This window comes from Schistocerca nitens, chromosome 1, assembly GCF_023898315.1.
Source record: "Schistocerca nitens isolate TAMUIC-IGC-003100 chromosome 1, iqSchNite1.1, whole genome shotgun sequence".
Classification (NCBI taxonomy): domain Eukaryota; kingdom Metazoa; phylum Arthropoda; class Insecta; order Orthoptera; family Acrididae; genus Schistocerca; species Schistocerca nitens.
This window is the reverse complement of record NC_064614.1, coordinates 267,474,711-267,618,889: the sequence shown is the minus strand read 5'-3', so window position 1 is coordinate 267,618,889 and position 144,179 is coordinate 267,474,711. Positions and strand designations below refer to the sequence as shown.

Below are 144,179 nucleotides of genomic sequence, written 5' to 3'. Positions count from 1 at the left end.
CACAATGTTAGGGTCCATCAGTCGTGTTCCACGTTCCCTTCAGATGCGAATCTCTCGACAATCACTCTACGGAGCAAATCAGGACTTACCTGTGGAAAGAACGTTGGCCTACTGTTAGACCGTCCAGATGACCTTTTGACGACCCCAATCTAGGCATTCCCTTCTGTCAAGACGCATCAGAGATACACATACAGCAGGTCTCCAGCTGTAAAGGCCATTCTGCAGAAGCCTTTTGTCCACCATTTGCATCGATTCAACACATTCTGTGGGCGGTGCGAAGTCAGATGCCAGATGCTGTGCACTACTACTGCAGTACCGGCCGTCCCCTGACAGCCAAATAACGGCCGTATCTTACTGATGTCACACGAGGTCGGTACTGCTCTGGTCATTGAGAAACAGTTCCGTTCTCTATGAACCATCTCCACATTCTAAAAACAACAGAACGATTCATGTTAAAACATCGGGCCACTTCAGTTTGCATCTTTCTTGCTTCCATTCTTGCTATGTCCGTTCACCATAAGGAGTCTGGAAGGCGTCTTCACTGTGCCATACAGCACCATCTATGACTGTGTACACAGCGATTGTGGATTTGGACTAGTCGGCAAACACTAGCCCGTTTGATAGGTGTCCTGACGTCATGACTGGCATGGTTGTTCGTTGACCGTAAAGCTATCTTCCATGTAAATCACGATGGTACGGATATCTGGTGGCAATTTCTATAATTATATCATGAATTAGACACAGGACGGGGAAATAGTGGTTTGTTGCTTGAATTTTGGACTGTAGAAAAATTTATAAAAGATATCAGTTAGTACTCCTGCACAGAAACTCAGAAGAGGACAGAAACATGTGAATCCTGAAGATCTGCAATCAGCCAGGGTACTGCCAATAAGTCCTCGAACTGAGCAGCAAAAGGAAGGAAGAAAGCACGTCATGTTAATATCATTTCCATGTCATCAATATTGTTGACTTTCAATTTCATCCTTTACCTTCTTATACTATTTTTCCGTTAAAAACTGCAGCTTTCGCTGCAGGTTTTGTGGCCAACTCAGTCGTAATTATTTCCGTTTTAATTACATCCCAAACACCCTCCACTGCCCTTGTCTTTGATTTTACCTGCGCCAGTGTTACTGTGTCAGACAATTTGAATTTACGTTGACTTCCGTATACGACCTTTTCTCTTTAATTTCTTCCAGTCCTAAATCATTATCTAAGGAGGTGCAATGTAGCTGCTATTACCTTGTGGTTAGTATTTTTTCTTCTAGTGCATTTCTTTCCCTTTTGGATGACGATGTCTGCTACAACTAAAAACTTTTGTAGAAGTTAGGATGTCTCTCTTCTCTCTAGTTTTTGTATCTCAAACTTTGTTGGTAATTCTACCTTTAATTTCCTCCCTTACTACCGTATTCCAGTCGTCCAAGACCGATTTCTCACCGTTTTACACAATCTACATTTCTTATTTCCAATTAGACTACATTTAAAATCCTTAGAAGGATGAGTTTGTTATTGTTGTTAGTAGTAATTTACGTATTACATACCTGCGTGCTAATAAAAATGGTGAAACTGGAACCAACAATCGTGAATCACTAGCTAGATCCTTCCCTTTCGATGCTATTCCTCTTATCGACTGAGTTATGCAAGCATACCTCAGGATTCTATTCAAAGCTTCGGTCTTCCACTATCTCTTAATTTTTAAATTCAGCTTAGGCCCTTCTGCACTGATTGCTGGGCTACCGTCCCTGTGAAAAAGCAATATTGCGGTATATAACACAATATCAAAGCCAAATTTGTCTTCAGGTCGTAATGGTAAAGACTACTGTTACTTCTTTCATCTGACTATTAGAGTGCCTCTGAACATCTTTCTTCTGTACCTTACTCACCACAGCAATAAAATGGCATAAAGTCAATGATTCAAGTAAAATAAAAATAATTGTACTATATCTGTGTTCTTTCCTTGCTGCTTCCACTTTCCTGTGTCTTTAACCAGCTGAGTAGCCGGTGCCACTCGGACATGTATTTATTCCAGTCTTCCCCTTCTCACTGTTCATCTCATTCTTCAGCCCCTCTCTGTCCATATCCTTCTCTTCGTCCCTCTCACTGTCCACTGCCTTCTTCCTTGTCTCCATGTTCATCTCATCCTTTTCTCTTTCTCTGTCCATCTTCTCCTCTCCCCTCAACTCCTGCTCCCCACGCACTCTGTCCATCCCCTCCTTCCCCTATCCGTGTCCATCTCCTCTTTCCCCTCACTGTCTGCCCATGTCCGTCTCTCCCTTTCTCTCCCCACTTTATCACGCTAACCCCAACAGACGCTGGTGATTCTTATCCGCACAGTATTTCTTTGCAGATCCTAAGTAACTCGTGTTCCTAATTTGGCTGAAACCGTTCCATGTTTTTATGCTGAGCTTATCCGTCGCTTTTCCTGCCTGAGCACATGTCAAATATATTTCACAAGTATGTGCCCGCGAAACGCAAAGGTCCGCAGTTCGAGTCTCCGTCCGACACACAGTTTTAATGTGCCAGGAAGTTTCAAATCAGCCCACACTCCGCTACAGAGCAAAAACTATATTCTGGACCCCCCCTCCCCCTAGGCTGTCGCTAAGCCATGTCTCCGCAATATCCTTTCTTCCAGAAGTGCTAGTTCTGGAAGGTCTGCAGGAGAGATTCTGTGGAGTTTGGAAGGTAGGAGACGAGATACTGGCGGAATTGGTGCAGTGAGGGCGGGTGCTTGGGTAGCTCAGATGGAAGAGCACTTGCACGTGAGAGGCAGTAAGTATTGTGTTTAAAATATTTCACACGTATTTGTACACACACTTCACCCGTATGTCTAGCGTATTTCATTTTCACCCAACTCAATATTTATGACGTCGTGCCTTCCGAATTATGTGCTGCACAGTGAATAATTTTGGACGTACATCAAATGGTATAATTCTCTATTGTGTGCGAAATGTGTGGTGAATTGAATTCGTAGCAACGCAGGAATAAATTTAAACTTCTAGTATGATGCGAAAGATTTTCACACATCTCTGTATTTGTGACGTGATGTTTCCTGAACTATATGTCTTCCTGGTAAATTCCGTGGTATATGCCAATACTGTCTGCAAAATGTGTTGTGAATAGAGTTAGCAGTAAAGAAATCGTCATGCTTGATGCGTCAGTTTCATTGCACGGACAGCGAAAATGCAGTAAGTGATGTATTTTTTTCCTTTCATCATTTTGTGGCGGTTGACAGCGAGTAAAAGTTTCGTAAATGTTTGAAATTATGCGTGAAGTTTGTTCCAAGTCAGTAAGTGCTCTCATTCTCAAATACTGTATGACTTAAGTATGGCTGTTGGCGTGTCTTGGGTTACGTTGCTTTTTCACCCTCACTTCTACCCCTTTGGCGGGGAGGTGTTTCTTACCTCCACAGCAATTATTTACAGACAGTAAGTGATAGCGTACCGAGTTTAGTTGAAATCAGTCGAGTGAGTCAGGAAGAGATATGAAACGTACGTGCATACAAATATACATACATCCATTTTTATAATATGTATGGGTTTCCAATGCTGCCCTCAACTGCAATTTTATACTAACTTTTAGTTACTTTGAAATTAGTTTGAACTGCCCATGTTTATCTGAAGAACCGTTGAATCTGAACATTGTGGTTTCCAAAAGAGAGCATGTTTAATAATTTTCTCTTTATTCAATGAGACGCGAAACTTTCTTTAATTTTACAAGTTTCTTTTGTAAAATGTGTCATCCCTTATGAAATTAAATCGAAGAAAAGTAGCACGGGGGAGATACTTTACAGTAGTTAGTAGTACTCTTGTAAATAGAGGTGTTGTTTGTATATGGTATGACAAAATTTAACAATCGCCTAGGTGCAGCTATTCACAGGAAATAAAAAGAAATATAAAGTCTCTGTATTCACCTTCATAACCACTTTATTTTGAAGACTCAGGATAACCGAAAGAATGACAGAAAACGATCATAACTTTTCTGTGGGTAATTAGTTTGTTTGCGAATGTAGAGGTCAAGAAGAGACAGTTTTTAGTAGCGTACACGTTCTGCTGTTGCGTTTTGTGTGTCTACAGTGGAGTATTTTCCACTGTATTTTCCTTTTTTTCCACTGCGAAGTGAAGAGTGCCCCATAAGCTCTATTCTCTAGCCCCAACTTTCGAGAAGGCGTGTGACGGAATGAGCGTAACTCCTTTTAAAAAAATTCAGCAGTCGCCATAGCCCACGATTTTTGTACAGAGTCTTAGCGACCATTATAAACCCAGACTGCCTTCTACATCACGATGAATACCTAGGGTAGCAATGACTGATGCACATGAAATTTTATACATGTATCGTTAGCAGTCACGCTACTGCGGTGTATGTTTTTGTGTCTTACGAAGCACTGCCCCGTTTCATCAGTGCCGCTAGGTCATTCGTGATGTTGCTTTTACGCAAGCAGCTCGTGTTTTAGCCTGGTGATGTCACAGGAGGATGTCCTTCGAATGTGTTGCTTCCTGCTTCTATGCCGATCTGAACCGAGCTGAACTACAATACTGGTCGAAAACCTCCACGTTATGACTCGCCGAAACCTTTTCCCTGCGTTGCCTTTATCTTCTAATTTCTGTTGCCACTCAATACGTCCGTCTAACACCGTAGTACATCAGGTTAAAACTTGTGTTCCTTTTCTTTTCATGAACCGAAAATTTCAACTCGTTTGCTTTCCCAGTTGTAGCTACACTTCACAAGCATAAGAGGCAAACAGTATAACGCCTTCACGTTCGTCGAAATCGCTATTATGCAGGTATACTACATTGCTGGGATACATAGACACGGTCCTTAATGTAACCCAAAGGTAAAAGTTATTAAGACGTTAGGTCAGGCGACTTTGAAGGCTACGGGAACACGCCCACATCACCCTCATCACTACGCCCAATCCAGCGATGCGAAAGTTCGACGTAAAGACGAACATCAATGCTCTAATGTGCGGGTGCCTCGTCTTGTTGGGAGATGAAGTTCTCGGAACCAGCAGTTAGTTATGGAAACAACGTATCAGGGCAACACATATCCGTCAGTCTTCGCACAGACTTCGTCTGTGACATGTACAGAAAACATTAATCTTCGGCGAATCTCGTTTATGCACCACAATTTCATAAGGATTTTCGGTGACCCATACTCTCACATTGCGGTGATAACATTTATGGATAACTAGACAGTTGGTTCGCCGCTGACTATCAGCTTGGAGACGAAATGTTCATCTTCAAGTGCTTCCTGAATTGTGATGCAGGGCCGGTCATAATATTCAAGTTTTAACTGTTCTACGAGCTACAGACGGTGCCGTTTGAAATGTAAATACCATCGCAAAATCTTTGGTGCGATAATTCCAAGATCGTGGCTTGCTAGGACCGCTGATTTTTGGAATCCATAAGAAAATTCCCTTCTCTTCTCCCACGGAAGCATCTCGCACTCGTGGTCGATCGGTACTTCTCAGTTTACAGAGACAACTAGCATCTCTAAATTGTCGATACCAACCCACAGTGCTCTGTTTACATGGCGGTTCTTTTCTACAGGTCCGTTTGAATGCACGCGGCACTTTTATAACAGGCAAACATCTCGCAGCTTCCAACACACGAACTACTTTCTTGCTTTGCCACCATTTTGTCAAGGCACTGCACTCTTACCGGCAGCTGGTGGGCACAACGCAAATTTGGCGAGTTTACGGATGTATTCATGCGTCAGTCATATTTGTACATGTAATACTTTAGAAAATATAGAACTCTGAAAATGAATGACTCATTTATAATAGCCCTGTATATGGGACAAGGTACAATAAGACTAAGCAAATAGCTAACAGTACGCAGGATCATTTCGTACAGGTGGCGACGCTAACTATGGTGTTAGGTGTGATATGTTAGTGTGTCTACACCAGCAGTGGAAGGAAACGAAGTGTTACAAATCTGCTCAACTTCATTTGGAATTCACAATGTAAATTGTGTTATTCTATCATTTGTAGGTGAGTTTTGGTATTTAATACCTTAGGTTTTTTGAGTGAATTATATGAAAATAAGATGTTTTGACTCACATCACAGTAAAGTACAGTTAATAGGTAACAAAATAACACTAGCCAGAGCTCTTTGTTTTAATAATGTTGGCATCAAAAGGTGATTCTCTGAAGGGCTACCTGGGAAGCTAAAAGTATAGCTGCACAAATAACGAAGCTGATCCGAACGTGGTGACCAAAGTAGCCTACCTTAACGGAGAAATCCTTAGACCGAATACAGTCGAGTATTCCGGAAAACAAAGAATTCGAATATCACTACAGATACTGTAGGTATTCTAACAATTTCTCCACTTCTTCAAATCAAGATAACGGCAGAAATGTTTAAAAGGTAGGGAGATTCACCAAAAAATTAGATATAATTTCCTCTCCCCCACTCAAACTTACTTCGAAGAACACTAAAAGGTTTAAAGCGAAGGAATAGGATACAAAATTGAAAAGAAGGTGGAAAGAATCTAGAGGAAAAGGTAAAAAGATGATAACACTATTAGCTAGTGGAAAAGACGTTACAATTTGAACATTTTGACCCAAAACGTTGTTCAAGTTCTGCCTGAAACGTCCCAGATAATGATGATGGTAATGATGATGATGGGGAGAAGAAAGAGGATGAAACCGGCATTTACTCTGGATGTTTGAACACATATTCTGAGGACTGAGTGCAGTCTTGTGTTCTTTGTATCACTAGAATTCTCTCTTTATGAAAGCAGCTGTCCGTTTATTGAAGAGATGTTAGTGCATAATCTTCAGCTCTTAGTAGGCTAACTGCGCTTAACTGGCATTTTTTCTTTTTGTTTTATTTCTTTCAAAGTAATTTATTAGAAAATGAGAATATTTCCCGATGTTGTTTGCTAATAAATAAATGTATTTTTATAAAGACTCACCAAAAGTGCTGTACGTGCATATTCTTACTGTTAAGGGACAGTGTTGTACCTAGAGGTTTAGTGTACCTAGGAACACATGACGTTTCTTGGTCTGTCTTTGAATCTTGTGAATGGTTTTAGAATTACGTGAAGGAATGCGCACTGCATACCGTCATAAGCAATTTCCGCCATTTTCAACAGTTTTCGTTGTTGTTAGATATGAGATTGTGTTTTGTGCAGCATTTGTAAATATTTCTAGTTTTATACATTTAAGTGCTGTATAATGTATTCATGCTATTTGGAATGTATTGTTAAGTCTTCAGTTACAGATTTTTATAGCATGGAAAATTCTATAAATTTTTAAAACTATTTATACAGGAATAACGTGTAGATGGTTAAGCCACACTTCGTCGGTTATGCACTATTATGTACGTTGAAACATAAGATCTGTTACTAGGAACATGTGATATTTGTAAAGTGAGTTTTGTTATGTTTTAAGAATTTTACCTGTTTTGTAAATGGAAATTTGTATTAGTTTGCAAGAGCTTCAATTTCAAAACGTGTTTCACTTGTAACTGGTTTTTGATAATACTTATGCTTAATTTTATGCAACTTATTGTTAACTGGAGTGTAGCAGAGTGATAATGCAACATACAGATTACTAAATATAGTATAGACAAGTTTTGTCGTTCGCAACGCTTTTAAATTCAGTAGAATATTGGCTATGTTGTACCCTGCTACATGTTTTCATATTTGGACAAACTTTAACTTTCCCGAGTAATTTTTGTAATTTCATAAAAAGGTGCAGCAGAACAGCTTCTAGTTCCGCCAAAAAGCAGTGACTGGAGCTCTTGCACTCACTCGCTAGACCTCATGTTATGCACTACTAAACACGGTAAGTAAATCACCTTGTTCCGGCAGTCTGCTCTTTTGGTTTTTACACATATTTGTTCCCTCCTCTCCTTTGTATCTTACAGTTTCATACACCTGAAGATGGGATTTTAAAAACCCGTAAGCGTTCGTGGTTTGAATAAATATTAATACAGCTGTAGCAGAACTCTCTCAATTATGATGTACGAAAAATTCTTTTGTACGTCGTAAACAAAAAACAACAGTACAGACAGTTGACGGACTTTTATCCGTGAAAGTAGATTTTTCACGGTCTTCCGAGATGTAAGTGATACATTTGTCATAACATGATTCCTCGCAATATGCAATTAATGAATGTGAAATCAGAATTCTAACGTCTGTGAAGTACGGGACCATTCTTTTTTTTTTAATTTTTTTTTTAAAGATTAAGACCTTTCACTTTGTGGGAAAACAACAGTATTGACAGAATGCGTCATCTAAGATCGCAACATCAATTTAGTGATTGCGTAACAAATGTGGTTTCAGTTAAAAGAAACTAACGTCGTCATTAAAAGGATGGCGTCTGTGTTTCTGAGAGAGAATTACAGCTTGACATTGTCTGACAACTGAACGTTAGTAAAAAGTGTTACCTCATGTTTTATTCTTGTCACTTTTTATGTCTCTGTTAATGGATGAAATTCGCATGGCAAGCCTGTAGTTAACTGGATTAGGGACGGTTGTTTTGTTGATCTCTGTTCATTGGCAAAAAAGGTAATGAAATAACACGTTAAAGCTTGTGGAGAGCAAACTTAATTTGTAATTACAGGTAAGCAAATACAATAAGTATACTTATAAATTATGTACTAACCAGTTCACTGGTTAACATCAAGGAGAAGTTTTGTTTCACAGTAAATCTTTCACTCCATAGCAGAGCTTGAGCTAGAATGCCACACTGTGAGAGATAAAATAGTACATGACGGCATTTGATTTCGACTTTCAATTAGTTCGTTAAATGATTAATTAATTACTTATATGGTTCACCAACAATAATGTAATTATTTTCTTAGTTTTTATAATGTTCGTAAACAACTGAATTCTGTCTTCATTATTCATCCTGAACCACGTTTCGTACATTATTCTCAATATTAACGAGTCACTGTCCATAAACTAAGTAGTGGCTTAAACAGTATTGATACATTTTTGAAATGAGCTCTCAATGCACACAAATCAGTTTTCACAGCAAAATATCTGATCATTAAGAGGAAATCCATTAGTCAATAACCATACGATTTGTCCTGTTTAATAAACAAAGAACAGCACTTCAAAATCTTTTAGTTTTAATCTCTAAATATCACGGATCGTCTCTTTACCCAAATTTTATACGCCAATTAGAAGTGACCAGTGAAGTGAGGCTCTTCCTTCTCAAAAATTAGTGCTAATTTATTTACTCCTAAGTACTTGCACACAGTCTTCACGCTGGTTATTACGTTTCTTGATTCACGTAACGCAATTGCAAAACTTAGAAGTGCAGATAAAGCAGCTACTATGTCTCCTCCCCCCTTCCCCCCTCCACTCCCCTCCCCAACACACACTGTTTTCGCTATAGCTGCTTCTAGAGCAGAAGAAATATTGACATTTTAACATCTTCAAAATAATAAACAGATCATTTCTGCTAGAACTCATACAGATTTTTCACTGGAACAATATTTGACAAATCAGTTTTGTTTTGTTAATACGTCTGTAGAGTTACCGCTCGGGGAAGCAATTTACTTCAGAAGTAAACCATCGTCTATACAACAGTTTCCTCTCGCATCCGTGTGCAGTGCTGTAGCCGGCTTCAGTTTCGACTTTGGCCACTAGATGACTCAAGTGTGCACATCTGTATCTCACAGGTCCACATCTGCACCTTACAGCACTGTCAACTATGTTTCGCCCACAAATTTCTTGGCTCCATAGCCGAGCACATATCATAAAATTTATAAAACAATAACATTGAGACACAATCTTGCATATATTTTCCACAGACTATGTCATCACTGAATTTACTAGTGTAGTTATATTCTGAGCTTCCTGGAAGATTAAAAAAAAGCTGTCTTAGAAAGCAGCTGAAAAATTCTTAATTTTGTCACACTCTGGCTGTACCAAAAAGTTGAACAATGTTAATGTGTGTGAGAGAGAGAATCATGATAATTAACAGGCTGTCAATTTTTAATTGTGAATTCTTTCTAGACTGTTATTTGAAATTTTTAAATCACTGTCGTCTTAAATCTTTTGAGGGAGGAAGCTGATAACAGCACTGTTGGGCAAATAGGATGTATAATATTACTGATCGTCGTGGAGTGAGATATTGTTATTAAATTCACAAGTGATAGTGAAAGATCAGCGCGATACTCGCAAATTTTAAGGACACTAGTGTGTATAAACGTGATAATTAATTAAAGAGGGTCACCACAGTTGTAGCATCCTCGGTGGGTGTTTCCCTTTTATTGCTTTACATGTACGAACTAATTTTTATGTAGGTTAGGAATATGTTACAAGAGTTTGGCGCTGTTTAAATTACATATGTCCTTCATCGTTTTTTACGTTATGTGTGCCCTCTGACTGCCAAAAGAAATCAGACACAAGTCTACATTAACACACAATGCCATTTGCAAAAATTGGATGTTAACACCAACGTGTTTGGAATACAATATCTGAATCATATGTTCCGATCAGATTGTGGCGTATGTTCCTTTCCTTGCCTTTACCATTGCTGTATTTGACTGGTTCTGAGATGTGCTTGATTTTTATTTACCCAGTAAACGTATTTTTGTAGCTGTTTTTATTATTAGAATGATCTGTGGACAACGGTAAAAAAATTTGTGAGGATTTGATATCAAGAATTATTTGGTATGGTTTGTTATTTATAGACTGTGTTGCGTATTTTAACAGCGTTTACTTACGTTTTCTCCAGCTCATTGGTGTCCTGAATCTTACTATGTTATTGTGTGTTAGACATATATTTCATTACACAATTTACGTTTGAGGTGCGCTCTTGACTGTCGCTTGTTTCACAAGTGTGTGTTGTCGCTTTTCAGCGATAAATGTTGTGAGTGTCTTACTCTGAAATTTCTAACAGTCCCTACAGGTTTGCAGGTTAACTGGATTTATCTATGGTGGTGTCGCATTTTTTAATACTTTCTGTAGTGCATTGTTTGTTCTGTAGCCACATGTATTCTTTGTTTTCTTATAATGTTTCGTATTCTGTTTGTTATTTTGTGCCGGCCGGGGTGGCCAGCGGTTCTAGGCGCTGCAATCTGGAACCGCGCCACCGCTACGGTCGCAGGTTCGAATCCTGCCTCGGGCATGGATGTGTGTGATGTCCTTAGGTTAGTTAGGTTTAAGTAGTTCTAAGTTCTAGGGGACTGATGACCTCAGAAGTTAAGTCCCATAGTACTCAGAGCCATTTGAACCATTTTTTGTTATTTTGCTGTCAAATTTCAGAGTGGCCTCTTCTCCTCTTGTTTGTGGTTTCTTCCATCTAGTGTACTTCTGTAGTGTCTATTGTGTGATCATTACTGGTGTGCTACGTTGCAATATTGTGTGTGTTTTGTATCGGCTTTTTTTATTTTTTCCTCACTTTTCTGCTGTATTTTATGACCATACTTTGTGAAAAAGTGTCTGATTATGTCTAATTATTGTATTTAGTTATTTTTATCCACTGTAACTGTTTGTGCTGTTATCCATCTAGTGTGCTTTCTTTATTCTCTATCGTGTGATCCTTAGTGGTGCTTTGTGCTGTAATATTGTGGTGCGTGTTTTGTGTTAGTTTTTCTTTCTTTTTGGTTTAATTTTTCTAGTCCCATTTTTATGAAAATGTGTCTGATTATGTTTAATTATTGTGTTCAGTCATTTTTATCCATTTTAATTTCGTTCAGTCCGTGTAGGAGGTATATGAGGCTGGTTTCTTTCTTTGCTGTTGAATTATTAGATATGCTTATAATTTGTTCTGCAAGCATAGAAAGAGAGCTTAAAATTCCGTTGCGGGATTGGGGTCCGGGGGGGGGGGGGGGATGGAGGAGGGCGAGGATGAAAACATGGAAACACCAAAAACACAACACATTAATACGGTATAGAAAAGTCTTTGACATTCAGAACTGCTTCCGATTGTCTCGGAATGCATAAATACACGTCCTGTGTAGGTTCCCAAAGAATTTTATACTATTCTTCCTGCAAAATAGTGGCAAATTCAGGTAACGGCGGTGGAGGTGGATAGTGAATTCGCACCCTTGTCTCCAAAGTAGACAAGAAATGCTAAATAAAATTGAGATCTGGTGACAGTTGTGGCCATGGGAGATGCGACAGATCATCCTAGAGCTCAACAAACCAGTCCTGTATGTTGTAAGCTGTGTGAACGAGATCCCTGTCATTTTGGAACCCAGCACTGTCTTTGGGGAACAAAAGCTGTGCCATAAAATGAACCTGATGAGCCAAACTAGTCACGTAGCCATTATCAGTAATGCGGCCTTGGAGAGCACCCATGGGGCCCATGGAATACCAGGATGTGGCTGCCGAAATCATCACCAAACCCCGCGATGTGTCGCTCTTGGGACGTAAATTCTGCCAGAAGTTGCAAACAGCGTGAGACAAGACTCATGCGACTAAATGAGATTCTTCCACAGCTCCACAGTCCAGGTTTATTAGCTTCGGCACCACGTTTTCCTGTTGCCGGTTTTTGCATCACTAATGTATGGTTTCGGAATTCCACCCAGCTCCGCAATTGCTAGCTTATACAGCTTCCTTCGTGTTATTTTGTTGCCGACAGGGTTCGCGTGTACAAAATCCACTTCTGCAGTGCCTTCTGCTGCTGCCGTCGCGACAGTCCTCTTCAATGACCACCCGTCGCGACCACTCAGCACGCACTTTGGTCCGCGTTGTGACATAGCGGATGATGCTTTTCGACTTTCACAACAGATCTTCGATGCGGTGCCTCTTGAAACACCAAACACTTCGGCTGCCTTGGCTACGGAAGCACTGAATATGAATGTGGAAATGAATTAATAATTGCTTGAAAAATTGATTGGAAAGAAGAGTTGAGAAAATTTTGAAGGTAATTTATGAATCTGTGCACAATCTTGGGTGAACTTTAATTGATACAGGTATCAATAGACCTTGTATATCATTACACTCAAGGTCAATAAACATAATTTGCGTTACGTACTGCTGCTTCCAGTAGTGTGCGGCACCAAATAATCACCGCAATCATTTAAACTGTCAATCTGTCTATAAGTTCTTAAACATACGAAGCACAATATTTTTAGTATAAATACACCAAGTTCAACAGGTGCCTACCATATCTGAGTCATTACCTTCACATTAGTTATACTGTGTTTAGTCTTGAATGTGACAATGTCGGTGCAGGAACGCTCCTCCACATACGGCGTTAATTATTCTTGTCTGCACCGAACCTTTTGATGCAGGATCTTGGCGGCAAGTGAAATGACGAGCAGATAGGAGTTGAATTTATAACTGTGCGAATAAATATTCCTTTTATAATAACCTTTTATAATACTTTTAATGAACGGTTGAAATGTACATTTTTAACAATGCTGGTACGATGGATCCAAGCTTACGTCAGTACGCTACCACTTCCCGGAACGAAAGGGTGATGATACACGAATTAATAAAGTGAAGAGTGTATTTCTTACTTTGTTTCATACAGATATTTAACGATGTATCAAAACATTATCCTTGCCACAAAATAATTCGTAATTTACTTTTGGCGGTGTCTTTGGTTTATAGCTCATTCGGTTTACATATAGCTTATATACAGGGTGTTTCAAAAATGACCGGTATATTTGAAACGGCAATAAAAACTAAACGAGCAGCGATAGAAATACACCGTTTGTTGCAATATGCTTGGGACAACAGTACATTTTCAGGCGGACAAACCTTCGAAATTACAGTAGTTACAAATTTCAACAACAGATGGCGCTACAAGTGATGTGAAAGATATAGAAGACAACGCAGTCTGTGGGTGGGCCATTCTGTACGTCGTCTTTCTGCTGTAAGCGTGTGCTGTTCACAACGTGCACGTGTGCTGTAGACAACATGGTTTATTCCTTAGAACAGAGGATTTTTCTGGTGTTGGAATTCCACCGCCTAGAACACAGTGTTGTTGCAACAAGACGAAGTTTTCAACGGAGGTTTAATGTAACCAAAGGACCGAAAAGCGATACAATGAAGGATCTGTTTGAAAAATTTCAACGGACTGGGAACGTGACGGATGAACGTGCTGGAAAGGTAGGGCGACCGCGTACGGCAACCACAGAGGGCAACGCGCAGCTAGTGCAGCAGGTGATCCAACAGCGGCCTCGGGTTTCCGTTCACCGTGTTGCAGCTGCGGTCCAAATGACGCCAACGTCCACGTATCGTCTCATGCGCCAGAGTTTACACCTCTATCCATACAAAATTCAAACGCGGCAACCCCTCAGCGCCGCTACCATTGCTGCACGAGAGACATTCGCTAACGATATAGTGCACAGGATTGATGACGGCGATATGCATGTGGGCAGCATTTGGTTTACTGACGAAGCTTATTTTTACCTGGACGGCTTCGTCAATAAACAGAACTGGCGCATATGGGGAACCGAAAAGCCCCATGTTGCAGTCCCATCGTCCCTGCATCCTCAAAAAGTACTGGTCTGGGCCGCCATTTCTTCCAAAGGAATCATTGGCCCATTTTTCAGATCCGAAACGATTACTGCATCACGCTATCTGGACATTCTTCGTGAATTTGTGGCGGTACAAACTGCCTTAGACGACACTGCGAACACCTCGTGGTTTATGCAAGATGGTGCCCGGCCACATCGCACGGCCGACGTCTTTAATTTCCTGAATGAATATTTCGATGATCGTGTGATTGCTTTGGGCTATCCGAAACATACAGGAGGCGGCGTGGATTGGCCTCCCTATTCGCCAGACATGAACCCCTGTGACTTCTTTCTGTGGGGACACTTGAAAGACCAGGTGTACCGCCAGAATCAAGAAACAATTGAACAGCTGAAGCAGTACATCTCATCTGCATGTGAAGCCATTCCGCCAGACACGTTGTCAAAGGTTTCGGCTAATTTCATTCAGAGACTACGCCATATTATTGCTACGCATGGTGGATATGTGGAAAATATCGTACTATAGAGTTTCCCAGACGGCAGCGCCATCTGTTGTTGAAAATTGTAACTACTGTAATTTCGAAAGTTTGTCTGCCTGAAAATGTACTGTTGTCCCAAGCATATTGCAACAAACGGTGTATTTCTATCGCTGCTCGTTTAGTTTTTATTGCCGTTTCAAATATACCGGTCATTTTTGAAACACTCTGTATAAGAAAAGAAAGAAAAATAATATGATTCAATACAGCAGCCGCCATACTACAACCAACAATTTTCCCTCCTTCGATTTCACGTAGCTCCGACATACCTGTAATGCACTCACAGCTACATATAACACTGTCCTGATCACGACTGACCCTTGCAACGTGTTGAAGACGCTGCGCAGATAAATACTATAGCACAATCTGCAGACTCGGCTACCGTCTGCCTCTATGTTCAAGCATGCATTTCTGGCGGTGTTAACATATTTTTTCCAACTACTTTTTAACTACGAAACTACCAAAAACTTGCGAAGTGATGGGTAGTCATCGTCAGTCAGTTGATATCCACTGTTGGACAAACATCCCCTCCTTACTTGTTCATGCATTACAGTCTTCAGTTACACGCATCCTTGTTGCTGTTTTGAATGTTTCTAGTGCCATCTATCCACTCACTATTAGGTCATTGTTCCGGTCTTATTTCTTATAATCCAGAAAATTACTTCCCTGGACCTTCTCAGGAATTCGCCAAACTTGCTCATCAAGCTCTGTTTCATTTTCGTTACGTTCATAATTACGTCTTTCGCTACATTTTGTTCGTTGATCCATCTAGTTTTCATTTCTAATCTAGAGATTCCTAATATGCTTCTCACCATTTCTTCTTGAGCAACGTTCAGATTTTGACTAGTTAAAACTTTATGGCTTATTCCCATAAACCTAAAATCATAACACACTGAAACTTTTTCGTTCCAGACACTTTCCAAAACTTAGTTTCGCAATTTGTATCTAGTTCGCAAAAGGTGCTCCATTCCATTTCCCGTCTTCTTGATTTCAGTTTCTTGATTTATCTAACCTTAGTGTCCGTAGTTGGTGTACAATTCTTTAAGAGGTATCAAATTCTCTTCGCAACTAACGAAAACGCGTATTTCATTTACCATATACGTTTCGTTTTATTCATTTGAAACATCGTCAATGGTAGCATCCTGTCAGATTTCTGCTTATAACTGTAAGTGTCCTCTGCAACAACATTTTTCAGGTATTCTTACATTTGTTACTGATGTGTTTGTGGCGTAATTTCGCACTTTGTTGCAGCACTACGCATTTCTTGTCTTCAACCGTGACAAAACATTGCTCTCTAACGTTTATTGACGTTATTGCGGTTAAAGGTTTGTCGGTAAGAGTCAGGAGAACGAAGTAAGTGCTACAGGTGCAATATTTTGTCGTCTTTTACGTCAAGGCAATGCAAAATCAGGAACGGAACTGAAGTGTCAAACGCAGGAATATCAGAAAAATGTGCTTCCAGATTTAAGTGGAAATCAGACAAAATATGCCATCAGTGATGATTTCAATGAATGAAAACTAATGCGTACTGTAAAATAAATAAGCACATTTTCATAGTTGCAATGGCGGATTTGAAATATCTTAAGTAATCTGGAAAGAAGTCTTTCGCGGCCGACAGAGTCCTGGAAATATGTATTTTCTGACCTCCTAAGAAGATAAAAGAGGTGCTACACGGTGCAGTCTCGGCCTCAGGATCCCTGGGATTTACAACATCCCTTGTGAGTGCGGTAGCAATTGCATCGACGAGTCCTTCCGCAACGTTTCCGACTACTATGCATAACATCAACGACATATTAAAAATCGACAACTGGAGAGATGTGCAGTTGCTGAGCACAGCCCCGTAGACAAACACAAAATACCGTCTGACGAAAGAAAAGTTTTGACCCATGGTACTACATACTGGGATTCTGTAATTAAAGAGGCTGTAGAAGCAAGAATGTGTGAGAAAATCTTCCACTGTGACAGCGGATATAATCTTAGCGCTGCATGGAAGTGTGCTCTCGATGCAGAGAAGAGCCAGAGATATTCGTCGCAATGTTTACGGCGGGGTGGTGGCGCCACCAGCGCAGGCGTTGACAACATTTGCGACAGCTTGATGTAATTAGCGACCAATCAGAAGCCGTCTTTGAGCTATATAAGGCCACCACTGCAGTCGCAATGTAAATAATTTTCACCTGCGAATGTGTTCCGTTAAAGTCTTCCATTGGTTGCTGAATTAATCAGAAACAGAGGTAGGCAGTTCAATATCGCCAGCAAAACAAAAATTGTTTAGGTATATTCAAATAACACATGTCACTAACTATTTTATCATTTTAATAGATCGAAAAATTTTCCTAAACACTGCTGGACTCGTACTCGGGCGGACAACGGTTCAAATCTGCCTCCAGCTATCCATATTTAGGTTTTCCGTGATTTCAATAAATTGCTCAAGGCAAATTCCCGGATAGTTCCTTTGAAAGAGCACGGTTGATTCCCTTCCCCATCCTTGCAATATTCCGAGCTTGTGCTGTTTCTTATGACCTCACTGTCGACGAGATGTTAAACTCAAAAGCCCTTTGAAGGCAGCTGATAATATCTTAAATGATACGGAATATTCTTGCAGGATTCCCCTTTCAATCTTGAATATCCTACTCTCACGATGTAATCTAAGTTGTGTCGTTAATATATTTCTTCTTCACTGTACTAACATAGGTTAAATCTGTTAATAACGGATTGTTGGTGCGCATTTTGTTGGAACTTTTGATAAAGTGGTAATTCGCTTGTCTATTTATTAAAATTGCTAAATTAAGGAAAAATAAACTTCTACTTTTCAAGTCACCTGCTTAGCATATTGTTCCGTGTTCGAATTAATGTATTCTATGGTTTTCATAGGTACGGAAGCAGTGCAGAAACGCGAATATCTGAGCAACTTGTAACATATTCTCCAATATTCTTACTGCGGAGAAAATACCGTGAAGTTTATTCCTGTAATTGTTAGTCACACTGGTGAACGACTCTAGCAGTTATGACCCTAACCCAATCACATCAATTCTCTAATATGTTTCCAGGTCCTATAGATAATTGTGTCTCTCTTCGTTTGTCTGCAGCGTCTTAATTCAGTGTTTGTTTTCATATTGATACCCTACTTTCACGGACACAAAGTGCTATTATAAGTACTCTCGTATGGATGTAATGACTTTTCGCAGCTACATCCGTAAAACGCAACTGCTTAGGCAGTGCGTATCACCAACTGCAAACACAGTCACCTGCTTTTACGTTGTTTGGAATGTTTTGCGCACACACAATGGTTCACAAATAGTGCAACTTCGTAGCTCCATCTTATCTTGGCACGATCCATTACAATTTTTAGAAATAAATCTTCATTGTGACAGGTCATAGATAACGGTCAGAAATATAATGCAGAGCGATGTATGTAATTTTTATAAAGTGTTGCGGACATACACTGTGGGAACAAAATTCGTGAGATTGCGATTTTCCCCACGTACAGACGGCTGTAGCATCGCGTACACGAGATATAAAAGGGCAGTGCATTGCCGGAGGTGTTATTTGTTCTCAGGTGATTCACGTGAAAACGTTTCCGACGTTATTATGGCCGCAAGACGGGAATTAACAGACTTTGAACGCGGAATTGTAGTCGGAGCTAGCTAGACACAAGAAACATTCCATTTCTGAAATTGTTATGAAATTAAATATTCCGAGATCCACAGTGTCAAGAGTGCGCCGAGAATACCAGATTTTAGACATTAACTTTCACCACAACAACGCCGTGTCCGACGGCCGTCACCTAACGACCGAGAGCAGCGGGGTTTCCGTAGAGATGTCAGTGCTAACAGAAAAGCAACACTGCATGAAATAACCGCAGAAATCAATGTAGGACGTGCGACGAATATATCCGTTGGGACAGTGCGGCGAAATTAGACCTTAATGGGCTATGGCAGCAGATGACAGACACGAGTGCCTTTGCTAACAGCACATCGACTGCAGCGCCACTCCTGACCATATCGGTTGGACCCTAGACGACTGGAAAACCGTGGCCTGGTCAGATGAATCCCGATTTCGGTTGGTAAGAGCTGATGATACCGTTCAGGTGTGGCGCAGACCCCTCGAAGCCATAGACCGAAGTTCTCAACAAGCTACTGTGCAAGCAGGTGGCGGCTCTGTAATGGGTTGGGCTGTGTTTACATGGAACAGACTGGGTCCGCTGTTCCAGCTGAACGATTCATTGACTGCAGAAGGTTGTGTTCGGATACTTGGAGACCATTTGTAGCTATTCATGGACTTCATGTTCCCAAACAACGATGGAATTTTTATGAATGACAGTGCGCCAAGTCACCGGGCCATAATTGTTCGCAATCGGTTTGAACAACATTCTGGACAGTTAGAGCGAATGATTTGACCACCCACATCACCCGACATGAATCCTATCGAGAGATCAATTCGTGCATCGCAATTACGGACGGCTCCAGAGACAGTGTGGCTCAATATTTCTGCAGGGGCTTGCAATGACCTGAGTCCATACCAAGTCGAGTTGTTGCATTGCGCCAGGCAAATGGAGGTCTGACATGATACTAGGAGGTACCCCTTCACTTATGTCATCTCAGTGTAGTAAGAGTGAAACGAAGCAGACAACCGAGTGAGGTGGCGCAGTGGTTAGCACACTGGACTCGCATTCGGGAGGACGACGGTTCAATCCCGTCTCCGGCCATCCTGATTTAGGTTTTCCGTGATTTCCCTAAATCGTTTCAGGCAAATGCCGGGATGGTTCCTTTGAAAGGGCACGGCCGATTTCCTTCCCAATCCTTCCCTAACACGAGCTTGCGCTCCGTCTCTAATGACCTCGTTGTCGACGGGACGTTAAACAGTGACCACCGCCACGGAAGTAGACACATGATATCATTCGTTGATTATCGCACCTCTCTCCGCCTGTTCCTGCAGATATTTTAGTTTGTTTTTCATGTGCCTAAAGTTTTGAGAGAAGAGACGTAAGTTATCGGCAAAATCAATGTATTGTAGTTGGTCTGTGATGCTGCAGCTTATTCCCCTTCTTTACCTTCATTTGCCTTTCTCATCAGTCCGCCCGAAACGTTTCAGAAGATAGACGGAGGGAGAACACATCCCTGTTTTACCCCTTTCTTCATGCTAATATGTGATATCAGTTTCCCTGCTTGCATTACTCTGGAGGAGTATCCGTTACACATTTACTCAATATTTTTATCGTCTGACCAGGTACGCCGTAAACTGACATGGTTTTCCACATGCTTCTTCTTGTCACTGAATGAAACGCCTTTTCAGAGTCTATTAATACAATGTATTGACTAGCCATATATTTCATGTGCTATTCAAGGATGATCCACATAGTTTTAATCTGACCTACACAGTATCAGTTCGTACTAATGTCACCTTTTCCCGAGGTTCCTTCGTAGGATGGTATGTGGCAGCACTTTGCTAGGTATAGACAACAAAGTGAACCATCTCCAGTTACTGCAATTTGTCAAGTCTCCCTTCTTTGGAAGTTTTACTTTTCTAGTTCGTCTTTCCTGCTCCAGGTCTTCTCGAACAGAGGATATAAGTGTACTGTCGTTGACAGGTCTTCTTTCAGCAGCTCTGGTGGAATAATGTCTGGCCAAGGGTCATTACCACATCCCATTTGCCTTAGGACTACTCTCATCTTCTCTCTGCCAAATGGTTCAAATGGCTCTGAGCACTGTGGGACTTAACAGCTGAGGTCATCTGTCACCTAGAACTTAGAACTACTTAAACCTAACTAACCTAAGGAAATCACAGACATCCATGCTCGAAGCAGGATTCGAACCTGAAGCGCCTAGAACCGCTCGGCCACTCTGGTTGGCCTCTCTGCCAGGTACTGCACTCTTGAGTCTTGCAGTTATCTCATATTCATCCACATTCTCATCTTCGACTACATTTTCCAGCTCTTCTACTACCTGCTGGTCTTACTCTATCTCTACCTCTCTATTCAACGCCATTTTTCCAATTTTTCAATTTCAGTTGCAAGTTGGGTTCCCGCTTGTTGTCCTGTGGTCTGCTAAAACTCCTTCATGTCTTCTTTTCTTGTGGCCCTCTCAGCTTGTGTTGCAAAAGTCTGTACATTTTCTTCGGCTTCAACCTACGTCTACATCCGTATTTTTTTTCTCGTTCAGTCATTGTACGATGGGGGTGTTGGGCCAAGTGTAGATAATGAATGTGACGGAAAACTGTCGTTACCACTCAGAATGAAGCAGAATTTCTGTAATTTTGGCATCGTGGTCATTATCTGAGACAATGTTGGAGGAAGCAATTAAGTCCGTTAGCTTCATCCATTGCCAACCTTTTTATGGAGAAATTTTAAAACATCACTTTGGACACAGCCCTAGATAAATTATGTTGCTCTTATCAGTGCGTCGAAGACACTTTCATCATCTGGCCCCACAGACTTGAAAAACTGGCAGATTTCTTGGGACACCTGAACAGTATTGACGACGACGTTTGGTTTAAGATGGAAGTAGAGATATATGGTGCATTTACATTCCTTGACGTCCTCTTCACTGGAAAACCAATAGAGACTTCAACCACAATGTGTGCATGAAACCTACACACATGGATCGTTATTTGCAAGCACTTAGAAACCACTATCCAGCATAAAAACGTGGCGTTCTGAACACCCTCGTCCACGGTGCTAAAGTCGTCTCATACGCTAAAAATCTGCCACTAGAAATAAGCCACATCGACCAAACAGTACGTATTGTGGGGAAACGCTGGACGGAATACGAGAGGTGCTTATGTCTACGCTATCCTGAGAAATTAACCTTGGCAGAACAAGCATTAGAAAATCGACATCAAATTCTGTTCGACGTAACATCTGCCCTTAGGAGGACGAAGGGATTTTGGGATAGCATCATAAAAGAAGCGATGGAAATTAAATTTTGTATTTTGTTTACACGTCTAGTTCAGTAGGACCAAACTGAGGAGCAAATCTCCAAGTAAGGAAACGTGTCAGTAGATGAAATAACAACATAAAAGTAATAACAGATAAAATAAAATATTTATGAACCCAAAACACCATCAACAAGGACGGCATTCTGCAGCTCACAAAGCATGGGACCCGCCCATCGCGAGGCTGAAACGGGCGCGACGGACGTGGGATAAAAATACTACCGCAGTTGGCAAGGAAGAGCGCACCAGCGGCGTAGCACGGCCATATAGCGGCGAGGCCATGGCGACATGGCAGTCACTTGGCACTTGATAACGGCTGAGGAGAGCTCAGACGAAAGCTCGTGGGATTTCGACCACCTAATGTGGCTCGAAGCCCAAGAAGGTTTTCTTAACGCTCAGATGTTGGCGCTGTATGGTACAGATCCACTAGGTAGTGTTTCTGTGCCTACGTCTCAACGCCTGCGGTGTTATTTGCCCCCTCTTGTCTATCCCCCTGACTCGGGCATTCACAACAGGCAATAGTTTGTTTACTTCCACAAGAGCAACAGCTTAGCTACAGAGGATCGACGGATCGCACAGATACCACGCCAGCATCCCCGTAAGTATTCTTGATCCATTGAATTTTCCTCAAGCGTTCTGTATGTGAAGTGGAATTTATTATTGTGCACTTACATAATAGAAACTGGTACTGGATCTCTTCGATCCAGCACCAGCATTTACGCTCTAGTCTTCCTTGTTCCTTTACAGTGGTCTCAACTACTCTTTTTCTTTTTCTTTTGTTTTGTGTTAACATTGTTTACAGGTCTGTTGTTTGTCTGGACATGGGTTCAAATGAAATTTGGGATACACACAATCCAGAAGTTACAGATTTTCAACAAACTTTGTTTGATGACAGCGAAGACGAGGGCGAACATGCTGCACACAGGGCTCCTATTCTCGATCTGGGAGACGAAGAGATCGATACTGATGCCTCAGAAAGCATAGAAGTTCAGGCGAAGAAGATGGCGATGTGTATCGTTGTTACAGGAAGCGAGGAAAGAAAATAATCGAATCATTCGATTGGAAACAGACACCATACACAAATCGCAGGAAAACCCAAAAGCACAACATTCTCCGCATAAGGCTTCCTGGTGTCACTGAGAAAGCAAAAAATATTGAAGGAATTTCAAAAAAATGGGAATGCTTAATTGACCAGGAAATGATGGAAATGACTGTACAGTACACGAACCAATACATTGGAATTATTGGAAGCAATTGCCAGCGAGAACGAAACGCTCGCCCAACGGACATAGTCGAGATAAAAGCCTTCATAGGACTTCTATACATAGCTGGAATGCACAAGGCAGGAAAGAAAAATCTTCAAAATTTGTGGGATTACACAAGGGGTTCGGAATCGAGATATTTCAGTTGACCATGAGTGAGTACAGGTTTCGTTTTCTGTTACAAGCTCTGCGATTTGATGATAGGTAATCGCAAAGTGAACGTAGAGTAGTGGACCACGTGGCACCAATTCGAGAATTATTTCAAATGTTTGTGAAGAACTGCCAATCTTGTTACGTTGTACGCCAAAACGTCACTACTGACGAGGAACTCCAGGCCTTCAGAGGACGTTGCTCTTTCATCCAATACAAACCGTCGAAGCCGGCAAAATATGGTATAAAAATATTTGTTACAGTTGATTCCAAACTGTTTTACACATGCAACATGGAGATCTATGCTGGCAGACTGCCAGATGGCCTTTTTCAAATGGTTCAAATGGCTCTGAGCACTATGGGACTTAACATCGGAGGTCATGAGTCCCCTAGAACTTAGAACTACTTAAACCAAACTAACCTAAGGTCATCACACACATCCATGCCCGAGGCAGAATTCGAACCTGCGACCGTCGCGGTCGCGCGGTTCCAGACTGATGCGCCCAGAACCGCTCGGCCACACTGGCCGGCTGGCCCTTTTCAGTTTAGTAATAAAAGCAGTGACGTGGTTGAACGTTTGGTGGACCCTCTGACTAATTCAGGACGCAATGTCTGTGTTGACAACTGGTTCAGCGATTTAAATCTGCTCCGTGATTTGTCAGAGAAGCACTGGCTGTCATATGTTGGAACGATGAAAAATGAATAAATAAATGGCAAATAACGAAATAAATGAAGGACGTGAAAATCAGGACTGCAAATTCTAGCATATTTGCTTACATAAAAGAAGGTACGATCGTTTCTTACGTCCCACAAAATAAAAATAACAAAATTGTCTTTTATTTATCTCAAGTATGCATTATGACGCTGAAATTGACGAAAACACAGGAGATAAAAGAAAACCTGTTATGATAACTTATTATAAGAGACATAAAATTGTAGTTAACATGATTGACAAATTGTGCTCTGCCTACAACGTTCAGAGGAGTGCACGACGATGGCCCATGGTCGTGTTTTATTCGATACTGAATGTTGCTGGTATAAATTCCCAGATAATTTACGTGGGAAATGGCAATTAGTCTCCGCCGACGACTGTTTCTTCGTCAGCTAGAATGGGAACTCCTGGAAGGTCAGTTGGTAAAACGAAGCCTGATTTCGAATCTACCTCGGACTCTTACCATTTGCATTATTGAAATTCTGCTGCAAAATCGCCGACCTTTAGGACTTGTTGGTGAGAGAGCCGACAATGCCGACACCAATCAAGGAAGAAGGATGTGTTGCAAACCCTACCTCACAGCTAGTACAAGACAACTCACGAAATACTCGTGTAAATCGTGCGGACAATATCTGTGTCTTCAACACTGCGATTTTGTTCGCCGCGAAGGATGTGAACCGGGTGCTCCTCCAGAAGAAATATGAAAAGTCTCTTATTTCTTACATTTTTAGCTGTAAGTTGCTTTTCAGGACTTTGTAAGTCGTACATACCATGCAAAATATTTCATGAACATTATATTTTTCCAAGCGTAGGTCCTTATTTCTATGTCGCAGGTTTATGAAATAATTCTCTAACAAAATTATGAAAAATATAAATAGTACTTAACACGATCCTGGAGCTCATCTATACGTGATATTTTAAATGTATTGTAAATTTGAGTGAATGGATATCACAGCATCCGTGTGAGTTTATGGACACCAGCATAGGAGTGTTAAATCTTTTCACTCGTTTTGTAACATGGTCTCTTGAAAATTTCGGAGTAATGCTTTCTGAGCGGCAAGACAACTTTCTTGTAACGTCTCCCTCTGTAGTTTATTAGACACTTCTGCGACACTCTCACGCTGCCTGAACATAGCTGTAGCGAATCAGGCAGTTTTTCTTTGAATTTTTTTTCATATTTTTCGTTCGTCCATCTGGATTAGGATTCTCGTCTGACGATGTATTCTCATTAATTGGTTGAATGAGGGTTTCATAGAGTGATCTCTTTCGTTTTATTCAATCTTCAAGTAGATCTGAATGTGACATCTGCCTTACCCACGGATAGATTTTCGTAGATGTCTGGCCTTAAATCACTGCAGACAGAAACTCGTAAATTCTTGAAGGTTTGTACTTGTAGGAATGTAATGAGCAGTCTCCATAAAATTTGATTTTTGATCATCAGGTCGCCCAGCTGCAGGGATAAGGGCAAACACTTGTCGTCATCTACCTATCTCTACATCCACACTCTGGAAACCACTGTAGGGAGCATGGCAGGTGGTACGTCCCATTGTACCAGTTTTGTGCCTCCGTTTCCATTCACTTACGGAGCCTGGGTGGGATGACTGTTTAACACTTTTGTGCGCATTGTAATTAACCTAATCTTGTCCTTGTAATCCCTACAGAATCGATATGTAGGAGGGTGTGATATTTCCCTGAGTTATCATTTAAAGCCGTTTCTTGAAACTTTCATAGTAGGCCTTCTCGGGATAGTTTGCGTATCTCTTCACGTATTTGCAGTTCAGGTCCTCCAGTACCTCCGCTACGCTCTCACAAGGCTCAAACGAACCTGTGACGATTTTCGCTGTCCTTGGCACCGTGAACAATCCGTCTATTAAGCATGTAAGCAACTTGAAGGTCAAAGGTCAAATTTGATCCAGAACGTCAATTGCAATAATTATGGTTTTCCCCTTTTGTTTATTGTACCCATACGTAACGACACAAACGATTAAATTATTGTTCGCAAACAGCACAAGTACTTGCTGATTCAGATGCGAAGTCTATATTTACCAATGGGTCGTTAAAACCCAACCTCTCTTTCCATATTTTTCTGTACTTTCCATTGAATCGACTTCGGGGTTAAAGGACACGATTAATCCCACAACCTCCCTTTCTCTGATGCATAAAATCAAGGAGGCTCAAGCAAGTTCTCTCAGTCGGCCGACAGAGGAAGCCATAAAACAAGAAACTGCACCTCCGCATAATGAGCATACAGTCATCAAAGAGGGATGCTAGGAATATGTGTTATACAAAACTGTAGGATATCGGGCAATGAAACATTAACGTTAGTAATTACATGTATGGAGACGTTGCAAATGAGCGTACACAACATGAAAAAATATTTAACTTCGATTGACGGACTGAGGATAACAACTGTTTACCGGCTACTACACTCATGCTCATAAATTTAGGATAATTGCACAATGTGGTGGCACACATCGTGGCACTACACAAAACTGGCTCTTATAGCATAGGCACATAGGGAACACACACGACACAGATTTGTAAGTCCACGCTATTGGTGAATAGTTGAGAAAACCGTCCAGAAACACATGTGCTACAAAACACCACTGTTTTCTGTGTATGTGCCTCCACATGAAAATGTTATGTGATCACCATGCACACGTACACAGGCCGCACAACGGGTTGGCATACTCTGGATCAGGTAATCGAGCAGCTGCTGGGGTATAGCCTCCCATTCTTGCACCAGTGTCTGTCGGAGTGCCTGAAGTGTCGTAGAAGTTTGAAGACGTTCAGTGATACGTCGACCGAGAGCATTCCAGACGTGCCCGATGGGGTTTTGGTCTGGAGAACAGTTAGGCCACTCCATTCGCCTGATATCTTCTGTTTCAATGTACTCCTCCACGATGGCAGCTGGGTGGGGCGTGCGTTGTCATCCATAGGAGGAAGGTGGGACCCACTGCAACACTGAAAAGGCGGACATACTGTTGCAAAATGACGTCCCGATATACCTGACCTGTTACAGTTCCTCTGTCAAAGACATGCAGGGGTGTACTTGCACCAATCATAATCCCACCCTACACCATCAAACCACGACCTCCATACAGGTCTCTTTCAAGGACGTGAGAATCGCTGTTCAGACTGTACCTGGACTCGTCCATGAACATAACCTGGAACCATTGGCCATGAACTGTGTTCTTGACACCAGGATTTACGGGCTCTCCTGTGATCAGGGATTAGTGGAATGCACCTTGCAGGTCTCTAGGCCAATAAACCATGTCTGTTCAGTCGTCTGTAGACTGTGTGTCTGGAGACAAATGTTCCAGTGAGTGCGGTAAGGTCTCGAGCAAGGCTACCTGCAGTACTCCGTGGCCGTCTGCGGGCACTGATGGTGAGATATCGGTCTTCTTGTGGTGTTGTACACTGTGGAAGTCCCGTGCTGTAGCGCCTGGACATGTTTCCTGTCTGCTGGAATCGTAGCCATAATCTTGAGATCACACTTGTTTGACTGTGTTTGACCAGCCTCCAGTCGCCCTAGTATTTTACCCCTCATAACGTCATCAATATGTGTTCTTTGAGCCATTTTCAACACACAGTCACCATCAGCACGTCTGAGAACGTCTGCACACTTACTCGCCGCACCGTACTCTAAACATGCACCAACATACCTCTGCATATGTGGACTGCTGCCAGCGCCACCGTGTGACGACCGCATGACAAACGCACCGCATTGTCATACCCCGAGGTGATTTAAACCCGCAAACCGCCCACCAGAGTGTTGTTTCACGATATATCAGCATTATCCTTAATATATGAGCATGAGTGTATTACAGGAAGATTATCACAGGACGCTTTGCCTGGGATATACTAGTCACATGTTAAACTGGATAACAAGTTCTTGTATGCTGCGAGACAAGGCTTAAGAGAAGGTCAAGGACTACAGCCTTCCGGGACTGGCCGATGGCGCCTTACAGGTACTCGCGCGGAGCAGGTGCGGCGGATCTTGTGATCATCAGGCCGGGAAGACCCGCGCCGCTGCCAGCAGCTCAATGTCGACCGAGTGGCAGTGGCAGTTACTCGCAACTAGAAACAGTAACGATTCACCCATGGCTTCTGTCTCCGAGTGTTCTCCAATACTCGATCTAAATAGAACATTCTCCCAAAGTGTTTCCCTTCGGTTGTTCTTCTATTTTAATCTGTCACTCTAAATTGCTTGACCCTTGTACGATCTCCTTCCAGTGGTACATGGCTTTAGAAACTCGTAGCTAGCATGAAGTCCTCTTGGTGCCACTTCGTTCATATGCCAAAAAAATTTTCCCATGAACTCATTACGAATCGAATTTCCACGTTTGGCAGCAATATGTTCTCGTCATATGTGCGTTCCTTCTAAGACTACCACTTTTCCATAGGACTTCGTTTTCCAGCGGCGTCTTTTATATAGTTGGTATTGTCGTTCTTCAGGGTCGGACATTTTCTAAGTCCAAGCGACTGGCCTAGGATTAACGAGATTATGGCGGGCCATCTGCAGACAGACTGATGGAAGGAAGTTTGAATTTCTGTAGTGGGCTGAATCCTACAAATTGTCTAAAAAAAGTGAACACCTTCCACCCAAAAATCTCCGAGACTGATTTTATTCCTGGCGTGTAAGCGACGTCAGTGCAGTAACTACGGTGGTAGCTATTAGTTTGGTGCAAAACTTTGTAGACTTTTTGTTTCGCATGTTGCTATTCCTGTTGTTTTGGGTTTATTTATCAATTGTAATTTTTTATTTGTGGTTCACTGTCGCTATTTGAGATTACTTACTGCCATTTTGTTATTTGGGGATAGCGAGTGGAGCTGTGGACGCTAGAAACGAGAGTGCCAAATGAAATAAGCGGAACTTTTCAGACGTATTCTTCTGTTTGAAATTAGTAGAGCAGCAGAGGCAGCCAGAAACATTTGCGCCGTGTATGGGGATAATACCATTGGACAGAGCACCGCTAGAAAATGGTTTTCTCGTTCTAAGCAGGAGCGTTTCGACGTTTGTCCACGTTCACGAAGACTTTTGGGCTTCGATGAAGACCGTTTAAACATATTGACCCACAATAATCAACGGTGTACTCGACAACTGGCAAATGTGATGAAATATGATCATTCCACCATCATGCTATATTTGCAAGCAACGGGTAGGGTTCAAAAATCGGCTTTATTGCTACCGCATGCTCTAAATTAAACCACAAACATCAGCATGTGGCCATACGTGCCTCTCTGCTTGCTCCTCATCTTTTGTCTCGTAGCAGACCCGGCCATTCCTATCCTGTATCGTTACTGGTGACGAGAAATGATGTCTTTATTCCAACACAAGGAAAAGAAAGGAAAGGCTGAGCCCAAATAAGGCAGCAACTCCCCGTACAAAGACCTACACGCATCCACAAAAGATAATGTTACACATCTGGTGGAACAGTGACGGTGTGGTGTTCAACGAATTACTTCCACGAGATGTAACCATTACTGCTGGCATTTATTGTCAACAACTGAGACGTCTTGCTGACGCAATCCAAGAACAACGCCCAGGGAGACAGGTTTAAGTGATGCTACTCCACAATAACGCCCTTCCGCGTCCTGCTACATCGACAAAAATCGCTGCACAGGAATTGGAAATTCATTCCGCACCGACCTTATTCACCTATTATTGCACCTTTTCCGTTCTCTATTGAACAACCTTCAAGGAACTTCCTTTCCGGATGAAAATGCGCATCGAACATGGTTCGACGTGTTCTTCACATCGAAACCACGTAATTTCTACAGTCGCGGGGTCGAAAAGTTATCCCAGCGTTGACAGACGTTTGTAAGTAATGATGATGATGAAGTCCCATAGTTCTTGACAGAGCGTAGGAGACGATGCGGGATACCCGCACCGACGTAATAGGCAAGGTCCTAACGGCGGTAGTTTACCATTGCCTTCCTCCGACGGTAATGGGAATGAATGCTGATGATGAAGACGACACAACTCCCAGTCATCTTGAGGCTGGTGAAAATCCCTGAACCAGCTGGGAATCGAACCCGGGACTCCGTTCTCGGGAAGCGAGAACGCAACCGTGAGACCACGAGTTGCTGACTGTAAATAATGAAGGAGAATATATTATTAGAACCAAAGTCTCTTTTATGTGTATGTGTTGCGTTTGTTAAACTTATGGACAAACGCTACGAGTTTTGCACCAGTCTAATTAACAATTGAAAACAATTCCAGCAGTCAATTGTGAACAGGCAGTGTTAAGTATTGGGCGTGTAACCATAGCGTCATTGTTGTTGTGTCATATACTGCAATGGAAGAACAAGTCTAAAATAGGTGGTCATGACATTCTTCACGAAGTTTAGAAGAACAGGAAAGTGTGTTCAAAGTTGTCGAATACGCCCTGACTTCCCAACAAAGCTGACGCGTGGACGCCTGGTACAACTTAACTGATATGCGCTGCATGGTATGCGTGGACAGTTATTTTCTGGGAAAAATCGGTACCGATGATAAGACTTGGTGTTATCAATAGGAAACTACCGCAAACCGATAGAGTGCAGAAATTCACATGAACCTTAACGCTTTGACGACATAACCGACATTGAAGCCAATAAAGTGCGCGATTTGAACAAGATCTCAAATAAGGACGTACCTGACAGTTTCACCTGGTTGTATGAACGTTCTGTGCGTTGTATTCGGGAGGGGAGGAGGGGGGGGGGGAGAGTACACAGAATACCTGAAGCATTAACTTTTCTCCTTTCTTTAGTAATTTAATCTCGAAACTTCTCGGACGGACGGGGTATGGAATAACATCACAGGCATGTATATCAAATCGCTTTACTTCTACATTTACCACTACATACACGCATTTCTGTCTCAGGAGTACAAAATTGCTACATCTTAAATTTGGAAGCGTAGGTATTAAATGTTACTGGAGCTGAAATTATGACAACTGTTACCCTAGATACGGTGTTATCATGTCCAGCAGTTAATCTCACTGAACATCACTACCAAATTATTTAAATCTTTAAATCTCTATTATTCCACGACGCAGATCACTGAATCTCCGAAGTCATGGAAATGCTCTCTCTTGGGCTGTGTGGTCAATAGGATTGAACAAACACTTTGTTTCTCACAGACTGCCCAGTGTGGCAAACGTACCTCTTAATCATCAAATAAACCGCACTGCGTCAGCTGCGGAGGAATCCCCATCTGACTTTGCGTCCCCTGCGGTTAGACATCGAAGGAGTTAAGTCTGTAAGAGTAACTGAGACGGAAAAGTATCAGAAAACTTGCTGCATACGCTCCTCTAGTACCCCCAAACATCGCAGGGAACTACTTTCAAGTACTTAAACAAGCCTTCTCTTGTTATTACTTGATAGATGAAAGCATAATGATGTAGTTTGACTTCTTTTCTATATGAACTTGTGTATCGCGCTTGTGGTATCGGTGTGCTCATGGTAACCAGCCAGTACATTTACCATGAAGAAACGTCAAACCATATAGCTTTGGACCGCTTAATAAGGGACATGCCTTGAAAAGCCTTTTATCAAAACCTAAAAAAACGCAGTTTTTCGTTTCGTTTGGTTCAAGCCTTCACAACATCAAATCTGTGGTTTAAAATTTACTACCTAAATAATATTCATATTTTGGTAGCGACTTCAAACACATTGTAGCTACTGGCTTATTATTCTTCCAGTTATGTATTTGATAAGTGTTGGACTCAGAGTTGTAAAACTACTGTAGGCTTCTGTAGATTACCATAACTAAGCACAGACGACCGTAGTTTTTCTAGTAGCTCTGATCAGTCAATGTCATACCTGCACTGCCTATATGTCGAGTGTGTTGCATACCTGTCGGGCGTTACCTCATAACAATCGCTTTCTCTTCATAAGCGATCAATGACTTACTAGATTCCCCTAAAAACTGGCAGCTGTGAACTGTCTAGAAACTGAGTGAGGATATAGAAAGAGTTGGGTAACCTACGAACAATTTTTGTTCTACATAGTCATCCTTCTGTCTGTTACATAAGAAACCAAAAGTTGTTATACTGTAGCTAAATTGAAATTGTCAATATTTAATTCAGGTTTTATTCGAAACTTATTGATCTGTGATGTGAAACAGAGGGCTGTTGTAGTAAAACTAAAGAAAACAATACAACTAGAAAAAGCAATTTCCTCAACAAAAACGTAAAATAAAGAAAACCACATTACAAAAATATATCATATATCGCTTCGACACTTCGTCGAACTTACGTAAAACAAGTTACTGTTATTCCCGAAGAACTTTCGTATTTGTCAATAATAATAGGAAACTGTTGCCTTTGATTATATTAAAGAATGTTCTATTGACTACAAAATAACGACAATAATTATATTTTTTTGTTTGCCCATCTAAACTGTACTTGCTTCAAAAATAATTGCTTCGGTTACATAAAATGATGATCAACTAATGTTCATTACTTAAAATTGCAATTTATATTCTGCAAGGATACAAAATACGCAGTGGACTTAACTGAATGATGTGCAATTCTAATCACGTGCAAAACAAACAAACAACCAAACAAAGAAAGTCGTCGGTTCCCATTTTCTCTCTTACACATTCATTTATGTTTCTGTCCCTACTTATTCTACCAGTACTACTGGAAATTCTACCACTTAGTAGGTCATTTATGTAGTGTAGCAAAACTACAGTATCGCATTCGGGATGACGACGGTTCAAACCCACGTTCGGCCATCCTTATTTAGATTTTTCGTGATTTCCCTAAATCGGTTCAGGGAAATGCCGGGATGGGTCCTTTGACAGGGCACAGCCGATTCCCTTCCCCGCCTTTCCCTAATCCGAGCTTCTGCTCTGTCCCTAATAACCTCGTTGTCGACGGAACGTTGAACACTAATCTCCTCCTCCCTCCTCAAAACTACCGAACCGTAATTTTGGTAGAGCGCAACCCTAATTGGACTAGGTCACCAGTGCGACACATCTTACATTTCTTATATAGTTATCAGACTCTAAAGAAGCAATGGTAATTAAAAGGAGACAACTTTACAATATTAATTTTAAAAGATTCGGAAAATTTATGAATCCTTCAGATTTAAAGAGTATTCAATAACATTCATGAATGACAAAATAAGAAAAAATCACAGGTGTAAAACCTGATCTCGATTCTCAACCAGCTCACTAGCTCACAAACGACCACTATGCCATTCTCGGGAGCTCTGATGAATTGACCGCCTCAAGTGGGGTGCGTGGTAATCACTTCTTCCCCCTTATGACTCCCTGCTACGTCCTCGGTTCGCGACCAGAGACCTGTGCTGGAGACATGTCCACATGTGCTCTGCCTGTCCCCGATGTCAGTTCATTATGGTTACAGGGTGCCTTCTTCCTCTTCTTAACCAAAAAAAGAGGGATCCCATGTCGTGCTGTGGTCGTAACAGTAGTCAACAGGGTGGAGATATCACTGCCTCTAAGAGGGAGTCGGCTGAAGTTCGGTTGGCATAGTGTATGGAGTGTGTGTGGTTGTAGGGGCAACGGGATGTGTTGATAATGGCGCGGAAGGGAACCCGGATTGATAATCAGTGGCGAAACAAGGGGACTTTTGGAATCCAGTTAGCGGAATGGGTAGGGTATACGGTGGTGATCAAAGTGGGAGGGCAGGCTAGGAACGTGATAAGAAGATAGGACATCTATGTAAGGGATGGTAAACAAAGGCAGAAAGCAAGGCAGGGTGTATGGAGCTCGAAGTTCACTCGAGTTCATGTTAATGTAGTAACCTAACCGCTTGGCATTCTTTTACGTCAGTATTAGCTTTTCGTGGTCCGATAAACCATTTACTATTCCATTCACATCTTACTGACAGTAGGTGGTCGTGCTTAAGAAGAAATTGTCTATCGATGTTAGACTGTGAATCCAATTCTTAAAGTGGAACTTAAATTTGTGAAGTAACTCAAAGTTGGCTCAAAATGGTTCAAATGGCTCTGAGCACTATGGGACTTAACATCTATGGTCATCAGTCCCCTAGAACTTAGAACTACTTAAACCTAACTAACCTAAGGACATCACACAACACCCAGCCATCACGAGGCAGAGAAAATCCCTGACCCCGCCGGGAATCGAACCCAGGAACCCGGGCGTGGGAAGCGAGAACGCTACCGCACGACCACGAGATGCGGGCAACTCAAAGTTGGATATAATCAAATCTACATCTACTAAATCTGTATTAACAGACGTAAACCGATTATTAAGCTCATCACAAAGAATGTGTCTGCAGTTACATTAATCTAGTCATATGAATACTCACAAACTACATGATTAAACTACAGATTTACACTGTAGTGGTAAAAGTCATGGGATAGCGATACGCACATACACAGGTGGCAGTAGAACCGCGTATACAATTTACAAAAGGCAGTGCGTTGGTGGAGGTTTCATTTGTACTCCGGTGAGTCATGTGAAAATGTTTGCGACGTGATTGTGGCCGCACGATGGAAACTAACAGACTTTGGGCGCGGAATGGTAGGCTAGATGATGGGACATTCCATTTCGGAAATCATTAGGGAATTTAATATTCCGAGATCCAAAGTGTCAAGAGTGTGCCGGGAATACGAAATTTCAGATATTACTTCTCACCATGGACAAGGCAGTGTCCGATGGCCTTCACTTAACGACCGAGAACAGCGGTTTTTGCATGGAGTTGTCAGCGCTAACCGATAGGCAACACTGCGTGAAATAACCGCAGAAATCAGTGTGGGACGCATGGCGAAAGCATCCATTAGCACAGGGCAGGAAAATTTGGTGTTAATGGGCTATGGAAGCAAACGACAGACGCGAGTGCCTTTGCTATCAGCACATCGACGAAGTTCCGGTTTCAGTTGGTAAGAGCTGATGGTAGGGTTCGAGTGTGGCGCAGACCCCACGAAGCCATGGACCCAAGTTGTCAACAAGGCACTGTGCATGCAAGCTGGTGGTGGCTCCGTAATGGCGTGGGTTGTGTTTACATCGAATGGACTAGATCCTTTTCATGTTCGGCTATTTGGAGACTATCTGCAGCCATTCACCGACTTCATACCTTGCGGGATGACATTGCTCCATATCGTCGGGCCACAGTCGTTCGCGATTGGTTTGAAAATCATTCTGGACAGTTCTAGTAAATGACTTGGCCACCCAGATCACCCGAAAGGAATCCAATCAAACACTTACGGGATATCATCAAACGGTCAGTTCGTGCACAAAATATCATACCGGAAACACTTTCGTGATTATGGACGGCTGTAGAGACAGTATGGTTCAGAGTTTCCGCAGGGGACTTCCAACGTCTTGTTGAGTCCTTGTCACGTCGACTTGCTGCAATACGACTGGCTAAATGAGGTCCGACACGACGTTAGGAGGTGTCCCTTGACTTTTGTCACCTCAGTGTACTTGCAGAGACCAAAACAACTTGGAATGGATATCCGATCAACACTGGCATTGGAGATGTTGGGGCAGATTAACGTTTTGTAGGAGGATATAAGATGAACATCAACAAAAGCAAAACGAGGATAATGGAATGTAGTCGAATTAAATCAGGTGATGCTCAGGGCATTAGATTAGAAAATGAGACACTTAAAGTGGTAAATGAGTTTTGCTATTTGGAGAGCAAAATAAATGATGATGGTCGAAGTAGAGAGGATATAAAATGTAGTCTGGCAATGGCAAGGAAAGCGTTTCTGAATAAGAGAAATTTGTTAACATCGAGTATAGACTTAAGTATCAGGAAGTCATTTCTGAAAGTATTTGTATGGAGTGTGGCCATGTATGGAAGTGTAACGTGGACGATAAATAGTTTGGACAAGAAGGGAATAGAAGCTTTCGAAATGTGGTGCTACAGAAGAATGCTGAAGATTAGATGGGTACATCACGTAACTAATAAGGAGGTATTGAATAGAATTAGGGGAAGAGAAATTTGTGGCACACCTTGAGTAGAAGAAGGGAACGGTTGGTAGGACATGTTCTGAGGTATCAAGGGATCACACATTTAGTATTGGAGGGCAGTGTGGAGGGTAAAAATTGTAGAGGGAGACCAAGAGATGAATACACTAAGCAGATTCAGAAGGATGTCGGTTGCAGTAGGTACTGGGAGGTGAAGAAGCTTGCGCAGGATAGATTAGCATGGAGAGCTGCATCAAACCAGTCTCTGGACTGAAGACCACAACAACAAACAACAGGTGTGTTGTACAGTGGAGTGCTGCCATCCACTGTCCTGTCAGCTAGTAGTTTCAATCTATTGTAGAGATTACTGTCAGATGTGTAATAGGTGATGTTTCCGTGTTAATTGCCGGTCGAGCATTAGTGCAAGATATTTTTGGAGAATGGGTCACTGGCAAGTAATGTAGTTCGATGAAACTTAGACCATACATCGATGTGACTGCTACAGTACTGCGAGAAAGAAATCGACGAACAAAAAATGACAGTTTTATTCAAAATCAATAAATACACTGACGTCACCGCGGCTCATGATGGTCCCCTGGATATTACAAACGGCGGGACGTAGTGCTTAATAGCGTGTGTGATCACCATGAATGGTAATCTATGTTCTGCAACTTGCTCCGACGCTGGCCACACGGTTGCTAAGTTCTTATGGTAGGATGATCTATTCCTCCACCAGCTTGATTAATAGCTGCTGGAGGGTTGTTGGCGCATGAGAAAGTACTGCAATATGCCACAATGTGCACCACACGCGCTCGATAGCAGTCCATTTGGGGGAGCAGGCGGCCACTCCGTTTGCCGAATATCCTCTCATTTCAAGAGCTATTCCACCTACGTTTTTCGATGTGGTCGTGCACTGTCAGCCATAAAAATGTAATCGGGGCGTAATGCACCCCAGAAAAGACGCACATGGGCAAGGAGTACAGTGTTACACTAAGGTTAACCGGCAAGTGCATCGTGTTCAAAGATTTGGAAATCAGTTCGCCCATGAGCATTATGCCTCCTATAATCCCAAAATTAGTATTACCACAGGTTCCCCATCTCAAAGATATGTCTTACGACTTGTTTACAATATGATTTTTGTTTTCATGAAAAGTGCTAGTGCCTCAAGACTGTCTTAAACTCGCTCTGTTCTGACGCAGGCGTCTTAGTGAACGAATGTAATAAAAAGTTGTGTCTTACTATGTTAATTTCGACTGGCCGAATTACAATAACATGAAGATTTTCTTTATAAATTTGTATTATTTAATTTACTCCTTCTCCACATAACATATTTTTTAATACTTTTCAGAAAATCTCACTTAATTACATGATAACGAAGACCGATCCGATTTTTAAGATTCATTTTATTTGGAAGTTAATTCTGACGCACAAAACTCTTTAATCGTCTTTCCACGGTCACGCGTCATCGTATTAAATATAGGTCTACAACACAAGCTTCCCGATTTTCGTCATTCATCCCATCGTTATGCTCGCCCTTACTCTCTTCTGACTTCTGTATTCGTTACAAGCAATACTGTTAATTTACTAAATGGAATGAGCGAATTTACTCCCCACAGCGCAGAATCAAAACGACCATGTTGGCAAAGTTCCTGGGTGCATTACGTGATCCCACCTCTCGGCTCATGCGCAGCGGCAGATGTGGCCACGCCTGCTGCTTGAAATTAAAAGTAAACACAACACCCGCTAGATGGGGACCATACCAAAGTCTGCAGCGTGTGTTTTAATGTCAAGAATTTCATGCGATTGATAAGTATTTTAATAACCAAATAACATTGTTTCATATTCTCATTTTACAAAAAGAAAAAAGAGGTTGCAATAGAACTGTATATACTTCACAGTGACCATACCCTTCAATTTTCTCAGAATGAGCACTTTTCCTCCCATCTGACCATTTCACAGCAGCTGTTTTCCTGTTAGTTTTAGCTTTCTGAAAACCTTTGAATTTCTTGACTCCTATTCTGAAGTTGTCTCTGTTGAGTAAGATTTCTTCAATCTGTATTTCTTCTAATTCCATTGGCCACTTTACTACTTTTATAGACTATTTTTTATGGAATGACTGTATGCTTAATTTGTAGGGGTTAATTTGAATTTTAACACGGTAAATGCAATTGCATTTAACGCCACCTAATGACCAAGTATTGTTGACTAGGGTAGGCTGCTACATTAAACAGCACTAGTCTATGGCACACGTGTGTATGATGTGAAGTGTCGGCATACAGAGTCACGAGATTTTAAATGTGGTACGCTTTCGTTTTATTCTATAGACGTATTACAGTAATGCTTGTAGAAATATTATATCTCATTTGTTCTGTTTACCTGACAGATTCCATGGTGACGCTGACTGAAACGCGTTAAGGTGTATAATTTCAAAAACTAAAAGCAGAAATAGCGGTGAAGATGGACAGTTATTCGGCATTGAGTAAAGGCACATAAAATTATGCGAAATTATGTTTGCATTGAAATGAACAAGCTAGCTCACACAGCTGTTTCCAGGGTCGAGTTTGTAATCGTAATAAACGTTGTGAAGTTGGATCTAAAGACAAACTTGGAAGTCAAGATGAATATGGTAAATAACATGTTATAATTGTTTCACTATGGTTTAATGAAGAACCTACTGGCAAAGGTCACTACAGTGTTCTGTGAGGAAAACCAGTGACATGGAGTAATGCTGTATGTATAAGGCTGTGAAACGATATTCCACCATAAGAAACAAAACTCTAGGCAGAAAATATCCTTAGAACTCACTACTGATTTCTGACGTATGTACCTAGAGTATATCGAACTATGGAAAAATTAAGGAAGTCGAGGACGACATCATTAGAGATGGAGTTCAAGCTGTACCATCTCTATCGATCCAGTAACTAAAGGTCGCTAAGAAATTATTTCTTCATTATTTTACGGAACCATTGCATCTTTCCAGTATCCGAGGATTTGGCAAAATGTACCGCACAATGTTATTCATGGGCAGGCTGATGTGACTAACACGAAACTAAAATTAAGGAAATGTTGCTCATGCAACAATGTACCTACAATCCTTTATCCAACGTACTATCCACGACTGGGACAGCAAATGCAAAAATAGTACTATTTCACTATGAATCGTCGACCACACACCAGAAGGCGGTTTACGACTTAGAGATCTACATCTATATCTATAGTCTGTCAGCCACCTTGTGGTGTGCAGCGGAGGGTACTTCGTGTGCCACTGTGACTTCTCCCTTTCCTGATCCAGTCGCAAGTAGTTCACGAGAAGAACGATTGTGGCTAAGTCTCCGTGTGGCCGGGAATCTCTCTAATTTTATATTCATGGCATTTTACCAATATATACTTAGGAATAAGCAGTATACACTCATAGAAAAAAAATCACATCGAGGAATTGTGCGACATAAACGAAAGATGGTACAAGTATTTCTGTATGTGATTGACGAAGTCTATTAAGATTTCGAGCCAGTCGCATAAGAGTGGCGCTAGTAGCGCCACTATGAAGATACAAAACAGGTTTGCTTTAAAAAGGCGCTGTAATGGTCGTAAGCGTTAGTTATCTTTGGCATCAGACGTTGTCAGTTGCTGTTAGTCAAGAACGCCTTTAAAGTGGCAAAGAAGCCTGCAATTGCCAGCACCTCACTTTGCTTGAACGAGGTCGTGTAAAAGGGCGACGAGAAGCTGGACTTTTTTTTGCGATACTGTAGAAGGAATGATGGAATGTAGCCACTGTGCATGACACCTGTAAGTGCTGGTCACGACAATGTACGGTCGCAAAAAGGCCGGACTCCAGAAGTCCATGTGGCACTTCCGAGGGGGACGAGCATCGTGTTCGACATGTCGCTCTGGCGTATCACACTGCATCTGCAGCAGTTACATGAACAGCAGTTGGCACCGCAGTGACACAAATAACTGTTACAAATCGGTTACTTCAAGGACAGCTCCGAGCCAGACACCCTGTAGCATGCATTCCACTGACCCCAAACCAATGCCATCTGCAACTTCAGTGGTGTCAAGCGACAGCTCATTGGAGTGCAGGATCGATGTCTTATGTGTTTTTTGATAAAAGCTGGTTCTGCCTCCTCGGTGCTAGTGATAGCCGTGTGTCGGTTAGGAGACCAGAGGAGGGCCTGCGACCAACCTGTTCAAATGTTCAAATGTGTGTCAATTCCTAAGGGACCAAACTGCTTAGGTCATCGTTTCCTAGTCTTACACACTATTTAAACTAACACACACACCCATGCCCGAGGGAGGACACGAACCTCTGGCGGGAGGGGTCGCGCAGCCCGTGACATGACGCCTCAAACGGCGCGGTCACTCGGCGCGGCGCGACCAACCTACCTGCGTGCTATACACACTGGACCTAGAAGTGGAGTTATGGTTTGAGTGCGAGCTCATATGACTGCCATTCACCATGATTGCAAATTTGTGCATCAGTCTGCTGATTCGACCTGTTATACTGCCATTCATGAACAGCATTGCAGGGGGTGTTTTTCAACAGGATAACGCTCGCTCGCATAGCGCTGTTCTATTCCAACATGCTCTACATATTGTCGACAGTCTTCAGCCATTGCGTGTTATACAATTGCGATTATTTATAAGGTAAAACAGGTGATGATACATGGCCAGAAAAAAATCTGGGACGTACAACGAACGTATTCGTTAGGACAGTGAAGTTAGATTTGGCGTTAATGGGCTATGGCAGCAGACGGCCGACGCGAATGCCTTTGCTAACAGCACAACATCGCCAGCAGAGCCTCTTCTGGGCTAGTGACCATATCGGTTGGACCCTAGACAACTGTAAATCCGTTGCCTGGTCAGATGAGTCCAGATTTCAGTTGGTACGAGCTGGTGGTAGGGTTCGAGTGTGGCGCAGACACTATGAACCATTGATACAAACTGTCAACAAGGCGTTATGCAAGCTGGTGGTGGCTCTATAATAGTGTGCGCTGTGTTTACATGGACTGGAATGAGTCTTCTGATCCAACTGAAACCATCATCGAGTTGAACTGGTTGTTTTCGTCTACTTGGAGACAATTTTCAACAATTCATGGACTTCACGTTCCCAAACAACGATGGAATTTTTATGGATGACAATGCGCCATGTCATCGGGCCACAATTGTTCGCGATTGGTTTGAAGAACATTCTGGACAATTCCAGCGAATGATCTGGGCACCCAGATCATCCGACTAGAATCCCACCGAACATTTATGGGACATAATCGAGAGGTCAGTTCCTGCACAAAATCCTACACCGCTACATTTTCGCCATTATGGACAGCTGTACAGGCAGCATGGCTCAATATTTCTGCCAAGGGCTCACTGAGTCCATACCACATCGAGATGCTGCACTACGCCGGTCAAAAGGAAGTCCGACACAATATTAGGAGGTATACCAAGACTTTTATCACCATAGTACAAAGATGAAAACTCGACACGCCCGATACTACTGTCCACTAGTAGATGTTCAAATACTTCTGGTCAGGTAGTGTTTGTGACAGGTTGGATGCGTGTTTGTTAGGATATGAGTCGGTACCAAGTAAGGTAAGAGCGGCTCGGAGCTATCATTTGGGATACTCTGAAAATGGTATAATTTGGCTTTGAAGACAATATAGATTTCAGGGATGGAATCACGGTCAGTGAGGGGAAATGACATGGTGTGTTTGGAGATGCAGAGATGATGGGATGTGTTGACAGAAATGTGGCAACAGCTGAGGGTTGTCAAGGTTTACAGATGTAGACGTGAGTAGTTCGTAAGGGTGAAGAGACACGCTGAGTAAAGTAGTGAGAGTCATTTCCTGACACTAAAATAAATGGAACTGTACCGCAGAACTTTCCCACTGCCATTTGCACTTGTAAAGGATTAACAGTAATGGTAGCAGAGTCATTCTGCGCTCACCGACAGCAAAAAGCGCAGGAAATCTGCGGTGTCGCCTACACGCGGGAGCGTCTCTGGACGGGTCACCTGGCAGCGAATGGTGGCGGCGACCTTGGCGGTAGTGTTGCCTATAAGAGCCGCTGATGCAGCCGCGCCACACGTCTCCAGGACATCGCGATGCAACAGGCGGCAGCCGCCGGCCTTCTCGCAGGTCAGTTCACAAATATATACTGTCACTCGTCAAGTCCAGGTTTAAGGGGCCTATACATTGTGATTAGATGCACAGTTCTACACATATGCAGCGTTTCTCCTGACAATTTCTCAAACTTTGCTAAGAGCATGTGATCGCATCTATTATGGATTGTTTCCTCACCTTAGTAACTGGAAAAATGGCGTATATGATTCTTGAGGTACATATTCATAAATAATCCTGTCAATGGTAGTAGTCTACGACTTATTGAACTTTCCTAAACTAATATTGGTTTGCTGCTGGTCTAGAAAGGAAAAAAAAATGTTAATAAGTGCGAGCTAGTTACGATACGTCTTGTCAGTCAGTAAGATCTCTGGAGCCGAAGTTAAAATTGTGTAGTCGAGTGGAGACAGAACCAGAGGTCTACATCCGTTGCCAGTTAACTATTGGCTCAGCCTGTTGATATTGAGTGTGTACTTAGCCGGTATGGACCAAAACAAGAAAAAAAATCCCAGTAAACATTGGCTCTATAATGCATATCTTAAGAGTTATGATCACTTTTTCTTCTTCGCTAAAGTGAAACACATCTCTTCCATTGAGAAAATGCTCATAGCTCTCAGCCCTTTATAGTCCAAATTTCATGGGATTTTTTTTTCTTGTTTTGATGCATACTAGCTGCCTCCTCCCAAAATATGGAAAGGAAAGAGCTTGCAGCAGAAGAGATGTGTTTCACAGTGTCGAAGAGATTAAGTGCTCATAGCTCTTAGGCCTTCCATGTTCAATATATTTTTTTTTCTTGGTTTGGCGGATGATTTGTGTCTCCAAATTTTGCATATGTATTTTTGAAACACCGTGCATAGCTCAGTTCTTCAAGTGATTGTCATTTACACAAAAAGAGCAAACGATAACACTCTTCGTTTTTAAAAGTAATTTTTTTTTTAGTTCACGTAATGCATTTCGGATTCTGTATGTGTTCAGGTAGTACAAAATATATAAATAATGTATAAGTGCTTAGGCTTCTTCAGCCAATGTGAGTTTGAAGGAAATTTCTTTGGCATTAGGGTACATCATTCTGCAAAGCTCAATATTAATCATAAAAGAAAACAAAAGAATCATATTTGACTTTTAGCGGTAGTTTCTTCGTCCGGGAGAGGACTGCAGCAAATTTATCAAAAAATGGTTCAAATGGCTCTGAGCACTATGGGACTTAACTTCTTAGGTCATCAGTCCCCTAGAACTTAGAACTACTTAAACTTAACTAACCTAAGGACATCACACACATCCATGCCCGAGGCAGGATCAGAACCTGCGACCGTAGCGGTCGCGCGGTTCCAGACTGTAGCGCCTAGAACCGCTCGGCCACCTAGGCCGGCCAAATTGATCGAAAGGTCGTTTCCTGTTTTACGCTTTACAGAGTAAAGTCCTCTAATGCCCAAAAGATTTCAATTCATGTAGCTATATAAGCTGCTTAAGTGACTTATCTAGCAAACAGATGCGCATAACAATAGTGTGTACTACGTATAGCTCATATGCATAAAATTAGACGCTACTATGCTTCACAGAAGGCGACAGTTCTTCACAATTAATGAATACAGATAGCAGCAACACAGTATTTCACAGTTCAGTATTTGGTCAGATGGAAAAAAGTGACATATCTGACTAATAGCTATACCTCTTAGATTATCTTCGATGTGCTACAGATCCCAGTTAACGTACTGCAATTATCTATTCTTCGTACTTCAAATAACTTTCCACGTAGAAAGTAAAGCAACGTAAGATACACTCAACAGCTGTTCACAATCCGTACGCATCAGGCAACCTATAACTTCTAACGGTGCCCCACATGAAAGCACAAAATCGTTTTAATCAAATTTGCGTTGTATAAATCCATCAACTGATGCACGTAGCGAAAAACGTTACACATCTGAGGCCATTAACGTTGGGCGTAGTACTAAATAAGTACAGGGAGTAAATAGACATTGGACGGTTATTATCATATTGCCTCAACAGTTCATAAATACAATACCAAGATCACTTAGCTGTGTTCATTGTATTTTTCCTGAGATGCTTTCAGTGGCTACTCTTGCCACATACGGTGTCACGTGAAGGCAGCAATAAAACTGAAATCACTATGGCCACATATGAAAACATCTTCAGAACCTCGCATATCATTGGACATCTTACGCGAGTTGTATCCAGTCGTTAATACTCAACGCAAGAAACTAATACAGTACCCGAAATCTCGTAAAAACGATGCGTTGGTTTCGTAATAAGACTGCAAATATGACGTGTCAAGGCGCTATCTTCTGACTCCTTCGAGAACTGTGAACTTAGATGTCCTTGGAAACTTCGGGTCTTCCAACTATTGGCTATCCTCTGCAATATGAGAATCGACCTTTTTCGGAATACTTTCATTATCGTTCTATCAACTCACCTGAGACACTGGTGCTTATTTAAACTGAACTTATAAAACGAGCAGAGCAACAATTTATTTGTTAAACCAAGATACGAAAATAGAGGCTTAGCATTCAATGTTTCAATGTGTAGGGAGAATATGATCCCCGTTAACAAACATGTCGTATTGCAAAGAAAGTTATTTAAATTGTAAGTCAGTATGACAAACAAGTTTATCATTTATGGGATGCATTTTGGTATCTAATTTTCCAAGGAAGATACTGACGGCATTGACTTGCTACTTGATACGATATAATGACAGTTGAAGGTTTCATAATCAAATTTTCAATAACTTAAACAAGCAATATGTAATACGATCACCGTAATATTGGCTATTTCATTGCCGTTACACGGGTATTCGTTTACTATCCGCTTTTATCTGCATATAACGTCATCCGAAAATATAATTTAATTCCTACCAACAGGTAGAAGAGTTCACGTGCGCCTGGATTTCCAAGAAAAGGATGAGATCACCTCTCTGATCAGAGAGATTAGTTGCCAGTTACTAGATGATTCACCCATAAACAGCCCGAACCCCTTTCGCCCATCTATCTTCACGTACCGTGAAGCCAATGTTAGTAGTTATATCTCGTAAGTACCAAATTCGGCACGATAAAATGATACTCTCGTGAAATATCAGTGAGTTGAAATGTATGGAGATGCATATATTATTCATTTCCCATACGTTCATAGGTAAAAAAGCCCAGAAACCTGTTTATTAAAAGAGTATAAATGTGATTTATGTTCTGGTGATATGCAACAAGTATTATAGGCATCGTATGCAAACGACAGACGTATAGTAAAAGATAGTAATTCTTCATTACCCTTACTTGAATTTATTTTATTTACGAAATTTGATATCACGGGATTATTTTAAAAACAATTCTCAGAACTTTTGTATAATAATTCTCTGTGAAATAGCACTGCCACAGACATCTGAATCTCTTTCGGCTGAAGTAAAGGATTATTTTAAATTATTCGACTCTTTCAAAAGGCTATATTTTCATCAACACCGGACATAAACACACAGTATATATAAAATAGAAAAATCTAAAGTTGTCACACGAATCTCAGACTACTTGACGTGAGTCCCACTTATAATACATTGTACATCCAGGGCATACTTCCATTCTCGACAAATTCTCTCCTTTACGTTTAATGTGAAGTTCTCGGTGACTGTCATAATTTATTTACCTCGGTGCCATTGGAGTAATGTAAATGTTGACAGAACTCAAATAAATCGTCCTCGGAGTGCTATCGAGAGAACGGTTGCAATACTGGAAGTATTGCCCACGAGCAACGGGCGACCAAGTCGTTGATGTTACAGCCAGCGAATTAGGTATTGCAGAAAGTATGGTTAGGAATCCATCTTGACAAATAAACTCCTGTTTTAATTACTTCATCCTGAGTTGTGACACTCGTCAATGTTCTGATATATCAAGATACACGTGTTCTGTGATTGGTAAATAGAAGAGGAAAAAGAGGTCCAACACCCATCCGCAAGAGGACATTTCCTTTTAAGCCTATTACATTCGACCTTTACAATAAAAACTATTCTGTGGATCAATAACACGTATTTGCTCAGCTAAGATGTTATGGCATTTATGAAATGCCTGTTGTAACAATGGGGTCCTACCTTTATAACTGAAAACAGATCATGATGATTACAAGCCGAACCACAAAAATAAAGCTAAGTTCACAGAGGGAAACATAAAATGTTGAACCGTACAGGGTCCGCACTGGGCCCTTTCCTGTTTTTAGCACACAACAATGGCTTTTCAATGACTTTAATAGAATAATTCTTTAATAGAATGTTCAAAATCTGCCTTTGCTGATGGCAGAAGAATAATAATCAAGAGCACAAACTCAGTTCATATCAGGTTCAGTCTTGATGACTAGTGATCAGAACTGCAGGTAGATTGGAACAAACGAATTAGGTATTAATCTCTCAAAGGCTCAAATTATTCAATTTATAACACATAATATGAACCTTCTGGTACTGGAAATGGATGTTAATGATACCATACTAAATGAAACTCTGTGAAAACTACCTAGATTAACTAGTTAAAAGAAATCAATGAAGATAAATGTCATACAGTTAAAATAATCTATCATGGTGTTGCTTAAAGATCAGACAGCTGAGTTATATAACACACTGTCACTTTATGGCGAAGCAAGATGGGATAATTTTACTTCCTCTCTTGTTTTGCCATCTGCCTTCTTAGAATTAATTTTTTTTTACTTTTAACTAATTACAATTAACATACGTGAATATAATCTGCATGTTCAAAAAAGAGAAAGAAAGGTTGGCCCTCAGTTTTAAATAATATAACACCAGACCTAATTTTGTACTTAGTTGTATGTATGTAATTGATTTTCTAATTTATTTTGACTATGCCTAGTCGGTATCTTTTGTTGTAGGGCGAAATCAGTAATTGTTTCGTAACTTAAATTCTATTGCTGACATGTAAACAAATATAAATTCTATATTAATTATAAACATTTGGAAGACAAATTACTAGTAATTTTGAAGTATGTATTTTGCTCTATTCGAAGATATGTTAGCAAATCCAGCCCTTAATTAATTCCAAAGTAATTAACAGTTTTTTCAGAAGTATTGTTTGTGTAACTACATATGTTAATTTCGAGATTTAAAAAATTATTCGGCCTAACTCTTGTAGTAGAAGAAACTACTAAAAATACGGAATTTTTCGATTTATTCAGTTAATTTAATGAGTTAAGTTTTAATTGTAATTTCTGCAAATTTATCTTCGAACTTTGTGCAAGTTTAGTACCTATTAATGTGAGGATATATAAGGGTCCAGTTTTTGGTCATGAGGTACTCAGTCAATGGCTGAGTTTCAGATGAGGAACCTGTGTTGGTTAGAATCCCAGATCACGTAAGAAACAGATTGACCGTCCTTACGGCGGAACAGGGAACCGTAAAAATAGTTTTCCCGTCGATCAACAGATGTCGCAGGCGACGCTACAATGCTAACTGACCTGTCCATGTCGCGGAATTGGCAACGCTGTATCTTCTGTGACGTGAATGACGCTGATTTGTGTTCGGCTAGAGCGCTGCGCGCGAAATGCATTCGTGACACAGCTGACTGTAGCTCATGATCGGCTGTGGTTTTTCCCGAGTTTTCAATCGAAGAATGTAGATTAGCTCCTGTAATTCTACAAACCAAGTTTATTTCTACTGTAGGGATATTTCTCGTAATCATATGCGAAATAAAATAAATGAAAAGTAACACACAAACATTTCCCGCGAGTTACTGTTTAAATGCAGACTGTATTGCAATCGCATAGGTTTTACACTCGCCTTCCATGCCGTCTATTTCCTCTTTGTCATACAGCTCTTCTGATACGGATTATGGTGGTAAAAAAGATCTCCACGTGCAGGTTAACACTAAACAGTTTTCAAAATCTTCTCAACGTCTTTGAAATATAATCAGTTAATTTACTGACAAATATTGCACCGAGCAGTGGGTTTCGCGTCCTGACATTACCGACATAATTATTTATTTTGCATAGAGTATCTATAGGGATTAGGTGAGTTATAATGACAATATATTTTTCACAGTGAGACTGTAAATAAGTTTAAGAAACAGATTTTGCATCCTTTCTAAGTATTTCTGTAAGCGTTCTTAAGTATAATCACATTTTGCATATGATTACTGTTAGTTGTTAACGAATATAATTTCATGTTCACACTTAAAAACGATATCTTCGAAAAAATAAATACTGTGAAACTTTAAATATCGTGAGTAAAATAAAAATTCTGTGATGGTGAACATCTTAACTTTGCGGTCAGCACATCTACTGTTGTCACAAGCAGTACTGTTTTGCTCAGATTTAACACATTACTTCTTTCAAGTTAAACGTGGAAATTTATTTGTGCAGCCTAACGGAGAATCTTTATTTGGTACTTAAATACAATAAGAAGAAACTACTTTTTTTTAAATTTTCAGTTTTGAGACAGTTCTACTACATTTTTAGTTCAGGATTTGTCCGTCTACTCCTTCCACAGTTGATATACTCGCAGGCCCTCAGCATGACGACTCGATCCACTACCACCAGTATGTCAGAAACAGCTGTACTTTACAGATGCCAAATGGTGGAGAGCTCCACGCGTTCGGACGATGTTGCCACATATTTCACAGAACGGAGTGCCATCTAGTGGTTGGTGCCACAAGTAAGGGTGTGACGTTGTTGCCGCCTGGTGGCCGTTCCCTGACAAGGGTTGCCTGCTAGACCAAGCGATTGGGCAATCTGTTTCGTACGTGATCTGGGGTTAGAATGACAACAATGGATCAACTTAATAATGTAATAAGTGTCACACAATTAGGCCGTGTGTTATAACAGTGACAGTGTCTGCTCCACACGTACCTTTCTATTCTTCAAGAACTGTGAACTTTGTGGCTATGCTTTTACTGCTCGTAGATGTTCAACAGTAAACTATTGTAGGAGTATATGGATTTTCGCCTGACAGCTATTAATGAGGCTTGTGGGAAGTTAGAACAATAGTGCACTGGCCATATATAACTGTGCATTATTGGGGGTTGTGAAAAGTGAACGTAAAAGACTGTGAAACGCAACTGAGCATCTGTCGGCTACATCGTTTACAGTAGACAGTACTGCACGTCCACCCCCTATTTTTTCAGCCAGTATGTCGACACCGAAGACAACAAACGAAGAAACAAAGTAGACGAACAGTACAACTTCATATCAGCTTCTGGAATATTTTTGTAGATTAGTGGAGCTAAAGCAAAGCAACTGTTTCGTCGGTAATGGAAATGAGCGTTTGCGTCATTGACCGGGAGGCCCCTTGCGGGGCAGGTCCGGCCGCCTGGGTGCAGGTCTTATTACATTCGACGCCACATTGGGCGACCCGCGCGCCGGATGGGGATGAAATGATGATGACGACAGCACAACACCCAGTACCTGAGCGGAGAAAATCCCCGAACCCGGGCCCGTAGGACGGCACGGCAATCCATCACGCTGACCAGTCAGCTATCGGGGCGGACTGTTTCGTCGGTGAAAGCAAGACATAAGAATAAAGTGCAATGTAAATATCCACACACTCACCAGAGGCTTTTTCAATCGTATTAAACATTCCACTTAATAGTTAACTGAATCTGCTGCTAATTATAAAGAACCCTGTTTCAGTTGAATTGTGATTTAGAAAACCGCAATACAAGAAACCTTGGCTACTTTCGGAACTAGGTTCTATACTCTGGTGTGAAGGTCATCATCTTCCTCTCTGCCCCAAATCAAAGGACTAAGAGAAACCTGTTAATTCAAAAGAAAGTAAAACGTTCTTTAGTATTCACTTCTTCTTCAATCTATCAAGTTATTTGCAATCAACAACAGACTATTCCCGTTGGATGCGTCGCAAGTGGCAGTTCTCTTCATAAACCTGGTTTTCTTACACTGTGCACGTAACTAGTCTCCCGTTCTAAATGTTATTGTACTCGCCTAGATGGAATATATTTAATATAACTGTGAAAGAAGTGGATTTTCTGTTAGATTTCCTGTGTTTAATTTTGCCTCTGTAAACAGAAATATTTTGTAGCACTTTAGTTGTTTACGACGAAGAGCTGTTTAAAACGGAATAGATGCTCTTCTCCTCTGTTATTACTATAGCAGCGCCCTCAGAGTGTCACAGTTAATGTTTCCAGAATAGTGTCTTCCTCAAGTCTCCATTGCCTTCACGTAAGAGGAATATGACAAGCTTGCAACACTACTGATATACTGTACATTACCCTGCAAACTGCTCAGTATCATGCTACTGAAATTAGAATTACCTTTATTACTTCTTCGGTAAAATTGTCGTACTTGTCTTCAGGTATAATGCACCGTTACTACAATCATACATATTCATATTAATACAAAAGTTGTAATTTAGAGTAGTTCCAGAGAGATCTGTGAAGTAGTTTTGGTTCTTTCCTCGTGATAACATTTTCTTTGTTTATTTTTCTTAGTGGATGCTCTCGAATGTATAAAGTCGGGATGTATGTTGGGTGATGTCCTGGTCCATACGGTTCGATTGGGTTGTTTCGGGGGAAGAGACCACACTGCGAGGTCATCGGTCTCATCGGATTAGGGAAGGATGGGGAAGGAAGTCGGCCGCGCCCTTTCAAAGGAACCATCCCGGCATTTGCCTGGAGTGATTTACGGAAATCACGAAAAACCTAAATGAAGATGACCGGACGCGGGATTGAACCGTTGTCCTCCCGAATTGGTCTATACGCCTCACTGCTGGAAAGCTATTGACCTATTGATAGACGTCCACACCACTCTGGAAAATCATGTAGAATAATAAAACAAATTAAATTGAAGCATACGACACTACATTACATATTTTCTTTGTGCACCCTCTCTGTTCATCATTTAGTCACAAAATTACTTCATAATGATAAGTATATTCGTCTGCGGCGGTCAGTATCAATTTCGCAATGTCATTATGTTGTTAAAGAGCTGTCATTTTTGGAGCCATTTATATCACACATAATTTAAAACCAGTGTATCTTGTTGATAATCTCGTTGTTATATATTTTACAATCTTTTTCATTTTACACACCACAATGTTTACGCCGTAGAATCAGCGTAATATAAACACCAATAGAGTTAATTAACCATCATGCGACAGAATTTATACACAATTTAGTTACTTTTCCACTGATATCACAATTTACAGTGTAATGTGCATAAAATTTCTTACCGTTCTAATTCGTCGTGTGTGCTTTTGAGCTGCTGAGTTGGACGTAGCGAAATTTATTCGAAGACAGACAACGTTAAAGAATAATCTCAAATCAATGTAGCCAATGCATTTGTTCAAGAATTTGGAGTAAATTGAATCAAAAACTTTTACAAATACAAGTGCTATTCTAAATTCGTGTCCACTAGATACGACTGCAAATAGACAAGAGACAGAGCACAACATTTTTCGTTTTTTTTGTTCTTGCATTATTGACAAACGAAACTTTATCGACAGAAATGTATTTTGGTCAAGCGAGTGCCTAATCTATTTGCAAAAGATATGAACGAAAAAACAAAAATGTGAAATATCCAGAAAAGTAGGAGGAAATGAAACTTCACTCTTCATATTCTTTTACGAGACGGTTGCGGGACTCGGCTGTTCGATACAGGATGTCAAATCAAGCACCTTTCAGCCGTCTGGTTTCCAAATTTATTTTATTTGGCTACCAGTTTCGGCGATTTACTACGCCATCTTCGGGCCCCTAACCGACGTTTAGGAAGATTCCACCGCGGTTCTGGCAAAAAAAAAAAAAAAAAACAGGAGCCAGCAATATTGGTATTAGCAGATTTTTGCTTGCTATAGCCGTCACTTCAACCATCATCTGCCGACTTAGTCATGGGAGGTATGGTGTTACAAACCCTTCAGTATTCTACACTTTTGTACCCTTAAATAACGTTTTTCATAGTATTAACGGTAACAAGACTAACGTACGGTTACGGTGTAAAATTTCCGATTTGGATTCTCTCGTAATTCAGTTACTTCCTTCACTTTTTTAGTGTATACTTTCTATTGATCCATATCGGTGGAGATTCTCCTTCACAATGAGAGCTGCATGTGACACTGAGTAATTAAGTTAACTGATTGCGTGCGTGCGTGCGTGCGAAAATATGAAAAACTGTAGCACAGAACAAACGGTATTTCTCAAAAGGAATAAGAACCTGCAGACTATTTAGGATGTTAGGTAGATATGTTTTCAAAGATGGAGAGTTTGCATAGTATACGAGAGAGCGGTACTGCGTAAAACTAGTCGAAAGACTAATGCCCGAAAAGAAGACGTCAACTAAAAGTTGTAAATTACGAGACCTGCATCCTGTTTCAATGAGTGACGGGCGGAATACGTTTCGCGTGACGTGGCAAACACGAGCACCGCTTCGTCACGGCCAAGGCTGCGTGGGGGAAGTGAAGGCGGGCAATCCCAGCAGCAATTTCTTCTGCCGTCACTTGCTCTCATACGTCATTCATGCAATGTGTCTCTTCACCATTAAACAGACCACACAGGTCCTTATTTTTGTCGTTTTCAGTTCAGACACCAACTCCGAAGACACTACGACGGGTGACGGGCGCTAAAGACTACACTGTTGAGCGCCCATAACTCCATATCCATCCATTCACCACTACGACGGGTGAAACAAAGTAGAGTTTCCGTCATGCACACTATTCGAAGTAGAGCTGACAGCTGCAGTTTTTCTCATTTATAGATGAAGCCAAGCAATGATTTAGCTACTTTTTATATGATCATTACCTATGTATTACTGCAACTAATGTATTTTTTGTGACACTTCCAATATTGCAATATATTCGCAGTTGCGAATACGTACAACCATTATCTGTATAATGGAACGACGACAACGAAATTTGTGCCGAACCTGGACTCGAATATGCCCCTTAATTCGAGTGGTCGCCTTACCATTAGGCTAACCAAGCACGGCTGAGATCCTAACCCAAACTTGCACATGTCGCCAGCCACGTGTCGGCAAACCATACTCGTATGTCCGTTATGTATATTCCCGTACAGGCGAGAATTTTTTTTTTTAAGGTCGCTTCCCCAGTAACGGTGAAGGAACATCGTACTTCTGAACAATAAAGGCTGTGCAATATCGTAATCCCAATGATAAAGCGATAATTATCTTCTTAACATTCGACCGAGTGAAAGTGTCAGAAACAACTCAGTTTACAGTTCTTTCTGAGAAAACTTCTTACAAGCGCCAAAACTATATGCTCTTCCGGGAATTCACTCGCTCTTCTAGACTGTAACTTAGTCCACCGCCACTACAGGAATGCAAGACAAAATATCATGTTGGGGCAATCATTTACTATTCTGACGAGTCCTCCAAAATATATGTGAAACGTTTTTATGTATTTATAACAAATGACACCTCATTTTACACACCACGTGGGGTTTTTACATACAATAAACATTTACGCCTTATGAGGTTTACTAAATCTAGAACAAATATCTACATTTACATCGATACTCCGTAATCCACCTTAGGGGGCATGGCGGAGGGGACCCCGTACCGCTACTAGTCCTCCAAAATATATGTGTAACGTTTTTATGTATTTATAACAAATGACACCTCATTTTACACACCACGTGGGGTTTTTACATAAAATAAACATTTACGCCTTATGAGGTTTACTAAATCTAGAACAAATATCTACATTTACATCGATACTCCGTAATCCACCTTAGGGGGCATGGCGGAGGGGACCCCGTACCGCTACTAGTTCCACTCACAAACAGAAAGAAGGAAAAACGACAGTCTATATGCCTCCGTATGATCCCTATTTTCTCGTATCTTATCTGTGTGAGCCTTACGCTCAATGTAAGTTGGAGGTAACAGAATCGTCCTGCAGTCAGTTTCAAATACCGATTCCCTAAATTTCCTCAATAGTGTTCCTCGAATAGAATGTCGCCTTCTCTCCAGGGATTCATATCTGAGTTCCCGAAGCATTTAGGTAACACTTGTGTGTTGTTTAAAACTGCCAGTAACAAATCTAGCAGCCCGCCTCCGAACTGTTTCGGTGTCTCCCTTTAACCCGATCTGGTACCGATGCGAAAAACTCTAGCAACACTCAAGAATAAGTTGTACTAGCGCCCTATATGCGGTCTCCTTTGCAGATGAACCACACTCCCCCAGAAACCTCCCAATGAACCGAAGTCGACCATTCGCCTTTCCTACCACAATCCTCACATGCTCTTTCCATTTCATATCGCTTTGCAACGTTACGCCCAGATATTTAAACGATGTGACTGTGTCAAGCAGAACCCTACAAATGCTGTATCTCAACATTACGGGTTCGTTTTTCTCACTCTTCTGCCTTAACTTGGAGTTAACTGTCGTTCATCACACAAACTAGAAATTTTGTCTAAGTCATCTTGTATCCTGTTACTACTCAACTTCGACACCTCGTACATCACAGCATCATGAGCAAACACCCGCAGATAGCTGCCCACCCTGTCCGCTAAATCATTTATGTATACAGAGAACAACAGCTGTCCTATCACACTTCTCTCGAGCACGCCTAACGATACCCTTGTCACTGATGAACACTCGCCGTCGAGGACAACGTACTGGTTTTTATAACTTAAGAAGTCTTCGAGTCAGTCACGTATCTGTGAACCTATTCCATATGCTCGTGTGTTCTATAACAGTCTGCAACGGGGCGTCGTGTCAAACGGTTTCCGGAAATTTAGAAATAAAGAACCTGCCTGTTTCCCCTCACCCATAGTGAGCAGTATATCATATGAAAAAGGGCAAGCTGAGTTTCACACGAGCAATACCGAGATAATGTCAATGAATTATGTAGATTGTATTGGTAACTGTTGATTGCTGAGAGCTTTGATTTAGCAAATTACGTAACATTAACATTCAGCAAGCTTATAATGTAGATAATTTATCGTGTTTTGTATCTGAGACCGAACATAAATACCGATTTTCAGCTCATATAACACATGGAAATTTCTGTGCTAAGGTTTTTAAATAGGGCCCCTATCATAATGGAGACTTTTTTTCTCTGGCAAGTTTGCAAGGCTTTCAATAAGAAATCTTCTAATATTTGAGCGGTTCATTAGTTTTGTATCCCGTCCAAACGATAAAACTTGACCTGTGACAAAACTAGATAACACCTATGCCTGATTTCACCTCTACTGTCCGATTCACACGGAGAGCGGCGAATTCCTGTTTACCCTGAACACTGTCTGTATAACCTGATATCACTGCAATGACAACTTGTCTTCTTATCAGTGTATGTTTCTTCTAAACGAAAAGTTGGTCGCGGGAGTACACACATCACATTCTTTTGGAATAGTTAGCAAAACAACCTCTGTTGAATAGGATCATGTTCAGATCAACAGAACTGCTGTAACTTGATTAGTCTCTCCAATAAGCTATGCAATATATGTCTGAGAAAACAGACAGTGATCTTATTAGATAAATTGCTAGTGAGAGGTGCATTTCTGGTGCTTGAAAAATATGACTTAAAGAAATGAAGTCAAGGCATTTACCGTATTCTCTACTCCACCATCCCCCTCCCCTCTCATATTCCTCCCAATCGACTCGCCTTCCCCCCCTCTCCCCACACCTCCTCTCTCCTGAGCCACATCCTTTTCTTGGAAATAGGCTAATGAGGGATCGTCTTAACTCGAAACATATATTTAACTCCCCCAATTGCAGCTCAGTATTGTCAAATCACCTTTCTCAGTCCCTTCTTAAGCCACACTACTTTTGTGGAAACATGTCAGACAGATTCTAAGCCAACGCACGTATTTAGCTCTCCCAATAAAAATTTAGTACTTTACCAAGTCGCATTTTACAGCTCCTTCTTAAAACACACCTCTTCACCTCTTTCATGGAAACATCCTATTACAGAACTTCTAAACTGGTTGTGTTACGCATATTTATCCCTCCAAATAACGTTTCAGTATTTTACTGCCAAAAGAATGATATAGCACTCTCATGTTTCAACCCTTCCTAAGGCACACCGCTTACTTTGAAATAGGCCACTCAGAGAGCTTGTAAGCCAATTGTGTCACATGTTTAGGTCTCCAAGTAACACGTCAGTATTTTATTGCCACAATTATGGACGTCAATAGAGTTAATATGGCTCAATATGTCTGCAGAGGACTTCCAGCGACTTGTTGAGTCCATGCTATGATGAAATGCTACACTATGCTAGACAAAGGAGGTCCGGCGCTTTGATATGAGGTATCCTGTGACTTCTGTCACCTCATTGTCATTTTAAAGTGGCCCCAACCAATTGCCTGACTTACCTTGTGGCAATGGAAACTCGGTACTACTCGAATGTCATGGACGCTAACATACACTACAGCAGCAAATCAGCTAAAGAAAATTAAACCTTGGCAATTGCAGTACAAGGAAAAGCAGCTATGCTAAGCACATCATGATCTTGGTTTTGAGAAATTGTGTCCCGCTAAGTACAGTGTGGCTACACGTGAGGAGACGGTGAATGAAATTAAACTTCATGAGTAACTGAAAAAAGCTAACATTCAAAAACTGAACTGTGAATTACGATGCACATTCTTTAACAATTACTACTATCTCCACAAAATTCATTCTAAGAAAATAAATACGTTGATGACACGGTAAAGCAGTGGAGAATGAATGACTCTGAGTGGAAGCTATATGAGCAGATAACTTTGCCTAATCACGTCTGGACTAACTGACCCACATCAACAATGAAAAACCATGCTAAAGAAAATTCTTTCTCAATTTCATCATAAATTACGTGCGATCAAGCAACCCAGTGACAACATTACCTGAATATCTTCAAACTTTTCAAGTTAGTCATTACAAAATCACATCTCCAAATGCAACATCCTCTGATTTTGCGTTTCTGTGTTCTGGTAGTTATTTTCAGACTGGTCTTTCAATTACTTTTCACTGAATGCTACACATGCAACAGCAGTGCTAATGACAACCAAAGATCATACTGCTTGTACACAGAACCTCTGTGACGTGACGTACCGACTGTCGAAAATTTCTGTTTGAAAAATATTCATTGTACTGATATGAAGTATGTCACACAGAATAAAAAGAGAGCTCACATCACCTTCACTTTACAATTTTCACAATAGATCTACAACCAGGGTGTTACGTTTTGAGGGTGGGAGCCGTGACAAATTTCTCGTCCAGTGGTGACAACTGCATAATTCAAGAAGGCAATGTTTGTATTTTACAGTTTCTGTAGGCTATAGTTCGATGAAATATTTCTTTGGACATGCATGCATGTCTAAAGAACCGACACTGCTAACCACTGACAGCCGTATTAAATTATTAAATGCATTCGCAAATTGCGAATACGATTGTACATCTGTAACACGATTTACTAGTAACATATGAAAATTTGTGCCAGACCGGGACTCGAACCCGGAGGGAGAGAGTTTGTTTTGCTCGTCAGAGCACCATTTACAATGGATCAAATCAAATATTATATCATTATCATGTTCTTTTAGATGCTAGCAAGAGAAGTAATCACTCTACCAATTCATTTGGGTTATTGCAGTGTCGACAGTCGATATGTGCTGATGGTTCGATGGAGGTTTCTTCCAATCTTTAACGTCAATTTAAACTTCGTTCTCACCATGTCTGTACATTCCAATGCCAATATGTATTTCTTCGTCTCTCAGTAATGATCCTACACCTATTTCAGGATTAACAGTAGTGCCATACTTGCAGCCTCCGTTGGAATTGACTGGTCTGCAGGAGAGATAGTTTTGTCTATAAGCATTGGTAGCCGTCAACATCCTTTTTTTGCGTTGATAGCTTCATACGGATATTTCAGAGAGCAGTATGTTTCTAAATATATGAGTGTAGACGTCGCAAACAGGTGCTAACATAACAATGTAGTAAGTTTTAACATAAGCATTTTGCAAGAAAAAAGATTTGAAGGTATAACCACTTCCACAGCTAATCCAATAGCATATTTTTGTTTTGATATATTTGAAAGTGTCTGTGAGCAAAATGTGAAACAGTTCATTTACTGGTACTTAGTATAAACTACAGTATTGCACTATTCCAGATAAATCGTGATGAATTTTGATGATAGTGTTGCCTGCATTGTGGCGAGAGTCCACATGTTATTGCAAATAATGTTCAAGGAACTATGGGTATAAAAATCAAACTTTAATCATCTGATGTTTTTTGGAAGTTTTCCACAAAGTCTTCATTTTCCAAACTAACAGCTGTTGATGGCACTGAGTTCTGCTTCATATAGAAGTTTATCCCACTTTCACAAACACAGAGTGTGTACCATGTACGTGACAAAACCTGATGGCTTCGTAACAAGTACATCAATATATTGTCTACAGTGTTCTCATGAAAAATTAGAAGTACATTAATAATCTATTCACCAAACACAGATTTTCAGTAACAAGAAATACTACTGTATATCATTTATTATTTATAATATTGCACACATTATTGGTTGCACCAGTATTCAGCGCTCTGTTTCAAAATCTATTCAAGATAATCAAACTCTCATCATCACCTTCATCTTTAGTGAGGCTTAGTACTGTTAAAGAAAAGAAAAAAAATCTATGATAATGTATTTAAAAAGACCATATTAGTTCGACTGATAATAAAACCAAAACCGTGACTACTTAAATTTTATAGAAAAGATGTACTATGAAGTTAAATCCCTTTCCTCATAATCTTTATTGAGATCTGTTAATGTTAAAGATAAGAACAAAATGTGATATACTGTACTTAAAAACATATTCTGAAACCCCTAAATGAGAACACCCTTAGTGTGATTGACAACACGCTTTTAGGGCAGACTTCCATAAGAGATTAGGTAAAGGTAAACATTTTTTTTAATAAAGTGGGTGTATTTTCCGCGCCTGTTATATGTAGAACAGCCCAACGTAATAGGTGCTAGGTTAGCATGATTTTTGATTTTACATAAGGCAGTACGATTGCTGCAAGAGTGTGACTGTCATTTTCCTATAGAAATCCGGTCTAATCCCTTTATGACTACCGAAAGAAACCTTATTACATGAATTTTATGTCGTCAAATGGCTATAATACATATGAAAGAAATAAAAAGTGATCAAAACGCATTGTTCAGTTACAAAAAAATCTTAATATAATGTTTCTGTGCATTGGCTGTATTTTGAAAATCAGAAAACTGTTGTTTCAACTTAACAAATACGTAACTTAAAGGAGATACAGCTAGCTGAATACATTAGTTCACTGAAAAGACGTGTTTTGCAAAAAAGTAAACTGTTGCGACCCTGCCACAGCCATAGAACGTAGACATCACAGCTATCTCTAACATAAGATAAAATATCGAAACACCGATTGTAAGAAATGGAGATCGATGCTTTAGGTTTTATTCATGGAGGAATATTGTACATCTATGGTATTACTAGAATAACAGATCAATTGCAAGCAAATAACAATTGATGTAACTCAGTAACCGAAGTAATAAGATTATAAATTGTTGACGATAAGAGATCAAAACAAAACTCAAAAGATCTTAATTTCCAAAACCAAACAATGCGGACATTAGTAGAAATTGTAAAAATGTATGCAGACGTTAAATTAAAGTCCAAAATGGGGACGTGTCCGCATAAATGTGGATGTATGGTAACCCTGTACATATGCACATATTGAATGCTTACTGGAACCAAGTGTTAGTGACGAAATCGATACGCATAAACCTTACAGTATTGCTTTCTGCATGTATTGTAGTTACAGTGAGGAATTTTCAAAATTTCAGCTGTACCAAATTGCTAACTGTACGGAATGGTTTAGCAAATAGCTGTATCTGATAGTTGAGTGCTTAAAAAGTTACTTATTCTGAACCCAGCTTTTGAATATTAGTCTTGATGAGGAAAATGCGTTTTGAACAGCAGGAATTTATTACATATGCAAGGAACGGTTCAAGAAAATTCATTTACTAAATACAGGGATCATTGCCATTTTACTGGCGGATTCGTAGAAGGTACCCATGCTAGTTTTAGTTTAAATTATATACCAAATATTACAGTGGCAGTAGGATTCCACAGATGAATTATGACGCTTATTTCATAATTATGAAACCTTGCGAACAGTCGCAAGAAACTGAAAACAAATCGCGGCCATCTTTCTGTGACTGCAACAAACTTGAAAATTATGAAACATTTAATAGAATTATCGCAGTGAAAATAAATGCGATGTAAAATATCTTTTTGTACATTATTTAAATTTTGTGCCATGCTCACTTGAAACAGTGTCTCATATTAAGTGCTTGAGGAACTGAAAATAACAAGAAAGTATTTCGCCGACGGAGAACAAACTTATCTCATTAATGATAAAGTCATGTTTCCATACAAGTGTGTATTTGGTGAATCCATTTTCTTGGCTTAACAAATGACCTCAATTGAAGCGTTCAAAAGCTTGCTGATTAGTGAAACAACCATCAAAGAATATGAATATAAATAGCATGCAACGTGTGGTATTTATTTAAATGCACAGCATTAGAATATTACTCCAACTTATATTTGAAAACTGAAGTATCGCTATTGACCGATGTCTTTCCAGATTTCTGTGTAATGTGTCTCAAAATGTACGAGCTGTACCCTGCCAACTGAGAGACTTCACCTGGTTTAGTGTGCTTTGCTGAAAACTACTAACGTGAGATTGAAACTTGTCATGGACACAGAACAATTACAATTAGTTGGGCTTAGCGTCAGAGCACAGACGTACTGCTGCAAACAATAGTTACATTGGTGACGATAATGACAATAATAATAAATCTTATATTATAATTGCGATGTCAATAGTTTCTACAGATGGGCAATGGTGCAATACCTACTACTCTCTGATTTTGCGTGGCTATTACTATCTGTATATAGTTTCATTGTAATGAGCATACCAGATGATTCAGACATAGGTCACATTTTAGAATTACATCTTGAGTATCCGTAATATAGCCATGAACTTCATTCCGATCTACCGTTATTCTGAGAGAAATCGGTACCACCGCCATCAACAAGCCAAGAATTCCAAACAAGATGATTTCCACATGATACGATAGAAAAATTAAGTCACCACAAAAATTGAAAGTAGTGCCTAAATAATAATAATCTTATTCGAAGTAAAGTTCACTAGATAGCACCATTTCGTCAAGCTGCCTCGATGAGGCCATATATCGATATAAATACTCAGTAACGCATGAGTGTAAAAAAATTAGAAAATAATTTTTTTAAAATTACGAATAACAGTGTTTTTGACAATTTGGCAAAATAGTGCTGAGTGCACGAAAAACGAGTGATGTGAAACTAGTAACAAGCAGTGTTGTTTTTAAGGAGAAATTGCTGGTATTGAATTGAGTAAACTTAACACTGGTTCTGATAAACTAATAGCTGTGGGAAGGGCTAATTTAGATATTTCTAAGACGGTTCTTGTATGTTTCCGTTATGCTATACGTCCAAGAAATTTCAGGCAGCAAATGTTAAATCTGTTATACTGCCACAGATTGCTGCACATATCACGCAACTACCTCAAATATTCATGATGATATTACAAGGGGTGAGCATAGGTGTTCTGACACTTCATGTTATTCCAATAATATTTACAAAATCCCATGTGCTAGTAAAAAGAATGTGGATTTCATGAAATATGAATTATCAGGGGCACTACTGTAAAATTCAAAAGAGTGAGACCAAAAATGTACTCTTGAAACTGAAACACTATGCTTAATACTTACAACGAAATTTTGAAAGGCTCATCAGACATGGAACTAAGTATTGATGATTACAGAGAATGTGTATTCCCGAATGATGGTAATAAATCGACCGTTCAGTATGAAATTCGATCCAACCTCCGTACAGTTTCCAACATAAAGCAATGTAAATTGGCGTAACCAAAGAAAATATGGTAAACGATTCATACGTGATTATAAAGAGAGCACTGTTGCAGGGGTCATTTTCGAGAAGACAGGGCCAATCAACAGCTGTGTGTACAACAGCAGATGACTTAAAATTGATTTAGTAGTAAAACTTACTGAGTGTGAATGTAATATACTGAAATTGCAGCCTGCATGTTATAGGCCTAAAAAGATGTGAATTGAAAATGTAAACTATGTGTTGTAGACGTCCGGTTTTTTATTTAATATAGCAATTTAATGTTCCATAATACATTGACGAAAAATATAGGAACACCAATGTTCAAATGTGTGTGAAATCTTATGGGACTTAACTGCTAGGGTCATCAGTCCCTAAGCTTACACACTACTTAACCTAAATTATCCTAAGGACAAACACACACACCCATACCCGAGCGAGGACTCGACGCTCGGCCGGGGGAGGCCCCACAGTCCATGACTGCTGCGCCCTAGAGCGCTCGGCTAATCCCGCGCGGCACTAGGAACACCAATAAATAATTAATTTAGAGTAATTAAATTTTGGGGATACATTTGTCTGGGTAACATATTTAACAGATTAACACTGCAAAATCACAGGTTAATATAAGTGCGAGATAAGCCACTACAAATGTGAAATGCTGGTACATTAACAACCGGTGTAACCGCCAGTGTTGAATGCAAACGGGAAACCATGCATGCGTTGTATTGTATAGGTGCCGGATATCAGTTTATGGGATGCCTGTTGCAGTTGGTCAGCCAATAAAGCGACGGTTAATGTGTTTGTAGATGACACTGGAGATGTCGTACGATGATGCCCCATATATGCTCCACTGGAGACAGATCTTATAATCTAGTAAAAAAAAGTAAACATGTCGACGTTCTCTATAGCGTGTTGGGCTACAACAGCGGTATGTGGCTGAGCGTTATCCCGATGGAAAACACCCCCTGGAATGTTGTTCATGAACGGCAGCACAACAGTTTGGGTCAACAGACTGACCTACAAATTTGCAGTCGGTGTGCGTAGGATAACCACGAGAGTACTCCTGCAGTCATACGAAGTCGCACCCCAGACCATAACTCCAGGCATGGGTCTAGTCCGTCAAGGCGGCAGACAGGCTGGGTACAGGCCCTCGTCTGGCCTTCTTCTAACCAACACACGCCCATCAATGAATCCGCGGCAGAACTAGCTTTCATCAGATAACACAACAGACCTCATCTTGCCCTCCTGTTACCTCTCGTTTGACACCACTGACGTCGCAAAAGGCGATCGTTTGGAGTCGGTGGAATGTACGCTACAGGACGTCTGGCTCGGAGCTGTCCTCGATGTAACCGATTTGTAACAGTTCGTTGATTCACTGTAGTGCCAGCTGCTGCTCAGAATGTTCCAAGTGCAGTACGATGCTCCACAGTCAAACGCCGAACACGATTGTCTTCCATCTCGGTAGTGCCATGTAGCCCTTCAGAGCTCGATCTCCTTGCGACTGTACATTCTCGTGACCACCGCTGCCAACAGTCATTTACAGTGGTTACATCCCTGCCAAGTCTTTCTGCAATATCACAGAAGAAACATTCAGCTTCTCATAGGCCTAGTACACGACCTCGCTGAAACTCAGTGGGGTGTTAATCATTATGTCTTTGACACCTTAAAGGTGTTCTTGAATAACATCAGCTCACCACGTCCAATCTCAAAGGTAACTAACGATCACCATCGTTACAGCGTGTATTTAAAGCAAACCTGATTTGCTTCCCTCATAGTGGCACTACTAGAGCCACTCTTATGCGACTGGCCCCAAATGTGAATAGACATCATCTTTCAGATGTATGAACACGCCTACTAACTTTGGTTTAAGTCGCACAGCTCCTTCTTCGTGTTGCAATTTTTTTCTGTCAGTGTTTATTAGGGACTACATGTCTCAGTGCTTTTACTGTGTCTATCATGTCTGAACCTGCAGGGCAGACTGAATATTCCATCTCCTTCATACATGTGTAAGACTGCGTAGATTATATCACACGACAGCTTCCCAACAATGGCTCACACTCAGTTTGTAAGACACTGCATGTGTGAGGACTTAGCTATGTGCAAACAAGAGAAGTGTATGTCTGTTCCGCCCTCCATGAAATGCAATCACGCAATTGTCAACACCACTGGATGAGAATGATGAAGCCCTCTGACTGGCCTGTTCCAAATAAAGGTGTGTGGCTTAGGAAGGAGATGAAAAATGTGATTGGACATTAAAATACTGCGATTGAGAAAGGTAACTGCGTGTATTGCCTTGGAAGTTCTTTGATTGGCCTAATTCCAATATAGGGGCGTGGCTTAAAAAGGAGTTGAGAAATGTGATTGAGATGTAAAACACTAAGCTGTTTATTGGGGGAACTGAATAAGAGAACTGGCTCTAGATGACTCTGTGTCAGGGGAATGGGGGGGGGGGGGGCTGTTATGGCATAGTAATAGGGGAAGGGCACTTCTTAGAAATGTGGGGAGGTGGAGAAGGATGGAGAAGGGAAGGAGGGGGAAGGGGGGAAGGCGAGAGGACGGGATTTCAAGGTCGTATACTGTACTATACATGTAAGTAATTGAATCTTATCCAAAACAATTTTCTTTACAGTAACGTCTACAGAAAACAAATGAAATGCGTCGTGCACTCCGTTTCCCATTCAGACAACAATTTTTACGTATTTTTCTGAACTGACGGCGTACTCCTCTTCCTTTAAGTGCCAGCTAGGGCAGGTGAAATCAGAAATTGGTAACAGGCCATCTGACTTCAGTTTTCTTCCAACACCAGGTCTCAGTGTCAACGCATTCGGCCGAAAAAAGTTTGCTGTATAATTTCGTGACCTCATTTACCCTACAATTCTTCTTTTTCGAGGCAATAGTTCGAACATTCCTTCGTGTTTCATAAAAAGCTGGAAAATTCCGACGTACAGTTTATTTCCACGACTGTTCCAAAGATTAAAGGAATTGGTGCAAGTGATATCACAACAAAACGACCAAGTTAATAATAATTTCGTTCAGATCGGTGGCCGTGTGCTGGTCTTTCGATTGCACGCCAATTTGATAACGTGTGTGACCCTAGTCTAACCCAATTATCCAACGGGGGAAAGGGGATCGACAGTTTAATATGGAATCCGAACCACGTGACATTCCTGGCGATTCCTCACATTGTGGAGAGGTGAAGGTCAGAATAAAGGGAGACTGAATATTTCCATGGCTCGACCGGAATTCGATCCAGACCACCTTTCGGGTTCCAGGCTACACGAATAGATCATCAGACTCGACTTAATAATGTTGCATGGCCCAATGGCTTGGCGCAAATCTTTTTTGTTGGACACTATACCTGCGACTTCTGTGTGTGTTACCCAGCGGCACTCAGTGTTCTAAGGCGGTCACCCATCCAAGTTCTATCTAGGCCCGACGTTGCTAACTTCCGTTAACTGGCGATGGCAGTTGTATCCAAGATGCCAAGGCCCTTAAGGGGCTCCGGAAAGGCTCAAAATCATGAAAAGTTCAATTTTTACTTTTTTGCGTTTTCTGAATCTGCAGACTATTACCTTTTAATAGATATATAATTTATTCAATTCCGAAGACTACAACTATTTTTAAATTTTTTTTGAAATGTGTTCTACATGGGCGTGACCCACTGTGGCGCTGTTAAACTGCTGTCAAATGGTGTTATTATTAACGTCCGTGTTCAGCAGGTACATTTTAGTGATGTGAGATAAAGTATGTGTTGTGGCTAACCTGTGATGGTTCAATATATATTCCTGGTGTGATTGTCGATTGTTTCATGTTTATTTACTCTGTCGTTATCTCGAAAATATTCGTAATTAATTCTGTTTCTTGAGTCTCTGTTTTGTTGAAGTACAATAATGAGTAAAAGTAAAGTTATTAGAAATCCTCTGAAGGCTTTTAAGAAAAGGAGAAATGTTTGAAAGCCAAAGGTATGTGTTATTGCTGTAAACAATAAAGACGATAACCAAGTGAGTGAACCTAACTTCTCAAGTACACCTGCCCATAGCAGTCAAAGTGGGAAAGAAAATACTTCACAGAAGAAGCTTGGTTCAATGAGTGAAAACTATGAATGTTTTATGGGCGAATCGGATGTGAATGAAATATTTGATATGTCGGTTCTCAAAGGAATTTTTTCAAACTGTGTAAGATGTATTCATTGTAGTGAAGTTGGTCTGGAACTCTCCATAATAAAGCACGTAGGACTTGCTAGTGAAATACAACTGAAATGTAATAAGTGTTCATACATGACCACCTTTTGGAACAGTGTTGCAGTAACTGCAACTGAAGAAAATGGTAGCAAAATCTACGAACACAACATTAGATTTGTTTATTCCTTGCGGTCAGTTGGTAAGGGTGCTACTGCAGGTGCAATTTTCTGTGGCATCATGAATCTTCCAAATCCCCCAACCAAGTTTACGACCTATAATAAATTAATAGGGTCTAAAGTAGAAGATGTCTGTATAGAATCTATGAAGAACGCTGTGGAAGAGGCAGTAATGGAAAATAATGGTAACAGAGATTTGACTGCTGCGTTCGATGGTACCTGGCATAAACGGGGACACACATCTCTTCATGGTGTAGTATCTGCCACCAGTATGTATACAGGGAAAGTTTTAGATGTAGCAGTAATATCAAAGTATTGTAGATGTCCACAAAAATATAAAGGTACACATGAAAAAAATTGCAAAGCTAACTTAGTGGCAGTAGTGGAAGAATGGAAGTGGCTGGTGTTGCCAGTATATTCCAGCGTTCTGAGGCGTGTGATAAAGTGCGATATGTTAATTACCTTGGTGACGGTGATTCTAAAAGTTTCAAACATGTTCAAGGACTGAAGCCCTATGGTGATGATGTTGTAGTGCAGAAATTTGAGTGTATTGGACACGTACAGAAGCGAATGGGAACAAGACTTCGGCGACTGAAAGCTTCGTAAAAAAACAAAAACTCAGTGATGGTAAAGGGTTGGATTGGAAGGGAAGGTTAACTGACAGTGTAATTGACAAAATACAGAACTATTATGGAACGGCTATTAGGCAAAATACACAAAGTGTCGACGGAATGAAGAAGGCTGTTTGGGCTCTTTTTTTTCATACTTCTTCAACCGATGAAAATCCCCAACATAGCTTGTGTCCCAAAGAAGAAGACAGTTGGTGTAAATATAACAAAGGATTGCTAACTAGTGAAGTGTACACTCATAAGCACAGTCTGCCTCATGCAATAATGGAGGTGATAAAACCTATTTTCAGAGACTTAGCAGCACCTGAACTGTTGAAAAAGTGTATTCACGGAAAAACTCAAAACCCCAATGAAAGTGTAAATAGTGTTATATGGTCGAGAATCCCCAAGACTGTATTTGTTGTAATAGAAACACTTCACTTTGGTGTGTATGATGCTGTTGCGACTTTCAATGATGGCAACATTGTAAGGTGCAAGGTATTTAGAAATATGGGAATGAAGATAGGTTCTAACATGGTACGAGCGATGCTTGCTTTAGACAAGGAACGCCTTCGGGCTGCAGACAGGGCTGTAAAGAGTCTAGAAATACAAGCAAGAGTAAACAGGAGGAGGAACAAGAGGAAGCTGGAGGAGGAGTTTGCAGAGGATGAAGATAATCCATCCTATGGACCTGGAATGCACTAAAAAGTTAATCCAATCTTTGTCGCTCGATTCCCAAAACTTTTATTTTCTCATACTAATTACATGTTTTCTAAGGATCTTCCAAACATATTTGTTTCAAACTTTCAGTAAATGTTACACAGTACCTTCTGCATAATTTAACACAGCCTTTTTCCAAAAAACTGTATATTTTTGAATATATAAATAAAAAATGGCAAAAAAATGTTGTGAATTTTCAATACAATTGAAAAAAAATCATCTTTAATAACTGAACTAAAATTTTGTAAAATCCCTGTGTTAAGTTGTAGCCCATATTAAAATAAATAATCTGTAAAAAGTTCAACTTCCAACCTCAAATACTTTGTGAGGAAAGATGTAATTTATAAGCGTTATTTTAACATTGCAAGTATAGGGCGTTCCGGAGCCCCTTAAGAACCAATTTGAGTAACCTGTACGGACCTATGATTTGTAAAACTTAGTGTCGGCCCCTATGGATAGAAACGATTCAATCTGCACTAGAGCAATTGAACGTGGAGCGGCTGTGCTTGCGGAAAGTAATACAGTAACAGGAGTTAGGTCCTAAAGATTCACAGAACGTACAAGGTTTAACTCCTGCTGATCTAAAAAAGCGAATCACGTTGACCCGATATTTGCCGGAGCTCATTAGTTTGATCTTCCCTTTAGTATCTATGAACTTTCCTCAGATGAAGCCGGTTTCAAAAGAGGCGGAATGCTCAATAATCGCATTAGTCATTTTTGGGTCGATGAGACTCCTCACGTTGTAGGTGGGAAGGGTCATCGACACAGAATTGAAGTGAACTTGTGAACAATCATAGTTAGAGATTGGTTAATACGCTCGTATCCAATTCTTGCTTCGTGCCCTTGTGCATACTGTGTTTCTGAGACATATACGACTAATTCCCACGTTGTTGGTGATATTCCACTTGACCTTCGCGCACGCACTTGATTGCAACACGATGGAACCACAGGTCACCATTAGTGCCGACAGCTAACATCATCTGATCACACCTGGTATCTACTTATAGGGATCTGAAAAGCGTTGCATATAAGACACTTATTGAGACTGTAACGGATCTCCTGCCAAGCTTACTCTAAGCCAGTGACAACGTTACCATAACACCTCAGTTTTTTCAATAAATTCTTAACTACTTTGTAGAATGACATCATGCCTGCGTAGAATCTGACGCCACACCATCAGTACACCAAAGACAAATCTGAAATTTTATGCAGCGACTCATTCGTTTGCGCATCGAGTTTTCCTGCCCCAAATTGATATACTTACGCTACTCAATCTTTGCTGGCAGTTTATATTATTACGGGAACACCGAGTATTATTACAAACATACCATAATTGAAATTGTCTATTCTGTAAACGTCAATGACATCCGACTCTGCGACCGTGTCACACATTGGTTACGAGCGAGGAAACATGTGTACTACAGCCCATCCTTCGCCTCGTTTGTTCAAGTGTGAAATTAATGCGATACCTGTTTCAGTGGCGCTGCTACTTCCTCTGGTGTCACCATCACCATACCCGCAGCTGGGCAGAGAATCAGATGTCACATCGGACACAGACGATGACGATATCGGTCCCAGGTAAGTCCATGCTAGTCTTCAGATTAAGTGCTGACATGGTGCTCCTAATTTTATTGCAGAATGAGACCAGAATCAACTTCCTATAAGGGCTAAAGCTCCCTTCTAGACTGGCAGCCTGAAATGAGTGAAAACATCAGTTTAATATAGAGTATACTAACCAGTTAAAATTACGTAAATTATCTGAAATGATGAGCAGGCAGATATTGGAGGCCAAGTACAGTATTTTCAATAATCTGTTACAAGAAAGGTGTGAGAAGATGATACAAATACACAGGTAATCCCTCCCAGATCGCATACGTTGCACTACCCAAAGAGAGCCAGCTTACCATTACATCGTCTCAGTTCTAGAAAGAGATTGCAAACTTGGTATCATCTGTCTGTCGTGTTGGTAGTTTAGTTTCTCCAGCTACCTGTACTGGAAAGGACTGGTCCTTGGAAAAAATAACCGAAACAAAAACTGTCGCCATATTTCTATTGACCTCACAGAGATTTAAGTGACAGCTGTATCCAATGTCAAAGTCCAAAAGGAACAATAGCTTAACCACTATGTGACCTTCTTTGGTGCGTAAAACTTCATTCACAGTTTTGTCTACCTAGCTTCCCCACACCAAACGTGAACTTCACTCCGTCGAACGTAAAACTCCGCCACCAACTACCATCAAATACTGCCAGATTCTAGCATTCTCCGGTGACTCTTCCCTCACCCCCGATATTTCAACAGTAGATAAACCACTACATCGAAGTCAGTTTAGTTCCAAGGATTTCGTCGGCACGCTTAAGACAGAGATAAATTCACAACTGATACCCACTCACTAAATATGATTTTGATGAAGCGTACTTTTATGACGTAATTAGATTATTCCTCCATAGTCTGTTTCATTTAACAATTGATACGGCAATAAATATAGTTTACTAACAAAAAATAATAAACAGGATAGAATGTTCTAAGTTCTTGGGTGTCCATTTTGATGAAAACTTAAAGTAGAAAAGCCATACAAAAAACCTGCAAAAATGTTGACGTTCAGTTGCTTTTATCATAAGAATAATTGGCAACCTTGGGGACATAGACAACAATAAACTAAATTTAACATATTTTTCATTCCTTAATGTCCTATGTGATAATATTTTGGTGTAACTCCTCACTTAGCCAAAAAGTATTCATTGCAGAAAAGAAAGTAATTAGAATTGCATATAAAGTTCACACATATACGTAATGTAAGCACCTGTTAAGATAACTGGGAACGTTAGACACAGACTCTAAGTACTTTTACTCACTCACGAAATTTGTGGTAAACAATCTGCTGCACATGCGACTCAATGTTTTCCCGTCGTATTTCTACCTTGCAGAATTCTCGAGTGTTAGCCTGGGTCACGTCATAAGTTCTCCAAGATATTTCGGTAGAAAGACTCGAGGCCATCTTATGACTGCTGCTCTCCTCTGTTCGGCATTTTACATACTTTGGCTGTTAGCTCCTCCACCACTCTACACCTGTCAATATTCGTACCGTGGCCGCTGTGATTGGTAGCAATGGTGTGGATGGCGACGCCCAACTGTGAACTGCCGTTTCCAGTTTCCCTCTCATTGTCATCGAGTGCGGACCTCATTGTATGGAAACGATTTGCTACCTGTTCAGTGCAGGTTCCATCCATGACTGGTTGTAGGCTGCTATATTTGTTAATCAGACCATCTGAACCCCCAATTTCAGTGCCTTCTCTAATCCCACAAACGCAGAAGGAGAAAGACTGGCTCTGTACAATGGCGTTTAATAACTAATGCAACTCATGTTTTTCTGAAAACAGGTTGGTTTTATTCAGGATTCCATTACACCATATTATTACCCACTCTTTTGGCTACATAATCCTATTTTTCGAGATAATCTTCGTTAATACAGCGGTCTTACGCCACACCACCTTATTGAAAGGGCCCGCATGGCATCACACTGCTGATCGACGTTAAAGCCGAAGTCTTGCTGCATCAGTAACCTCCAAGCGCTCATGTACTGCTACCCGCGCAGTGCATCCTTCATTGGGCCAAACAGATGGAGGTGGTCTTGCGTTGGTATGGGGGAGGAGAAGTTAGTTTGCATTTTTGTAGCGACGAACACGCTGAAGTCGTTTCTTCAATTCCCTGAGGATAGCACAATTCACTTCAGAACGGATAGGTTTGTGCGACCTTGTTGCGAAGGTGACAGATGCTTCGCCCGAAGACTCGTCGTGATTTGGTTCACTGCCAGGTCTCCATAGACATTCTGCAAGCGCCTCCGAACATCTGTGATGCTCTGGTTTCCCGCCAAAGGAAGTGCAATGACTGCTCTCTGCTTGGAACGCACCTCCATTACAGACACCAGTTTGAAGGCCAAGTATGTCGCCGCCACCTGTCGGCAAGTCATGAAACTATATGGGCTGAGGCGGGAATACTCCATGATGCCCCACAGCAAATTTTGCATTTTTTTCAGCCGAAATTGGCCCAGAAAAACTATATGTTGCATTACTTACTGACTGCTCTTCGTATTTTGGTTTTGTTGTAGCCAGTTTTTATACTATGGTCGGCCACTGGTGATTTGCGGTCTGGTGTAATTGTGTGTGGCGTCTATGTACATCTCACACCTCTTCTAACGCGTTTACAGGGTTCCCAACATATACCATGCCAGACTGGGATTGGATTTGGTATCCGTGGATTGTGAAGGCCTAGTTCATTGTTTACTGAACCTAATAGTGTTAACCTCTTAGGGGATGGGCGAAATACACATTTGAGATTGTAACACTCCAAGATTTTGCTGACTTTTCTGGAAGTAATGCCGGCAAAGAGATGCACACTACTGATTTGTGCTCTTCTTTTTCTTCCTACTGTTTCCTAGGTAGAATCTGCCTAAGCGAAGCCTTATCCGCTTTCCGAGAATAATAGAGATATTCACGGATACAATATTAGAAGGAAGAAAACTGTCTGCACTTCCCTCTAGCGCACAATTAACTTTGGCACAAAAAGAATCACAATACTCAGCTATAAAACTCTTTGATAATTTGCCATTGAAATGCAGTGTCTGAAGCAACAGTAGTGTTCGACATTAAGATTAAAGCTGTTTCTCCTTAGCGACTCATTCTACTTGATGTGGAAAACTTCACTTTGACAAAAGATAAGCAGGACAATATGTATACAGGGGATGAACAAAAATATGGAACCATAACAAACACAGTATATTACCATGCCCAATAAGTGTACGAAAACCGTTAGTGTTCAAAACATCTCCCAGACGTCTCGGAATGGATAAATACGCCTCCTATATGGTTTTAATGGAATCTTATACTATTCTTCCCGCAAAATAGCGTCACGTGCAGGTAACGACGATGGAAGTGGATAGCGATGACACACCCTTTTCTTCAAAATAGACCACAAGGGCTCAATAACATTGAAATCAGGTGACTGTCATGACCAAGGGAGATGCGATAATTCGTCCTCGTCTTCACAAAATTAGTTTTGGACGATGCGAGCTGTGTTAGCATTGGCCCAGTCGTCTTGGACACTGCATCACCATTGGGGAACCACCATTGTGTCACGGAATGGACTTGATCAGCCAAAATGGTCACATAATCCTTGGCAGTCGTGCGACCTTGCAGAGTAACCATGGGGTCCAACCACCGCCACGTTTCACTCTAGGGACTTTACATGTACATCTACATTTATACTCCGGAAGCCACCCAACAGTGTGTGGCGGAGGGCACTTCACGTGCCACTGTCATTACCTCCCTTTTCTGTTCCAGTCGCATATGGTTCGCGGGAAGAACGACTGCCGGAAAGCCTCCGTGCCCACTCGAATCTCTCTACTTTTACATTTGTGATCTCCTCGGGAGGTATAAGTAGGGGGAAGCAATATATTCGCTACCTCATCCAGAAACGCACCCTCTCGAAACCTGGACAGCAAGCTACACCGCGATGCAGCTCGCCTGTCTTGCAGAGTCTGCCACTTGAGTTTGCTAAACATCTCCGTAACGCTATCACGCTTACCAAATAACCCTGTGACGAAAGCCGCCGCTCTTCTTTGGATCTTCTCTATCTCCTCCGTCAACCCGATCTGGTACGGATCCCACACTGATGAGCAATACTCAAGTATATGTCGAACGAGAGTTTTGTAAGCCACCTCCTTTGTTGATGGACTACATTTTCTAAGGACTCTCCCAATGAATCTCAACCTGGTACCCGCCTTACCAACAATTAATTTTATATAATCATTCCACTTCAAATCGTTCCGCACGCATACTCCCAGATATTTTACATAAGTAACTGCTACCAGTGTTTTTTCCGCTATCATATAATCACACAGTAAAGACTCCTTCTTTCTATGTATTCGCAATACATTATATTTGTCTATGTTAAGGGTCAGTTGCCACTCCCTGCACCAAGTGCCTATCCGCTGCAGATCTTCCTGCATTTCGCTACAATTTTCTAATGCTGCAGCTTCTCTGTATACTACAGCATCATCCACGAAAAGCCGCATGGAACTTCCGATACTATCTACTAGGTCATTTATATACAGGGTGTTACAAAAATGTACGGCCAAACTTTCAGGAAACCTTCCTCACACACAAATAAAGAAAAGATGTTATGTGGACATGTGTCCGGAAACGCTTAATTTCCATGTTAGAGCTCATTTTAGTTTCATCAGTATGTACTGTACTTCCTCGATTCACCGCCAGTTGGCCCAATTGAAGGAAGGTAATGTTGACTTCGGTGCTTGTGTTGACATGCGACTCATTGCTCTACAGTACTAGCATCAAGCACATCAGTACGTAGCATCAACAGGTTAGTGTTCATCATGGACGTGGTATTGCAGTCAGCGCAATGTTTACAAATGCGGAGTTGGCAGATGCCCATCTGATGTATGGATTAGCACGGGGCAATAGCCGTGGCGCGGTACGTTTGTATCGAGACAGATTTCCAGAACGAAGGTGTCCCGACAGGAAGATGTTCGAAACAATTGATCGGCGTCTTAGGGAACACGGAACATTCCAGCCTATGACTCGCGACTGGGGAAGACCTAGTACGACGAGGACACCTGCAATGGACGAGGCAATTCTTCGTGCAGTTGACGATAACCCTAATGTCAGCGTCAGAGAAGTTGCTGCTGTACAAGGTAACGTTGACCATGTCACTGTATGGAGAGTGCTACGGGAGAACCAGTTGTTTCCGTACCATGTACAGCGTGTGCAGGCACTATTAGCAGCCGATTGGCCTCCAGGGGTACACTTCTGCGAATGGTTCATCCAACAATGTGTCAATCCTCATTTCAGTGCAAATGTTCTGTTGCTGTGTGTTTCCATTCCAAGATTAATGTGATTTGAAGAGAAGTAATAAAATGAGCTTTAACATGGAAAGTAAGCGCTTCCGGACACATGTCCACATAACATATTTTCTTTCTATGTGTGTGAGGAATGTTTCCTGAAAGTTTGGCCGTACCTTTTTGTAACACCCTGTATATTGTGAAAAGCAATGGTCGACCTGAAGTTGGAAACAGTGTGATGCAAGACTTATCCGACCAAATTACATTCTTACACTGCTGATAGTCCAGGATTTATGGCTTGGAACCACGTTTTACAGTTACGGGCACTTGCATGACTGATGTGTAGTTTTAGAAATTCCATCTCGCCCCACAATTCCTAGGTCTCTCCGCGTTAATCTGGTGCTGACAAGGTTCTTAAGTGCGACGTTCAGTTCTGTAGCGAATTTTCCAGCTTTCATCCTACTTTTCGTCAAAATCCTGTTCAATGACCACTCTTCACGAATGCTCATCAAGCATTTTCACCTGCAAGGTGATTCTGCTTTCCTCACATGTGTTATAAATGGTCGATGGGGTGTCTTTTGAAACACTAAACATTTCGGCTCCCTTGGTTACGGAAGCACCCACCAAACGAGCACCGGCAATTTTCCCACGTTCATCTTCACATATCTCCGACATAATCCGCTTGCAAGTACTATTTTGACCGCAACTGATGCAACGTATTGAGTACATTGCAGACGTGCTGTTCGCGGTTGAATAGCTACCTGTAGGCTTCGCTAGCATCTACATTTCTGTTCAAACATGGATTTCTCGCGTTATTTCGATTACTTTGACCAACCCCTATACGTCATGTGGAACACTTCAGTTTAACGAATATATATAAAAGTTGTACATCACCTTGGTTTCGAGAGTTCCGGAACCTGTACAGAAAATTGGAATAGAGATTAACATAAATATCATTTCCCCAAGTTTATTGCTTATGACCACACATTGCATGTTGTACCACCAAACAGCGAGACCTTCAGAGGTGGTGGGCCACATTTCTGTACACACCGGTACCTCTAATACCCAGTAGCACGTCCTCTTGCATTGATGCATACCTTTATGCGTCGTGGCATGCTATCCACAATTTCATCAAGGCACTGATGGTCCAAATTGTCCCGCACCTAGACGGCCATTCGGGGTAGATCCCTCAGAGTGGTTGGTGGGTCACATAGTTTATAAACAGCCCTTTTCAATCTATCCCAGGCATGTTCGATAGGGTTCATGTCTAGAGAACATGTTGGCCGCTCTAGTCCAGCGATGTCGTTATTCTGAAGGAAGTCATTCACAAGATGTGCACGATGGGGCGCGAATTGTCGTCCATGAAGACGAATGCCTCGCCAATATGTAACCGATATGGATGCACTATCGGTCGGAGAATGACATTCCTGTATCGTACAGCTGTTACGGCGCCTTCCATTACCACCAGCGGAGTACGTCGGCCCCACATAATGCCACCCCAAAACAGCAGGGAACCTCCACCTTGCTGCACTCGCCGGATACTGTGGCTAAGGCGTTCATCCTGACCGGGTTGCCTCCAAACCCGTCTCCCACGATTGCCTGCTTGAACTCATATGCGATACTCGTCGGTGAAGAGAACGCGATCCAGTCCCGAGCGGCCCATTTGGCATGTTGTTGGGCCTATCTGAACCGCCCTGCATGGTGTCGTTGCAAAGATGGACCTCGCCATGGACGTCGGGAGTGAAGTTGTATCATGCAGCCGAGTGCGCACAGTCTGAGTCGTAACACGACGTGCTGTGGCTGCACGAAAAGCATTATTTAACATGGTGGCGTTGCTGTCGGGGTTCTTCCGAACCATAATCCGTAGGTAGTGGTCATCCACTGCAGTAGTAGCCTTGGGTGGCCTGAGCGAGGCAAGTCATCGACAGTTCCTGTCTCACTGTATCTCCTCCATGTCCAAACAACATCACTTTGGTTCACTCCGAGACGCCTGGACACTTCCCTTGTTGAGAGCCCTTCCTGTCACAAAGTAACAATGCGGACGCGATCGAACTGCGGTATTGACCGTCTAGGCATGGTTGAACTACAGAGAACACAAGCCGTGTTCCTCCTTCTTGGTGGAATGACTGGAACTGATCGGCTGTCGGACTTCGCCATCTAATAGGCGCTGCTCATGCATGGTTGTTTACATCTTTGGGTGGGTTTCGTGATATCTCTGAACAGTCAAAGAGATTGTGTCAGTGACACAAAATCCACAGTCAAAGTCTAACTTCAGGAGTTCTGGGAACCTGGGTGATGCAAAAACTGATCTTGATATATATTTCCTGAACGGTTACCGATATCGTAATGAGGTTTTCAACAGTTGATATTATGCTGAGGGGGCACGTATTGTTTTGTATTAATAATGCTGCGACCTGTGGTATCAACTGAGATACTGAAACAACTATGGTTTCTTTTTTTTTATGAACCGTATATACTTTTCATTCAACAGCTCTTGATAAGACGGTTACAGTGATATAGCTCTTATGGTATTGGCGTTGAAACCTTTCGTAAGAGATTCCGGGAAATGCACTAAAATTGAAAAGCAATGCGGACAAAGTCGGCTATTGCACCAAGCAGATTCCTCATCTCAGGCTCCGTAATTATATGCAGCAAGACAGACTTACTCTAGTAACAAGGGAATGCCCCATCGAACCCTCCTCACTTTTAATGGTAAGATGGGCCAGTCGATAGCCCGTAGAAAACTGAACACAGGTCAAGCATGAAAACAGAAAGAAGATGTAATTAACTGTGAAAAAAAAGCAAAAGAGAAACTGTGAACGATCCAAGCGCAAGATGGGCAACATCGAGCGAGCTTGAAGAGCAGTGTTGGACTGCGAAGGGGAAGATCTGTGAGCGAATCTCCATCGTATCTCTTTTTTTGTTCTCGCAAAATTATGAGCTGCCCGTCCGGTCACTGGCGACGTGTTCACTGCATTCAAATTTGTGTCTGTGTCGTGGTGTAAAGCCCGTTTGCAACAGCGAGGGTTAAGGAAGGTAGCTCCAGATGTACACTATGTGATCAAAAGGATCTGGACACCTGGCTGAAAATGACTTACAAGTTCAAGGTGCCCTCCACCGGTAACGCTGGAATTCAATATAGTGTTGGCTCACCCTCAGTCTTGATGACGGCTTCCACTGTCGCAGGCATATGTTCAGTCAGGTGCTGGATGGTTTCTTGGGGAATAGCAGCCCATTCTTCACGGAGTGCTGCACTAGGGAGAGGTATCGATGTCGGCCAGTGAGGCCTTGCACGAAGTCAGCGTTCCAAAACATCCCAAATGTGTTCTATAAGATTCAGATCAGGACAGTGTGCAGGCCAGGATGTTATTGTCATGTAACCACTCCGCCACAGGCCGTTAATTATGAACATGTGCTCTATTATGAACCTGATGCCATGGAACGTGTATAGTTTGTAATGTACTATTGTGAAATATTGCAGTGGACAGTAAAATACGTTTGCAATGACAAACTTTTTTCGTCTTTTTTCTTGCGCTATATCTTTATGGCTGTATGTGGGTTCATCCATCTCCGTGCATGTATTGTTTGCATATGAAATAACCTTCCATTTACATATTTCAAATTTTTTCGGTTCATCACCATTTTTGAGGCAAAAAATATTTGCCATGACTTTTGCAACGATTCTCGTATGTCTAGAATTATTTGCCGGAGGGTTTCATCCTCAAAATTAACAAGCATTATGTCATTGTACTTGTCTTTTCAAGTGCTTTCGGGTGTCGTTGCAAAGGTGTATCATCCTGTTTCAAAGAATCATTTTTGCTTCAATATCTCCATCGATACAAAAGTTGTTACATACCAAACCATGTACTCTATACCGTACTATCATTTGCCGAAAACCTCGTTTCGATATCTGGAACCTTTAATGAAATAAATGAGCTTTTAAATCTTACGTGACTGGCCATATATATATATATATATATATATATATATATATATATATATATATATATATATATATAGAGAGAGAGAGAGAGAGAGAGAGAGAGAGAGAGAGAGAGGGAGAGAGAGAGAGAGATGGCAATCTTTCGTTAAACTGAAATGTTCCACACCACAACGTTTGTCGGGAATATGATCTATAAAACATAAAGATAACTAACTAATCTGCAATTTGCCTCCAGACACATGTTTGGAGGCGGCTGGCGAGGAAACGAGCTGTGGCGCGACAGGTGGCACCCCAGGGAGTGGGGGCGTCCACCGTTCTTCCGCCCCTCTCGTTGGCCGCTGCGTCCGCCTCCGCCGCTGCCGCCGCCCCCACCACTAGACGCGGATAACCCCTTTATACCTTTCGAGGATGCTGAGCCCTCCAGCAGCCCTTCCACCACAACGACGACGACGACCGCTGGTGGAACGACGCGCCGAGGGTGTGACTGCCCAGTCACCAGCGAGTTCAACCCAGTCTGTGGCACCGACTTGGTTTCCTACCCAAACCCGGGTCGCCTGCACTGCGCCAGAGACTGTGGAAAGCGTAAGTCTGTCACCACCTACTTATAGACACACATTCTCTCGACAAAATGAATAAATAATACGTGAGACTTCATTTAGGCAGTCCTTACAACTCCCTCCGCTCTCGATGTATTCTGGCCTTATGTCCTAGGCCCTGAGGCTTAGGGTAAAGTTCCAATTGGGCTAACAGAGAGATGCCATACTGCTTAGGTACTGCGAGAAGCCAAGGTCTGTTAACGGTAGGTAAGCTGAATATCAGCGCTAACCCGCGTTTTAATCTCTATAGATGGGAAGTAGCAGAACATTGTATCGAAACTAGTTATTACACAAAAGTCGACGGCGTCAAGAGTTTTTCATCTGTTTCATCTTTTACGGGATCGGTCGTTAAGAGGTGGCGGAAATTAGTCCAGAACAGGACGAGATGAAGCGGAATAGTGTCTTCAACCCGTATAATTCTGTGAATCCAGGCTCTCTTCTGTTCAGCTCTGAAGAGAACGCGAAGTCGTGTCTTTCTTCGACGATTCTGGATCTCATAGGGGGCTGTGCGTTTGATCAGTTAGGGGTGTTAACCTCTTTGCACCTAGTTAAAGTCTTGAGCTATTTGCACCTGATGCTCCATGCATCGTGAACGGATCCACTGGTTTAAAGGCTATAGTTAGTGATACTGACTCAGTTTGTTAACCGATTCGGAGGGGACTGAACTACGGAAGCTACCTAATGATGTATGGCGGAGGGTACTTTTTGTACCACTATCTGATCCCTCCAACCCTGTTCCATTTGCGAATAGCGCATGGGAATAATGACTGTCGGTAATCCTCTGTACTGGCTCTAATTTCTTGAATTTTCTCGTCATGGTCATTAGGTATGGGGGGGGGGGGAGAGTAATATGTTGTCCGACTCTTCCCGGAAAGTGCTCTCTCTAAATTTCATTAATAAATCTCTCCGTGATGCACAACGCCTCTCTTGTAACGTCTTGCAATGGAGTTTGTTGAGCATCTCCGTAACGCTCTCGTGCCGACTAAACCATCCCGTGACGTAACGTTCCGTTCTTTGTTGGATCTTATCTCTTCTATCAGTACTGTCTTGTAGGGGCCTCGCGGGATTAGCCGAGCGGTCTAAGGCGCTGCAGTCCAGGACTGTGCGGCTGGTCCCGGCGAAGGTTCGAGTCATCCGTCGGGCATGGGTGTAGTGTTTGTCCTTAGGATAAGTTAGGCTAAGTAGTGTGTAAGCTTAGGGACTGATGACCTTAGCAGTTAAGTCCCATAAGAATTCACACACATTTGAACATTTTTTTTTTTTTGTCTTGTAGGGATTCCAAACAGATGAACAATACTCAAGAAACGGTCAAACAAATGTCTTATAAGCCACTTCCTCAGTGGATGAGTAACATTTCCTTAAGATCCTTCCTATGGATCTGAGTCTGGCATCTCATTTTCCCACTATTTGTTATAAGTGGTCTTTCCTCTTAAGGTCTTCCTGAATAGTTATTCCTAGATATTTTAGGGGTGATACTGTTTCCAGCGGTTTATCATCAATAGTGTAGCTATACAGTAGTGGATGCGCAGTATGTCACATTGATTTACGTTCAACTGCCAAAGCCTGCAACATTCATCAATTCTGTGGAGGCCATTCTACAAGTCGTTACTATCTTATTGGCGTTGCTACTTTGCTACTGACAACTGCATCATCTGCGAACAACTTTAGAGAGCATCCGACGCCTTCTACTAGATCATATTGCAAACAGTGACGGTCCTGTCAGACTTCCTTGGGGTACTCCGGAAACTACCTTTACAGCTGTTGATTTTGTTCCGTTAAGAGTGACGTGTTGAGTTCTGTCTGCAAGAACAGTCGCAAATCTGCTCAGATATTCGATGAGCTCGTATTTTTCCCACAAAATGACAGTGCGGGACGGTGTCAAATGCCTTGCTGAAGCCAAGGAACACGGCGTCAACCTGGGCGCCGTTGCCCACTGCGCTGTGGGTCTCATGGAGGAACAGAGCGAGCTGAGTTTCGCAGGATCTCTGCTTGCGAAATCATTGTTGATTTTTATAGAGGAGATTTTTCTTCTCCAAGAACGTCATAATTCTACAACAGATTGACGACAACGATACTGGTCTATAACTGTGTGCATCTGGTTTACAACCATTCTTAAAAACGGGAATAACATGCACTTTCTTCCAGTCGCAAGGTACCCTTCGTTGCTCAAGCGATATACGATAAATTACTGCTGGAACAGGTGCAAGTTCTTTTGCGTAATCTTTGTAGAATCTTATAGATATCTCATCTGGCCCTGGCCGGAGGAGAAAGAATTTCTACGGCTGAACGCCCGGAAAACAAGTAAGGTGTTTTTGGTTGACAGAATACTATTCCGAGTACGATCACACTTATTTAACCGTCAAACCACTGTACTGTTTTGCGTATTATTGTGACGGTAAGTGGGAGCACCAGTGCGAGGTTGAGAGGCGTGCACAACGACATTCCAAGAAAAGCAGTTTCTTATTAACTACAGAAATGTACGTATTTAGAACAAAACACATTCAAGGAAGGAAACCGTAGTTATCCTTAAAATTTTATTACCACAATGTATGATGACTCCAACGGAAAGTCATTAAAAAAACACAAGATAGCTCCACTCACGTCGGTGGTGAAAGAATTTACAAAAATTTTAACTCTCTGGGACTGCAGCGTTATAAATATCCTGTGAGGACATTGGATGTACAATAAGCGAAAACGCTGCTGTATTCAAAGACTTTTTATTAACATATTATTTTCTGGCGCTATAAACTTAATTTGGCTCCATGGCCGTTGTCAAGCTGTCTGTAAGCATATCGAGTTGTTAGTGCACATATGTATGTCTGTTTATAACCAATAGCAATTTTGCATCTGTTGTAGTAGTTACCTCTACAACACATTAGTAACACTGTCGGTGTGTGATATACTGCTGCGTATCGCAGAAGTAGCGCAGACGAAATTTTTATTCTCTAGGTCTAGATAGTAATGTCTGAGCAGTGGAATTTGATGCTAAGCAATATTCGCTAATACCTATTTAACATTTTCCGTAAGTTTGTCAGATTCAGTTGACAGCACAACCAACGATGTTATATGGTTACATAGCTGGCTTATTCGTCTATGGGGCTATGTGCGGTATTAGTAAATTGTTTCTGATGTTGTCTTTGCCCGTAAATTTTTTTTTATTCGTTATCGTTTTCTACAGTTTCAATCAAGTTGTCAACATAACTTATTGAAATTGCAGAATATGATAACATACAAAACAAAGTACCTTTTTGCGTTTAGAAGAACATCATAGTTCATGGCCGATGAAGAGCATAACCTTCCTTACTTTATGAAATTACATTTAAAAATATATTATAATTAATTTTACGCAATATAAAACTCTGTAACTGAAGAATTAACAATATCTTCCAGATAGCTTCATTATGTTATACAGCACTTAAATACTTATACGGTAACTTAATATTTACAAACGCTGCACAAAACATAACCTCACGACTCACAGCTACGAAAAGAGTAGAGAATGGCGGAAACTGCTTATGGTTTCTAGTGCACATTCCTTCATGTGACGCTAAAATCAGTCACTAGACTGAAATACCCAGTTGGAAAATTCTTACATTCTTACGTACACTATCCGCTATGTACAACAATCTACGCTCCCAGTATTTATGTCAACAAAAACCATATGAAGGTTCATCTGAAGACGACGGGTAGGAAACTCTTAGAAACGTGGCGAAAAGGCGACACCACGACTGAGTTGCAAACTCGAGGAAAAGTTATGACAAGAGGACACCACGACTTTAGGCGAACCTGAAGACGCTAAGGAGAATCATCGAAACGTTGCGACAAAATGACGCCACTATTCAGGCGCAGCTGAAGATGAGGAGTAAGAAACTTGCCGAAATGTTGCAACAGGACGATGCCACGACCTCAGGTGAATTTGAATATGACGCGTAGAAAATTAATTGAAACGTTGCGAAAACATGTTGTCACGAGCGGGGTGATAAACAGAGAAGATCTGATCACTTAAATTTGTCGAGAAAACCTGCATTCCCACGTAGTGTCACAATTACTCGCATTATGTGATGGCTGTTGCCGATGAAAATTATTTGTAAGTAGGAGATTACAGAGATGACTGAAAGGTTTTGTTTGTTTTCAGGTGTGGAGATCTACCACATGGGAAACTGCGTGACGACGTCCACAGCACAGCCGAGAGGCGCCGGCGGGTAGCCGTACATACCATGCGTCGTACACGCTGCGGAGGCGCCAAGTCGTGCAACACGACCCACACCACAGGCTGCAAGACCTGGCCGCAGCAAAAATTAGCCTGCTCTGTATTTATAATAGAAAATATAATGTAATGATTCACTGTGTACTTCTTATTTGCACTCTACAAAAAATATTCTTCCTTTTCATTTATATTTAAATTTCTTTCAAATGGTTCAAATGGCTCTGAGCACTATGGGACTTAACTTCTAAGGTTATCACTCCCCTAGAACTTAGAAATACTTAAACCTAACTAACCTAAGGACATCACACACATCAATGCCCGAGGCAGGATTCGAACTTGCGACAGTAGCGCCTAGAACAGCTCGGCCACTCCGGCCGGCTCTCCTTCCGAAGAAGATATTTTTAGAAATATCCAAATCTAGGTCAAGAGCTAAATAAACCTTTGGTTTGCAACTGGTTGACTGATTTTTCAACCTTTTTCCTTCCTCCACACGCATTACAGTAAATCGTCTTCACAAGATTTAATCTGAAATTGTACAATATTTATGTGATGTTGCAAGCCATCCATTGGTTTCATCATAAATATATGTCTGAGTGGTGCTAAATGTTATTATCTTTACATGAAGAAAAGTATTATCTTCTCAATAACCTTCAGCTCGTGAGCTATACCCTTAATTTTTATGTACGAATTAGTGAATTTATTGGTTCAAATGGTTCAAATGACTCTGGACACTATGGGACTTAACTTCTGAGGTCATCAGTCCCCTAGAACTTAGAACTACTTAAACCTAACTAACCTAAGGACATCACACACATCCATGCCCGAGGCAGGATTCGAACCTGCGACCGGAGCGGTCACGCGGTTCCAGACTGAAGCGCCTAGAACCGCACGGCCACACCGGGCGGCTAGTGTGTGACTGTGGTCACTTTCAGAATTCAGATTAATAATCAAATTAACTAACTGAATAAGACTGGTGCCAGAACATTGTCTCTTCCTCTCAAATTTCAGACGTCGATTTTACCACCCCCTCAAGATCAAAAGACCAGACGTTCCTATTTGCCCGGGACAGTTCCAATTTTTTGGAGTCCGGTCCCCTCTGTCGCCATTGAGTTCCGCTGGCGAGTCCCAAATGTTCCGACTTTAAGAAATCAAATAAAATTATCGGTCATGTGACGTTTCAACAAATACCTGTAGTTTATTTCAATGTCGCATCCCTAATCTAAGACGCCATGTCGTGCCGCATCATGAAATGCTTTTACACAGCCTGCTTGATGATATGTTCGAGTTAGAGACTTCAGTAATATTTGCGCTGAATTTGGAATTACAGTGCTGGATTTGCTTAGCGGTAACCCCGATGCTTTCGCATGTATTTCGCTGGCGTGACTATTGTAAGATGTACAGTACAACTAATATGTTCTTTATTTACTTTATGTACACTGTAACCAACTCCGCAATGCCCAAACGACACTGCATTCTCAGATCGGAACTTCATAATCCAATGCCATGAACAGTGTAATAGAAATCTGTTTTTAATAGAATTAAATTTAAACAAACAGACTCTCACACATTATTATTTATTTATGTATTTTTAAAACTTCAAATTAATGATAATTACTTGTACCAAGGGAGTGTTAATGTGCAGCAATTTGTAACGCTTCAGCAATCAGAGAAATGTCAGCCTAGAATAAAAAACTGTCATTGATAAGTGTTAGTTACAAATGTTTCAGCACTTTACATTTAAACACATATCTTCTGAAAATATTTCTAAGATTGTGGAATTTCTATCATATCTTCCCGATACAAATGCAGCAGTTGAGCGTGTCTTTTCTTTGAGGAATAAGAGATGGACGTCTGAGAAAACTCAAACGTAAGTGGAGAAAACAAAATTGATGGTGAAAGCTAATCTGCAATACAGCTGTTCCGAATTTTATGACTTCTTTAAGGAAAGCAAACATCTACGGAATCAAATTGAATCATCACAGAAGTATGGAGGCATGAACAACTGAGTGTTGAAAGCTGTGTGTAGTTACCTAAGCTAATGCTGTTTTCTAACTTTTAAGATTTACGAGTATTATTATTATAAGGCAGCTATGAGTCTGCCTATGTTTTAGATTGTGTTTGTTATGTTACCATTCGGTGGCTACTTTTCATTTCGTTGTAAGCTTTAATGATGTATAACAATTACAGAGCATTGTTACATTCCGAGCAATGAACGGTATAAAATTAGGGTAATTTCCAAGAATGATTGCCTCTCGAAGTCGCGGGGTCCAAACGATACTTATCGAACGTACGATCCTAAATCGATCACGCGACTCTGGTGGCGAGCGTTATTATCACTTATTTGTGATCGTCATTTTCATCTGTTGTCCGTCATTCTCTTGGTTGCTCTAAGTTACACACCTCCGCGAATTAAAGGCAAAAAGGGAATTGTTCCTGTATCGCACACATCACAAGGACTTTCACATGACGACAACACCGACAACGTGTAAGGTAAGTCGTGTCCTTTGTAATTACAAGTATTTTCGTAACGCTCTTCTTTTGTCGTTGCTGTAGTGACAACCATAAACATAATCATAACGCCCGCCACCAGAGTCACGTGATCGTTTAGGATCGCACGTTCGATATATATCGTTTGGACGCCGCGACTTCGAGAGGCAATCACTCTTGGAAATTACCAGAATTAGTCCCAGCTTCGATTCCCACTTTACTCAAGATGGACTCTCGCACTCCGTGGTAAACAGTGGAGACATTTGAAGATCAACATCTTTTTGGTGCTCTCTGTGATGATTTGGAGATGACGTCCAAATTCTGACAATACCAGTTTTTCATGGCTATAAAAGAGAATTATACTTTAATCTACATCTGCTATAGCTAATTCAATAAACACTGTCGATGGGGCAGACGTAAGAGAATTTAATGGACAATACTGCATTTAATGTATATTATTTCGAAATATTGTCTAGCAAAGAGGAGTAGCACTTGTGCTTAAATTAAGTGCAGGTAAATTAATTTACTTGCAGTAATCGTACACCCACACTTTTTCTGACTTGCAATCGGGCCGGTACCGAGGTCATGGCGAGATATGCCCCTGCTAAGGGTGCAGGCACACAGGGTCTTAAACACTGACCAGTTTAAAAAAAAATGAGAAAGGTTACTTACGAATTAACTGGCAGAGGCACGCGAGTTCTCCTGCTCCCCCGAGGAGAGGAAGCGTCGGCCCGAGATTGGAAACGCACGCTGTTGTCACTTTCATTTTGTCCAAGTAGCACAGAAAGGAATAGCTCCTACCGAACACGCGTCACTTGGGCTGTGTGTCAACAAAACTGTTTTTGCTGCTCCTTCCGCTACAGTATTGTATTAGATTGGTACATAAATTCGTAGAGTTTTTCCATAAGTTAAATAAACACAACAGAGACACATGACGGAGACTCCAGTCATCAATACTATATTCTCCATCACTATATACAACTGTCTGCCACTCTGGGGTAACTTTTCCGCGAATGTAGAAATCACGTGGTTTAGAAGCGTAGAACTCTTCGAGCCATGTTCGGAGAGCATTTTTATTGGGAAAGGAAATTCCTTGAAAGTTGTTCGAAAGAGAGCGGAAAAGGTGAAAATCTGAGGGCGCAGCGTCAGGTTAATGTCAGCAGGATAATTTCCTAACCCAACTCCCGTACCGTATTTTTTTGTCAGTCTAGCAGAATGCTGTCGAGTGTTAGTGTCAAGTAACATCACTTCACGCAGTCTTCCTGAGCGTCGTTCTTGGATTGCGCCTGCAAGACGTCTCAATTGTTGACAATTAATGTCACCAATGATGGTTACACCTCGGGGAAGCAATTCGTAATACACCACAACGTCGCTGTTCCGCCAGATGCAAAACATTATTTTTAGTGGATGCGCACAGGTCTTTGTAAGAGGAGTCGCTGCTTTGTTTGGGCTCGACCATTGCTTTCCTTTCCTTGTGTTAGCATAAAGACACCATATCTCGTCACCAGTAACGATACCGGGTGTGAACTATCGGTGTTGTTCACGAGTCAACTAATGACGAGCAAGCAGAGATTCACATATGGCCACTCGCTGATTGTTTGATTCTAGATTAGCTCTAAGTACCCGTACACTCAATTTTTGAACCTTCAAATGTCGTATGACGGTACAATGACAACAATTCATCAGATGGGTAGATTCATTAGACGGGAGGTACTAATGATGAGGTACTGAATAGAACTGGGGAGGCAAGACAGAAGGTTGATACTGCAACTTTCTCTTCCGAATGCGAAAATATTTGGTTGAAAACCACCTACGTAGGGGGAAATGATCATCATAACAAAATAAGAGAAATCAGAGCTCGAACGGAAAGATTTAGGTGTTCCTTTTTTCTACGCGCCATTCGTGAGTGGAATGCTAGAGAAGTAACATGAAGATGGTTCGATAAACCCTCTGCCAGGCACTTAAGTGTGAATTGCAGAGTAACCATGTAGATGTAGATGTAGATTTGCCAGCTCTAGAGTGCACTGACGTGGATCATTGTGTACTAATGCGTTCAAAACAATCTTCATCAAATCCTGGTCTTCCTGAACGTAGAGATCCACCAATACCAAAACGATTCTCCTTAAAACGAGAAAACAATTTTCTTGCAGCGCATTGTCCAATGGAATTATCTCCATACACGGTACAAATGTTTCTGTCTTTGCTGCTATTACCCCTCTACGGAACTCAAACAGAAGAATATGATGGAAATGTTCCATTTTCTACACTTGGCACTCGATTTTCTAGCGTCCTCAGCTCCACCCACTACCCCAAGTAACAAAATGACAATATGTAAACTCAGATAGCAACAGTGAACTACAAATAAAAAACGACAATCGATAAATAAACCCATAGAAACTGGAATACCAACATGCAAGACAAAAACTCTACGAACTTATGCAGCAACATAATGGGATCTCCAAGGTTGGTCAACGGGTCTTGAAGCAAATAATACGGTGTTTAACATAAAGCTTCCTATTTTTGCCGATTTCCGCCTACTAGGAATGAAGTCAAACGGTTTAAGCTAGACTGCTTCAAAATATTTAATGGAATAATAATTGAAATGGGAAACAGGTTTTACGTATAACACAACATTTCACCTCACTTTAATTTCCTGGAAAGAGTTAAATGGGAGCTCAGTATCTTAGTCTGAATTATGTGCAACAGATTTTAGTGCCAAATATAACAGAAACATCGATACAGCTGAGCTAGTTATGATATAGCTGCTTTCAAATCCCAGTAGAATCAAAGCACTGAAGCTGATCAAGAGCACTGACACAGATTCCCATTTGAATATTTTGATTTTTTTTCGTTGAAATATGGGATACGCGATGGTTATCCAAACATTGAAATAGCTTTGAGGATATTCATATCAATTTCAGTGCAGTTTTAGCAACTTAAATATCGACTATAGGTGAAGCAGACTGTCAACTTCAATCTCGTCGAAACAGTACGACACAGCTCCTAAATTTGACTTAAGTGACATTATCAACGAGTTTGCTGCACTCAAAACAAGCAACTAGAAAGTCAAATAATAATAACACAATTCTTGGAAAGAAATGTGTTGCCAACACTTAATTGTAGCACTTTCGCTTTCATTTCCTATTAATGATTCATGCACTATTAATAATTTAATAGGGAGAAATAAGATCTGTTCTTTATTATATATCATAATAAAATCAATTGACCGTAGCTGCCGCAAACAATAAGACATAGATTTTGTTGTACTTTAAATTGTTTTAGAAAGCTTGTACAATTTGTAATTTACTTACTTCAAAGGATGAAACGTTTAATTTGCTATGTGTAATATTTTTAGTCTACATAGCTCATTTATGTAATATTTTTCAGTAATGCTCATTTGCATTAAACCTACCTTACAAATTATCAAATTTCCTTTACTTATACATAAAAATTGCAGAAATGTAGTTTTTCTGGAAAAGGCGGGGTCTCTGCTTGCAATAGTGAATAAAAATGAAAATCTCATTTGTCAATGTTGGCATTTGCTGTATGTTTCATTCAGTTGTATTGAAATAATGAAAGAGGCAAAAATAATATTAGGAAACCCCAATAATTATGCAAAGATGTAAATAGCTGTTTAATACTCTGAGGAAAGTACTCGCATGAAAATACAACCTAGAAAATAAGCGAAGGAACCGCGGAACTAAATAAACGTTGCATACATCGTATAATAACACATCGATTACATGTGAATAATGTCTGCTGAGAAAATAACGAAAATAAAATTACGCCGAAGATAACGAATACTATACCATTCTTTGAGAAAGTTACTTTCCAGCTTACCATGAAAGTGAATAGATGTTTGTTACAAACAAATATTCAAGTACTGATCTCCACAAGCAAGAAAAACCAAAATATAAATATGTAGAATGCCATGTACATCGTGACGTGAAACTCAAAGAATATTCACTTTAAAATCCCTCAGTTTCCAAGTTCGCCTGTTTCCCACATGTAATACCCCACACAGAGTCCCATAAAGCTGTGATTACAGTTTACGTGTTTTTGCTTCAGTCAACTGTTCTCGTAATCTTAATAAAGATCTGAACCGATGATCTAATCTCGATTCCAGCATCTATTCTCAAGTGATTCGCTGTATCAGCGTTTGTGGCAGACTCAGCTGTGTGTGAACGCTGTGGTTGGCAGTGCCATCTGAGAGCCGATTGTATCAACTACGGCTACATGTCGCCTGTAGTTGGTAATGCAGACAGCCGCAGGAGCGCGCTGGCGGTATTACATACGGTACGCGAAACGTGCGTCTACGTCAGTTAACCATTCAGACAACTAGCTAACATCTCCTCTAGACGCGATTTACTGCAAATGTTTACCTACCTTCAGTTTATGCCCTGTACTTCAATGATTTTTGCTTAATGAACAACACTTTGCAATCAAACCAATAACTGCTGTGTTCATTCCATGTTTTTGAATAGCTAACTTAATTTGTAAGCAGTACCGCTGCTGCCCCATCCTCGCCGTACGAGGGAGTAAATTAATTACAAGGAAAAAAGTATAATAGCTGGTCACAAAATACTTTGGCATTATCGTCTTTCCGTTTATTTGGCTTTCTAGCTGTTCTTTCATTGTGCTTGACCCGTTCGGCCCTGTACGCCCAGAGGGTCGGAGTAGCTTCACTACATGTACATTATCTACACCTTGTTCTTAGCACTTCTTTGCATAAAATACTATTTTTGCTTCAAAATGTTCACAGAAGCATTTCTATTTTTTGACTGAAACTGTATTTAGAAAATGTGAATGTCAATTGCGAGATCTTGAATTACATTTTTGCACTTCGATGGTGAATTTAGGAATAAGTATGTGATATACAATAAAATCAACAAACTCTAGCTATGTTAGTAATTTATAGTAATATTATAGTAATGTTAGTATTACAGACACATGTTATTGAACAAAAGATTAATATGAAATACCTTTTAAACAGAACATTCGGGAGGACGACGGCTCAAATCCCCGCCCGACCAGTCACGTTTAGGTTTTCGGTGATTTCCCTAAGTTAGTTTTAAAAAAATGACGAGAGGGCTCGTTTGAATAGGGTCAAGCCGATTTGCTTTCCAATCCTTCCCGAATCAGACTTTGTGCACCGTCTCTAAAGACCTCGATGTCGATAGGACGTTGAGCTATATTCCTTCCTTCATTTTAAGTAGAATCATCTGTGGAACGTATCTTTTATGAGGCGAGTACAAACAAAAGCTGCCGTGATGTCTGACACCATATATATACTACATAGTGACGCTGCATTATGATTACACGATACGGAACAGCTCTGTATATGTCATCCTCGATTGTTGAGCTGATGACGGTAACGTTAGCACACAGTTGGTGAAGTGACCATTGTTATTTAATCGTCTATTAGTGACACCCCTTATTTGCCAGAGAGGATGTAGGCATGAGAGTTGTTCACTGCAATCTTGGGTTATTGTAGTCTTCATACGTTAACGAGAAGGTGGAGACCAAGAGCCCTGTCAGACCATCGTTAAAACGATTCAGGAAAAAAGGATTATTCTTTCGCAAACATCTCGGCTGATTTGCTATCTCATACCTGTGTACGAAATCAAATGATTTTACGACGTGGAAGGGACGTTAAACTCTAACCTTCCAACTTTCGCCTGCTGTTTGTGGAAGCCTCAAATAGACGGGCATTTTAGCGCCGTCTTCCTGACAGACGTCCCAATATATCACTACTATTTCTATGTGTAGTCTCAAAACTACGTGCATCTCCAGAAGTAGCTTATATGAAAATAAATTCTTCCTTGAGCCCTATCGCACTGTCCGCATGTGTCCCTATTCCTCAAAGAGTCAACCATCACGCTGTGGTCATAAGCAAAGTCGCCAAAGAATACCTGGAAACCATCCTAATATATAACTTTTCATTACCTTCTGTCATCCCTTGAACCGTCATTTGTAACACTATGTACTGCCTCACCTCTATGCGCCATAATTCTCAACTCACAATATTGTCGCAGAAGAAGATCTTGTCTCGTAGTGGTAGCGCTAATTTCGCCCACAGACTCGGCATGGGAGGTTTCCATGACGCTCAGCTGTTCGGCAATTAACGGCTCAGCGTTTGCTACGCACAAGCGTCTTGGAAGGAATTGCGGTTCTCGGCGACAGTTAACTATCCACAATTCACTGAATCCGTTCTTAAACGAGACGACAGAGGCTGGGATGACCAAGTTATTCTTCAGTGGTATGCTTCTCTTACATTCCACTATAAAATTCATGGGTTGATACAGTTACCTTTCTAGCGCTGGCTGCAGGAATGACCACATCATCCAGCACACATAGTCTCCACACACTCGGATACACATTTACCTGCCCACAGTACCTCATCTCGTCTAGCATAATCTTCGAGCGACCACAATCTGTAATTGCCTAAAAAACTTTCAAAAAGTCCCATACTAGAATGACGTCATGACTACACGCTTGTAAGACGATGAATTCTAAGGGCTTTGTATGTCCACATATACCCATACGAATCATACATCTTCCTGTAGGTTTTACATATTTCCCATTTTGTTGTCGACGAATACGATTTTCTGCAATTGGCGAAATGACTGAATATGATGCTCCAGATTCCACAAGAGCTTGGGCTGGTTTGCCATCCATGAGGATATCGGCGTAGTTTTCTATCATTTCTATTGTGATCGACGGCGGAGGAATTTTCTCTTCGGCGGCCTCACCTCCAAGGAAGGTCGCACCCTTTAGTTTTCCAGGTTGCGGCGGCTACATGATCTGCTGGAGCTTCTAAACTGCAATGGAGACCTTGATCGGCTTGTTGGTGAGCGTCCTCTCCAGCGGCTAGCTTGCGGCGATGGTGACCTACGTCGTCCTGCACCCACATCTTCTTGTTCAGCTTCGTCGTCCCGGAATTGGCGTCGGCTAAGATCGGTCTGCTGTCTTCTGGAGCGGGCATCGTCAAAGATCCTCCGCCTTTCTCTACAATAGTGCATCACATGTCCCGGTCGTCTACAGTGGAAACATACTGGTTGGTTATCCTGGGTCCTCCAGACGCCAGTCTTCCTTGTTGCCCAGACAGGTTCCTCACGTGGCATTGTAGGAACGTAACTGCGCCTGGGTCTCGACTTTTTCACCGTTTTAAAGGGAAATGAAGGACGAGAGATTGGGTTCAATGTCTGTTACACTTCCTCCCTTATGACCTCTTGAAGCGTCTCGGTTTTTTGCTCGCCGTGCTATCCAAGTGCCTTCTTAACTTCCTCTCTCATTATCTGACGAAGGACACTTATGAAATCAGTCACTTACTCCATCACAGACATCGATACGACGTTTGGAAGCCGTTCAAACTTCTTGCGTGTGATTCTTTTTTGATGCATTGTCTCGATATCTGGCACCATTTTATGAAGTAGTCTACTGTCGAAACGTCAAATGGTTCAAATGGCTCTGAGCACTATGGGACTCAACTGCTGAGGTTATTAGTCCCCTAGAACTTAGAACTAGTTAAACCTAACTAACCTAAGGACATCACAAACATCCATGCCCGAGGCAGGATTCGAACCTGCGACCGTAGCGGTCTTGCGGTTCCAGACTGCAGCGCCTTTAACCGCACGGCCACTTCGGCCGGCGTCGAAACGTCCTTCAGGAGTAGGGCTTGATACATGTCCTCAGCAACACCTTTCATGAGATGTGCAACCTTATCTTCCTCCTTCATTCTAGGATCCACTATGTTATACAGCTCCAAGACGTCTGGAATATAGGATGCTATAGTTTCTTCTGGACGCTGTGGCCTGCACTTTAGTTTAACTTCAGCCTTGCTCTTCTGTCGTTGTGTGTCGCCGAAATACTTGCGCAGTTCCGCCTGGAATACTTCACAGCATGTGAACTGCTCCTCGTTGTTCTCATACCATTGCTTGGCAGTGCCCTTCAAGTAGAAAAATACATTAGTCGAACACACGGTGTCATCCCATTTATTAAATTTGGCTTTGCGCTCATATACCTTCAGCCACTTGTTTGGAGCTTGGCCATCGTCACCAGAGGACCCGGAAGGATGTCTCATGTGGTGGCACACAGTTGCTGTCATCGTAACGTCCTCTTCTTGTTCTGTCTCCGATAGATTGCGATCTTTTGAATATGGCTTGAACTCGGGTTTCTCGCCACGTAAACGGCGGCTCTGTCGTGGCCTCATGGGAGCCACTGTGTCGTCGATAATGTGCGCTATCATAAGTTCCAATAGCCAGCGCCTCTCCCAGAATAATGTCACGTAGAAGAAGGTGTAATTAGATGAATGACGAACACTAACTTCACTTAGAGAAGGTTTATTCAGCACTTGCACATACAAGAGCACAGCGCGAACTGGCTTCGGCCAGATCACATACAGTATATATACAGCTACAGAACATTCCAATACAATCATCGCCATCATCATCAGTGTTCTGCCAAAAGGCAGGTTTTCACACGGTAGTTCTCCAGCCTGACCGGTCTTCTGCCATCCTCTTCAGGTCTGCATAATTTCCTCTTCCCTTTATTTCGTCTAACATCTTGTATCTCCTTCTTCCTCTCAGTCTTTTCCCACAAACCAATCCTTCCAAAGCATCTGCTAGCAAGCACTCCCTTCTCAATGAATGTCCCAGCCAGTTCTTTTTCCTTTCTCTTACAACCTTCAGCAGACATTTTCTCTCACCAATCCTTCACAATACTCTTTCATTACTCACTCTTTCTATCCAGCTTATTCTCTCCATTCTCCTCCACATCCACATCTCAAATGCTTCTAACCTTTTTTCATCCTCTCGTCTCAGCGTCCATGTTTCTGCCTCATATAGTGCCACACTCCAGACAAAACATTTGCCAAGCCTTTTCCTTAGTCCTTTATCTAATTTTCCACATGAGAGTCTGTTGAATGCTTCCTTCTCTATGGCAATTAGAGTTTTCACCTGCTGGTGACTACTCAAGTCTTCAGTTATTGTGCTTCCAAGATATTTAAATGCACTTACTTGGCTAATAGTAGACTGTCCTATTTTAATATTGGACAGTCTGCGTCTTGTACTGATTACCATACTCTTTGTTTTGTTTATTTGCATCCCATATTCCACACAAGCTTCATTCAGATCTTTCAGCATGTTATTCACTGTCCGCTCACTTTCTGCCACTAATACCATGTCATCAGCAGATCTTATACATTCTATTCTCTTTCCACCAATACATATTCCTCTTTTCCCATCTAAGATTTTCGCAATAATCTCTTCACGGTATATGTTAAACAACAGCGGGGAAAGGCAACAACTTTGTCTAACACCTCGGCCAGTGCTGCTTCCTTCTGACATTTCATTTCCTATCCTTATCCTTACTTTCTGGTGTCAATATAGACTCTGTATCAGTCGTCTCTCTTTCCAATCTATTCATTTCCTCTTCAAAATATCCACCAGCTTGTTCCACTGAACTCTTTTCTAAATTTATAAAAACAGCAAAGATTTCTCTACCTTTTTCCACATATCTTTCCCCTATAGTTATTAACAGGACAGTAGCATCTCTTGTTCCTTTTCCTCTTCTAAATCCGAACTGCTCCTCTGCAATACCTCTATCCAGGTTGCCATATAGCCTTCTATTCAACACTCTCAGCAAGACGTTAGCTGCGTGAGAAATTAAACTGATGCTCCGGTGCTCTTAACATTTTTTAGTGTTTCTCTTTTTCTCTATTGGTATCATAACTGTTTCAAGGAAGTCCTCAGGCCATTCCCCTTTGTCATATATCTCGTTACAGAGGTAGACTATTTCTTTTCTTGCCTTGTTTCCCAGACTCTTCAACAGTTCTGCTGGCAAATCATTAATTTCACATGGCTTCCTGTTCATCTCCTTCAGCGCCTTTTCTACTTCTGCTTCCAAGGTGGTAAATCCCTTCCCATCTTCCCGCACATATTGCTCCTCTTCAACCTTAATTTTGCTTTGCATTTCATCCCCCTTATACAGACAATCAATATGTTCTTGCCATCTGTTCAAAACCTACTGTGGTTCTTCTGCTAGATTACCATCCGCTCTTTCTATTTCCATGTTATTCCTCTTTCTTTTACATTCAAAAACTCTCTCACTAGCCAGTCTACACATCATTTCATACTTTCCCTCTTTCTCCATTTTCTCTATTTCGCCGCATTTCTGTTTCATCCATTTTTCTCTTGCTTCTTCAGTTTCTCTTCTTAATTCAATATTCAGTTACCTGTACCTCTTTTTGCGTTCTTCAGTTTCTACACTTTTCCATTTTCTCCGCTCTTCCATCTTTTTCAACAGGTTTTCTGTTATCCATTCTTTCCTGGTGCTTTGGGATACTCTAATTCCTACTACTTCTTTGGCAGAGTTCATGAGTCCTTCCCTCATTTTTATCCATTTGTCATTAACACCTTCATCAACACTACCTCTTTGCCATTTTTCCATAAATCTGTTCTCCAAATCTGCTGCCTTTCCTACCTCTTTGAGTCTTTCTATGTTTAGTCTTTCCTTTACTTTACCTCTCCAGACTTTTTTCAACTTCACTTGTATTTCTCCGATTACTAGGTTGTGGTCTGAATTTATATCTGCTCCTGGATAAGCTTTAGCATTCTTCAAACAGTTCCTGAACCTTTTTTGTATCAGGATGTAGTCCGACTGATATCTTTCCCTATTCAAATTTGATATTCATGTGTAACGTCTCCTTTTGTGGTATTCAAATAATATGTTACCCACTGCTAATGAATTTTCTTTACAGAAACTAATTAGTCGTTCACCTCTCTCATTTCTTATTCCTAATCCAAATATTCCTTCTGCACCTTCATCTCTTCCTTCACCCACCAGTTCTTTCCAGTCCCCCATGATGATAACGCAGGCATTTCTATTTTCTTTCTCGATGAGTTCTTGTATTTTCTCATAATATTCTTCCACTTCCTCATCTCTATGCTGGCTGGTTGGCATATATACCTGTATTAACACCAAATCTTTTGAACTACCCTTCAGTCGTATCATCATCAGTCTTCCATCAATATATTGTACATTCATTACCTTATTTTTCACCTTTTGCCCTATCAATATTCCTACTCCGTTTTCACCACTCTAGATTTCCCCTGAGTAAAAGAGCTTATAATCGCCACTTTCTATCTCCCCATTCTCTCCCCATCTCATTTCACACAAACCGAGGGCATCTAATCTGTTTCTTTTCATCTCCTGTTTCGCATTCTCTAGCTTTCCTGCTTGCAGTAGTGTCCTCACATTCCACGTTCCAATCCCAATCTTTCCTCTCTTCACTGTCCCTTTCTTCCTTTCAAATACGTATACTCTCAATGTGTTCCTCTCCCGGAGATCTGAATGAGGGGAAGTTTTAACTCCGGAATCTTTCACATGGTCAGACATACCATGTACTGCTTGGGAATGTAATGTGGTAGTTTCCCGTTATTTTCCACATAGGCAGTAGGATGCCCAGCCTTAAGTCAGCCGCTCACCAGGAGTCAGACGCTGTCTGTAGCCGCCCCTCTGGGGTTCAGTCGCTACTCTTTTTGTACCCAAAGAGAAAAGGTGCCTCTTCCGCCAGCTCCGCTGTACCGAAGTCCATCTTCTCCGCCTTCGCTGCCGTTGAAGTCTTGACCGTATCCCAGGCAAGGGGCCCTCACGAGGTACTATCACCCGGGCCAGGTGAACCAAGGTTTTTTAACGAGGTGTTACTCCTCCCCCACCATCTTCTTCAACCGGGCTGATACTTAACATTTGTGGATACTTCTAGAATTTACTCAAACCAAATATAAGAATTAAAATTGTACAGTCCAGGTGACGTTTGAACCCACGACCTTCCATGCAACAGGTATTTTTTTCTCTTTTTTCTTAAAAAAAAAATCATTTAGTTTGTTTTCGTTCGTTGCATCTGCTCGTGGCGGACGTCGCAAGACACCCGTTTCAGTTGGTCGTTGATCCATTAACTCAGTTTTTTATTACAGAGTGCAGCTAACCCTCTGATCGAACACGCTGAGTTACCGTGCCGGCAGTTTTAGCATCATAACCACTACACCACGGTGCTACGCAGCTACTGTTGCGGCATTAGACGCTGGGTATCGATCCCAGTACCTCTTCAAGAGGTCATAATGGAGGAAGTGGAACAGACATTGAATCCAATCTCTCGTCCTTCACTTCCCTTTAAAACGATGAAAAAGTCGAGACCCAGGCGGAGTTACGTTCCTACAATACCGCATGAGGAACCTGTTTGGGCACCAAGGAAGACTGACGTCTGGAGAACCCAGGATAACCAACCAGTATGTTTCCACTGCGGACGACAGGGACATGTGGTGCGCTGTTGTCGAGAAATTGCGGCTGATATTTGATTACGCCCGCGCCAGAAGACATGCAGGACCGATGACTCGTTCCCGGACTAGGAGGACGTAACACCGAGACGCTGTTCTCTTACAGAGGGAGCAATGTCGCAGAAGAAGCTGAGCAGCAGCGTGGTGTAGTGGTTATGAAACTAAACTGGATGGCCGTGAGTTCAATAATCACCTGGATTGTACAAATATAATTTCTGTATTCGGTTCGATGCATTCTAGAAGTATCCACAAATGTCAAGAATCATTGTACTGGAATGTTCTGTAGCTGTATATAGACTGTATGTGATGTGGCCGGAGGCAATTCGCTCCGCGCTCTTGTATGTGCAAGTGCTGAATAAGCCCAGAGAAGTTAGTGTTCGTCATTCATCTAATTATACCTTCTTCTACGTGACATTATTCTCGACCCTCTATGCAATAGTTTAATATCATAACCACTACACCACGGTGTTACTCAGCTTCTTCTGCGACAATATCGTCACTGACGTCATACCTGTAATCACTCCCACAACAACTTCAACATGTGGCATCGTCGTATCATCTTCCTCTTAGGAGACTTAGCCTCTATTTCCTACCACAGCCATCCTGCTCCTCCACCGTTGGTGCATTAATATCACAAAGACATAAGTTCTTGAACTAATCAGAAATGGTCATAAAGCAACCAATTCCACACCAACAAATTTGACCCCTCACTATCTCCAATATTCTTCTAGACTACTCAAAGTTTACCATTACAACAACCAGGACGACTACTGGGAACGTATTCAAATAATCAGAAGATAGCTTGCTCCTTTACAAAAACCTGAAAGTGAATATTACATCAAACCTTGAAAAAAGCAACTGTTACACACATACCTAATCATTCCATCTCCCTACAGCTCCTGTCCCTCTCACAAGCTCATGAAATACAAAAACTCAGTCGATCTGCTGCTTCTTTGTCTTCGCCCACCACCAGGACTCAATAATACGCCGCCGGTAATCACTGAGTCACGTCCATAATTTATTGAATCGATATATCGAAACAGGTTTTGTGAGTGTAGGTGGACTTTTTACTAATATAATAAAATACGTACTGGAAGGCTATCCACCGATTTAGACTGAAATTACAAAAGATTTTTTCCGACTGTTCAACATAAGTCTTTCCATAAAGTTACCGCAGGCATCTAATCTTACAACAACGTTAACAGAGCATGTTTTACTAGCATCTGTTCAGGCTAGAGACAAAAGCTGCTTGTGCGTGCACAGATGGTAATCAAACAGTAGATTACTTGTTATCAGTGTGTCGCAAACTTAATACAGAGAGAGATGCCCTAAGGAAGGGTAACACAGAAAAGGGAGGGAGCTGCCCGGTCGATAAATCAATTTTAGTAAAGCTATACATGAATTTCACAAATTTTATAATTTAATAACATTTCCTAAGCTATAAATAATTACGTTATTGTACGTTAAAAATTTTTTCTATCTGAAAACCTTATATGGATCATACAGAAGTATACTGTAGTGAATATAATTATTAGTATATCTTTCATCATATTCTACCTGACATCCTTACATCGGTTATACAGAAGTTTTCTATTGTTAATACTGTTCGTCCATACTATTTAACTCGTTATAATTAGGCTCGTTCTTTATGTATTTTGGTATCCAAACGTGTAGTATTACAAATATTGTAACGAGACATGTTGCAAATGAATGGAGTGAAATGCTATTCCACACTACCCACTCATCCAAGTCAACTAATCTCTGGGTGACAACCTAAGTAAACATTCTTACCTCCTAACTTCATGATAAAGCGAACACTTACACTTCTCGCCACAAACTGGTTTAAACACACCAATCACAACAATAAAAAAAACATCAGAATTCCCTTTCATGAAGACTTAAGAACTCACCTCTTCGCAAGACCTAACTAGCCTCCTAGACAAATTGCATCCCAGTGGCCCACTGGCATTACCACTATGTTCAGCGGCTCTTTTAATTTATCCTTGCCGACCCATAAACAAACAAAGCTACAGCTGCGTGATTGCGACTTGCCTCGCTGGGTAGCCGCGAGGTCTAGGGCGTCTTGTCACAGTCCGCGCGGCTCCCCCCGTCGGAGGTTCGCGTCCTCCCTCGGGCATGGGTGTGTGTCGTCCTTGGCGTAAGTCAGTTTAAGTTAGATTAAGTAGTACTTAAGCTTAGGGACCGATGACCTCAGCAGTTGGGTCCCATAAGACCTTACCACAAATTTCCAATTTGCTACTTGCCTGACTGTACGTTGATTCTATGTAACAGTAAATAGCCCTCACTGTCGCAGTTTCCACCCGACTATATGCATACCCCAGGGACACCATCATCATTCGAACGTGAGTCATTGTGCTTAGTTTTATTCATCCTAACGGTTATATACAGGGTGTAAATTTTAAGAAGACAAACCAGAATAACTTGAAAAATGAGTTTCACACGAAAAAATGTGTAGAATCCAAAGTTGATTATTTTCGAGGGGGACATCTGCTGGTGCTAAAATTAGCCCGCCATCCAAGTCCCCTGGGGGTGGAGCGGGAGGCAACTTTAAAATTTCAAACGGGAACCCTCATTTTTTTATTGTAGAATCATATTCTACATAAAAACTACCTACATTTTGTCTTAAACATTTATTTTGATTCTTGGTAGTTGGCGCTGTAATTCAAGAATATCTGTGTTCTCATTTTTGCGTGGAAAATGGTTACGGATAAATAAAAAGTACTTATATACTTCGTAAATTTTGTTTCGCTACAACTAAAACTCTCCCTCTCTCCCCATAGGGTGGGGTTTGAGAGAGAGGAATTAGAGTTTTACAAATGTTGACCCAAACTTATCCGAATCTGAGGGAAAAATTAATATTTGGGTCAACATTTGTAAAACTCTAATTCCTCTCTCTCAAACCCCACCCTATGGGGAGAGAAGGAGAGTTGCACATCTCTGTCACATCTTCCATCACTTGATAGGATACTATCCACGTACTTAAACTCTTGACACACTGCAATCAGTTGTCTGTCAATGTCGAGGTTTCTTTTCTCATCTCCGCAACATAGATATTCCGTCTTCTCAAAGTTAGTTTTCAAACCTCCACTTTTCATACTCCTCCACACAACTTCCCAGTCTTGTTAAGCTATAGCATCTTCATCGTTTGCTGCAAGGTCTACACCATAGATCCAGTTCCGTCTCCACATACATCTTAAAGAGTCTGGGAGACAGACAACATCCTTGCTTCAGTCATTTAGTTGTTCTGAAGATCTTTCTAGGGCTTTCTTTTCCTACTTTAATGACACATTCTGCTAACTTGTAGAGGTTTATGTTGCTTCTTAGAGTTCTGACATTTCCCCTGACCGCAGCACCTCGAACAATAGCTTTAGTGGCACTCTGTCTTATGCTTTCTCCTATAAAAACCAAATGACTAAATGACTGTTTTGATCCCTTTCCAATTTCTTCTCCATGATCTGTCTGACGGTAAAGATGATATCTACACATGACCTGCCTTTTCTAAAACCACTTCATTCTTTCACTTCATTTACGAACTTTTCCATACTTGATTTTAAAATACCCCCGTACATAATTGCTACATACTTTTTTTCTTCCTTTTTTATGCATGAGAATTTTACACGCTAAGTTCAACTCTACTGGAATTTCCTCCCCGTCCCACATACATTTATTAAATAACTTGCTTAGATATTCATACAGAATACTAAGGCCATACCTCACTACTTGTATTGATACATTTCCAGGCCCTGGTTATTTCCCAATTTTTATTTGTGTAGCCGCCTTCTCTACCCCTCTCGCATTATTTTCACTGCCTTTTCACCTTCCTTGTTATCCCCTATCTCCCACTTTGTTTCCTTGTATTCTGTCCTTTCTTCTGTAAAAATGTCTTTAAAACGCCTGTCCCACTCTACCAGACTGTAGATCGGCAAGAGTGCACTTTCTTGTACCTCTTTCCTGCAATAATTTTCCATGCTGCTGCCACTTTTGTGACCCCCCCCCCCGTGCATCTATCGACGTCTTCGCATTTATCCTCTCAAGTTTCATATTTGTATTATGCAGATGTCCTTTTTTACTTCTTCATTCATTCTAACATAGAAGACTCATCATGAAACTTCCTGGCAGATTAAAACTGTGTGCCCGACCGAGACTCGAACTCGGGACCTTTGCCTTTCGCGGGCAAGTGCTCTACCAACTGAGCTACCGAAGCACGACTCACGCCCGGTACTCACAGCTTTACTTCTGCCAGTATCTCGTCTCCTACCTTCCAAACTTTACAGAAGCTCTCCTGCGAACCTTGCAGAACTAGCACTCCTGAAAGAAAGGATAAGCGGAGACATGGCTTAGCCACAGCCTGGGGGATGTTTCCAGAATGAAATTTTCACTCTGCAGCGGAGTGTGCGCTGATATGAAACTTCCTGGCAGATTAAAACTGTGTGCCCGACCGAGACTCGAACTCGGGACCTTTGCCTTTCGCGGGCAAGTGCTCTACCAACTGAGCTACCGAAGCACGACTCACGCCCGGTACTCACAGCTTTACTTCTGCCAGTATCTCGTCTCCTACCTTCCAAACTTTACAGAAGCTCTCCTGCGAACCTTGCAGAACTAGCACTCCTGAAAGAAAGGATAAGCGGAGACATGGCTTAGCCACAGCCTGGGGGATGTTTCCAGAATGAAATTTTCACTCTGCAGCGGAGTGTGCGCTGATATGAAACTTCCTGGCAGATTAAAACTGTGTGCCCGACCGAGACTCGAACTCGGGACCTTTGCCTTTCGCGGGCAAGTGCTCTACCAACTGAGCTACCGAAGCACGACTCACGCCCGGTACTCACAGCTTTACTTCTGCCAGTATCTCGTCTCCTACCTTCCAAACTTTACAGAAGCTCTCCTGCGAACCTTGCAGAACTAGCACTCCTGAAAGAAAGGATAAGCGGAGACATGGCTTAGCCACAGCCTGGGGGATGTTTCCAGAATGAAATTTTCACTCTGCAGCGGAGTGTGCGCTGATATGAAACTTCCTGGCAGATTAAAACTGTGTGCCCGACCGAGACTCGAACTCGGGACCTTTGCCTTTCGCGGGCAAGTGCTCTACCAACTGAGCTACCGAAGCACGACTCACGCCCGGTACTCACAGCTTTACTTCTGCCAGTATCTCGTCTCCTACCTTCCAAACTTTACAGAAGCTCTCCTGCGAACCTTGCAGAACTAGCACTCCTGAAAGAAAGGATAAGCGGAGACATGGCTTAGCCACAGCCTGGGGGATGTTTCCAGAATGAAATTTTCACTCTGCAGCGGAGTGTGCGCTGATATGAAACTTCCTGGCAGATTAAAACTGTGTGCCCGACCGAGACTCGAACTCGGGACCTTTGCCTTTCGCGGGCAAGTGCTCTACCAACTGAGCTACCGAAGCACGACTCACGCCCGGTAAAGCTGTGAGTACCGGGCGTGAGTCGTGCTTCGGTAGCTCAGTTGGTAGAGCACTTGCCCGCGAAAGGCAAAGGTCCCGAGTTCGAGTCTCGGTCGGGCACACAGTTTTAATCTGCCAGGAAGTTTCATATCAGCGCACACTCCGCTGCAGAGTGAAAATTTCATTCTGGAAACATCCCCCAGGCTGTGGCTAAGCCATGTCTCCGCTTATCCTTTCTTTCAGGAGTGCTAGTTCTGCAAGGTTCGCAGGAGAGCTTCTGTAAAGTTTGGAAGGTAGGAGACGAGATACTGGCAGAAGTAAAGCTGTGAGTACCGGGCGTGAGTCGTGCTTCGGTAGCTCAGTTGGTAGAGCACTTGCCCGCGAAAGGCAAAGGTCCCGAGTTCGAGTCTCGGTCGGGCACACAGTTTTAATCTGCCAGGAAGTTTCATATCAGCGCACACTCCGCTGCAGAGTGAAAATTTCATTCTGGAAACATCCCCCAGGCTGTGGCTAAGCCATGTCTCCGCTTATCCTTTCTTTCAGGAGTGCTAGTTCTGCAAGGTTCGCAGGAGAGCTTCTGTAAAGTTTGGAAGGTAGGAGACGAGATACTGGCAGAAGTAAAGCTGTGAGTACCGGGCGTGAGTCGTGCTTCGGTAGCTCAGTTGGTAGAGCACTTGCCCGCGAAAGGCAAAGGTCCCGAGTTCGAGTCTCGGTCGGGCACACAGTTTTAATCTGCCAGGAAGTTTCATATCAGCGCACACTCCGCTGCAGAGTGAAAATTTCATTCTGGAAACATCCCCCAGGCTGTGGCTAAGCCATGTCTCCGCTTATCCTTTCTTTCAGGAGTGCTAGTTCTGCAAGGTTCGCAGGAGAGCTTCTGTAAAGTTTGGAAGGTAGGAGACGAGATACTGGCAGAAGTAAAGCTGTGAGTACCGGGCGTGAGTCGTGCTTCGGTAGCTCAGTTGGTAGAGCACTTGCCCGCGAAAGGCAAAGGTCCCGAGTTCGAGTCTCGGTCGGGCACACAGTTTTAATCTGCCAGGAAGTTTCATATCAGCGCACACTCCGCTGCAGAGTGAAAATTTCATTCTGGAAACATCCCCCAGGCTGTGGCTAAGCCATGTCTCCGCTTATCCTTTCTTTCAGGAGTGCTAGTTCTGCAAGGTTCGCAGGAGAGCTTCTGTAAAGTTTGGAAGGTAGGAGACGAGATACTGGCAGAAGTAAAGCTGTGAGTACCGGGCGTGAGTCGTGCTTCGGTAGCTCAGTTGGTAGAGCACTTGCCCGCGAAAGGCAAAGGTCCCGAGTTCGAGTCTCGGTCGGGCACACAGTTTTAATCTGCCAGGAAGTTTCATATCAGCGCACACTCCGCTGCAGAGTGAAAATTTCATTCTGGAAACATCCCCCAGGCTGTGGCTAAGCCATGTCTCCGCTTATCCTTTCTTTCAGGAGTGCTAGTTCTGCAAGGTTCGCAGGAGAGCTTCTGTAAAGTTTGGAAGGTAGGAGACGAGATACTGGCAGAAGTAAAGCTGTGAGTACCGGGCGTGAGTCGTGCTTCGGTAGCTCAGTTGGTAGAGCACTTGCCCGCGAAAGGCAAAGGTCCCGAGTTCGAGTCTCGGTCGGGCACACAGTTTTAATCTGCCAGGAAGTTTCATATCAGCGCACACTCCGCTGCAGAGTGAAAATTTCATTCTGGAAACATCCCCCAGGCTGTGGCTAAGCCATGTCTCCGCTTATCCTTTCTTTCAGGAGTGCTAGTTCTGCAAGGTTCGCAGGAGAGCTTCTGTAAAGTTTGGAAGGTAGGAGACGAGATACTGGCAGAAGTAAAGCTGTGAGTACCGGGCGTGAGTCGTGCTTCGGTAGCTCAGTTGGTAGAGCACTTGCCCGCGAAAGGCAAAGGTCCCGAGTTCGAGTCTCGGTCGGGCACACAGTTTTAATCTGCCAGGAAGTTTCATATCAGCGCACACTCCGCTGCAGAGTGAAAATTTCATTCTGGAAACATCCCCCAGGCTGTGGCTAAGCCATGTCTCCGCTTATCCTTTCTTTCAGGAGTGCTAGTTCTGCAAGGTTCGCAGGAGAGCTTCTGTAAAGTTTGGAAGGTAGGAGACGAGATACTGGCAGAAGTAAAGCTGTGAGTACCGGGCGTGAGTCGTGCTTCGGTAGCTCAGTTGGTAGAGCACTTGCCCGCGAAAGGCAAAGGTCCCGAGTTCGAGTCTCGGTCGGGCACACAGTTTTAATCTGCCAGGAAGTTTCATATCAGCGCACACTCCGCTGCAGAGTGAAAATTTCATTCTGAAGACTCATCATATTTGTCCCGTGTTCTCAACCAATTATTGTAGAACATTTTTGTTCACTTTTTCTTCAAACCTTTGAGTCCACCAATATGGGTGCTGCTTTCTTACTTCCTCTTGCTGCCCCAATGCTTCAAATGCTGCTTCATGTATCCATTTCTTATTTTCTTGGTACATATGCTTCGCCTTTTCTTCTTCCATGTGCCTCAGTTTGTTTGAGAACCGTAACTATAAAGAAATTGTACAGACTTGTTTGAATCGATCTAAGTTGCATTTCATAGTATCCACTGTCCTCGTGGGAATGTTTGTCTCTTTAATTCGTCTTTGGCTCTTTGACGTTACTATCATTCTTTGCACCTAACAGGAAGTGATCTGCACCACATTCTGCACCTCTATAGACTCTAGAATGATTTGTTCCCGTGTTAAAATTTTTTTTTGAATAACGTTGTCTACTACTGACCTGACAACATTATTTAAAAAAAATTTGAACACGGGAACAAATCATTCTAGAGTCTATAGAGCCTATTACTGACCTGGTGTCTTGAAAGGAGAATATAAGATGAACATCAACAAAAGCAAAACGAGGATAATGGAATGTAACCGAATTAAATCGGGTGATGCTGCGGGAATTAGATTAGGAAATGAGACGCTTGAAGTACTAAATGAGTTTTGCCATTTGGGGAGCAAAATAACTGATGATGGTCGAAGTAGAAAGGATATAAAATGTAGACTGGCAATGGCAAGGAAAGCGTTTCTGAAGAAGAGAAATTTGTTTACATCGATTATACACTCCTGGAAATTGAAATAAGAACACCGTGAATTCATTGTCCCAGGAAGGGGAAACTTTATTGACACATTCCTGGGGTCAGATACATCACATGATCACACTGACAGAACCACAGGCACATAGACACGGCAACAGAGCATGCACAATGTCGGCACTAGTACAGTGTATATCCACCTTTCGCAGCAATGCAGGCTGCTATTCTCCCATGGAGACGATCGTAGAGATGCTGGATGTAGTCCTGTGGAACGGCTTGCCATGCCATTTCCACCTGGCGCCTCAGCTGGACCAGCGTTCGTGCCGGACGTGCAGACCGCGTGAGACGACGCTTCATCCAGTCCCAAACATGCTCAATGGGGGACAGATCCGGAGATCTTCCTGGCCAGGGTAGTTGACTTACACCTTCTAGAGCACGTTGGGTGGCACGGGATACATGCGGACGTGCATTGTCCTGTTGGAACAGCAAGTTCCCTTGCCGGTCTAGGAATGGTAGAACGATGGGTTCGATGACGGTTTGGAAGTACCGTGCACTATTCAGTGTCCCCTCGACGATCACCAGTGGTGTACGGCCAGTGTAGGAGATCGCTCCCCACACCATGATGCCGGGTGTTGGCCCTGTGTGCCTCGGTCGTATGCAGTCCTGATTGTGGCGCTCACCTGCACGGCGCCAAATACGCATACGACCATCATTGGCACCAAGGCAGAAGCGACTCTCATCGCTGAAGACGACACGTCTCCATTCGTCCCTCCATTCACGCCTGTCGCGACACCACTGGAGGCGGGCTGCACGATGTTGGGGCGTGAGCGGAAGACGGCCTAACGGTGTGCGAGACCGTAGCCCAGCTTCATGGAGACGGTTGCGAATGGTCCTCGCCGATACCCCAGGAGCAACAGTGTCCCTAATTTGCTGGGAAGTGGCGGTGCGGTCCCCTACGGCACTGCGTAGGATCCTACGGTCTTGGCGTGCATCCGTGCGTCGCTGCGGTCCGGTCCCAGGTCGACGGGCACGTGCACCTTCCGCCGACCACTGGCGACAACATCGATGTACTGTGGAGACCTCACGCCCCACGTGTTGAGCAATTCGGCGGTACGTCCACCCGGCCTCCCGCATGCCCACTATACGCCCTCGCTCAAAGTCCGTCAACTGCACATACGGTTCACGTCCACGCTGTCGCGGCATGCTACCAGTGTTAAAGACTGCGATGGAGCTCCGTATGCCACGGCAAATTGGCTGACACTGACGGCGGCGGTGCACAAATGCTGCGCAGCTAGCGCCATTCGACGGCCAACACCGCGGTTCCTGGTGTGTCCGCTGTGCCGTGCGTGTGATCATTGCTTGTACAGCCCTCTCGCAGTGTCCGGAGCAAGTATGGTGGGTCTGACACACCGGTGTCAATGTGTTCTTTTTTCCATTTCCTGGAGTGTAGATTTAAGTTCCAGGAAGTCGTTTCTGAAGGTATTTGTATGGACTCTAGCCATGTATGGAAGTGAAACGTGGACGATAAATAGTTTGGACAAGAAGAGAATAGAAGCTTTCGAAACGTGGTGCTACAGAAGAATGCTGAAGATTAGATGGGTGTATCACATAACTAATGAGGAGATATTGAATAGAATTAGGGGAAGAGAAATTTGTGGCACACCTTGACTAGAAGAAGGGATCGGTTGGTAGGGCATATTCTGAGACATCAAGGGATCACCAATTAAGTAGTGGAGGGAAGTGTGGAGGGTAAAAATCGTAGAGGGAGACGAAGAGATGAATACACAAACAGATTCAGAAGGATGTAAGTTGCAGTAGGTACTTGGAGATGAAGAATCTTGCACAGGATAGAGTAGCATGGAGAGCTGCATCAGACCAGTCTCTGGACTGAAGACCACAACAACAACAACATTACTGACCTGATATTTCTTAAAGGACTCTCGTATGCATACTTGTGGATCTGTTTGTGAGGAAAGAAACCATTTAAATTCTTCAAGGACAATATCTCACACTATCCATCAATCTTTCTTCATTCTCATTTACTGTGTCACATCCATATCTTTCCACTGCTCCACTATCAGTAACCAACATTACTTTTCCATGACAACCTCCCATTAAAATTATTTCTTTGTGGGCAATTATGCTCTCTAGCACTCTTTTTGATTTTTCTTAAAACTTGACTTTGCTGTCAGCGTCATTTTTAAGTGCATAAGCCTCGACAGTTATCAGTTTGCGGCGATATGTTGAGACTTCTGCGGTCATTATCCTCTCGTCAGTTTCCTCCGAGCATTTAACATCTCGTCTCGCCTTCTTATGGACGGCTGTTGAAATTCCTCTCTCGGCCCTTCCCTCCATATTAACGTCACTGTAAAAATGAATGTGATCTGCTATATTTTCATTTCCCTTCCTCTTCACCTTTGTCTGACTGAGGACACACTCATCTACCACCAGCCTCGTTGGTTCTTGGAATATTTCTCTTTCCCGTGTAGTTACAAAGAGTCCTATTCCGTAGCCTTTTCGTCTCCTTGGTGATCTAAACCCGTTATTTTTCCGAGGCTTTTGACTAATAATATCTATAGCTGAAGAATATTTTTTTACAGGTACTGGGGAGTTGTCCCAACTTTTCTATCCCCACCACGGAGGACCGCACAGTATTTAATGTTGCCTTTCCCTAGGGCGACCGCCTTCCCAGCGCTTCGAGCTCTGGTCGTCCAACAAATAAAACAAAGGAAAAACCAGAATTGGATGTAGGGAAGATGAGACCTTGTGAGACACTCTGCGTCTGGTTCCTTCGCAGACGCTTGGCCGGCTTGGGAGACCGTACCAGCAGCTACGCCGCCGCCGGTATACCCTCCACTTCATTGAAACACGCAATCCCCCTCGCCTTCACGGACAGTGCTACAGTAAGGTGATGTCTCTTGACAGACAACGTTAAATCTGTACATTCAGTAAACTGTGAAGAAAACCAAAAAGAAATCTAAAGAGATAAAGCTCAGGATGAAGAAAGAAAAGCTTTGAGGTGTGCCGATGACATTACAATTGTGTCAGGGATTGCATAGCTTCTGGAATACAAGGTCAGTGGAATGGGAAGCGTCTTGACAAAAATTTATAAGATGAACATCAACGAAAGTAAAGCAAGGTTAATGGAATGATGTAGAATTAAAGCAGCTGATGCTCAAGGAATTGCATCAGGAAATCAGGCACTGAAAATAGTAGATGAGTGTTGTCATTTTGGCAGCAACATAACTGAATATGGAGGAAGCAGTGAGAATGTGAAATGTAGACTTGCTATATAACTAAAATCATTTTTGAAAACAGACGAATTTTTAAACATGTAATATAAATTTAATTGTTAGGACGTCTATTCTGAAGGTATTTGGCTAGAGTGCTGCCGTGTACGAAAGTGAGACGTCGACCATAAGCAGTTCAGACAAGATGAGAATAACAGAAGCTTATAAAAAGTGGTCCTGCAGAATATTAGATGGGCAAGTCGAGCAAATAATGAGGAGATACTGAACTGAATCGAAAAAAAAACATATCTATAACGCAATTTGATTAAAAGAAGGGGTCAGTCAATAGGACACTTCCTGAAGCATGGTGGAATTGTCACTTGGTAAAGTAGGGAAGTGTGGGTGACGGCGGAGCGGTGGGTAAAAATTGTGAGGGTGAAAAAGGGATGAAGACAGTAAGCAGGTTCACGTGATGTAGGCTGAAGCAGTTATTTGCAGGTGAAGAGGCTTGCACAGAAGAATGGTGTGATGTACAGAGCTGCCTCAAATCAGTCTGTCGACGGTAGCCTTTTATCTCTCTATCTGTGTAGGGTAGCATGTTGTATTGCTTCAAATGATAAAACTAAATGGTTCAAATTGCTCTAAGCACTATGGGACTTAACATCTGAGGTCATCAGTCCCCTTGACGTAGAACTACTTAAACCTAACTAACCTGAGGACATCACACACGTGCATGCCCGAGGCAGGATTCGAACCTGCGACCGTAGCAGCAGCGTGGTTCCGAAATGAAGCGCCTAGAACCGCTTGGCCACAACGAATGATGAAACTCATTTCCTAAAAAACCAAGAGTAAATTCTTTTTCTTTTGGTAATTAAAACAGCTTTGATGCTGTTTCCATACTTCTCTAATAAGTTCGTTGATGAAGAAGATATATCTTACATGCTCAGGAGGTTGTTGGAGGAATATAAATAGTGGGGCTTGAAAACGTATGTCCTAAGGATGTTGTTGGAGGAGTATGAAAAGTGGTGTTTGAAAATTAATTTTGAGAAGAATGACTATGTATGTTGTGGAGAAGAGGGAAATAACGTGGACATTGACAGATATTTTATTAAAGTATGTGAAATGTTAAAGTACCTTGGTAGTGTCCTATCATGTGATGGAAGATGTAACAGAGATATGCAACAACGGATCAGGCAGGAAAGGGTGATTGTCCAAAAATTAAAACCTGTACTATGGTCCTCAAAAATGAGTTTAAAGGTAAAGTTTATGTGTACAAATTCATCGTTGAACTAAAAACAGGCTATGGGAGTGAGTGCTGGGAACTCTCAAGAAGAAATAAAAAGGTCTGTTAAGAGAAGAAAGAACTGTGTGCAACGAAATAAAGTGGGAGAGCTATGTTGTTAACCAACAACCCTTGCGAACATATACATGTAGGAAAGGCAAAATTAGTATCTTGAAACTGTATCAGCATTTTACAGGATGAGCGCAAACTGACAAGACAAATTTTTTCAAAGTAATATGATATCTAGGATGCAGGATTGTTTTACTATCACAGACGGTGAACATTTTATTGTGAAAACTTCCCAATTCCTTTTGCTTTATGAATGGTTTAGCTTGAATGGAAACTTTTTCAGCATTTGCAGTAATGTACGCCGGTAAAGTGTCCAGTTAGACTGTAATGTCCTTTATATTACGATTAAGCTCTCATTCCCTTCTATCTAATTGTTTGATGCAATTTATTCGAACATGCTGCTTATTAATGTTGTATTGAAGGATAGTGATGAAAATTTGCGGAAAAATATTAAGATTTCTGTTGAATCATAGCTACTGACTGTCTTTAAATTTCTGCATTGAAAGTAGATAAATATCTCCGAATAATTTGTGTACTACATTGGATTGATGTAATGTATTAACACTCTTGAGAAACACATTTCACTTTGCATAAGTGGCTACGCCTTCAATATACAAAATTACACAAGTAGAAATCTACTATCTGTGTCCCTCTAAGGAGCTCTCATTGTTACTTTCCATTGTAAACGATGCTCTGAAAGATAAATTACATTATAAACAGGGTCTAACATCAATTTTATAGTAATTTCCATCGTATGTTAATGAAGCAAGTTAACTGAGACCTCTGATATACTTTCGGATCTAATGAACTAATTTCTGCCATTAAGGAGCCCCTCTTCTGCACAGACTTCTCGCAACTAGAGTTGCGCTTTACCAAAACTACAGCTTAATAATTTCGGTATTGTACATAAATGACGTGGTACGTGGTTGGATTACTGGTAGTATTGGTAGCACTGCTCAGAAAAGAAACGTAAATGAAAGTTTGCGAGAAGAACCAGGGGCCGACGATTTTGTTTTTTGTTTGTTTGTTTTGCGTGTAATTAGAAACGCACATCATTCAGTGTTAGTCCATTGTGTATTTTATATCGTTACAAAGTATAAATTGTATTTTATAAGTTACAAAAATTAGCTGCTCACGTAAAGTCTGCACTTTTACATAAAAGTGCAGACTTTACGTGAGCAGCTAATTACTTGTGATGCTAGTACTGTTTGCATACACAGACAGAAAAAAGTCTGTATTTATTGTTGTTATATCGTACTCAGTAGAACGATCTTCATCATAATCAAAGGCAAGAGTTTTCTGTTATCATTCATAACTGGATAAGTTGTGTAACAATTACAGAAACATATTTTACGTAAGCTCACAAAATATTGAAGCAATGTTTTTGTTTTTCGCGTTTTTTAATTTTAATTTTTTATTCAGGAAACTGCGTTTTCTAGCGCCATATGACAGATCTGTATTTTTTATTGTTATTATAAGATTCCTCTGTTTCACATTTCAAATCAACAAGTTTGCTATAAATACTGTCTATTTTTAAGTAACGGACTTCAGTAGGTTTAAGTGGCCCTTCATGTATCCTCGCTCAGTTTCTAAATGGTTCACCATTTCCGGTTTCTAGGGGAATCTAGTAAGAGACTGACTGCATAAGCAGACAAAAAAAGCGCAGGTGACGCCTGTATATAAGAGGGGTAGACGGACGGATCCTCAAAATTACAGACCAATATCCTTAACATCGGTTTGTTGCAGCATTCTCGAACATATTCTCAGTTCTAATATAATGGATTTCCTTGAGACAGAGAAACTGCTGTCCATGCATCAGCACGGCTTTAGAAAGCATCGCTCCTGCGGAACGCAACTCGCCCTTTTTTTCACATGATATCTTGCGAACCATGAATGAAGGGTATCAGACGGATGCCATACTCCTTGACTTCCGGAAAGCGTTTGAATCGGTGCCCCACTGCAGACTCCTAACTAAGGAGTTAGGTGAGTGTTCATCGGAGGTGAGGGTAACATCTGGAGTGCCCCAGAGAAGTGTGGTAGGTCCTCTGTTGTTTTCTATCTACATATCTACATAAATGATCTTTTGGATAGAATGTATAGCAATGTGGGGCTGTTTGCTGATGATGCTGTGGTGTACGCGAAGGTGTCGTCGTTGAGTGACTGTAGGAGGATACAAGATGACTTGGACAGGATTTGAGATTGGTGTAAAGAATGGCAGCTAACTCTAAATACAGATAAATGTCAATTAATGCAGATGAATAGGAAAAAGAATTCCCTAATGTTTGAATACTCCATTAGTAGTGTAGCGCTTGACACAGCCACGTCGATTAAATATTTGGGCGTAACATTGCGGAGCGATATGAAGTGGGACAAGCATGTAATGGCAGTTGCGGGGAAGGCGGATAGTCGTCTTCGGTTCATTGGCAGAATTTTGGGAAGATGTGGTTCATCTGTAAAGGAGACCGCTTATAAAACACTAATACGACCTATTCTTGAGTACTGCTCGAGCGTTTGGGATTCCTATCAGATCGGATTGAGAAGCAATTCAGAGGCGGGCCACTAGATTTGTTACAGGCAGGTTTGATCATCACGCGAGTGTTACAGAAATGCTTCAGGAACTCGTGTGGGAGTCTCTAGAGGAAAGGAGGCGTTCTTTTCGTGAATCGTTACTTAGGAAATTTAAAGCTCCAGCATTTGAGGCTGACTGCAGTACAAGTTTGCTGCCGCCAACTTATATTTCGCGGAAAGACCACAAAGACAAGATATGAGAGATTAGGGCCCGTACAGAGGCATATAGGCAGTCATTTTTCCCTAGTTCTGTTTGGGAGTGGAACAGGGAGAGAAGATGCTAGTTGTGGTACGAGGTACCCTTCGCCACGCACCGTATGGTGGATTGCGAGGTATGTACGTAGATGTAGATGAAGACAAAGAGATCGAAATGAGGTAACGCCAAATAGGTATGCAACACACCTAACATACATGTAACGCGTCTGCAATCGAAAATGACCAAATATACCAGGAAAATTACCGTCGTCCACGCTTAGTTACAATGGTCTACGGTAGCCAACGGTAGTTTTACACTTCTGCTCGTAACTGACTCCTCATTAAAACAGGTGTATGCTCCTTGCAATATATAACAAGAATTCGTCCTGGAGCGAGCCCTTGTCCACCCACTACGCTTAACCAACGCGAGACGGCAGACGCGGAACTGCTCACTGCTACGCCTGATCAGCCCCAGGGTTAACAGGCACCGGCGACGCGACGCGATGATCACTTAGCAGCCAAAGCTCTCGGAATCCTGCGGCGGCAGTGGCAGCGGAGCATGGAATCAGTTTTATTTCTGATGGCTGACGCTTCGGTTGATGCAATGGCACAGTTATTTCTCGAAGGAATTGACAGCGTCGAGACGTCGCGTTCCGGAGTTTCCCGCAATTGACAGTTAACACTGGGCGGGGTCAAGCGGCGCGCGAGACGCCCAGACATGCCTGCTGGGTCAACTACTTGTTGACACCGGCGCGGCGGCCCAGCCCCCTCCACAGGCGGCCCCACACCACCACGACCACCCTCCTCGCGTGTCACCTGCGCTTCCGTGGCGATGCATTACGATAATGTCTCTACGAGGACAAGCTGTCATACGGGGAATGTTTACTCACGGCGCTACCTGTTTCAGAGGGATAGATTCAGTCATCAGGTTGCAAGTTTACCGTCCTGATCCTCTCACAGGTCCCTTACTAATGCTACCTGTAAAATTACTCTGTGTGTGTGATAACCTAGACAGTTTCCGTAAAATCAAATTCCTTAAGTTACAGCGAGCACACCATCGTGATTAATAGTGAGGCCCATAATGGCTTAAACTGAGACAAACATACAGGGTGGTCCATTGATAATGACCGGGCCAAATATCTCACGAAATAAGCATCAAACGAAAAAACTACAAAGAACGAAACTCGTCTAGTTTGAAGGGGGAAACCCGGTGGCGCTATGGCTGGGCCGTTAGATGCGCTGCCGTAGGTCAAACGGATATCAACTGCTTTTTTTTTTAATACGAACCCCCATTTTTTATTACATGTTCGCGTAGTACGTAAAGAAATATGAATGTTTTAGTTGGACCACTTTTTTCGCTTTGTGATAGATGACGCTGTAATAGTCACAAACGTATAAGTACGTGGTATCACGAAACATTCCGCCAGTGCAGACGGCATTTGCTTCGTGATACATTACCCGTGTTAAAATGGACCGTTTACCAATTGCGGAAAAGGTCGATATCGTGTTGATGTATGGCTATTGTGATCAAAATTCCCAACGGGCGTGTTTTATGTATGCTGCTCGGTATCCTGGACGACATCATCCCAGTATCCGAACCGTTCGCCGGACAGTTACGTTATTTAAGGAAACAGGAAGTGTTCAGCCACATGTGAAACGTCAACCACGACCTGCAACAAATGATGATGCCCAAGTAGGTGTTTTAGCTGCTGTCGCGGCTAATCCGCATCAGTAGCAGACAAAATGCGCGAGAATCGGGAATCTCAAAAACGTCGGTGTTGAGAATGCTACATCAACATCGATTGCACTCGTATCATATTTCTATGCACCAGGAATTGCATGGCGACGACTTTGAATGTCGTGTATAGTTCTGACACTGGGCACAAGAGAAATTACGGGACGGTGACAGATTTTCTGCACGCGTTCTATTTAGCGACGAAGCGTCATTGACCAACAGCGGTAACGTAAACCGGCTTAATATTCACTATTGGGCAACGGAAAATCCACGATGCCTGCGACAAGTAGAACATCAGCGACCTTGGCGGGTTAATGTATGGTGCGGCATAATGGGAGGAAGGATAATTGGCCCCCATTTTATCGATGGCAATCTAAATGGTGCAATGTATGCAATGTTCTACCGATGTTACTGCAAGACGTTTCACTGCATGACAGAATGGCGATGTCCTTCCAACAAGATGGATGTCCGGCACATACCTCGCGTGCGGTTGAAGCGGTACTGAATAGCATATTTCATGACTGGTGGATTGGTCGTCGAAGCACCGTACCATGGCCCGCACATTCACTGGATCTGACGTCCCCGGATTTCTTTCTGTGGCGAAAGTTGAAGGATATTTGCTATCGTGATCCACCGAAAACGCCTGACAACATGCATCAGCGCACTGTCAATGCATGTGCGAACATTACGGAAGGCAAACTACTCGCTGTTGAGAGGAATGTCGTTACACGTATTGCCAAATGCATTGAGGTTGACGGACATGATTTTGAGCATTTATTGCATTAATGTGGTATTTACAGGTAATCACGCTGTAACAGCATGGTTCTCAGAAATGATAAGTTCACAAAGGTACATGTATCACATTGGAACAACCGAAATAAAATGTATTCTGTATTTTAATTTAAAAAACCTACCTGCTACCAACTGTTCATCTAAAATTGTGAGCCATATGTTTCTGACTATTACAGCGCCATCTATCACAAAGCAAAAAATGTGGTCCAACTAAAACATTCATATTTCTTTGCGTACTAGATGAATATGTAGTAAAAAATGAGGGTTCCTGTCTAAAAAAATGCAGTTGATATCATTTTGACCTATGGCAACGCCATATAGCGGGCCACCCATAGCGCCATCTGGTTTCCCCCTCAAGTTTCATTATTTGTAGTTTTTTCGTTTGACGCTTATTTCGTGAGATATTTGGCACGCTCACGATCAGTGGACCACCCTGTATAGGTATAAGAAAACATGCAAATTGCTTAGTTAACTTTAGGCGCAAAAGATCCGCGACGAATTCGTCTATGACTCAACTCTGCACCGATTACCCCTGCTAACCTATTCTTTCTTTGTTGCTGATGGACAAAACAAATTAATATTGTCACATAATTCAATGGTAAATGTTTGCTACTGAAATATAACTTGGATAGCTTTCCGAAATGGAGCAAGAGTACCTGCATCAGCCGAGATCTTCATACGGGAGGAAAACAGAAAATTGTACCAGACTTCTAGTACCTAGGAGTCCTAATATAACAACTGCGAAATATTTCATAATACTTGTAACAGAGAAAGCAATGTAAGCAATAATGGCAACCCATGAAATAGAATACGTTAGATCCTTCAGCCTAGAGACAGCAATGACCCTGTTCAGAGCCAAAATCTTCCCAGTACTGAAGTACGGTAACGAATTTATCGGACCACATTTTACAGTGAAAATCCTAACGACACTAGAAAGAGTAAAGGTGACTTATATAAAGAAAGCAACAGGAGTGTCCGAAACAACGTGATCCAAGCTTGTATATCAGGTGACGAGAGAACTCTCCCTCGTTGAAGACCTACGGACAAACCTGATGACCGGCCGTTGTGGCCGAGCGGTTCTAGGCGCTACAGTCGCGAACCGCGTGACCGCTACGGTCGCAGGTTCGAATCCTGCCTCGGGCATGGATGTGTGTGATGTCCTTAGGTTTAAGTAGTTCTAAGTTCTAGGGGACTGATGACCTCAGAAATTAAGTCCCATAGTACTCAGAGCCATTTGAACCATTTGAACCAAACCTGATGCTGCCTAACACCAGCGCTTTGGAAAGTCTGCTAAAAACGTTGGAGCAAAAAAGGGAAGACGTACCAACTGAATTTTACAGCACAGGCGCCATGATTGAGCGAAGATTGACAAAGGAAAACTTCGCAATGAGACTCGTGACCACCAGAATAGCCGTCCATGTTTTTCACCGCCTTATTTACAACAACACGCCATGCCATGAACCAAACACAATATGTGTCGTCAAATATGTAAACGTTACCATATAGAACTCTGTACCAAAAAGAGACGGTCAATATGCAAACCATACAAATCACAACATGTAAAATTTCTAATTTCGTCTACTATTATCATTGTACGTTAAAACTGTATGGCTGTTTGGCTGCAGTAAACTCATTATATCAAAATAAGTAAAAATGCTTCGAAGACATATGAAAATTTTTCGATCGTCCTCAGTCGTCGAAGGAAAATATTCAAAATATTCAATGGATTTTAACGTGTTAGCTTACTACCATAGATGAAATACTTCAGGCTTTCTCTTTAAATTTTTCCAAAATTTTATTCGTTCCAACAACATTCAGACATGCCCCAACAACATTCAGACATGCTAACACTGACTGTTTCAAAAAAGTTTCTCCTTTTCAAAACAATTCCTGACTTAAGTATCTTGTCTGCTCTGAGTCCAGAATTGAACAGCTTTGAAAAAATTCCATATGACGAGAGCTCCCAAGTATGTGAGTGTTTTAGACATTTCAAATTTTTTACATAATTTTGTATCAATCATAAACATTCCAGTCACTTTATCCATACAGACAATTTTTTGTTACAATCACATAAATAAAATTAAACATGTAAGTAATAATTTTGACGTAGGTGATGATAATACCAGTTTTGTTCCAAGCATATTAGAATTTTAATTACATTATCTTACTAACAGTGACCAGCTGTGTTTATTTCTATTATCAATAAAAACGCTAGTAATAATGTTATTCTTTCTAATTTTTCCAAAATATTTCTTTTTAAACTTCATTTAAAATATGCAATAGAGAGCGAGTTTTTAGGTGATATAAAACTTTAAAAACGGACTACTGGAACACATTAGGTTATGAAAAGCGTAATTGTTAATATATCAATTTTCAAAAGTCGTAGGAAATATTAGTTTTGGATGTAATATTACTTTAAAAGTTCGAGAAAATTGAAATAACGAAAGTATTAATAGTTAGCGAACGAATAGTAGTACTAAATGTGAATAAAACGTGAAAATCTTGATTTTGGCTCTCCGCTGCTTGTATTTGTTAAAATACATGTTGCTGTACACCAAGAGCTGTATGTAAAATATTTAACAGACAGACCGGTATTCAGGCAGAGGGCCCACTGTCAGTGGAATGTGTTGTGAACATTCATATCGAATCGTCAATTAGAGAATCTATAGGATGTCAGAAATGATGTGGCCCTATGCAATACACATGCCGTGGTACGTACGTGTTACGGCTGTGAAACGCTAAACAGCCACGCTTCTTGGTCACGCTGGAGGGTAGCAGAGGCCCAGCTTTTCGATAATACGATTACAAAACGTTAAGTGTCAGAGTATTATTATTTCTCTCTAAACTCCCTCTTTACGTACGGCCCCTAAATAAAAATAAATGCAGACAATGTCCAACTTCACTATACTCTCTCTGCTGCAATATACTGGGTTATTCATAAATACGTCAACGGATCCAGTACAGACTGTGCGAAAAATAACATGTACAGCATCTCTCCAAGTACCAATTCATAATATGAGCTACAGAGTAGTTGCACAGGCGGCAGGCATGTCAGAACGTACACACACACACATCCGCTCCGTAATGTTATGTTCAATTAGTTCGTGCCTGAAGACATGTAACAGGCGACACAGTAAACAGATTTTCAAAATAGGCTGCTGTCGCTCCTTCCTCCCCCCCCCCCCCCGTCCCCTCCCCAAGCAATGCGTATCAGCACCTTCAATGAGTTGTATGCATGCATATATTTACATTTCCTGTGTGACAAGTGGTGCCCACATTGAGCATCTGTAACACTGATCAACAATACTTTTTTCCATTGCTATCAGCAATTTAAGGGTGCTGATTTCAGATCTGAGGTTGGTATTTTTCTGAGATCTCCAGTTTTCTTTTTACAATATCCAAATGCCAATACTTCCCATTTTTATCGTTAAACCATAATGTAGGCGGGTAAATGTTTCAGTTACGGCTCTTGAACTTACCTGAGTGATACAAATTAAAGTAAATTAAATAGAAACACAATCTAAATCTATTCAGTGACAGAAATTGAAAAATTTTCCATCACGAAGAAGGCTACAGTTGGATAAAAGTGACTCATAGCTAAGACATTCTGTTGAGGCAGAAGTTTTCGTTTCAAGCCCTTCCGCCTTGTGGTCTACTTCAAGGAGATTTCGCTTCATACTCCAGCAATAGTCTTTCATCATATGTTTGTCCCATCTCCCTTGATAGTGCTCTTTCATAGTCTCGATGTCACGACGGAATCGCTCGCCTCGGTCGTCACTGATACCTTCTAAGTCGTCAGGGAAGTTATCATGATGACTGATGTGTCGGCAGCTGGGCCAACACCTTGTAGCTCGAAGTGGCTGAAAGTGCACGCTAAACTAACGCAGACGGACGTGAAGTACTGGAACATGAGACTTATTAATGAATAAGAAGAAAAGTACGTAGCTGGAATAATATACTTAACTTTATTCTCTTGTTGGAATACATCTCTTGAATAGTAGTAAGCTATAAGCACTGATACAAATGGCGCCTTGCTAGGTAGTAGCTATGGAATAAGCTGAAGGCTATTCTATCAGTCTCTCGGCAAAAGAGAGGAAGACTTGGTAGGTCTGGTCGCAAGCTATGTCGTCCGTACAACTGGGGCGAGGTCATGTCCGTGTCTTGTGACCTGCCATGTGGTGGCGCTAGGATTGCGATTACACAGTGGCGACACGCGGGTCCGACATGTACTACAGGACCGCGGCCGATTTAAGTTACCACCTTGCAAGTGTGGTGTCTAGCGGTGACACCACAATGACTCTAGAGGAACCAGAGTTCAACTCTCTTATTACATCCGAGAACATGAAATGCTGATAACATACCAGCTATGACACTTTCATGGTTAGCAGCTTTTTTATTACAAACAAAACTTCCCGTTACCGCCACTAATGACATCCTTGCAGCCCTTTCTTGAAGTTCATCTTTGTAATAATTTCATTATCACGTACAAGTGTCAAAACCTAGGGTCCATTAAAGACACCTGCCTTGATCTTCTCAAGGAATAAGCAGGAAGAGCAATGACTATATCGGAGACATTCACCGTATCTATCTAATGCTTTAATAAACTGATTAATCAAACCCAGTCTGATACGGAGTGGAGGGGAAATTACTTTTTCTCGACTGACAGTTGGATCATTGACAATATTTGGTATATCGGCTTGGAGAGTCTCGCTTATGGGCCGTAGCTTCTGGTTTCAGTACCTGTCTCGGCTGTCCGTCATGCAAAGAAAGCAGCGATACTTTGTAAATCCAGTCCGTAGACCTAGCAACATATTAACCGTTTTTGGTCCACGCATACGAGGGCTGTTCAAAAAGTAATGTGACTTTTCAAACTGCGCAGGCAACGTACATACGACTATCGATCTTTTATTTGTAACGTTAGTACACATGTCCCGAACGAATGTACACAGTTTCAAGGGTACAGATAGAGAGGTTAGACTGGTTTTAGTGTGCTCGGCGATTTTCGATTATTATTAAAAATGGAGGAAAGAATTTGCACCGAAGATTGTTTGAAAAATGGACTCAAGTGCTCTAAAACACATGACGTGTTGACAGTGGCATACGGTGAGACTGCTTTAAGTAAAAAAAAAAAAAATGTTTACAATTGGTACAAGCTCTTCCAAGATGGCCGAGAAGATGCCACTGGACGCGCCAGCGCATCAACAACAGATGATAACGTTTAAGCTGTGAAGAAAATTGTTCTGGAAAATCGTCGAATTACCGTAAGAGAGGTCGCTGAGGATGTTGACATATCGGTCGGCTCGTGTCATGCATTTTTTCGGATGTTTTGGGCATGAGACGTGTGTCAGCGAAGTTTGTTCCAAAACTTCTCAATTTTGATCAGAAGAACCGTCGCACGAGCATCGCTCAGGAGCTCTTGAATGACGTCAGTGATAACCCTGATTTGCTCAAAATGGTTATAACTGGTGACGAAACATAGGTTCACTGCTATGACGTCGAAACCAAAGTCCAATCGTCGCAATGGAAGCATCCCGGAGAGCTAAGAACGAAAAAAGCACGAAAAGTTCGATCAAATGTCAAAGCTTTGCTGTTTTTTTTTCAGTTATCGTGGCGTAGTCCATCATGGATTTCTGCCTCAAGGTCGTACGATCAATAAGGAGTATTACCTTGATCTTATATGTCCGCAGCTCGTGGTCGTGCGGTAGCGTTCTCGCTTCCCGCGCCCGGGTTCCCGGGTTCGATTCCCGGCGGGGTCAGGGATTTTCTCTGCCTCGTGATGACTGGGTATTGTGTGATGTCTTTAGGTTAGTTAGGTTTAAGTAGTTCTAAGTTCTAGGGGACTGATGACTATAGATGTTAAGTCCCATAGTGCTCAGAGCCTTGATGTTATGCGCCGTTAGCGAGAAGCAATACGCAAAAAACTTCCGGATTTATGGAAAAACAAATCATGGCTTTTGCATCACGACAATCCACCTGCTCATTCATAGTTGCTTGTGAGAGATTTTTGAAATTGATATATTCATTTCTCTCACATAGAGACGATTTTTTTAATAGAAAACTTACAGTTTGAGGTTGTTTGATTTCGTCAGTGCCAGTGCTGTCCTTTTCGCTTAGTTACTTTTATGCAGTGATTGGTCTGCAAATAAAAGCGCTTTCAGTGTGTGCAAGCAATGCCAGGTTAGGCTGATGTTGGCCACAATTCTCACAATCCCAACGCTAAACGACCAGAAGTAGTGTTTCATGCCCGTGATGCAAGTTTGCAAAAGGTTTGGCTGTCTTAATGCTGCAGAACAGACGTTGAGAATGTTGCAAATCCTAGAATATTTTCTCGTCACTGGAAAGAAACTGATTATGTTAGAAGCTTGCGGTCAGAAATGCTAATTTTACCTCGGAACCTAATACTTAACAGTGACGCATTTCCATCATGCAATTTTCCTTATAGTAATAGCGCCATTAATAGCACAACAGAGGGAAAGAAGGAACGTTACAACTAACTTGGGATTCGTAGAAGACTCACAGGAAATTTAGAAAAGCTTTCACAAGAGTGCTCATAAATGTACATTTACGGATGACGTTGTCTGTAATGATTCAACCATGTCAGTTTAAAAATTTTCGTAGCAGCATTACAGAGGAGAAATGCTCATGTGAAAACCATATACATGAAGCTGAGAGCAAGTAATAAATAACTTCGAAGTCAGTTGTCATTAACGAAACGACGTTTGCACGATGAAGAAAGCGATATAAATGGACTTGTGTCTCGTAAAATTAAACGAATACTAGACAAAATATTTTCACCTAATCAAAAAATGGCTCTGAGCACTATGGGACTTAACTGCTGTGGTCATCAGTCCCCTAGAAGTCAGAACTACTTAAACCTAACTAACCTAAGGACATCACACGCATCCATGCCCAATGCAGGATTCGAACCTTTGACCTTATCGGTCGCGCGGTTCCAGACTGTAGCGCCTAGAACCGCTTGGCAACTCCGGTCGGCCTCACCTAATCAAATCAGAACTTCAAGGGTCAAAACGGGTTTTATGGGTTGAAGAAGACATTTTGAGGTCGGTTGCTTTGCGAGTCGTTTGGGAGAAAAAAAATTGGATATCGACTACCTGCCCTGTCAATCTTGCGTTCTCAGATAAACCGCTGTTCCAGTTGTCACTCAGGAAGAATTTTAGTTCGATTAGCTAATTCAAATGCTTTCCGCAAATAATGCACTCCCATATTTGTTGTGTGAAAAAGAGATTGACCACCTACTAACTGTAGTTCTTTTAAACTTCTCATGAATACAAAATGAAAATGAGCGTCATATAAATGTTGTTTACTCTTTGAAACTTATCTCAGCGTCAGGTTAAAAAATGGCACGCTCGTTTGGAACGTTTACCTTTGACATAAAACCACAAGAAAAGACTATCTTTACGATTTCTGTCTCTCTCTCGCTCTTTTCATGTTTCGATTCTACAGACACTTGAGTTTTTTTTCAAATTAGCAGTGACTGCTTAAAAGCTCGACAACTTACAGAATGTAGCAGCAATATTGCAGTAGTAGGACAGTGGCAATTTACATTTCATTATTGCTGTAGTAACTAAAACATAAAACAAATACATCGCGCCACGCGGTGTTGCCGCGCTGTCTCAGGGCGCCTTGCCACGGTTCGTGGGGCTCCACCCGTCGGAAGTTCGAGTCCTCCCTCTGGCATGGGTGTGTGTGTCGACCCTAGCGTTAGTTAAAGTTAGTTTAAGTAGTGTGTAAGCCTAGGGACCGATGACTCAGCAGTTTGGTCCCATAGGAACTTACCACAGATTTACAAAAAATACATCGCATAAATGATAGGCCCAGACGCTTACGCACTGTTCACGAGGCAGACGCTGTTCCTTAGTGACGTCACAGCGCCATGTAACGAGGCCTACGAGAAATACAGGCCGCGGCGCGCACGTCACGGAGGTAGGCCACAGCTCGTCCACTCGCTCAACTCAAAAGACAAGCTACGTTTCTGCACATGTTAACTCGTAACTAGATCTACATCTATATCTACATTCATACTCCGCAAGCCACCCTAGGCGTGTACGTACGAACGATAATTGCATCTTCTACTGGAACCCGCTATTGTGGAGTCTACTGTTATTAGTCCTACAATGATCGGTAGTCCATAGGCCTACTTATAATTTCTTACGTCTTTACTGGTGTACAACAAAATTGAAATCATGCAAAAATGATTATCAGTTGCATTAGGCACCACTTCTTGTATGAAATGAAAACTGTTAACCAAAGGAGACTAAATGCTATAAATAAGCCATTATACAACTTATGTCGAGAATTGATATTAAATTTAATTTTGCTGTAGTATTGTTAGTCAGTAAGACTTCATAATAGCAGATTCCAGTGAAAGATGCAATTCTCGCTGGTACTTACACGCCAAGCTGCGAGTTAATAGGTTTAGAAACGCATTTTGTCTGCTCAGCTGAGCGAGCTAGCGACTTCAGGTATACCTTCGTGAGGTGCGCGCCGCTGCCTGCCTTTCTCGTGGGCCTCTGACATGTAATAGCAACACAGAACAGTTACTGCCCGACAGACCTTGGTTGGACCAACACACCAATAGGAAGGCAAACAATGTGATATCTAAGGGTGACTCGCCAATTAACCACAGCGACAGCTATAATGTCGTTCCTGCCAGGGCTTCGAAAGAAAACTACACGTCAGAAACTGAAAGGGTCTGTAAAACATGGAACTGAAGTATAAAGATCGTTAAATAACACCGTAATAAGTTTGATATGAACGTGTACATATACATTGCAAAATTACGTCATAAACAGCAACAAAAAGTCAACCACAAAAGAATATGGTCACGGACACTTCCTTAAAACTCCATCAAGTTATCGAAATGCCCACCGTCTACTGCGGTAAACGTCTGCAATCGCTGGTACAACGACTTTCGAAAGAGATTCATTCGATATCAGTGCACATGACGCAACAACGTGGTTTTAAATCTGGTTGAGTCGTCGAAAACTGTGATAGACTTCATCGTTGAGTGAACCCAGAGAAAAAAGACCACTGGCGTCAAATCAGGCGAACGTGCAGGTCAACTGAGGACACAAGTTCCCTCCAGCGACAAGGAGGGAGATTGGTGAGCGCTATCCAGCCACAGGCGAGTAATGAACCGGGCTCCCGTCGGGGTGGTGCTACCACGTACATGTGCATATTTCAAGTTGTAGTTCGCCTACGAGAGCCGGTAACACTTCGCTACGATACTGCCCTAACGTTTACCCGTTAAGATCTCTTCAATAATGTGAGAACGACCAGACGTTCCGATTGCACTGCCTCTGACGATCAGTCTGCCTCAGCTATTGCAGATTCGCAACGAACCAAAAATGCATGCAGTTTTCTATGATTTCTAAAGGCAGTTTCACTAGTAACGAGAATTCTTTGAAGACAGAACCTAATGTCTTCATGCCGCTTCAGATCCGAACGACAGAATTCCGCTGGTTAACCCGCCGGTGAAGTACCACATTTTAGGGATGGAAGCTGTTTGTGTTCAAAATGCGAACAATTCTGGGCTGAACTATTCCAGAGGCACTCACAGTTTCTCTGTAGCTAACATATGGATTATGAGCAACCGTTATCAGTACATCTGTTTCGTTCGCTCCACTCGCTGCAAACTTGTTCCTTACCCTCTGCGTAGTATTTCAATGGGCGACCATTGACTATTCTATGCACATTCACTGAATTGTTACTCTCGTTGGACACTGTTGGGATATGTTTGTGCGTTCTACTCAGATGTTCTCTTCGCGCTCCTTCAGGATTCTACGTAAAGAAGTTGCTATTATAGTTTCTCTTGGTTTGTGAATGGCGCACTTCTTTTCAAACTATATAGCATTCGACACTCGTGAACGACACAAACAGAATGACAGCTGAATCACCCTGATCATTTACTGCACGCCAGACGAGCGTAAATATTTTGTGATGATGAAAGGCTGTGGCTTATGCAGATACCTTTCAAGATATTTAATCATAAAAAAGAAACACCTAGGTAACTATGTTATACTAGAGTAAAGCTCAGTTAAAATATAAGTCAGAACGGTAAGATGAAAAACTATTCACATAACTTAATAGCAACAGTAGGTCATCAGTGACAGTTTGTTGAATCTATCACAACAGACTTGTGTTCTAAACATGAAACTCACAATCATTATTACTTAAAAGAAACTGCAGATAAATTTCTCCTTTCACCAGTTTTCCTAAATATTAAAAATTCAAGACTAAAAACCACATTCATTAAAACAAAGCACGTAAATACACTATGTGATCAAAAGTATCCGGACACCTAGCTGAAAATGACTTACAAGTTCGTGGCACCCTCCATCGGTAATGCTAGAATTCAATATGGTGTTGGCCCATCCTTAGCCTTGATGACAGCTTCCGCTTTCGCAGGCATACGTTCAATCAGGTGCCGGAAGGTTCTTGGGGAATGGCAGCCCATTCTTCGCGGAGTGCTGCACGGAGGCGAGGTATTGATATCGGTCGGTGATGCCTGGCACGAAGTCGGCGTTCCAAAACATCCCAAAGTGTTCTATAGGATTCAGGTCAGGACTCTGTGCAGGCCAGTCCTCTACAGAGATGTTATCGTCTTGTAACCACTCCTCCACAGGTCGTGCATTATGAACACGTGCTCGATCGTGTTGGAAGATGCAATCGCCATCCCCGAATTGCTCTTCACCAGTGGGACTCAAGAAGGTGCTTAAAACATCAATTTAGGCCTGTGCTGTGATAGTGCCGTGCAAAACAAGGGTTGCAAGCCCCCTCCATGAAAAACACGACCACACCATAACATGACCGCCTCCGAATTTTACTTCTCGACCATGAAATCCAAGTTTTCACCACCCGCATAACTGTCGTAGTACTTGCAGTGTATCCTGATGCAGTTTGGAATTCCTGTGTGAAGGTCTGGATAGAAGTCTCTGTCAGTCAACTTTTTTTTTCTTTATTGGATTTCGATTCCCCCCCCGAAGGGGACCGGCTGGCAGCAGCTTAGTACGACACTCTTCAGCCTACAGAATTTTTAAAACATAAGAAGATAAGAAACAATAAAAACAGGCGATATAACGGTGACGTAATATGTAAAACGGCGAAAAATTGTGGAAAGTTAAAACATAAAACTAATGGTGGCCGATGATAATAAAATACACAGGAAGCAGACAGGGAAAAAGTAGACAATTAATTAAAACATGGCGACTGTCTGGATACAGTTCACAAGAGATATAAAAGAATCAAACCCTGCGACAGCATGATGTCCGTTCGCAACACTTCGGAAAAGACGCACAACACTTAACAATCACCAGGAACACTGCACTAAAAGGTCGGCACGAAGATGACACTCCACAGGCAAGGGCAGATGAGAGGGGGGACCTGGACAATGGAGTCAGTCAACAGATGAGGTCGGCCTATACGCTTTTGTGCTATACGTGTCCCTTCACGTTTCCACTTCACTACTACATCGGACACAGTGGATTTAGGGGTGTTTAGGAGGGTGGAAATCTGGCGTACAGACGTATGACACAACTGACACCCAATCACCTGACCACTTTCGAAGTCCGTGAGTTCCACGTAGCGCCCCATTCTGCTCCCTCACGATGTCTAATGACTACTGAGGCCGCTGATATGGAGTACCTGGCAGTAGCTGGCAGCACAGTGCACCTAATATGAAAAACGTATGTTTTTGGGGGTGTCTGGATACTTTTGATCACATAGTATACATATCTCACATACACAAACACAACATATCCCACACACACAAATAAAACCAAAGCCAATTCCTAAAAATGGAATAGAGGGATGTCGGTGCCAAACGATACGCTCAAAGGAGCACTTAACTACATCAGATAAAAATAGTGGGACCACCACTATGAAGGAACGAAACCAAAAGCCGATGAACACACCGATTATCTAAATACAGTTCCAGAATGTAAATGATTATAATAAAATGATAATGCCTTCCATCCTATTCGGCGGCATAATACTGCAAAGCATTAACGGACCGCGACGGATTTGCCGCCGGGTCTGCCCCCTATTTTAAGTAATGTTCTAACGAATGGGGTCCGAGTTTTAAAATTTTGTGAATTGTCCAACATTTTCCCCAAGATGTTAGGGAGATAGTTTTAATTTGTTAACGGGGTGACTGGATCACCCAAGTTTCCCTCCTACAGTATAAATGACAACAGTGGGTATGTAGTAGACAGTCCTTTCCCAGGATCTGTCAAAGTTTTGATGCTGTTATCTAAACCAGCGGTGGCCAGAAACTCGGCACGCGTGGGCCACCCTCTTTCGTCTCAGTGCGCTTTCCTCTACCACCCCGCTATGCCAACAGCGGGATCGGTGGTGGATCTGCAAACGCACCGCTTAGACGGCATAACAGTCGCATACTGAGCACAGACCAGCTTGCATGCGTCTCGGTTTCATGTTTTGGCATATTATGAAATTCGAAAAAATTAAGCTATGAATCGTGAAGAGCGGTATTTCACTATCACTGACTGTTGGTACAAGCGCGTACAACTACAAAAATAATTTTTTTTAATGAAGTTGAGTTTGCAGCAGTATTACATCACTAACATTGTGTGAATTACATGGTTCCACATAAAATTCTTACATTTCAGCTTAGAAACATAAAAAGATGCAAAAACAAATAGTCTCTGTAATACGTCCTTAGGGATGGAATAAATGACCATAACCGCATGTGAAAGAAAAATATATATTATCTATCACTTATCTAGAGACAGTGATACAGCTGCAATTCTCAACAAAACATATCAGAAAAAAATGATCATTAATTATTTTTTGTTCACTGAAGACGTAATGAAATTGATATCTGATATAAACTGTCGGCATACTGACAGGCGCAGGCAGTTTATCAGATTGTCGTCATTCAAACTACTATGTAACCGTGACTACATTTAATTATAGAAAAATATCGTCCACCCACACACAAGTTGATCCAATCATAGATATTACTTTTGCAGTCTCATTATGGAGACGTGAAAACTCTTCCTGAGAAAAATATTCGTAGAACTCCCGTATAGTTTTAATCTAATAGATTTTGTCTTTTAATTGAAAATTACATCGCAGATCGACCACTTCAACCTGAAAATGAATAAGGCCCTTTCAACTGATACGGCAAATGGTCTTGAAAACGTTTTAAAAACGGATGCGAGATTGTCGTGACCTGAAAAGGATTTGAAAACTGTTCCTGTATTTTTTCCAGCATCAAAATGAATTTTCAAAATTCGCATTTTCTTTAACACCAGAGAACTAATGGAAATGGACGAAGTTTTTTTTCAGAAGTTGCCTCTTCCACTGCGAGTTTTTCATTTTAAATGCATCCACCTTTCCAAATGAATGAGGTACTAATTGCTTCTCATCTCGTAAGGTCTTATTGAGGGTACTCAAGTGTGCAGTAATCTCAACGAAAAATGCGAGGTTTTGCAATACATTCCAAGACGTTAATTCCTGGTTTCCTTTCTTCTTCATAAATCGAAGAATAGCAGATCTAACTTTAAAAATCTTTCCAATGTACGTCGCAGCAGTAAATCACGTCTCTATTCCGTTCCTGCAGTTCCATCAAAATCAGTTTAAACTGACGATGTAATAACCCACGTGACTTAGAGAATTTACTATTCGGACCATCAGTTTCATGACATGCTCCATACTTGAAAATTTAGTACAGTAGTTGCAGTTTTTTGCGCAACAATGCTACGAGTCCATTTTCTGCCCTTCATATCGTTAACGCTCCATCTTCCGTAACTGAGACCAACACGTTCTTCTAATTCAGCCAACGGCTTCAGTTGCCTCTTCAGCAAGTCGATCCCTCTCGTTATGTCGTTCCCGACACCAGATCCGACGGTTCTTCTGTCACGTGCAAATTGCTGTCGACTTCACGAACGTAAATCGCAAGTTGTGCCGTGTCCGAAATGTCGATCGACACATCTAAAGCAATCGATAATGCTGTCAACTAGCTCTGATTATCGGTAACTACCTGTAGACACCCGCTATCTTGACAGCTATGCGGCGAGTTATTGTTAGTTGGAAGCACTAATTTCGGAAAATTTCTGTAGCTCCATTAGCATAACGAGTTCCGCTGTCCCGACAGTGTGCTCTTTAATGAACTCGCCATCGCTGAAATGTTTAGTACATCTGTCAATTTTCAGCTTTATTTCGTATCTTGCTTTTGATACGAGGCCGCTACAGTTTCTTGCCGGCTAAAAATAAGGAACAACACAACGGACTGGAAAAACTTTGGATTTCTACAAGTAAATACTTAGAAAATACAAACAGCACAAACATGTTGATTTTCACATTGCGATCGGCTCAATGTGCAGCACTGCACCTCTTTAGGTCCGCTAACTTGTTTTCTCTTTCATTGTTAATAAAATCTAAATTCTTTGTGTATTGTTGTGTAATGCTGCTCTATAGCATATTTGCGGTGCATCGCGATTACACGACAGCATTATAGACACGTCGAAAAATGTGCTGTAGCTCTCAGTCACATATACATAGTCGTGACAATATATCGCTAGACGGCCTCCTTTTGAGTATGCGTGCCATTGCAACAATCACCGTGCTCTTAAATTACCTTTATAACACGAGGAACACACAGCGATGGCACTTCGAAAAATACCGCACCATATGCCAGAAGAAGTGCAACAATCACTGTGCTCTTAAATTACCTTTATAACGCGAGGAACACACAGCGATGGCACTTCGAAAAATACCGCACCATATGCCAGAAGAAGTCGTACCGCATCGCTCTACTACATCAGATGTCGCACCGTACTGGGTACATCCGTGAAGGACCGAACCAAGCCGAGACAGGGCGAGATTTGGTCCGCACGCGGCACGCACGTCGCGTACGCATGCGGTTTGTCACGCCATGGCTGGCGCTGATCCAAACATTTAGTTTCGTTACGACATCAGAGAGAACTTAATCAGTTACAGTTACAGAAAAATTAAATGCCGGCCGCTGTAGTCGAGCGGCTCTAGGCGCTTCAGTCCGGACCCACGCGGCTGCAGTCGCAGGTTCGAATCCTGCCTCGGGCATGGATGTGTGTCATGTTCTTAGGTTAGTTAGGTTTAAGTAGTTTTAAGTCTAGGGGACTGATGACCTCAGATGTTAAGTCCCATAGTGCTTAGAGCCTTTTTTTTTGTTTTTTTTTTCTTTTTTCTTTTTGAGATTTAAGTTTGGACAAGAAGAGAATAGAAGCTTTTGAAAAGTGGTGCTACAGAAGAATGCTGAAGATTAGATGGGTAGATCACATAACTAATGGGGAGGTATTGAATAGAATTGGGGAGAAGAGGAGCTTGTGGCACAACTTGACTAGAAGGAGGGATCGGTTGGTGGGACACGTACTGAGACATCGAGGGATCACTAATTTAGTATTGGAGGGCAGCGTGGAGGGTAAAAATCTTAGAGGGAGACCAAGAGATGAATACACTAAGCAGATTCAGAAGGATGTAGGTTGCAGTAGTTACTGGGAGATGAAGAAGCTTGCACAGGATAGAGTAGCATGGAGAGCTGCATCAAACCAGTCTCAGGACTGAAGACCACAACAACAACAACAACAGCAAGATTTAATGAAATCAACATTTACACAACTAAAGTACAATAGTTGGAGATTTAACGCCTTGCACTAACTGATCACTCGTACACGTAGCTGCACAAAGACAAAGTAATCAGTCCTTCGGAAAGCCAAGTTTCTACAGCGTGGTCTTGTGTCTGTTAGCAATGGAGTTCAGGTTTTTTAAGCATTAAATGTTGTCACTTTTCTGGAACATCGGGTGACAGGTCTCATTTAATTCAAGACAGTGTAAATCCTTGGCTAGCACATGAAATACTGAAATGAACTGAGAACTTGTAAAAATACAGCAAATGATGCAGGCAAAATGGAATAGAGACGACTAAAACTTGAGATTGACACATAGCGCAAAAGAGCAAAGCAAGAATGGCTAGACGAGAGATGCATAGGTACAGAAGCAAGTTTGGCTTTATGAGAGGTAGATGTCTGTGGAAAGACTGCAGAAACGTTTGAAGAATAGAGAAGTACGCTTATGAATACCGAGAGTGCGTACGGCAAGCCATTACTACACAAAGAAGGCGGAAAGAATATGTAGAAGGCTACAAAAATGAAACGAACTTGAAGATAATATTATTGAAAGGGAACAGGAATCAGATGAAGAGTAGGCAGAAGATACGATAATGCGAAAACAATTTGACATGCCAGTGAAAGACCTGTCAAAATGAAGCAGCAGGAGTACACGAGATTCCCATACAGTTATTGACATCCTTGGGATAATCAGCACTGAAAAAACTAGGTTTAGCGAAAAGTTTTGACAATGTTGACCGGAATAGACTCTTTGAAATTTTGAAGGTAGAAGGAGTACAATATAGGGACGTTAATGATACAGGCCTGTAATTTACTGAATTACTCCTACTACCTTCTTTGAATATTAGTAGTGTGACCTGTGCAACTTTCCAGTCTTGGGGTACGGATCTTTCGTCGAGCGAATAGCTGTATGTGATTGTTAAGTATATTACATCAGCATACTTTGAAAGGAATCTAACTGGTGTACAGTCTGGACTGGAAGACTTGCTTCTGTTAAGTGATTTAAGTTGCTTCACTACTCCGAGGATATCTGTTTTTGCGTTGATTCGAATTCTGGAGTATATACTTCGTCTTTGGTGAAGGAATTTCGGAAGGCTATCTATAGTTACTCCAAGAACGTTTAGAGCATTATGGGCAGGGCCCTCCACCTAGCTCGAGATTTTGACGATCTAACGCTCCAATGGGACAGAATTTGGCACGACATCCCTCCGGAGGACAGGCAACAACTCTATCAATCAATGCCAAGACAAATAAGTGCTTGCATAGGAGTCAGAGATGGACCAACACGTTATTGACTTGCTCGGTTTGTAAAGCTCTTTCTCTTGAATCAAATATGTAATATTAATGAAATTGTAATCATTGGTTCTTCTGTATATTTTCATAGCATCTACTGATTTTCGTCCAGTTCATATTATTCCTTCGTCTTTTTTTTATCTTAGAGTGTGTATGATAGATATGCCTTTTTTCCTCAGCTGTGAGAAAATTCCGAAAATTTCATTTTTCAATTGGTGGAGCACAACCATCTAGACTAGAGTCTGCTTGTAAGCACATTCCTTAACACTCAGCTGCCTCGACGGTCCATCAGCCATGGCGTATGGCTCTCGAACTGCACCATTGGACCCCAAGGCCACTTGATTTCGTGATGTTTTGTGGAAATCTATATGGCACCCATACCAACAAATTTAAGTGCACTGCGCCGGTGCATTGCAACAGTAGCGAATGCAGTAACTACATTCAACTCCTTATCAAACTCACCCCAATCTCGGGGAGGCGCTAAACTCTAATGGTTTGCCTTCTCCCCGTCCTGCCTTAATAAGCAGATCCTTTGTGACGTCACATGTTCAGTGGCATTAATTCTCTTAGGAAGTGGCAGGTGTAGACACCAAAACTATCAAACAGTTTTAGAGCCAGCGAAACATGTTATTGCGGTACGTCGAGCTATCTTCACTAGACAGGATTGTTTACTGTGAACCGAAAAACTCAGTCACTAGTGAACTTCCACTGCCAACTGGGAAACATTTGAAATCGTTCGATGTAAATATTATCCGTATGTTTACCACTACAGGACCAAGGCTATCATCTGTGAAATATTATTTCCCCTTGGTGGAGCTTACATACATTGACATGAGTCATGCTTGTGCTTATGTTTGTACGTGACATGTATAATAAATCAGTTGAGCAATTCATTATAGCTAAGCAGTCTGCTGCGAGATATCTTAGAACAGAGGGCAGCAGTGGTCATCTTGATTTGTGAGCGCGTACTACGGAAGCCATCTGTGTGGACGCGTGGAAGTTTGCATTTACGTAAAAAGTAAGAAAAGAAAGTTTTAACGGATGGCGGCAATTCTGCTTCTCCTATTGTCTACGCACGGTGATATATAACTCACGAAACACTCTTGTGTTAACAAAACGAGTACAGAATGCCCATGGCAATTTCAAAAGCAAAAGTGCTAACATAATGCCGTGGAGGAAGAAGATGATTCACTACTGTTTTGTGTTCGGTTCACGTAATTTGGATATCACACAGTAAATGCAACTATCTATGGAATGGTTCCACATGTACTCACCTTGAAAGGAATGTCTTAAATTCAGACAACTATTTCTTAGCGCATGAAAAAGACTGTCACATCCTCTTTTTTTCTCTCTTTAACATACACTGCCAAGGCTAATATCTCTCACATAAAAAGCTATGTGGGCTTCGTCGAAGTCTCTTTAATATGGCGTATCTGAAGAGCGTCCACAGCCCCCATTAACTAATGGGCGGACATAGCGTTTAAGCTCAGGGTGATGCTATCTGGTAATACATGTAAGTCTGAATTTTGGACGTACTATCGTACTAATGGTGTTAGTCGGACAAGTTTTTATTACTACCACGACGTTTGCACTCACGGTTATAATGGCTATGGACTCATTTCAAACAACACGTTGCATTGGTCTAGAATCCTGCACTACCCGCGAATTACATTCCGACAACCGCATTGTTTCCTCCCTGGTCAACAATCCTGGCAAACTGACAAAACACCTTACCGTCTCTATAACTAAACCCAATCCGAACATTATCCCAACGTGATCGAGTGAGGTGGCGCAGTGGTTAGTACACTGAACTCGCATTCAGGAGGGCAACGGTTCAAACCTGCTTCGGCCATCCTGATTTCCCTAAATAGCTTCAGCCAAATGCCAGGATAGTTCCTTTGAAAGGGCATGGCCGACTTCCTTCCCCATCCTTCCCTAATCCGATGCGACCGATGATCTCGCTGTTTCGCCGCCTCTTCCAAATCAACCAAGCAACCAACCGGCCCAACGTAACTCCCCCCCCCCCCCCCCCCGCCTTTACCCAAGGCAATGAAATATGCCCCAGTATTTATCCGTCTCATCAGCTTATATCACACCCAACATCAGTGATTCACTCCTCCATCTCTTTCCCTCTTCCACTCCGTGGCCCATCCTACATCCCAGAGACGTTTGTGTATCTTCTGCGTCCTATCTTTCACCCCCCCCCCCCAGCTCTAATTCCCACTGGTTACACCCACATATACACTATCTGATAAAAAGTAATCGGACGCCTGTTAGTTGATACTAATATGGGGCGTGTCCACGCTTCGTCTTTATGGCGGCTTGAACTCTGCTGGGGACACTTTCAATGTCCGCGTATCTGTGGAGGAATATTGGCACGCTCACAAACTTGACTATGAGAATACACACATTGCGCAATGTCCGCCTCTTACCGCAGTTTTGTAAGTTTGGCCCCATCTTGTACTGCCACAGCGGAGGCGGCTGTTGTACACGAGGTCCACTTCATGGTTTAGGGGTTTCATGACTGATGGATTATATATCACGTTACGCTGGTGCCCATTTTACATTATATGTAGTTGTATGACTGATGGGTCACGTACTCAGCTACTTTCACACAATCTGATGATACAGGTGAAACGCGCCATTGACATTAAATAATTTCGGAACCGGTACTGCTTTTGTTCTGAAACAACTAAAGAACGTATTAAAGTCGAATACGAAGTGGTCATGTTACGAATGCAAAACACTCTAATGACCAGTCTCTTATTTTTTTGATTCGCGCACTCGAATCCGCCACAACTTATTTATCGGTTAACGAGCTATTAATATCAGAAGGGAATATAAGTGAAAGAGAAACTAAGTCTTATTTGCAGGAGAAAGTGCTGGCACCGAACTGTAGAAGGTTCAAGAGACGGGCGCCACATCAGAAGCACTGATGTTGCATTTCACGTACGTACTTAAAAATTAGAAACGCTTACTATCGCACTTTGTAGTTAATATCAATATTTCGCATAAGTCAGCATTTTAACATTACTGTTACTTCAATGTAGATACGTGAGTACTTGGTGAAGCAGCAGGCATTTCGTTACAGAGTAAGCTGTCAGATAGCTTGGTCAGTATCGCGTAGTGGAAGACGTGGATCCAACGCAGCTAACATTTGCCATATGTCATTTTATGTTAATGGTTATTAGAAAGTAATATTCTGCACGTGTGTGTGATATATGTATGCAATTTTCACTCTATTTGAACAAACCTACCAACAAAAATAGTGACAATTATTTGGAGAAGAAGCTTGGACACGAGTATGATGCTTTTGTATCGCCCCGATGACTGTACCTTCAATAACTAGGGTCTCGAAAACTTGTATACTTACAGTTTTCATTTAATTTTTAAACCAGTTACTATAATATAATAAGTTACTATAATATAGATAAGTATACAGGTTCTCGAGACCCTAGTTATTGAAGGTACAATCATCGGGGCGATACAAAAGCATCATACTCATTACCAAGCTTCTTCTCCAAATATTTGCTCCTGTATTTACGTTGGCTGGCTTGTTCAAATTGAGTGCATGTTGCAGAACACAAGTGCAGCTTTGGAATCACTATTTCTGAACATAGATTGAGCTTTCAATAGAAGAAAAATGCCTAGAATATATATTGCTATTTTATGTATGTCCTGATCGGCAGTAAGAGTTTAATGATAAAGTAAAACAGAAGCAAATATATCAGCTCTGCATTACTTATTGTCTGTATGAGCTAATAAAAACCACAAACATAAGGAACAGGCTTTACAAATCGATAAAATGCAGATGCATCACCTATGAGCGTTGTTGTGTTCTTCAGGCCAGAGACTGGTTTGATGCAGCTCTCCATGCTACTCTATCCTGTGCAAGTTTCTTCATTTCCAAGTAACTACTGCTTCCCTATATCCTTCTGAATCTAATTGGTGTATTCATCTCGTGATCTCCCTCTACGATTTTAACCTCCACGCTGCCCTCCAATATTAAACTGGTGATCCCTTGATGCCTCAGAAAATGTCCTGCCAATCGATCCCTTCTTCTTGTCAAGTTGTGCCACAAATTCCTCTTCTCCTCAATTCTATTCAGTATCTCCTCATTAGTTATGTGATCTACGCATCTAATCTTCAGCACTCTTCTGTAGCACCACATTTCGAAAGCTTCTATTCTCTTCTTGTCTAAACTATTTATCGTCCGCGTTTCACATCCATATATGGCTACTTTCAGTGCAAATACTATGAGAAAAGACTTCCTGACACTTAAATCTATACTCGATGTTAACAAATTTCTCTACTTCAGAAACGATTTCCTTGCCATTGCCGGTCTACATTTTATATCCATCTACTTCGGCCATCATCAGTTATTCTGCTCCCCAAATAGCAAAATTCATTTGCTACTTTAAGCGTCTCATTTCCTAATCTAATTCCCTCAGCATCACCTTATTTAATTAGACTGCATTCCATTATCCTCGTTTTGCTTTTGTTGATGGTCATCTTATAGCCTCCTTCCAAGACACTATCCATTCCGTTCAACTGCTCTTCCAAGTCCTTTGTTGTCTCTGACAGAATTACAATGTCATCGGCAAACCTCAAAGTTTTTATTTCTTCTCCAATGATTTTAATTGCTACTCCAAATTTGTCTTTTGTTTCCTTTACTGCCTGCTCAATGTATAGATTGAATAACATCGGGGATAGGCTACAACCTCTTCTCCCTTCTCAAACACTGCTTCCCTTTCTTGCCCCTTGAGAATAGACAATTATTAATCAGCTTCTTGTAATAGGGGTCTATAGCCTCTAAATTTTTTTAAATGCCATCATTTTTGCTTTTAGCTATAACTGTTGTATTGTGCTATTGGAATTACGGCTTTTGTGCATTTGCAAGCAACTACAAAGATGTAAAAATCATAAAGACTTGATGTCGTATTACGACACAGAAATAGGCTCAAAATAACGTACAGAATCCGCAAATATTAGTTTGATGAATTCCTCTACTACAGTTTTTATCATCTACAACTCCCTCTAGAACCATATAAGCTCTTACTTGATGTATTGGCACATGTCCTGTAAGTCGCACAAATCTAAAGGCTGTCAATTCGACTAAATACCTAGGGATTACAATTACAAACAACTTGAATTGGAACGACCACATATATAATTTTGTGGGTAAGGCGGCCCATATACTGCGTTTTATTGGCAGAACACTTATAAGATGCAAGAAATCCACTAAAGAGATTGACTACACTACGCCCTTTCGTCTTCTGGTAGAGTACTGCAGTGTGGTATGGGATCTTTACCAGGTGAGCATGACGGAGGACTTACTAAAAGTTCACGAAACAGGAGAGAGAGTGTTACGGATATAATACGCGAGCTGGGATTGCAGTCATTAGAACAAAAGCGTTTTTCGTTGTGGCAACATCTTTTCATGAAATTTTAGTTACCACTTTCTCTTCCGAACATGAAAATATTCTGTTGACGCCCACCTACGTAAAGAGAAATGATGATTGTAATAAAAAAAGAGAAATCAGAGACGCACGGAAGAAATGATCACTCCCCCCCCCCCCCCCCCCCCGGTGTTTGAGAGTGGTATGGTAGAGAAATAGTGTGTTGGTGATTCAACGAACACTCAGACAGGCACTAAGGTGAATTTCATAGTAGTCATGTAGGTGTGGAAGTAGATGTAGAGCCAGTCTTTTCTACTTGTCAACGTCTTTCGCATATTTATATCCTTGTCAGTTCTAGGCTGAACCTCCTTATTTATTATCAGTTCATGTAACTTACTATACTGTTCTACAGCACCGCACTTCAGACGCGGTGGAGCTATTTAAGTATTTTAACATTCCTTTGGGTTCAGAACTGATGTAAAAGAGCCCAGTTTCATGCTTTAACTTTTCGCTGTTCGTGCAATATTTGAAAGTTGTTTCCAGTGACAGAGTTTGAATGCACATACGATTATTAACTGCTTTGTGGGACTTGAGGCAGATTCCAACCTTAACTACTTTTTTTGCAATTAATATTGAGACTTGCATACGATGGACTGGTGTGCTTTCTTTTGGAGTTGCTATTTAGGATAATGAATTTTAATTTTCTGTTGCGGTTAATAGTGAGAAAAAACGCTGTCTAACTTTGAGTGTTTGGTTTTGCGAACATCGTAATTAATGCTCTATTAAAAGTGTTGAAAGAACTTTATAGGTAAGTAATCAGTTTACGTTGCTCTTCTGTACTACATCAATTATTATCTGCCTTTGTTGTCATTTCATTCCGCAGCTGTGTAAGGTCACCAATCGCAAAGGTGTGAATTATTTGCAATAAGCATTTGTTGGATTGAATAGGTAATTATTTCGCTAACCTGCCTAGTACATTTTAGTGATTTAAGGGTGCGGTCTTTAGGAAGCGCTTGGACTTTACAGTGTTGCCGTACGACAGACAGCGACGACACTGAAGCGATCTAACCTAATAGTGTTGATCGTATACTGCCCACACCAATAGTCGTAATCGGATTTCATGAACACTTGACGTCTGTCTGCCTATTCGTCAAATTCTCTAAAACTCAGACAAGAAAAACAGAAGTGTCTGTCAAGCCAGGTACAGATCTAACGGAGACACTACGGTTTCCACTGATCCCATACTGTGGACCTGCCTTATAGAGTGTATGTCACTGAAGAACATGAGAACATCTGAGTGATAACACATTTATGCAGCTAACAACGGGACGCGACAGCGAACGCGCATTTGTGAAGGCTACTGACTATTTATAGAGATGACCTAAGCTTATCTCAGTCTATTTGTCAGCACTCAATAAATCATACATCACTGTACGTTTTCACTGAACGCATTTCACAAACCGATAATTGCCCTCGGGTCACTGCAAATAACAGACTCGCGTTCTTAAGTGGGTATCTCTCAGCTGCCAGTGTTGACGCAAGGCGCTGTGGATAGCTCACGAACACTCCGCTTCTTTATTCGCTATACAACTACAACAGCTGTATCCTTCGGCTGTTCATCTGTTTTAAAGCAGGTCGCTCTACAAATACTTTGAGTCGTTTGACAAGGGCAAAGAACACAAAGCAATTAGCTAAAAGCGTTAACGTACGATGTACAACAACGCGAATTCTTTACAGACGAATGGAAAAACTGTAGAAGCCGACATCGGGGAAGATCAGTTTGTATTCCGTAGAAATATTGGAACACGTGATGCAATACTGACCCTACGACTTATCTTAGAAGATAGATTATTGGTAGACTTAGAGAAAGCTTTTGACAATGTTGACTGGAATACTCTGTTTCAAATTCTGAAGGTGGCAGGGGTAAAATACAGGGAGCGAAAGGCTATTTACAATTTGTACAGAAACCAGATGGCAGTTATAAGAGTCGAGGGGCATGAAAGGGAAGCAGTGGTTGGGAAGGGAGTGAGACAGGGCTGTAGCCTATCCACGATGTTATTCAATCTGTACATTGAGCAAGCAGTAAAGGAATCAAAAGAAAAATTTGGGGTAGGAATTAAAATCCATGGAGAAGAAATAAAAACTTGGAGGTTCGCCGATGACATTGTAATTCTATCAGAGACAGCAAAGGACCTGGAAGAGCAGTTGAACGGAATGGACAGTGTTTTGAAAGGAGGATATAAGATGAACATCAACAAAAGCAAAATGAGGATAATGGACTGTAGTCGAATTAAATCGGGTGATGCTAAGGGAATTAGATTAGGAAATGAGACACTTAAAGTAGTAAAGGAGTTCTGCTATTTGAGGAGCAAAATAATTGATGATGGGCGAAGTAGAGAGGATATAAAATGTAGACTGGCAATGGCAAGGAAAGCGTTTCTGAAGAAGAGAAATTTGTTAACATCGACTATAGATTTAAGTGTCAGGAATTCGTTTCTGAAAGTATTTGTATGGAGTGTAGCCATGGTAGGAAGTGAAACATGGACGATAAATAGTTTGGACAAGAAGAGAATAGAAGCTTTCGAAATGTGTGCTACAGAATAATGCTGAAGATTAGATGGGTACATCACATAACTAATGAGGAGGTATTGAATGGAGTTGGGGAGAAGAGAAATTTGTGGCACAACTTGACTAGAAGAAGGGATCGATTGGTAGGACATGTTTTGAGGCATCAAGGAATCACCAATTTAGTACTGGAGGGCAGCGTGGAGGGTAAAATCGTAGAGGGAGACCAAGAGATGAATACACTAAGCAGATTCAGAAGGATGTAGGTTGCAGTAGGTACTGGGAGATAAAGAAGCTTGCACAGGATAGAGTAGCATGGAGAGCTGCATCAAACCAGTCTTTGGACTGAAGCCCACAACAACAACAACAACAACAACAACAGAATATACAACAACATGTGTCAGACACTTTAGGAATTTATTCTTGACGTCAAAACATTACGAAAAGTTGGTGTGAATATGGGTCCTTAAATCCGTCGTTAAGGAGGTGTGAAAGGATTTACCATTCTTACTTACTTACTCCATGACACTACGGTCTTCTGAGAACCTAGGCCTCCTCACAGATTTCCAATCGTCTCGGTCTTCAGCCTCACTCCCACTGCTCTCAGGTCGGCTCCCACATCTTCCTCTCCTTCTTCTACCACCAGGATGTCCCATCATCATCTTCTTCGGAAGCCTTTGTTCTGTCATATGCTGGACGCGTCCTAAGGATTTACCATTCATGGCACAAAAATTATACATCTACCAAACACATATACACGTATCAAAGTCTTTACTATTCATGGCACAAAAATGATACATCCACAAAACAAATTTACAAGCTTGAAAAGATTTACTATTCATGGCAAAAAATGACACATTTACGAAACGCATTTACATTTACAGAAATTTCTCAGAGTCAGCATCTTCTCTTTCCATACAACCGCTGAGCCTGCGTCCTATACTTTGCTTTATGTTGTGGAGAACTCCTGGTGTGCTCCGTATTTGGTCAAATCCATCTTTGATAATCTCCTTCACGGCATCGATGTTGGCCACGAGAGTTGAATACACCAAGAATTTTAAATGTTTCCGAAGGATAAATATATTAGATTCGAGTCTGACAATCGGGCAGGCCATACTATGAATTCCTCTCGCCGAGCCGGCCTCTGTGACCGAGCGGTTCTAGGCGCTTCAGTCCGGAACCGCGCTGCTGCTACAGTAGCAGGTTCGAATCTTGCCTCGGGCATGGATGTGTGTGATGTCCTTAGTTTAGTTAGGTTTAAGTAGTTCTAAGTCTAGGGGACTGATGACCTCAGATGTTAAGTCCCATAGTGCTTAGAGCCATTTGAACCATTTGAATTCCTCTCAGCCAGCCTACCTGTTTGGGGACAGGTTATCGAACCGAGCGAGGTGGCGCAGTGGTTAGACACTGGACTCGCATTCGGAAGGACGACGGTTCAATCCCGCGTCCGACCATCCTGATTTAGGTTTTCCGTGATTTCCCTAAATCACTCCAGGCAAATGCCGGGATGGTTCCTCTGAAAGGGCACGGCCGACTTCCTTCCCCATCCTTCCCTAATCCGATGAGACCGATGACCAAGCTGTCTGGTCTTCCCCAAACCAACCAACCAACAGGTTATCGACATACTGGCGATCTATCCGTGTAAAGTGAGGTACAACACCATCGTGTATGTAAACCACATTCGTTGGCTGACATCTAGAGGTACATCGCGAAGTAAATTAAGTATTTCATATCTGACAAGTAACCCCTTGAGTGCGAAGTCACAAAAGGCCATTGATGTCCACGGCATTTGGCGACCCACATATTGTGTGCCATGCAACTACAATGTTGGCTGCTAGTGCCAACAGGGGGCGGGACTCGAGATATCCAATGGTGAGGCTAAGGAGCGTAGTTGAACTGCTCAGTAGACGAGTAACTCACAACATTCCTACAGTGCTAGTGGTACTGATACAAAGTAGAGCAATGGCAACGATAAACAAAGGAAACATTGCATTATATCTACAACAGTAGCCGAAGTTAACATTTCGTCAGAAACGATCCCAAAGAATTTCGCAAATTGATAAAGAAGTGGCAGATGAAATATTTGCGCTTCTACGAGATGAGTCAGTGGAATATTTGGTGTCGTAAACGCTCTACTGTGCGGTCAATGTACGTGGGGGGTACAAAGATAACGATACGTGCTTAACAAGTGAAAATGATACTGAAACAGGTGTCGAGCGAACTAGTTCATCATCCTTGTCGGACAGAGAGCCACGAATCCCGTCTCCAGCGAAAGGTAGTAAAGGACAATCGTCCAATGAGTACATTGAAGATCATGCACAGTGTATTTAAAAGAAAAAACAATTATGAACAGATTTCTAATAAGTCCGCAGCAATATGACCGTGTAGTGCATCAGAAAAACTACGGATATTCAAGAGAGGACAAGACACACTTGTTAAAAAAACTGGTGTTTGCGCGTTTCAAGGATTCTCGATACAATTTATAAGATGTTCATGGTAGTGACCTGGTACGTTATACGCATCACATTGCGCGCGACATAGATTACCATGATTTCAAGGGAAGCAGTGGATTGTTGCATAACTTCAAACAGTGCTACAGAACTGGAAGACGTAAGGTAAAAAAAAATTTTAAAAAAAGTCAATTTGACGATGCACAGCAAACTGCGGAATTGGCCGGAGAATTTGTAGATGAGATACACAAACTTATCCCATCGTTCAGTAAGGAATTTGTTTTTAACTTCGACCTATCAGAATTTGAAAAGGGAATGCATATAAACCAAGAGAGTTGTATCAGGATCAACTAACATCACTGCCTTAACGCACTCGTCTACAATTATGCCGACTATTAATCTGAATGATAAATTTTCTGGAAAATTATACATTGTGCTGTGAGAAGTTGGAGGTGCTCTACCATCAACGATTCTTTCTAGCGTGCGTGATCTTGCAGCAGCAATAGGGAATACTTACGTCACAGCAAACAAACTGCAACTCTCTTC

General features: G+C 41.7%; 1 protein-coding gene across 1 annotated transcript; it reads left to right on the top strand.

Annotated features, from left to right (window-relative positions):
• The first annotated feature begins 41,922 nt into the window (after positions 1-41,922).
• Positions 41,923-83,332, top strand: LOC126235391 (uncharacterized). The gene is made up of 4 exons (XM_049944116.1): positions 41,923-42,004; positions 68,997-69,096; positions 78,551-78,897; positions 83,047-83,332. The coding sequence occupies exons 1-4, from the start codon at positions 41,971-41,973 to the stop codon at positions 83,115-83,117; spliced, it is 552 nt and encodes a 183-aa protein (XP_049800073.1). The 5' UTR covers positions 41,923-41,970; the 3' UTR covers positions 83,118-83,332.
• Positions 83,333-144,179: the final 60,847 nt, after the last annotated feature.

What these genes read in the sequence shown, in the direction of transcription:
- LOC126235391 (XM_049944116.1), top strand. Translation starts at nt 41,971, where the DNA reads ATGCAACAGGCGGCAGCCGCCGGCCTTCTCGCAG. An exon ending in AGCCGCCGGCCTTCTCGCAG is followed by an intron (nt 42,005 to 68,996) that starts GTCAGTTCACAA and finishes TACCTGTTTCAG; the next exon opens with TGGCGCTGCTACTTCCTCTG. An exon ending in CGCCAGAGACTGTGGAAAGC is followed by an intron (nt 78,898 to 83,046) that starts GTAAGTCTGTCA and finishes GTTTGTTTTCAG; the next exon opens with GTGTGGAGATCTACCACATG.